Genomic DNA, 144,179 nt, shown 5'->3' on the forward strand with positions numbered 1-144,179 from the left:
AATACTTCTACTTAAAAAAAATGCTTACAATTACATCCTCGTTCAGTTTCATCAACAATTCTACTCGTATGCACCAGTATTCGTACTCGTACAATACACAGCTATTAGATGTATGTACTATTGGTATATACACTCCAATTATAAGCTCTTAGCAGCCCATGTGAGTCACCTAACACATGTGGGAACCATCATTTGGAAACTAGCATGAAATATCTCATAAAATAACAAAAATATGAGTAATCATTCATGACTTATTTACATGAAAACAAAATTACATATCCTTTATATCTAATCCATACACCAACGACCAAAAACACCTACAAACACTTTCATTCTTCAATTTTCTTCATCTAATTGATCTCTCTCAAGTTCTATCTTCAAGTTCTAAGTGTTCTTCATAAATTCCAAAAGTTCTAGTTTCATAAAATCAAGAATACTTCCAAGATTGCAAGTTTACTTTCAAGTTTTCTAAATCCATTCCAAGTAATCATCCAAGATCAAGAAACCTTTGTTAATTATAGTAGGTTATCTTTCTAATACAAGGTAATAATCATATTCAAACTTTAATTCAATTTCTATAACTATAACAATCTTATTTCGATTGGAAATCTTACTTGAAATTGTTTTCGTGTCATGATTCTGCTTCAAGAACTTTCAAGCCATCCAAGGATCCATTGAAGCTAGATCCATTTTTCTCATTTCCAGTAGGTTTATCCAAGGAACTTGAGGTAGTAATGATGTTCATAACATCATTCGATTCATACATAAAAAGCTGTCTTATTCAACGTTATAAACTTGTAATCACTAGAACATAGTTTAGTTAATTCTAAACTTGTTCGCAAATAAAGTTAATCCTTCTAACTAGACTTTTAAAATCAACTAAACACATGTTCTATATCTATATGATATTCTAACTTAATGATTTAAAACCCGGAAACACGATAAACACCATAAAACTGGATATACGCCGTCGTAGTAAAACCGGGGCTGTTTTGGTTGGGATAATTAAAAGCTAAGAAGAACTTTGATTTAAAAGCTATACTTCTGGAAAAATTATTTTTCTTATAAACATGAAACTATATCCAAAATGTAGTGACCCGAACTTTTCCATGTTTATATATATTAATTGAGATTGATATTTACATGATTAAATGTTTCCAACATGTTAAGCAATCAAACTTGTTAAGACTTGATTAATTGAAATATGTTTCATATTGACAATTGACCACCCAAGTTGACCGGTGATTCACGCACGTTAAAACTTGTAAAAACTATATGATGACATATATATGGATATATATATAGTTAATATGATACTATGATAAGTAAACATATCATTAAGTATATTAACAATGAACTACATATGTAAAAACAAGACTACTAACTTATTGATTTTTAAACGAGACATATATGTAACGATTATCGTTGTAAAGACATTTAATGTATATATATCATATTAAGAGATATTCATACATGATAATATCATGATAATATAATAATTTAAAATCTCATTTGATATTATAAACATTGGGTTAACAACATTTAACAAGATCGTTAACCTAAAGGTTTCAAAACAACACTTACATGTAACGACTAACGATGACTTAACGACTCAGTTAAAATGTATATACATGTAGTGTTTTAATATGTATTTATACACTTTTGAAAGACTTCAATACACTTATCAAAATACTTCTACTTAACAAAAATGCTTACAATTACATCCTCGTTCAGTTTCATCAACAATTCTACTCGTATGCACCCGTATTCGTACTCGTACAATACACAGCTTTTAGATGTATGTACTATTGGTATATACACTCCAATGATCAGCTCTTAGCAGCCCATGTGAGTCACCTAACACATGTGGGAACCATCATTTGGCAACTAGCATGAAATATCTCATAAAATTACAAAAATATGAGTAATCATTCATGACTTATTTACATGAAAACAAAATTACATATCCTTTATATCTAATCCATACACCAACGACCAAAAACACCTACAAACACTTTCATTCTTCAATTTTATTCATCTAATTGATCTCTCTCAAGTTCTATCTTCAAGTTCTAAGTGTTCTTCATATATTCTACAAGTTCTAGTTACATAAAATCAAGAATACTTTCAAGTTTGCTAGCTCACTTCCAATCTTGTAAGGTGATCATCCAACCTCAAGAAATCTTTGTTTCTTACAGTAGGTTATCATTCTAATACAAGGTAATAATCATATTCAAACTTTGGTTCAATTTCTATAACTATAACAATCTTATTTCAAGTGATGATCTTACTTGAACTTGTTTTCGTGTCATGATTCTGCTTCAAGAACTTCGAGCCATCCAAGGATCCGTTGAAGCTAGATCTATTTTTCACTTTTCCAGTAGGTTTATCCAAGGAACTTAAGGTAGTAATGATGTTCATAACATCATTCAATTCATACATATAAAGCTATCTTATTCGAAGATTTAAACTTGTAATCACTAGAACATAGTTTAGTTAATTCTAAACTTGTTCGCAAACAAAAGTTAATCCTTCTAACTTGACTTTTAAAATCAACTAAATACATGTTCTATATCTATATGATATGCTAACTTAATGATTTAAAACCTGGAAACACGAAAAACACCGTAAAACCGGATTTACGCCGTCGTAGTAACACCGCGGGCTGTTTTGGGTTAGTTAATTAAAAACTATGATAAACTTTGATTTAAAAGTTGTTATTCTGAGAAAATGATTTTTATTATGAATATGAAACTATATCCAAAAATTATGGTTAAACTCAAATTGAAAGTATGTTTTCTAAAATGGTCATCTAGACGTCGTTCTTTCGACTGAAATGACTACCTTTACAAAAACGACTTGTAACTTATTTTTACGACTATAAACCTATACTTTTTCTATTTAGATTCATAAAATAGAGTTCAATATGAAACCATAGCAATTTGATTCACTCAAAACGGATTTAAAATGAAGAAGTTATGGGTAAAACAAGATTGGATAATTTTTCTCATTTTAGCTACGTGAAAATTTGTAACAAATCTATTCCAACCATAACTTAATCAACTTGTATTGTATATTATATAATCTTGAGATACCATAGACACGTATACAATGTTTCGACCTATCATGTCGACACATCTATATATATTTCGGAACAACCATAGACACTCTATATGTGAATGTTGGAGTTAGCTATACAGGGTTGAGGTTGATTCCAAAATATATATAGTTTGAGTTGTGATCAATACTGAGATACGTATACACTGGGTCGTGGATTGATTCAAGATAATATTTATCGATTTATTTCTGTACATCTAACTGTGGACAACTAGTTGTAGGTTACTAACGAGGACAGCTGACTTAATAAACTTAAAACATCAAAATATATTAAAAGTGTTGTAAATATATTTTGAACATACTTTGATATATATGTATATATTGTTATAGGTTCGTGAATCAACCAGTGGCCAAGTCTTACTTCCCGACGAAGTAAAAATCTGTGAAAGTGAGTTATAGTCCCACTTTTAAAATCTAATATTTTTGGGATGAGAATACATGTAGGTTTTATAAATGATTTACAAAATAGACACAAGTACGTGAAACTACATTCTATGGTTGAATTATCGAAATCGAATATGCCCCTTTTTATTAAGTCTGGTAATCTAAGAATTAGGGAACAGACACCCTAATTGACGCGAATCCTAAAGATAGATCTATTGGGCCTAACAAACCCCATCCAAAGTACCGGATGCTTTAGTACTTCGAAATTTATATCATATCCGAAGGGTGTCCCGGAATGATGGGGATATTCTTATATATGCATCTTGTTAATGTCGGTTACCAGGTGTTCACCATATGAATGATTTTTATCTCTATGTATGGGATGTGTATTGAAATATGAAATCTTGTGGTCTATTATTATGATTTGATATATATAGGTTAAACCTATAACTCACCAACATTTTTGTTGACGTTTTAAGCATGTTTATTCTCAGGTGATTATTAAGAGCTTCCGTTGTCGCATACTTAAATAAGGACGAGATTTGGAGTCCATGTTTGTATGATATTGTGTAAAAACTGCATTCAAGAAACTTATTTTGTTGTAACATATTTGTATTGTAAACCATTATGTAATGGTCGTGTGTAAACAGGATATTTTAGATTATCATTATTTGATAATCTACGTAAAGCTTTTTAAAACCTTTATCTATGAAATAAAGGTTATGGTTTGTTTTAAAAATGAATGCAGTCTTTGAAAAACGTCTCATATAGAGGTCAAAACCTCGCAACGAAATCAATTAATATGGAACGTTTTTAATCAATAAGAACGGGACATTTCAGTTGGTATCCGAGCGTTGGTCTTAGAGAACCAGAACTTTGCATTAGTGTGTCTTATCGAGTTTGTTAGGATGCATTAGTGATTCTGGACTTCGACCTTGTTTACTTGAAAAATGATTGCTTAACAAATTTTGTTGGAAACTATATATTTTTAACATGTGAATATTATGTGATATATTAATCTCTTAACGCGTTTGATATTATGTGATAGATGTCTACCTCTAGAACAAGTCCCATTGACTCACCTAATAATAATGAAGAGTCAAATGTAAATTGGAATGATTCGTGGACTGATTCACAAGTTCCCGAAGAGGAACCGGAAGAAGAGTCGGAACCGGAAGAAGAATCGGAAACGGAAGAAGAATCGGAACCGGATGAAGAAGTAGAACCGGTGGGGGAAATAATAAAACGGTTAAGTAAAAGAAAATCCTCAACCAACTGACCAAGGTTAATTATGGTCAATGGTGTTTCCGCCAAGGAAGCAAAATATTGGGAGGATTACCAATTCTCCGATGAATCGGATTCCGACGAGAATTCCGATGATGTTATAGAAATTACCCCAACTGAATTTAAAAAGGCAAAAGAAAATAATAAGGGAAAGGGCATAAAAATAGAGAAATCTAATTCCAACCCCGATGAACTTTATATGTATCGTCAACCCCCGAAGTCCTTAAGTTGTAACAATGACCCGGGAACCTCTAAACCACCAGGTTTTTCTAAACCGTTGTGGAAAACGACAGTTAGTATTAGGGGAACATCATATATCCCTAGAAACTTGGCAAAACGAACCAAAACTGAAGAAGAAGAAACGAGCGAGTCGGAATAAGATAGTTGTATTCGTGTGGTGTAATATATGTAATATAGTGTTCTTATGCTTTATGATATATGTAAAAAATTGCTTGTATTAATAAGTATTTTTTTATGAATCTAACTCTTGTCTATTTTACAGTTTAAAAACACAAAATGGATAGACAACCCAATATTTTAAGAGACCTACCCGGAGACATGATTGATGAAATCTTGTCTAGAGTCGGCCAGAATTCCTCGGCACAACTATTTAAGGCGAGATCAGTTTGTAAGACATTCGAAGAACGTTCCAAGAATGTCTTGGTTTATAAGAGACTTTCGTTTGAAAGATGGGGGATATCACATTGGGAAACCCATAAGTTACGATGTGTTTACTTTGACGCATATATTGCGGGGAACCCAAATGCTATTTTACGCAACGGGTTAAGAAATTATTTTGACTCAATATATCCGAATATTGGACTTCGTGATTTAGAAAAAGCGGCTAACATGCAACATAAAGAAGCATGTTATGCTTACGGATTAGTAATGTTCGCTTCTCACCAAAGTGAGAACAAGAACATCGGGCTACAACTATTAAACAAAACGTTTCCACAAGTGACGGAGTCGGTAATTGGGGTAAAAAAATGAGGTTTTTAGATTATTACGGGACTGTTGGACATTACGTAACCCTCGTCCCTTTGACGACGTTACAACACGCTGTCTTATCAACGGCCATAACGGTTATGTTCCACAAGACCAAGGATGGGAAGTAGTCCTAGTAAAACCAGAATGCATGACTTGTTTCTGGACGTATGAATTACGTGTCTTTATTGCCTTTGCTGAACGACTTGTGTACTAGCTAGAATTATCTTCACAACTATCTTGTATCAAAGTTATTGTGTGCTATATTTCATGCTTTATGTAAAATAAGCGGTATTGTAAGTTTGTAAAATATTGTATAAAAGTTTGAACGCGAAATATTATTATAATCAGTTTTTCATATAGAATTGTAGTAGTTGAATTGTATATTAGCTACTAAGTATGAACTTAACGGGTAGGTACTACCCGAATTTAAACTTATAAAACGCTAATATGAAGAAAAAGCTTTTATAAATGAGTTCATATTATGCTACGAAATACTATTAACTACTCTTAATATTCTGTATGATTAACTTGTTCCATTTGACTATTTTGAAGGAAATGGCACCGACTACTCGACACACCGTGAATATGAATGAAGAGGAATTCCGTACTTTTCTAGCTTCAAACATAGCCGCAGTACAGGCTGCGCTACATACCAACAATAACCTTGGATCTAGCAGTACAGGAAATCGTGTAGGATGCACCTACAAAGAATTCACTGCCTGCAAACCTTTGGAATTTGATGGAACCGAAGGACCGATAGGATTGAAACGGTGGACCGAGAAGGTCGAATCGGTGTTTGCCATAAGTAAGTGTACTGAAGAGGACAAAGTGAAGTACGCTACGCATACCTTCACAGGTTCTGCGTTAACATGGTGGAATACCTATCTAGAGCAAGTGGGACAAGACGATGCGTACGCACTACCGTGGTCAGCATTCAAGCACTTGATGAACGAGAAGTACCGTCCCAGAACCGAGGTCAATAAGCTCAAGACAGAACTTAGAGGGTTACGAACCCAAGGATTTGATATTACCACGTACGAAAGACGATTCACAGAATTGTGCCTATTGTGTCCGGGAGCATTCGAAGATGAGGAAGAGAAGATCGACGCATTTGTGAAAGGATTACCGAAAAGAATCCAAGAAGATATAAGTTCACACGAGCCCGCCTCTATACAACAGGCATGTAGAATGGCTCACAAACTAGTGACCCAGATTGAAGAAAGAATTAAAGAACAGACTGCTGAAGAGGCCAATGTGAAGCAAGTCAAAAGAAAGTGGGAGGAAAACGGTGATAAGAATCACCAATACAACAACAACAGCAATTACAACAATAATCGCAACAATTATCCCAACAATCGCAACATCAATCGCAACTACAACAAACGGCCCAACAACAACAACAACAACAACAACAACAACAACAACAACAGCAACAGCAACTACAACAATCATCCCAACAACAATAATAACCGCAACAACAACAACAATCAGAAGCAGCTATGCCAAAGGTGTGAAAAGTATCACTCGGGGTTCTGCACCAAATTTTGCAACAAGTGTAAAAGAAATGGTCATAGCGCGGCGAAGTGTGAGGTCTACGGACCAGGGGTTAATAGAACAAAAGGAACAAATGGTGTCGGAACGAGTAATGGCGGAGCAAGTAGTGTCGGAGCAAGTTATGCCAATGTAGTTTGTTATAAATGTGGAAAACCGGGCCACATTATTAGAAATTGCCCGAACCAGGAGAACACGAATGGACAAGGCCGCGGAAGAGTTTTCAATATTAATGCGGCAGAGGCACAGGAAGACCCGGAGCTTGTTACGGGTACGTTTCTTATTGACAATAAATCTGCTTACATTTTATTTGATTCGGGTGCGGATAGAAGCTATATGAGTAGAGATTTTTGTGCTAAATTAAGTTGTCCATTGACGCCTTTGGATAGTAAATTTTTACTCGAATTAGCAAATGGTAAATTAATTTCAGCAGATAATATATGTCGGAATCGAGAAATTAAACTGGTTAGCGAAACATTTAAGATTGATTTGATACCAGTAGAGTTAGGGAGTTTTGATGTGATAATCGGTATGGACTGGTTGAAAGAAGTGAAAGCAGAGATCGTCTGTTACAAAAATGCAATTCGCATTATACGAGAAAAAGGAAAACCCTTAATGGTGTACGGAGAAAAGGGCAACACGAAGCTACATCTTATTAGTAATTTGAAGGCACAAAAACTAATAAGAAAAGGTTGCTATGCTGTTCTAGCACATGTCGAGAAAGTATAAACTGAAGAAAAGAGCATCAATGATGTTCCCATTGCAAAAGAAATTCCCGATGTATTTCTGAAAAAATTACCGGGATTACCCCCACATCGATCCGTTGAATTTCAAATAGATCTTGTACCAGGAGCTGCACCAATAGCTCGTGCTCCTTACAGACTCGCACCCAGCGAGATGAAAGAACTGCAAAGCCAATTACAAGAACTTTTAGAGCGTGGTTTCATTCGACCAAGCACATCACCGTGGGGAGCTCCTGTTTTGTTTGTCAAGAAGAAAGATGGTACATTCAGGCTGTGTATCGACTACCTAGAGTTGAACAAACTTACCATCAAGAACCGCTACCCACTACCGAGAATCGACGACTTATTTGATCAACTACAAGGCTCGTCTGTTTATTCAAAGATTGACTTACGTTCCGGGTATCATCAAATGCGGGTGAAAGAAGATGATATTCCAAAGACTGCTTTCAGAATACGTTACGGTCATTACGAGTTTATGGTCATGCCGTTTGGTTTAACTAATGCACCAGCTGTGTTCATGGACCTTATAAACCGAGTGTGTGGACCATACCTTGACAAGTTTGTCATTGTTTTCATTGATGACATACTTATTTACTCAAAGAATGACCAAGAACACGGTGAACATTTGAGAAAGGTGTTAGAAGTATTGAGGAAGGAAGAATTGTACGCTAAGTTTTCAAAGCGTGCATTTTGGTTGGAAGAAGTTCAATTCCTCGGTCACATAGTGAACAAAGAAGGTGTTAAGGTGGATCCGGCAAAGATAGAAACTGTTGAAAAGTGGGAAACCCCGAAAACTCCGAAACACATACGCCAGTTTTTAGGACTAGCTGGTTACTACAGAAGGTTCATCCAAGACTTTTCCAGAATAGCAAAACCCTTGACTGCATTAACGCATAAAGGGAAGAAATTTGAATGGAATGATGAACAAGAGAAAGCGTTTCAGTTATTGAAGAAAAAGCTAACTACGGCACCTATATTGTCATTGCCTGAAGGGAATGATGATTTTGTGATTTATTGTGACGCATCAAAGCAAGGTCTCGGTTGTGTATTAATGCAACGAATGAAGGTGATTGCTTATGCGTCTAGACAATTGAAGATTCACGAACAAAATTATACGACGCATGATTTGGAATTAGGCGCGGTTGTTTTTGCATTAAAGACTTGGAGGCACTACTTATATGGGGTCAAAAGTATTATATATACCGACCACAAAAGTCTTCAACACATATTTAATCAGAAACAACTGAATATGAGGCAGCGTAGGTGGATTGAATTGTTGAATGATTACGACTTTGAGATTCGTTACCACCCGAGGAAGGCAAATGTGGTAGCCGATGCCTTGAGCAGGAAGGACAGAGAACCCATTCGAGTAAAATCTATGAATATAATGATTCATAATAACCTTACTACTCAAATAAAGGAGGCGCAACAAGGAGTTTTAAAAGAGGGAAATTTAAAGGATGAAATACCCAAGGGATCGGAGAAGCATCTTAATATTCGGGAAGACGGAACCCGGTATAGGGCTGAAAGGATTTGGGTACCAAAATTTGGAGATATGAGAGAAATGGTACTTAGAGAAGCTCATAAAACCAGATACTCAATACATCCTGGAACGGGGAAGATGTACAAGGATCTCAAGAAACATTTTTGGTGGCCGGGTATGAAAGCCGATGTTGCTAAATACGTAGGAGAATGTTTGACGTGTTCTAAGGTCAAAGCTGAGCATCAGAAACCATCAGGTCTACTTCAACAACCCGAAATCCCAGAATGGAAATGGGAAAACATTACCATGGATTTCATCACTAAATTGCCAAGGACTGCAAGTGGTTTTGATACTATTTAGGTAATAGTTGATCGTCTCACCAAATCAGCACACTTCCTACCAATAAGAGAAGATGACAAGATGGAGAAGTTAGCACGACTGTATTTGAAGGAAGTCGTCTCCAGACATGGAATACCAATCTCTATTATCTCTGATAGGGATGGCAGATTTATTTCAATATTCTGGCAGACATTACAGCAAGCATTAGGAACTCGTCTAGACATGAGTACTGCCTATCATCCACAAACTGATGGGCACAGCGAAAGGACGATACAAATGCTTGAAGACATGCTACGAGCATGTGTTATTGATTTCGGAAATAGTTGGGATCGACATCTACCGTTAGCAGAATTTTCCTACAACAACAGCTACCATTCAAGCATTGAGATGGCGCCGTTTGAAGCACTTTATGGTAGAAAGTGCAGGTCTCCGATTTGTTGGAGTGAAGTGGGGGATAGACAGATTACGGGTCCGGAGATTATACAATAAACTACCGAGAAGATCATCCAAATTCAACAACGGTTGAAAACCGCCCAAAGTCGACAAAAGAGCTACGCTGACATTAAAAGAAAAGATATAGAATTTGAAATTGGAGAGATGGTCATGCTTAAAGTTTCACCTTGGAAAGGCGTTGTTCGATTTGGTAAATGAGGGAAATTAAATCCAAGGTATATTGGACCATTCAAGATTATTGATCGTGTCGGACCAGTAGCTTACCGACTAGAGTTACCTCAACAACTCGCGGCTGTACATAACACTTTCCACGTCTCGAATTTGAAGAAATGTTTTGCTAAAGAAGATCTCACTATTCCGTTAGATGAAATCCAAATCAACGAAAAACTTCAATTCATCGAAGAACCCGTCGAAATAATGGATCGTGAGGTTAAAAGACTTAAGCAAAACAAGATACCAATTGTTAAGGTTCGATGGAATGCTCGTAGAGGAACCGAGTTCACCTGGGAGCGTGAAGATCAGATGAAGAAGAAATACCCGCATCTATTTCTAGAAGATTCGTCAACACCTTCAACTGTTTAAAATTTCGGGACGAAATTTATTTAACGGGTAGGTACTGTAGTGACCCGAACTTTTCCATGTTTATATATATTAATTGAGATTGATATTTACATGATTAAATGTTTCCAACATGTTAAGCAATCAAACTTGTTAAGACTTGATTAATTGAAATATGTTTCATATAGACAATTGACCACCCAAGTTGACCGGTGATTCACGAACGTTAAAACTTGTAAAAACTATATGATGACATATATATGGATATATATATATAGTTAATATGATACTATGATAAGTAAACATATCATTAAGTATATTAACAATGAACTACATATGTAAAAACAAGACTACTAACTTAATGATTTTTAAACGAGACATATATGTAACGATTATCGTTGTAAAGACATTTAATGTATATATATCATATTAAGAGATATTCATACATGATAATATCATGATAATATAATAATTTAAAATCTCATTTGATATTATAAACATTGGGTTAACAACATTTAACAAGATCGTTAACCTAAAGGTTTCAAAACAACACTTACATGTAACGACTAACGATGACTTAACGACTCAGTTAAAATGTATATACATGTAGTGTTTTAATATGTATTTATACACTTTTGAAAGACTTCAATACACTTATCAAAATACTTCTACTTAACAAAAATGCTTACAATTACATCCTCGTTCAGTTTCATCAACAATTCTACTCGTATGCACCCGTATTCGTACTCGTACAATACACAGCTTTTAGATGTATGTACTATTGGTATATACACTCCAATGATCAGCTCTTAGCAGCCCATTTGAGTCACCTAACACATGTGGGAACCATCATTTGGCAACTATCATGAAATATCTCATAAAATTACAAAAATATGAGTAATCATTCATGACTTATTTACATGAAAATAAAATTACATATCCTTTATATCTAATCCATACACCAACGACCAAAAACACCTACAAACACTTTCATTATTCAATTTTCTTCATCTAATTGATCTCTCTAGTTACATAAAATCAAGAATACTTTCAAGTTTGCTAGCTCACTTCCAATCTTGTAAGGTGATCATCCAACCTCAAGAAATCTTTGTTTCTTACAGTAGGTTATCATTCTAATACAAGGTAATAATCATATTCAAACTTTGGTTCAATTTCTATAACTATAACAATCTTATTTCAAGTGATGATCTTACTTGAACTTGTTTTCGTGTCATGATTCTGCTTCAAGAACTTCGAGCCATCCAAGGATCCGTTGAAGCTAGATCTATTTTTCACTTTTCCAGTAGGTTTATCCAAGGAACTTAAGGTAGTAATGATGTTCATAACGTCATTCAATTCATACATATAAAGCTATCTTATTCGAAGATTTAAACTTGTAATCACTAGAACATAGTTTAGTTAATTCTAAACTTGTTCGCAAACAAAAGTTAATCCTTCTAACTTGACTTTTAAAATCAACTAAATACATGTTCTATATCTATATGATATGCTAACTTAATGATTTAAAACCTGGAAACACGAAAAACACCGTAAAACCGGATTTACGCCGTCGTAGTAACACCGCGGGCTGTTTTGGGTTAGTTAATTTAAAAACTATGATAAACTTTGATTTAAAAGTTGTTATTCTGAGAAAATGATTTTTATTATGAACATGAAACTATATCCAAAAATTATGGTTAAACTCAAAGTGGAAGTATGTTTTCTAAAATGGTCATCTAGACGTCGTTCTTTCGACTGAAATGACTACCTTTACAAAAATGACTTGTAACTTATTTTTCAGACTATAAACCTATAATTTTTCTATTTAGATTCATAAAATAGAGTTCAATATGAAACCATAGCAATTTGATTCACTCAAAACGGATTTAAAATGAAGAAGTTATGGGTAAAACAAGATTGGATAATTTTTCTCATTTTAGCTACGTGAAAAATTTGTAACAAATCTATTCCAACCATAACTTAATCAACTTGTATTGTATATTATGTAATCTTGAGATACCATAGACACGTATACAATGTTTTGACCTATCATGTCGACACATCTATATATATTTCGGAACAACCATAGACACTCTATATGTGAATGTTGGAGTTAGCTATACAGGGTTGAGGTTGATTCCAAAATATATATAGTTTGAGTTGTGATCAATACTGAGATACGTATACACTGGGTCGTGGATTGATTCAAGATAATATTTATCGATTTATTTCTGTACATCTAACTGTGGACAACTAGTTGTAGGTTACTAACGAGGACAGCTGACTTAATAAACTTAAAACATCAAAATATATTAAAAGTGTTGTAAATATATTTTGAACATACTTTGATATATATGTATATATTGTTATAGGTTCGTGAATCAACCAGTGGCCAAGTCTTACTTCCCGACGAAGTGAAAATCTGTGAAAGTGAGTTATAGTCCCACTTTTAAAATCTAATATTTTTGGGATGAGAATACATGCAGGTTTTATAAATGATTTACAAAATAGACACAAGTACGTGAAACTACATTCTATGGTTGAATTATCGAAATCGAATATGCCCCTTTTTATTAAGTCTGGTAATCTAAGAATTAGGGAACAGACACCCTAATTGACGCGAATCCTAAAGATAGATCTATTGGGCCTAACAAACCCCATCCAAAGTACCGGATGCTTTAGTACTTTGAAATTTATATCATATCCGAAGGGTGTCCCGGAATGATGGGGATATTCTTATATATGCATCTTGTTAATGTCGGTTACCAGGTGTTCACCATATGAATGATTTTTATCTCTATGTATGGGATGTGTATTGAAATATCAAATCTTGTGGTCTATTATTATGATTTGATATATATAGGTTAAACCTATAACTCACCAACATTTTTGTTGACGTTTTAAGCATGTTTATTCTCAGGTAATTATTAAGAGCTTCCGCTGTCGCATACTTAAATAAGGACGAGATTTGGAGTCCATGCTTGTATGATATTGTGTAAAAACTGCATTCAAGAAACTTATTTTGTTGTAACATATTTGTATTGTAAACCATTATGTAATGGTCGTGTGTAAACAGGATATTTTAGATTATCATTATTTGATAATCTACGTAAAGCTTTTTAAAACCTTTATCTATGAAATAAAGGTTATGGTTTGTTTTAAAAATGAATGCAGTCTTTGAAAAACGTCTCATATAGAGGTCAAAACCTCGCAACGAAATCAATTAATATGGAATGTTTTTAATCAATAAGAACGGGACATTTCACAAAAATCATGGTTAAACTCAAAGGGAAAGTATGTTTTTCAAAATGGTCATCAAGATGTCGTTCTTTCGACGGAAATGACTACCTCTTTCAAAAATGACTTGTAACTTGTATTTCTGACTATAAACTTATACTTTTTCTATTTAGATTCATTAAGTTAAGTTCAATAAGAAACCGTGGCCACTGGAATCACTCAAAACGGATTAGAAACGAAGAAATGGCGAGTAAAACAAGATTGATAAAAACTACTCATTTTACCTACGTGAAAGTTAGTAATAAATCTATTCCAACCATAACCTAATCAACTTATATTGTATATTATGTAATCTTGAGATACCATAGACACGTATACAATGTTTCGACCTATCATGTCGACCCATCTATATATATATTGCGGAACAACCACAGACACTCTATATGTGATTGTTGGAGTTAGCTATACAGGGTTGAGGTTGATTCCAAAATATATATATAGTTTGAGTTGTGATCAATACTGAGATACGTATACACTGGATCGTGGATTGATTCAAGATAATATTTATCGATTTATTTCTGTACATCTAACTGTGGACAACTAGTTGTAGGTTACTAACGAGGACAGCTGACTTAATAAACTTAAAACATCAAAATGTATTAAAAGTATTGTAAATATATTTTGAACATACTTTGATATATATGTATATATTGTTATAGGTTCGTGAATCAACCAGTGGCCAAGTCTTACTTCCCGACGAAGTAAAAATCTGTGAAAGTGAGTTATAGTCCCACTTTTAAAATCTAATATTTTTGGGATGAGAATACATGCAGGTTTTATAAATGATTTACAAAATAGACACAAGTACGTGAAACTACATTCTATGGTTGAATTATGGAAATCGAATATGCCCCTTTTTATTAAGTCTGGTAATCTAAGAATTAGGGAACAGACACCCTAATTGACGAGAATCCTAAAGATAGATCTATTGGGCCTAACAAACCCCATCCAAAGTACCGGATGCTTTAGTACTTCGAAATTTATATCATATCCGAAGGGTGTCCAGGAATGATGGGGATATTCTTATATATGCATCTTGTTAATGTCGGTTACCAGGTGTTCACCATATGAATGATTTTTATCTCTATGTATGGGATGTGTATTGAAATATGAAATCTTGTGGTCTATTGTTACGATTTGATATATATAGGTTAAACCTATAACTCACCAACATTTTTGTTGACGTTTAAAGCATGTTTATTTTCAGGTGAATACTAAGAGCTTCCACTGTTGCATACTAAAATAAGGACAAGATTTGGAGTCCATGTTTGTATGATATTGTGTAAAAACTGCATTCAAGAAACTGATTTCGATGTAACATATTTGTATTGTAAACCATTCTGTAATGGTCGTGTGTAAACAGGATATTTTAGATTATCATTATTTGATAATCTACGTAAAGCTTTTTAAACCTTTATTTATGAAATAAAGGTTATGGTTTGTTTTAAAATGAATGCAGTCTTTGAAAAACGTCTCATATAGAGGTCAAAACCTCGCAATGAAATCAATTAATATGGAACGTTTTTAATCAATAAGAACGGGACATTTCAGTTTAAGTGTAATACCACTTTTCGTGGTAATGGCTTTAGCTGTTTTATTCCCGGGGTTAGCATTTGTATCGCTAGGTAGACTTCCCGATTTTCTTTCACCTATCAACCTTGCTAGGTTGCTTACTTCTTGTTCTAGATTTTAGATTGAAGCTTGTTGATTTCTAAATGCTTGAGCATTTTGTTCATTAGTTTGTTTCTGAGATGTGAAAAATTGCGTTTGAGATTTAACTAGCTTCGACATCATATCTTCTAAATTTGGCTTTTTATCATCGGTTTGTGGTGGTTTATTTTGAAAAATAGGTCTTTGCTGATTGTAAGTATTGTTGGATACATGTTGATTGCTAGGACCTTGTTGGTTGTTGTATGAAACATTTCAGTTATAGTTCTGATTTTGATTGTAGATTGGTCTTGGCGGTAGATAATTATTCTGATAATTGTTTCCAGGCCTTTGGTTCATGTATGAAATATTATCTCTTTGTTCCATTGTTTATTCAATATTGAGACAATCTTTTGTCAAATGTGGTCCTCCACACTGTTCACAACTAATTCGTATAGCATGAATATCTTTAGTCATCTTTTCCATTCGTCTCTCGACATCATCTATTTTTGCGGAAATGGAATCAAAGTCGTGGCTAAAATTGGCTCTAGCCGCTTTAGATGAGCTAACGATATCTTTTTCTTGATACTACTCATGTGAGTGGGAAGCTGTGTTATCAATAATTTTGTAAGCTTCAGTTGCGGTTTTCTTCATAATGGAACCACCAGCTGCTATATCGATGTCTTTTCTTGTTGTGATGTCGCATCCTTGGTAGAATATTTGTACTATTTGATAAGTGTCTAAACCATGTTGCGAACATCCTCTTAAAAACTTTCTAAATCTTGTCCACGCCTCATATAGAGTTTCATTTGGCTTCTGCGTGAACGTAACCATTTCTCCTTGAAGTCTCACGGCTTTAGATGCCGGAAAGAATTGTTTAAGAAAATTTTCAACTAAGACATCCCATGTATCAATCGCCCCTTCAGGTAATGATTCTAACCAATCTTTGGCTTCTCCCTTTAAAGTCCAGGGAAATAACATGAGATATATCTGTTCATCCTCCACTTCTCGGATTTTGAATAAAGTACAGATCCTATTAAAGGTTCGAAGATGTTCATTTGGATCTTCCTTCGGCGCACCACTAAATTGGCATTGATTAGTTACCATGTGTAGGATTTTTCTTTTAATTTTATAATCTGGCGCATTAATGTCTGGTTAAGTAATTGCGTGACCTTGGCCAGTGCGTTTAGCTCTCTTTCAATCTTCCATACTTAGAGGTTCCAGATTTTCCATGATTGAATTTGTTGAATCTGAATCACTGGAGGATTCTGATTTAATGGTTTCTTCCTCGACAATCTCTGGATGAGTGATTTGTGGTTCAGGAGGAATGATTAGTGGTTCAGGATCTCTGAATTGTCCCTGAATATCCTCCGGATTCTCAATTGTGAGGTCGGGTTCAAAAAATGGATTATCGAAAATTTAAATTGGAGTACTTCGTCGACTAGATGACGATTCTAAAGAAAAATCAATGGCGACAATATTGGCTAGATGTCTTGATCGAGTTACAGGTGGTGAACGTATGAAAGGTGGTGAACGTTTTGCTCAGTGCATTCACTGAATATCCTATTAGGTATAAAAGATAAAAATTATATAAGTTATCAAATTAATAGACTTTTTTGATTTTGCCCACGTTTCGAATAGCCAATAGATGCAGCAGGTAGCCAGGACCCTCTAAATCGGAAGCCCACAACTCGCCACTAACAAATCCAACTATTACTACGAACCAGAAAATTTTGGATGTCTATCAATTTAACCGCTTAAAATAATTTTTTGTTTTGAAATTTTAAAGAAGAAATAGAAAATTCTATGTCCTAAAAACTAGAGCGTCGAGAAATAAGAAAGAAAAAGAGCGCGTCGACAAATGTCGAAAAATAAAAGGTCGAAAAATTAAGCGTCGAAAAATAATAAAATGCAGCGTCGAAACTTAAAAGTCTAAAAACTAAAAATTAAAACTTATGTCTAAAGGTATTAAAGCTTAAAAGGAATTCTATATCCAAAATGGCAATAACTTAAAAAGTAATAAAATCTTAAAACGGTGTCGCAAAATTCTAAAGTACCTAAATCTTAGTCTAAAGAAAAAGCACTTAAGGGATTTTATGGCAAAGCCTAAAAATCTAGAGCTACTATGGCAATATACTAAGTTTAAAACTAGTTACGAACGATAAATATATAAATTACGATTAAACGATTAAAAATATACACAATATAAAAATAGGCTTAAAGTTATAAAAATACAATTTTACAAAAATATTATTTTTATATTATTATTTTATAAAAGTATTAATTTTATATATAATAAAACTAATTGAAGCTTAAAAATACAAAATAAAATAAACTAAAACTAATTAATAAAATAATTAACCCTAATTAGGTTAATAATAATAATAATAATTAATTAAAAACCCTAATTAGCATTAATTACGTACTAGGTTTGCTGCCAGAGCAGTCTTCGCGAGTGCGGATGTCTGCTGCCCAATATCTCCGCGAGTGCGGATGATGCAGATTCAAACGAGCTGCAATCAGGTTCAACGTTTTATATATATTTTTTAATTTTCTGTTTTGTAGTAAAAAAATTAAATAAAACTTATATATTAAAAATTACTTATTAATTTTTATAATTCTAAGAAAAATGAACTTTTTAATTAAAGCATCTAAATAGATATATATATATATATATATATATATATATATATATATATATATATATATATATATATATATATATTATTTTTTTATATTTTTGTATTTTTATGTTTAAAACTTCTTATATTTTTACAAAAATAGATTGAAAACTAAATATATTTTTTTATAGCGTTTCGCTTTCGGCGTTGTTGAGTTTCCCCGGCAGCGGCGCCAAAAATACTTGATGTTAAAGCAGAGGGGTACAAAATAGTTATATTTTTACTACGAATTACTATTAAATACGATACAATTTTATACAAGTTATTTATTTAATTATAGAGTGGTTTTTAGTAAGTAGTGTAGTTTTTAGTAAGTCCAGTTCGTCCACAGGGAACTAGGCAAGTTTAACGTTATATTTTTAAAACTATATTTGTATATATATATATATATATATATATATATATATATATATATATATATATATATATATATATATATATATATAAGTAGTATTATTATTATTAAAGGGGGTTTTTACCGTTTAATGACCGGTTTGTCGATTTTATGTTTCGCAATTAAAACCTAATGTAAAATATTAAATATACAAATGACTTAATTTAAAGCGTAAGTAAATGACGATAATAAAATTGCGATAATTAAAAGTGCGATAAATAAAATGACAGCAAATAAAAGTTGCGATAATTAAAAAGTACGATAATTAAAAGTGCGATAAATAAAATGACATTAAATAAAAGTGCGATGAAATATGAAATAAAGAAATTATGCTTATTTAAACTTCCGTAATCATGATGTTTGACATGTTGATTTTAGTTTATTACCATGGGTTAATTGTCCTTTGTCCTAGATTATTCGATATGTCCATCTGGTTTTTATCCATAACAGTCCATCAGTCATAAATATAAAGTGCGAGTGTCCTCGTCAAATTATCCTTATATCTGAAGTCAAATATTCCAACTAATTGGGGACTTTAAACTGTAATAAGGTTTTAATACTTTATTATCAATTACACCAAGTGTCCTTGCATGTAATCCACTCTTGTTTTAATGAGTCCATTGACTATTAATCCATTCCCGTGTCCGGTCAAATGAACGATTATTAGTACTTATAAAAATCCCGCCCATCGTGTCCGATCGAGTGTATGTGGTTATTTATAATTACGTCCAATTGTAAATCTTTATATTAAATTAACGAACTATCATTTAGTTAAACAAATATAAAGCCTATTAATAGCCCATAGTCCAATTTCTACAAGTGTCGATCTTTTGTCCAAACCCCAATTATGGTCCAAAGCCCAATTACTCCGTCTTTAATTTTTAGCTGAACATCATGATTACTTCGATTTAAATAATCATAATAATAACTTAGCTACGAGACATTAATTTAAAAATGTTGAACATAACTTACAATGATTAATAATAGCGTAGCGTTACACGGACAGAATTTTTACTTACACACTTACAACATTCGCTAACATAACCTTATTATTATTAATCTTAAATTAAAATTAAAATATATATATATATATATATATATATATATATATATATATATATATATATATATATATATATATATATATATATATATATATATTATTTTTTTATATTTTTGTATTTTTATGTTTAAAACTTCTTATATTTTTACAAAAATAGATTAAAAACTAAATATATTTTTTTTATAGCGTTTCGCTTTCGGCGTTGTTGAGTTTCCCCGGCAGCGGCGCCAAAAATACTTGATGTTAAAGCAGAGGGGTACAAAATAGTTATATTTTTACTACGAATTACTATTAAATACGATACAATTTTATACAAGTTATTTATTTAATTATAGAGTGGTTTTTAGTAAGTAGTGTAGTTTTTAGTAAGTCCAGTTCGTCCACAGGGAACTAGGCAAGTTTAACGTTATATTTTTAAAACTATATTTGTATATATATATATATATATATATATATATATATATATATATATATATATATATATATATATATATAAGTAGTATTATTATTATTAAAGGGGGTTTTTACCGTTTAATGACCGGTTTGTCGATTTTATGTTTTAAGTCGCAATTAAAACCTAATGTAAAATATTAAATATACAAATGACTTAATTTAAAGCGTAAGTAAATGACGATAATAAAATTGCGATAATTAAAAGTGCGATAAATAAAATGACAGCAAATAAAAGTTGCGATAATTAAAAAGTACGATAATTAAAAGTGCGATAAATAAAATGACATTAAATAAAAGTGCGATGAAATATGAAATAAAGAAATTATGCTTATTTAAACTTCCGTAATCATGATGTTTGACATGTTGATTTTAGTTTATTACCATGGGTTAATTGTCCTTTGTCCTAGATTATTCGATATGTCCATCTGGTTTTTATCCATAACAGTCCATCAGTCATAAATATAAAGTGCGAGTGTCCTCGTCAAATTATCCTTATATCTGAAGTCAAATATTCCAACTAATTGGGGACTTTAAACTGTAATAATGTTTTAATACTTTATTATCAATTACACCAAGTGTCCTTGCATGTAATCCACTCTTGTTTTAATGAGTCCATTGACTATTAATCCATTCCCGTGTCCGGTCAAATGAACGATTATTAGTACTTATAAAAATCCCGCCCATCGTGTCCGATCGAGTGTATGTGGTTATTTATAATTACGTCCAATTGTAAATCTTTATATTAAATTAACGAACTATCATTCAGTTAAACAAATATAAAGCCTATTAATAGCCCATAGTCCAATTTCTACAAGTGTCGATCTTTTGTCCAAACCCCAATTATGGTCCAAAGCCCAATTACCCCGTCTTTAATTTTTAGCTGAACATCATGATTACTTCGATTTAAATAATCATAATAATAACTTAGCTACGAGACATTAATTTAAAAATGTTGAACATAACTTACAATGATTAATAATAGCGTAGCGTTACACGGACAGAATTTTTACTTACACACTTACAACATTCGCTAACATAACCTTATTATTATTAATCTTAAATTAAAATTAAAATTAAAATATATATATATATATATATATATATATATATATATATATATATATATATATATATATATATATATATATATATATATATATATATATATATATATATATATATATATATCGTGAGAGAGAGATTGAAAAAGGAGTAAGGAATCGATCAGAATGCGCGGCCTTTTATAGGCCCACGTTTCTCTGTAGAGCTCCGCGAGTGCGAAGCGTTTGTTCATCATAGCACCGCGAGTGCGGAGGTCTGGAATCCAGCTCATAGATTAAATCCAAAACGTGGGCTTCGTATAATTATAATATATAATAATATATATAATTAATTATATATTATATTATATTCTTGTGCATAGTTGATTTGCAATTTTTGGTCCGTTGCGTCGCACGCTGAAAGTTGGTTCATGTTTCTGTTCCGAATTTTCGAACGCCTTTTCGTACGATTTAATATCTTGTACTTTGTGTTGCACGGCTTGTACTCTTGTAATTTTTAGACGTTTCTCATCAATAATTTGAACCACTTGGATTGTACTTTGTACTTTTTAGCTTTTTGGTCATTTGCGTCTTCAATTCGTAGAATCTGTCTTTTGTCTTCACCTTTTATTATTTAAATAAATATCACTTGTAAATAGAACAATTGCAACTAAAAGCTTATTTTTCTTGAGGGATAATGCTATGAAATATATGTTCGTTTTTAGCATTATCATCCCTAAAGGAAAGTCTCAGCTTTTCTTAATCCTAGTTAGTCTAACTAAAGCAATATTCCACCACTTAATACTACGCTATGCCTTAACGTTAACAGATGTGCAATCTTATATATTCTAAGGTACTTCTAATTGGATTAGAAGTCTCTCCTTTGCGATCACTTACTCAACCCCGGATCATCTTACAACATCTCAAGAACGTTGCTTCTGATGCGAATTATGCTTCTGAGCAAGCTAGTGTTCACTAAACTCTATATTGCCTACTCTAATCACAACCTAAATGGGCAGCTCTTCTTTGGCTAATAAATGGTTATTCGTACGTAGGTACTATATCCATATTGGGACGTTAAGCACACATAACTACTTACCTTGTATCCTAGGGTTGATCGAGTCCTAATACTAGGCTATAGCCATGTGAATAAGCGGAAAGGGTGATCCGTAAATTAAACTTCTAAACCGTCAAGGTATCAGCATAACAGTAGGATAAGTTTTAGATAAATTATTCAACATATAATAAACATTTGTAATAGATAGATAGGCATGCAAGATGAAAGCAACTTAAGATAACAAGATAACTTCATTAAATTAAGAAAAGCGTTCACCGCTTACAGACGAGATCTGGACCATTACAAGTGCTGACATCCTCTAGACCGCTCCTATTACAATCTTTGGCGTTCGCCTCCGGGTACTTAATTTCTCTCTCGGAGGTGAGAAGGCCTTAAAAGCTCTAGTGAGAGTAAGTTTATTGTAGTAAGAGAGTGAGGAGAGGTGTATTGGAATTGGATAACAAAAAGCCTTTAAATAGACTTGAAATTTCCCTGCAAATGGCTGGCAGGCCGTTTGGCAGGTCGTTTGCAGGGGCCGTTTGCCAGGCCATCCCGTTTGCAGGGGCCGTTTAACTTGAACATGTGGCAGGGAATTTGCAAGACAAGCAAGCCGTTTGGCAGGCCGTTTGGCTTGCCTGGTCAGCTGATTTTACTGGGTCATAACTTGATTTCTTGTCTTTCACCGTTTTCGCTCTAGAATCTTCGTTTTAGCTCTGATTCTCTTGATTCTTTTTGCATCGTCTTCGTAATTACTTTATCTACAAATTTAACCAAAAAAACGATTAATTTGCTGACAAATTTTTGAACTTTATGCTTTTGGGACTCAATATCGGGGGTAAAAACGTGACTTTTTAGCCGATATCAGGGTCCTCGTCATTCAATGATGTGTATGTCATTATGTATTTAAGTGATGGTTTATAGGGTAGCCCTGACGCAAAACTCGTCTTTCTTATTTTTGTCTTCAGGTTAGCCATAACGTTGTACTCTAAGGATGTAGGTGGGACGATGTCCATTGATGTCTCCAATATGGTAGTGATATCGGCTTAAAAGTCATGTTTTCACCCCGGTATTAAGGCCCAAAAATAAGAAATATTCGAAATTTATCGGCAAAATACCCACTTCATCAGTTAGAATTGAAGAACAAGTAATTACGAAGACAATGCAAAAAGAATCAAGAGAATCGGAGCTAAAACGAAGATTCTAGAGCGAAAACGGTGAAAGATAAGAAAACAAGTTACGATCCAGGGAATCAGCAGGACAAATGGCCTGCCAATATGAAAAACGGCCTGCCAAATGGCCAGATCAAATGGCCTCAGCAAACGGGCTGCCTCAGCAAACGAGCTGGCCAAACGGCCTGCCAGCCGTTTGCAGGCAAAAATCAAGCTTATTTAAAGGGTACTTGTCATTCATTTTCAACAGACACTTCAATTCACTTCTCTCTCTCTCTTATACAATATTAGTCATACTTTCAAGGTCTTCGACTCCGTGCGGGAAACCTAGTACCCGGAGAAGAATGCCAAAGATTGTATTAAGAGCGGTCTGGAGTCTTGAAGTTGTCACTTTTGTATTCAGAACTCGTTTAATCTACTGGTAATTCTATCCCTTGTCTTTTTATAATGTCTTCCATTATTATTCTTTGCGATATTGTTGCCATGATTAGCGAGTAGTTATCTTTAGTGTATGTTATGACGTAATCAGTTATAATGCCAAAATTATATTATGGCTCTGTTATTGGGAAGTCGCGAACCCTGATTCAGAGTACACTATCTGTGTCACCCCTTGGTAAGAGAAGTCTATCGGATACAACGTGAGTTTGACTGAGGCACACCGGTTGTAATAAGTACACCTAGCCTTGGATTCCGACTGAGGACTCTTTCGTAGTGAAATATTTGACTAGACCCCTAGTACATTGTCGGTCCTAGACCATGCTAGTGTATTCACCAAGCATATAAACTTCGTACGTGCACGCTAAAGCACAACAGTTGTTGTAAGCTGTACCTCTACTAAGTAAGGCCATGGAACACAGTTAGTGTTGACTAGTACACTTCACCATAACGCGGTCTCAAGTATTGCACCCCGCTTGAGGGATTCTTAGTTATTAAGGAATTGTTTGTTCGAACACATAAAGGATTGGACCGTTAGGATAACCGAACGTTTCCTGGAAGTCAGCTTGACTTGGCCATGGTGTTCTTTATGGTTAAACTCTTTTAAGGGCCTAACTATCTTCTAAACCAACCATTAATGAACGCATTACGACCCATCACGTCTCTCGGATGTAGAAAACCATGTATTCTATTATACTTAATAAAGTTTAGACCATTTTGGAATGTTAATACATCACCCAACCGAGTCGCTCAATTGGATGAGCCGTCTGAATGTGTATGCCTGTAGTCGGACTGCACGGGCGTCGAGGGTAAGGGACGTTGCTGTCTATTCATAATCTTCAAGCCTAGCGCGCTACCCAGTGACATGTCTTATGACAGGGGCGTTTAGGACTTGTGTAGTAAATACAAGGTCACTGCCTATCCATGAGCCAGCATTCCATAATACCGGCAAAGTAACTGATGAAATCATAGCATGCAATTGTTTTAGCCTTATCTGAATTACAAATTTTATCGTATTTACTTTACTTTAATCTAGAAAACCCAAAATTAGGTAATCACCAACTACTCCTGCACTTTATAATTATCTTAAGACTTAGATATAGGTTCGATTCTACTGATATCTCAAAAATACGACTCTAGGTCATACTTCCCTTACTCATAATAAGGAGTAGTACGATTTAGTCCCCGCTAAATATAAATTTAAAACAAGTGTCCCCCCTCTTGGTAGCAACATAAACAATTACTTCGGTGCTAGAATCCTCCATCTCTTTCTTCTCATCCGGGCTTTCCATTTCAATTTCTTCATCCACCTCCTCGTCACTCTGGTCTGGAGATTCGAGAATAATTGGTTCAGAGAGTTCTTCTAGGACGAAATCTTCTCCAGTCATTAAAAGATCAAAATAAGGTGGGAGTGAAGATTGGGTTGGTGTGGAGTGGTTATTTTTCTTGTCTTCTACTTCTATCTTCTTCTCTTCATTCTCGGAATAAGAGATGACTTTTGTAGTGGAGATGGTATTTACTTCACCGTTCCCATCAGAAGGACATACAGACTCGTCGATCGTGAAAGTGACCTCTTCTCCATGGGCTCTCAAGGTGATAGTCCGTGAATAAATGTCAACGATCGCTTTGGCTGTATTCATGAAAGGCCTTCATAAGATGATAGGGGTTCTCATGTCTTCTTTATAGTCCATAACCAGAAAGTCAGCCGAAAAGAGGAATTTGTCGACCTTAACCATGACGTTCTCAGATATTCCCTTAGGATATCTAGTGGATTGGTCAACTAGATGGATGCTCATTTTGGTAGGGTTAAGGTTTCCAATTTCTAGTCTCTGGAACACTAAGTAGGGCATGAGATTGATGCTGGCACCAAGGTCAACGAGAGAATAGATAGTGCCAGATTGGTAGATAGAACAAGGAAGGGTAAATCGTCCGGTATCCCCTAGCTTTTCAGGAAGAGTATTTAAGATAATGGCTGAACAATCCGCATTCAGTGGGACATTGGGTACTTCGGGTACCTTATCCTTGGTCGATAGGTGTTTCCGAAAATTCTTCTTACTATGAGGATTTTTAGACACAGTGTCCAAAAATTTACCTTCAAGCTTGAAAGATTTCATCTTGTTATGTCTTTGCTTGAGACGGCCCTGGAATGGAATGGGTGTTTTCCCAGTAGGTTTAGGTGATGAATCAATGACTACTATCGAACGGGTATTAGTTAGTTTCTTCTCCTAAGAAGAAACTGAAGGTTGGCTATGTGCCACCTTTGAGTCATTTTTAAGACAACCTAGAGAATCGAGACGTTGATTTAGCTGGCTTATTTAATTTTCAAGACTACTCAAGTGATTAGTCATTACTAAGTCCGCTGCATCTTGTCTTGTTGTGATCATGGAGATGATTCGCAGTAGGATATCGCATGGACTTGTCTCTGGTGGGGTAGTGGGTTTGGTAGGTTGGTTGTGCGGATGAGCTAGGAACTTATCGAAGTAGATTAATAGAGTCTTCACATTCAACCTCATATACCTTGGCTGAATGTAGTTCAGTACAATTCTGGCATAATTACACTTGACACACATGTTGCGGGAGTTTCTTTAGCTCTCCAACTTTTTTGGTGAGTGTTTCTATTTGTTCTGAGAGATATTTTATGGTTTTATTTTTTATAGGATTGGAGGCGGAAAGCGGTGTTGCTGATAAAATGTGCTCTTCTTAGTTCCAATCGTGATGGTGCAAAGTCATCTCCTCGATCAATATCCTTGCCTCGTCTGCGGTGAATTTCATGAAGTAACCTTGTGAAATAGCATCAAGAGTAGACTGGTTGTTCTGGTTCAGTCCTTTGTAGAAGGTCAAAATCTGATCAGAGCTCTCAAGATGGTGGTTTGGGCATCTTCGAAGCAAATGTTTAAATCTTTCCCATGCAGTGTAGAGTGATGCATCGTATGCTTGTTGAAAGTTTAAGATATCATTCCTGAGTCTGATTTATTTTAATGGGGGAAAGTACTTGATTAAGAAAGTTGTTGCCATTTCCTCCCATGAGGTGATAGAGTTGGGTTCTAACCCCTCGAACCAGGTTTTTGCATGAAGAGTTAAGGAATAGGGGAACAAATGCAGACAAACTACATCTTGCTCAACCCCGATTTGCTTATAAGAGCTGTATAGGGAGAGGAATCTATCTAGGTGAGAATTGGGATCGTCAATTGGTAAGCCGTGGAACTCGCAATGGTTTTGAATGAGTTGTATGATACTATGCTTAAGCACAAAAGACGCTCTGTTAACCTCTGGATAGAGTATCGGTCCTCCTCGTCCTTCTAACGAGGGTTTGGTGATGTCAGCGAGAGTGATGCGTGCGGCCATCGTTGAACTATCGGCAGGTAAGTGTGGATCTCGTCGGATGGGTACGATGTATGATATCGGATAGAATAAAGGATGTGTCGGAAGAATTCTTAGCGGTCTAAGTAGGTTAAACCATCCTAAAGCTTCACTAATAAGGAAGTCCATTTTAAACTTTAATTAATCTAAATTAAGCTAATGTTATCTAACCTAATACGGTAAACTAGTTACTTCTGACAAAGCTAGCCTCAGTCAAAAGGGTCTTTTAAAAACTAACTAATCTAAACAGGCTCCAAATCATACTACCGCTTCCCGGCAGCGGCGCCAAAAATTAACTACTACCTATGATATGCCAGAATCGGACGGTTTATTTATGCGATGTTGTTAGGTAGCAAAATGTCAATTCAGGATATCAACAGAAGAAGTTGATTGTTTAATTTATATATGCTGTGCCTAAATCTATTATTTCTTTCTATGGGTTAGTAAGGGAAAATATGACCTAGGGTCATTCCTTGAGCGGTCGAATTTGAAGCGGAGCTTATTCAGATAATTTAGTAATTAAGATTGGGTTTGTACACAATTTAGTATCCAAGACTAGTGGCCAGGTACACCTTGTGTGGAGAGGCAGGATCCTTTTGGTCCCAATAAATTGGCGACTATTCGAAAAATCCAACAACCAAGTCCAACCAGTTTATTCTAGACACCACTTTATCCGAAATATCAAATTATGTAAAGGCAATAGTTGGGTCGAATAGTTTATATAATTGTAATTAAGATATTAAAGCAATATAATTAAAATAAGCTAGCTAGCATGCAACAGCTAAGGACAAAGAAGATGTGGTTCACCATGATTTAAGATAACGTAGTGTCACTAGATATACCTTGGTGAAAAAGCTAGATTCCCTACTAAATGATTTCTCGATTAGCATGTCACGAGGAATTAGGCTATCGTGTTTATGATCGGATGGACTATGCTCAACTCCCGACGCTTTATTCAGTTTAAGGATATAAGCAGCCCATCTTGGATGCAGTGCATACCTTGGGCGCACGAATAAAGTAGCATAGCCATATATATAGAATATCCGACCTTTCTTAACACCTTAATGTATTACCCAAGTGAGTGGTTATGATTGTGTTTCGAATTCCTTTCTGTCAATGGTTTGGTAAAATCTAAGGGTTTGTAGACGAATTAGAACCTCTGATGGTTCTCAGTCATCATTAAAGATTTATAAGCTTAGCTTGTATTGTAGTGCATTAAATTTCCATTTATGATTTAAACCAGCCCTTGTGATGACCCGAAAATTTCTGACCAAATTTAAACTTTATTCTTATATGATTTCGACGCGATAAGCAAAGTCCGTTATGTTGCATCTCAAAATTTTTGAACTATTTTCGTACATTCATTTGACTTTGACCATTTCCGATGATTCGCGAACAATTAATTGTAAATAAATGTGTGTGTGTGTGTATATATATATATATATATATATATATATATATATATATATAATTGAAAGTATAATTTGAAATATTATATGTTGTTGCTATTAAACTTAATTATGTAAAATAAAATAAAAATATGATATTATGATAAATATTTTTTAAAACACATCTATATAAATAAAGTATATATAATATATGTTTTGTGATTTCGAATCTATTTAGTAAATGACAGTAACACTCAATTGTCATTCGATCGATATTAAGAAAGTTTAATTCAATCACAAGAACCTCACTTTCAAGTTGTAAATATTCGATCTCTTTTGTTTTCCTTTATTTTACACATACAAATATATATCTACATATGCATATTCATATAAACTTATATCACAGGTAATATAATCTGGTAAATATCGATGTCATACTTTTCTTTATATTTTTGCCGTGATTTCATGTCGACAGACAATCAAACGAATTTGTGGTGACTTTTCTGTACATAACTTTAACATGTGATTAGTATTATTGATTCTAAATATCTTACTATCTATATTATATATATACTGTATCTTTTCAAACATGAGATTTCTATTACATAAAGCTATACAGATGTTTAACACTTTTTACTTTCAAATTACATTATTGATTGTATTATATCATTCGGTTACCTGTCTTTGTCCATATATAATATATATGAATTTAAATGCTTGCAAATTGATTGAATAAAGCCAACACATTCCATCACCAACTTTCTTGTGACTTTCTTGTGATTGTTTTTCTTTTAGTCTATCATGACATAGTACACATATGATTTAAACCATCTATCCTATATATCTATAAGAAAAATATATTATACATATATATAGGTAGCATATAGATATGAGATATAAACACACCACATGGCCTCCTTCTTCTTCTCCCTCACTTCACGACATCCTTCACCCCATCGACAACAACCCATTATCACCATCGCCCAACATCACCTCCTGCATCTTAACCTACAAACCGCCACCTTCACCACCTTGTAAACCACCACGATCACATCTCTCTCTCTAAAATTCCTTCTCGTTAACCTTGATCGATTACCTTCAACAATCAAGCTTTACCGCTGCAACTGCTACCTCTTTTCTCCCTGTACAAATCATCACAACCCATCATGATTGCTACAATTATGTAAGTTTATGTTTCTTTTGGTATTGTTCGATTACCTCAAAACCACCATTTGAAACACCCCTTATAATGTTTTCGAATCACCACCAAATCAAACAACATAACATAAACACGACCTTTCTCCTACTACTCGTCTATTACTGTTACATATGATTCAACCAAAACCCACCGCCATTTTATTTTTGATGAAACCCATTACCACTGATAGTGCTCTAAATGAACATATATTTAGTATCAATATCCTTCCAATATGTAAAGCTTTTAGTTACTATTGTTCTATTTTTATGTAATAATCGTTTAAATATATAAGTGCGAAGACAAAAGAAGAAAACGAAGATTTGAAGACGCAAACGTCCAAAAAGCTCAAATGTACAAGATACAATCCAAGTGGTTCAATTTATTGATGAGAAACATCTAAAAATTACAAGAGTACAAGTCGCGGAACGCAAAGTACAAGATATCTAAGCGTACGAAAAGGCGTTCGAAAATTCAGAACTGAGACATAAACCGAGCATCAACGTACAACTTAATGGAGCTAAAATTAAAAGTTAACTATGCACAAGAATATAATATAATATATATATAATTATATAAAATTATATATTATTATATGAAATGACCCGTCCTTATCCACCTGGATGAAGTCATCAACATTTGGTCCCATTGCGATGATCGACTCCAAGTAATGTCCTTAAAATGAGCTAATGCACAGCGGAAGACTTAATTCGTACCTGAGAATAAACATGCTTAAAAGTGTCAACCAAAAGGTTGGTGAGTTCATAGGTTTATCATAACAATCATTTCAATATTTTAATAGACCACAAGATTTCATAATCATAAACATAATACACTCGCAAGTGTATGTAAAGCATTCTAAGTGGTTGAGCACTTGGTAACCATACTTAACATTTAATCAACGTCGCATATTCCCTTTATTATGAAATCTCACTACACCGTACCAAGTGTAGTCACGAAACGAAGTACTGTGCAACCGTTGAATACTGGTCGTCCAGTCCGGTTGGGGTTGTCAGACCCGATAGATCTATCAACAGGATTCGCGTTTACAATACCACATATAAATAGTAGTTACCAAGCTACAGGGAAGTATGCCAGTGGTACAACTCAACGTAAAATATATTTTTAAGTACTTGTGTCTATTTCGTAAACATTTATAAAAGCAGCGCAGGTATTCTCAGCCCAAAAATATATATTGCAAAAGCAATTAAAAAGGGAGCAAATGAAACTCACCATACTGTATTTTGTAGTAAAAATACATATGACGACATTTAACAAGTGTAGGGTTGGCCTCGGATTCACGAACCTATATCATTTATATATATTAACACATCTAATGGTAATCAAACAAATTTATGTATGTACTTATTTAGTGATATCATTTTAGAACTCATATCTTTCATTAAAATATTAATATAGTTATATCATATGCATTAGGTTTATTTTTGTATAATCTTGTTTGTTTTTAAATAATATTTATAATAATACTAAAATATTGATAATAATAATAATAATGTTAAAAATAATAGTAAAATATTGTTAAGACTAATACTAATAATAATAATACTGATAATAATAATAGTAATTCTAAAAATGATAATTTTCATAAGAATGATAATTTTTAATAAAATACTTTTGTTAATAATAATAATTTTGAAAAAGATAATTTAATGGTAATACTTAATAATAATAGTAGTAACAATAATGATTATGATATTATTAATAATCATGGTAATTATAATACTAACACTAATATTATAATACTTATAATCAAAGCAATAATAATAATAATAGAAGTAAAAATAGCAAAGTATACCCTTTATAATCTTTGTGTAAAAAGATATGTTGCAGACGGGACTCGAACCCGCGACCTCTCATTCACCCAACAAACACTCAAACCATCCAAGCTAATCTATATTTCCTGATTATAGTCAAACTTGTATTTATTTAACCCGTTAGCAATCTGTTTCTCGTTTAGCCCATATGTGAAATTAAACTAGTCCACCAACCCATAAGATCATCGGCCCGACAAGACTGTCCAATAGATATTTCGGCCCACAGATTAAATCAGTCCAAAAACAAGCTTGACTTTCCCTGATTTAAACGTATGAAGTATATGATAGGAACCAAAAAAAAAAATCGTTATCCAAACAACTTTACAGCTCCTCTTTACAGCTATTATTTTGGTGTATTATCATCTAATCGTGATCTTCATCGGCCATAAACATTATTTATTTATTTATTTTTTTTCTTTTTTTTTTGTTTCATCACCAATAACGAATATCACAGAACAATAGGCGTACAGCAGAAGATTCGATGATGGTGGGTTTTGTTGGTGTTCGAAAGTGGTTTAATGGTGATCTTGGGATTTGTTTACGGCTGCAAATAACAGACATAAGGGTGATGGTTGTGATGAACTACGGTGGTGGTGGTTTTGGATTAGCAACCAGAACAGTAAGTTACGATAGCGAGTTTTAGTGGTATGAAATAACACCAAAAAAATAGGTTTTAATGGTGGTTGTTAGCGACGGTTCATCACCAGAACATAAACAGAAGTTGAGTAACATCTTTCATTCGAAATAAAGCAAGTGGCGGTTGTGGGTTTGTAACCGTAGCAAAGAGAAATATAACATAAGATAGCAACAAATTGTAATAGATGATGATTTATGGCGGTTTTATAATAGAAAAAGTAGAGAGGGAGAGAGAGTGAGGTGGTGAAAGGTTATGGTTTATAGTGGTTCTAGTGTGGTCATGGGTGTATCCGTGAGTGGCGGTGATGACGTTGTAGGTGTTGGAGAATGGTAGTTCACAAGGATATGGTTATGAAGGTGGTGACGCTTGTTTGTGGTGATGATGGAAACGTTTTAGGGTGGTGGTGGTTCAAGTGTGATGGGTTTTTGATAGTAGAGGTGGAGGATGGTGTTGATTGTCTGTTTGTTTCGATAATAAAAGAGAGAAAGGCAAGAATTAATGTACAAGAAGAAAAAGAGAGAAGAGATAGTCTAAGAAAATAATATGGAGCATGTTAAATAGAAAAAGGTGATTGACACCACTAGTAGTAATGTTTGTTTGTGTGTGTCTAGTTGTTAGCAAGAGGGAATATTATAGTTTACATGTATGAGTTAAAAGTTAAATTGTAAACCAATTGGGAATATATCTATCTCTAATTATGTACGTGTGATTTGGAAACAGTAGCAAAAGAAAAAAAAATAAAAACAAAGGAAAGATAAAAGGAAATATGGATGAGTGCATGAATTAATGGTGGGGTTCTTGGTTTTTGGTTGCATATTCAAAGATCTGTAAAAGTCTTAAGTAGAATTTTCTTTATTGAAAAAGATACACAAACATGGTAATATGTTAAATGGTGTGGGGTTAAACATAAAGAAAAATAATAGTTGCAAGTGGTGATGATTCTTGAAAATGGTAAAGGTAGTATAGGTTGATCAAAACAAACACATACGTACCAATTCCAAGATGCATGATTGTCATATATATATATATATATATATATATATATATATATATATATATATATATATATATATATATATATATATATATATATATATATATATTAAACTCCCATGTGCTTTAAAATGAAGCAATCATATATCAATAACAAAAACAGTAGTCTAGTAAGTTCAACAAAGTGTTTGTTTTGTGTGTGAATTGAAACGGGTGGGGCTGGTGATGAGAAGGGGACTGACCAGCTCAGTAGAAGCAATAACAAGTTGATCATTTTCTTGATTGATTAAGCATGTATGTGTCCATACAATTTAATCAAAGATATATATAATTAAAGATGAGTTGGGATGTGTACGCACTAGTGTTTGAAAAGAAAGGAATTCATATAACAAGTTGATAATATAATAATAATAATATATTGAATTATATTTCAATAATAAAATATTGAATTATATTTCAAGTTATTATATATATATATATATATATATATATATATATATATATATATATATATATATATATATATATATATATATTTAAATATATGCATATTTATTTGTAGGTATTTGTTCGTGAATCGTCGAGAACAGTCGAAAGTCAAATGAATATATTAAACACAGTTCAAAGTTTTTAAGATTTCAACATTACAGACTCTGCTTATCGTGTCGGAAACATATAAAGATTAAGTTTAAATTTGGTCGAAAATTTCCGGGTCGTCACAGTACCTACCCGTTAAAGAAATTTGGTCCCGAAATTTGAGTGAGGTGGTCATGGCCAACAATAAAAATGTTTTTCATGACAGTTATGAATTGATAAATAGAGTTTTATCATCCTTGAGTCATATGGATAAAACAATTCCATTATTCGAAGAGTACGAATGAAGCTATCATAAAAGAGTGAAATGAATAAATGCAGATTCGTCATGGTTAATTTCCGAAATTCAAGGGATTCAAAAGAAAATCTTGGAATCTATAAGATTTGATTCTTCGGTGATTAAGAAAATTAAGATCTCTATAATTAAATGCGATTATCTGTCTCGATTGCTTTGTCTGATATTTCTATTATAAATTAAACTCTTCCGTTCCATTATTCTCACCATTCCTATATTTTCTTTCTTAGTTCATACATCCAAAAGATTGTGAAAATGCTTAGTCCAGTTCTAATCCTTGTCCTTATCCTTACTATTACAACAATCATTCTCTTTTTCCTACTTCCACCAGAGAAATCTACTTTCTTTTACTTCGCCTTTAGGGTTATAGTATTTTTAATTCTCCTGTGTCTTTATGTTGCGATAAACATTGACATACATGGTTTGTAATTTATGCGTTGTTATCGGGCTTTATATTCTCCCTTATATTTCGAAGCTCTATGCTTTTGTTTTCTCTTCCCGACTTCGAGTCAAACGAATAATGGTCCAGAATTCGTAGATATAGAAATTCGAATGATTATAATGTTCTGAGCAGGAAGGAACGTGATAGCACGATGTGATTTTCAAATTTATCAAAATTACTGAAGATAGAACTATCAAGAATATATTCTTTTTGATATGTTCGGAGGTTATGTAGAATGAAAGAGTTATGTAACATGACACATGATGATGGTATAATCTACTGTGAACCATCATCACATTTCATTGGAACTCAGCATGACTTACTGTAATATAATCACATTGGCCAAGCGCATTATATTATACTAACTCATGCTTCAGTTCCCAACACTTCTCCACAATTCATTCATAATTTATACCTAGATTTTACAGAAGTTTTCAATATAATGGAATACAGAAAACACAAAGAGTTAGATAATTTCGGACAAGAATATTTATGAAAATATCCTCAGAAATATTGAAGATATTTATGATGATATTTTGGAATTTCTAAGTTCGTAGGTTGATGAAGAAAGATTTTCCGCAAGATTTTAACATGACTTCGGAGCAAGGTATTCATTGAAGGTTTCACCGGATCCGAAATTACCTGGATCCTTTGTATATATTGTATGGTCCTTGTATTTGGACTTGGTCTCCTTCAAGGTTAGCTCAATCCGTTTTTCAGTACCAAATTTTCTATCGAGCGTTCCTAACACTCCATTCTTTATCGTCAAACCCTTGGCCATTTAGACCATCTACAAATTTACTATTTTGTCTGCATTTAATGCAGCCATATCTGAATCGTTGGTTATCAATCCGAGGTGGTTTCAGGAGAATTGTGTTTTTAGATGATTAAACCCTGATGGTAATATGGTGGAATATAAAAGGTTCCCCAGTAACAATAAAGAGTATACATATATATCAAGGTTATAATAAGGTTGTTTCGGATGAAAAGTCGGAGTCGACTTGCTGGAGCTGTGACAAAATTTGCTACTTTGAAAGGGATTACCAAATTATTTTGGGTAATAATAACACTAAAGGAATTAGCACAGCTACGTGTTAAACGTTTACTCAGTTTCTGAAGGTTTTCAGGTGCATAACTATATGCATCAATCATTTCTTCCGTAGATGAGGTGCGGCTGGTTCATCCTCTCGATTGAGGTGTTTTCAAGAATCATGAAAGATTTGAACGCAGATTGTAATCGTCAAGGTACAAATGAGGTTTAAGATGAAATCAAGTGGCAAACTTGAAGAATTGTTTAGTTTCATATGTTATAATCAATATTTTAATTCATTTTAATTGTCCAATATTATTAGTTCACAGTTGATAGTTAACAGTCCAATAATTCATATATATAGCTTAATATATAATATTCAAATTAATTAATACGTGTCGTGACCCGTATACGTCTCAGACTCGATCACAACTCAAACTATATATATTATTGTAGAATCAACCTCAACCCTGTATAGCTAACTCCAACATTACTGCATATAGAGTGTCTATGGTTATTCTAAATAATATATATAGATGCGTCGATATGATATGTCAAAACCTTGTATACGTGTCCCGATATTTAAAGTGCGTAAAATAAATAACATAAATTAAATGACGATAAATAAAATTACGAGAATATAAATTACGAAAATTAAATTGCGATAAATAAAATGTAACCAGTTAGCTAGGAACAGTTAGCTATGAACAGTTAGTGTGGATTCTTAACAATATTTCAATTAGTTAATTAGTTTGTTTCTAACAAATTTTATTTTGTTTAATATTTTCTTCATTATGCCACTTGTTGAATTTTGATAAGTCAAAATCCAAATATGAAATTGTAAGAAAATGGTTGTTCTGCGGTGAACGGATACGTATATCGGTGGATGTAAGTAGGATAATGAATGACTGTTGAATCAGATTCAAAGAATGTACAGTGTAACTTATTATTGTGAAATCTAAATATTCCTCGGGTATTACCTACCCGTTAAAATATTTTCACCATTAACAGTTTGTACAAAAGAATGTTTAATTACAATCTTTATGAAAATATACTTATATATATATATTTTCTTCAGATGTAACCATGGATTTAATGAGTCAATATGATATTAACTCATTTGATTTACCGTTGGAACAAGAATATATAATCTCTAAAACATTAGAGATTACATATTCGCCATATCGAACGAAGATAACTGATGTAGAACGATACGTAGAACGATGATTATACTTGAGGTTCAGAATGAGGTGTCGAAGCTGGTGATGTGGATGTTGTTGTTGGTGGTACTAGTGTTGTTGGTGCTGAGGCTGGTGATGTTATTGGTGTTGGTGATACTGCTGGTGCTTGCAAATTGTGTACCGTGCCCTCTAAAATTAACACTCGAGCTCGGAGTTCTTTAACTTCTTCTACTAACCCTGGTTGGTTATCAGTTTAAGGTTGAGGTCGAATATCTTCTCTAGTTCCGTTAATGGTAGCCTCAAGACAAAAATTCTTGCAAAAAGGGTATAAACGGTGTTTCGAACAGGTTCGCCGGTGAGCGGGTCGAGTACTTCAAGGTTAGGTGGTAGATTCGGTTCATGATATGGAGTACCTTCTTCCCTTCTCCATAGGGTGAGTATGTCGCGAACCCACCCTCATTTTATCCAGTATTCACGGTAGTTGATTGGTTGGTGTGCTCCTGTCATGCTGTCTTCGGAGTCGGAGGAACGTGGTCGATTTGTAGAGGCCATCATACGCCATCACAGAAAAGATTTTTGATATGAAGAGTTTGTGACAGCAATTGATAGTTGGATGTATTCTCAACGCATAATATGCATAGATATATATAGTACCATGATCCCTTAAATTACGGAGAAATTTACGAGAGATATCTGGCAAGGTCTACAGTAACAGATACACTAAGATATGAATTGTCAGATACGTTAAGATATAAATTTTGTCTATACACTATTTATGCAGTCAATGCAGTAAAATGTGTCTAGACTAAGAATAATGAGCAGGTAATTTCCTAAGGATGATAAGCAGATGATTTCTGACAAAAATGATAAGCAAAACTTTTGACATGCAGACACGGTCGAAGTCCAGACTCACAAATGCATCCTAACGACTATCAGTTAGACACACTAATGCAAGACCTGGTTCGCTAAGACCACTGCTCTGATACCAACTGAAATGACCCGTCCTTATCCACCTGGATGAAGTCATCAACATTTGGTCCCATTGCGATGATCGACTCCAAGTAATGTCCTTAAAATGAGCTAATGCACAGCGGAAGACTTAATTCGTACCTGAGAATAAACATGCTTAAAAGTGTCAACCAAAAGGTTGGTGAGTTCATAGGTTTATCATAACAATCATTTCAATATTTTAATAGACCACAAGATTTCATAATCATAAACATAATACACTCGCAAGTGTATGTAAAGCATTCTAAGTGGTTGAGCACTTGGTAACCATACTTAACATTTAATCAACGTCGCATATTCCCTTTATTATGAAATCTCACTACACCGTACCAAGTGTAGTCACGAAACGAAGTACTGTGCAACCGTTGAATACTGGTCGTCCAGTCCGGTTGGGGTTGTCAGACCCGATAGATCTATCAACAGGATTCGCGTTTACAATACCACATATAAATAATAGTTACCAAGCTACAGGGAAGTATGCCAGTGGTACAACTCAACGTAAAATATATTTTTAAGTACTTGTGTCTATTTCATAAACATTTATAAAAGCAGCGCATGTATTCTCAGCCCAAAAATATATATTGCAAAAGCAATTAAAAAGGGAGCAAATGAAACTCACCATACTGTATTTTGTAGTAAAAATACATATGACGACATTTAACAAGTGTAGGGTTGGCCTCGGATTCACGAACCTATATCATTTATATATATTAACACATCTAATGGTAATCAAACAAATTTATGTATGTACTTATTTAGTGATATCATTTTAGAACTCATATGTTTCAATAAAATATTAATATAGTTATATCATATGCATTAGGTTTATTTTTGTATAATCTTGTTTGTTTTTAAATAATAGTTATAATAATACTAAAATATTGATAATAATAATAATAATGTTAAAAATAATAGTAAAATATTGTTAAGACTAATACTAATAATAATAATACTGATAATAATAATAGTAATTCTAAAAATGATAATTTTCATAAGAATGATAATTTTTAATAAAATACTTTTGTTAATAATAATAATTTTGAAAAAGATAATTTAATGGTAATACTTAATAATAATAGTAGTAACAATAATGATTATGATATTATTAATAATCATGGTAATTATAATACTAACACTAATATTATAATACTTATAATCAAAGCAATAATAATAATAATAGAAGTAAAAATAGCAAAGTATACCCTTTATAATCTTTGTGTAAAAAGATATGTTGCAGACAGGACTCGAACCCGCGACCTCTCATTCACCCAACAAACACTCAAACCATCCAAGCTAATCTATATTTCCTGATTATAGTCAAACTTGTATTTATTTAACCCGTTAGCAATCTGTTTCTCTTTTAGCCCATATGTGAAATTAAACTAGTCCACCAACCCATAAGATCATCGGCCCAACAAGACTGTCCAATAGATATTTCAGCCCACAGATTAAATCAGTCCAAAAACAAGCTTGACTTTCCCTGATTTAAACGTATGAAGTATATGATAGGAACCAAAAAAAAAAATCGTTATCCAAACAACTTTACAGCTCCTCTTTACAGCTATTATTTTGGTGTATTATCATCTAATCGTGATCTTCATCGGCCATAAACATTATTTATTTATTTATTTATTTTCTTTTTTTTTGTTTCATCACCAATAACGAATATCACAGAATAATAGGCGTACAGCAGAAGATTCGATGATGGTGGGTTTTGTTGGTGTTCGAAAGTGGTTTAATGGTGATCTTGGGATTTGTTTACGGCTGCAAATAACAGACATAAGGGTGATGGTTGTGATGAACTACGGTGGTGGTGGTTTTGGGTTAGCAACCAGAACAGTAAGTTACGATAGCGAGTTTTAGTGGTATGAAATAACACCAAAAAAATAGGTTTTAATGGTAGTTGTTAGAGACGGTTCATCACCAGAACATAAACAGAAGTTGAGTAACATCTTTCATTCGAAATAAAGCAAGTGGCGGTTGTGGGTTTGTAACCGTAGCAAAGAGAAATATAACATAAGATAGCAACAAATTGTAATAGATGATGATTTATGGCGGTTTTATAATAGAAAAAGTAGAGAGGGAGAGAGAGTGAGGTGGTGAAAGGTTATGGTTTATAGTGGTTCTAGTGTGGTCATGGGTGTATCCGTGAGTGGCGGTGATGACATTGTAGGTGTTGGAGAATGGTAGTTCACAAGGATATGGTTATGAAGGTGGTGACGCTTGTTTGTGGTGATGATGGAAACGTTTTAGGGTGGTGGTGGTTCAAGTGTGATGGGTTTTTGATAGTAGAGGTGGAGGATGGTGTTGATTGTCTGTTTGTTTCGATTATAAAAGAGAGAAAGGCAAGAATTAATGTACAAGAAGAAAAAGAGAGAAGAGATAGTCTAAGAAAATAATATGGAGCATGTTAAATAGAAAAAGGTGATTGACACCACTAGTAGTAATGTTTGTTTGTGTGTGTCTAGTTGTTAGCAAGAGGGAATATTATAGTTTACATGTATGAGTTAAAAGTTAAATTGTAAACCAATTGGGAATATATCTATCTCTAATTATGTACGTGTGATTTGGAAACAGTAGCAAAAGAAAAAAAAAATAAAAACAATGGAAAGATAAAAGGAAATATGGATGAGTGCATGAATTAATGGTGGGGTTCTTGGTTTTTGGTTGCATATTCAAAGATCTGTAAAAGTCTTAAGTAGAATTTGCTTTATTGAAAAAGATACACAAACATGGTAATATGTTAAATGGTGTGGGGTTAAACATAAAGCAAAATAATAGTTGCAAGTGGTGATGATTCTTGAAAATGGTAAAGGTAGTATAGGTTGATCAAAACAAACACATACGTACCAATTCCAAGATGCATGATTGTCATATATATATATATATATATATATATATATATATATATATATATATATATATATATATATATATATATATATATATATATATATATATATATTAAACTCCCATGTGCTTTAAAATGAAGCAATCATATATCAATAACAAAAACAGTAGTCTAGTAAGTTCAATAAAGTGTTTGTTTTGTGTGTGAATTGAAACGGGTGGGGCTGGTGATGAGAAGGGGACTGACCAGCTCAGTAGAAGCAATAACAAGTTGATCATTTTCTTGATTGATTAAGCATGTATGTGTCCAGACAATTTAATCAAAGATATATATAATTAAAGATGAGTTGGGATGTGTACGCACTAGTGTTTGAAAAGAAAGGAATTCATATAACAAGTTGATAATATAATAATAATAATATATTGAATTATATTTCAATAATAAAATATTGAATTATATTTCAAGTTATTATATATATATATATATATATATATATATATATATATATATATATATATATATATATATATATATATATATATATATATATATATATATATATATATATATATATATATATATATATATATAAATATATGCATATTTATTTGCAGGTATTTGTTCGAGAATCGTCGAGAACAGTCGAAAGTCAAATGAATATATTAAACACAGTTCAAAGTTTTTAAGATTTCAACATTACAGACTCTGCTTATCGTGTCGGAAACATATAAAGATTAAGTTTAAATTTGGTCGAAAATTTCCGGGTCGTCACATTATATTATATATTATAATATTCAGCAGTCCACGTTTAACTCAATTTGGTGAGCAGGAATCCGAAGCTCCGCACTCGCGGAGCTGTAAGGCACAAAAGTACCACACTCGCGGAGCATACAGTTATAAAATCTGCCTATAAAAGGCCACGAATTTTGCCGAGTTACAACACCATCCATCAATCTCTCTATCAATATATATATATATATATATATATATATATATATATATATATATATATATATATATATATATTATTAGTTTAGTTTTATATTAGATTAGTTTAGGTAATGTAAAGGTTAATTACAGGTTTTAAAGTCGGAGTTCTGTCCGTGTAACACTACGCAATTAATAACCACTGTAAGCTATGTTCTTCCTTTTTAAATTAATGTCTCATATTTAAGTTATTATTATGCTTATTTGAGCCGAAGTAATCGTGATGTTGGGCTAAATACTAAGACGGGGATATTGGGCTTTGTACCATAATTGGGGTTTGGACAAAAGATAGACACTTGTGGAAATTAGACTATGGGCTATTAATGGGCTTTATATTAACTAAACGATACCTCGTTAATTTAATATAAAGGTTAAAATTTGATGTATCTATATATAACCACATACGCTTAATCGGGTACGGTGGGCGGGATATTTATAAATACGAATTATTATTCATTTGACCGGACACGTGGATGAATTAATAGTCACTAGATTCATTAAAACAGGGGTGGATTACATTCAAGGGTAATTGGTGTAATTGTTAACAAAATATTAAAACCTTGGATTACACGCAGTCGATAACCTGGTGCATTCATTAAATAAAGTATTAAGACCTTGTTACAGTTCGAATCCCCAATTAGTTGGAATATTTGACTTCGGGTATAAGGATAATTTGACGAGGACACTCGCACTTTATAATTATGACTTAAGGATCGTTATGGACAAAAATTGAATGGACATATCGAATAATCCAAGACAAAGGACAATTAACCTAGATAAATAAATTAAAATCAAAACGTCAAACATCATGATTACGGAAGTTTAAATAAGCATAATACTTTTATTTCATATTTCATCGTACATTTATTTATTGTCATTTTAATTACTGCAATTTACTTTATAGCAATTTAAATTCTATCATTTATATTATCGTCATTTATCTTTACGCTTAAAATATAAAATCGACAAACCGGTCATTAAACGGTAAAAACCCCTTTAATAATAATATTACTATATATAATTATATATATTTTATATAAATATAGTTGTTAAAAATATAGCGTTAAACTCAGCTAGCTCCCTGTGGAACGAACCGGACTTACTAAAAACTACACTACTCTACGATTAGGTACACCGCCTATAAGTGTTGTAGCAAGGTTTAAGTATATCCCATCTATATAAATAAATAAAACTTGTGTAAATTATATCGTATTTCGTAATAAAAATAATAGTATTTCGTATATACCTCGCATAACATCAACCACACCATCCACCGCTGCAAACTTTCTCAGACTGCAACCTTGGACTGCATTAATTACGAATTTAGGTTTTAATTTTATAATTATTATTATTAAACCTAATTAGGATTTTTAATTAATTAATATATATTTATCTCTAGTTTTAATTTATAATTTGTAATATTAAGTTTAAATATTATTATTAAATATATAGAATAATATTTTTATAAAATAATAATATAAAAATAATATTTTTATAAAATTGTATTTTTATCAACTTAGCTTCTTTTTGTATTTTGTTTTTTTTTTAAATCGTAACTTGTATATTTATCGTTCGTAATTAGTTTTAACTTAGTTTTTGCCGTAGTTATTTCATATTTCTAGATTTTTAAGCTTTGCCGTAAAATCCCTTAAGTGCTTTTTCTTTAGATTAAGATTTAGGTGCTTTAGAATCTTGCGACGCAGTTTATAAATTTTAGTACCCTAATTAAGTTATTGCCGTTTTCCTATAGAATTCCTTTTAAACCTTAATACCTTTAGGCGCAACTTTTTAGATTTAGTTTTTAGACTTTTAAATTTCGACGTTTTTCTTTCTCATTTTTATTTCTCGACGTTTTTCGACGCTCTTTTTCTTTTTCGTTTCTACGCGCTAGTTTATAGGACATAGAATTTTTAAAATCTTTAAATTTTGACGAAAAATTATTGTAAGCGATTGAATTATATACAACCAAAATTTTCTGCTTCGTAGTAATAGTTGGATTTGTTAGTGGCTGAGTTGTGGATTTTCTGATTTAAAGGTTCCTGGCTCCGTGCTGCATCTTTTGGCTATTCGAAATGTGGGCAAAAGCAGAAAAGTCTATTAATTTGATAACTTATATAATTTTTAGTTTTATAACTAATAGAATAATTAGTAAATGCACCACATTGTAGCTAAAATTTGGTAATAAGCGCATTATGGAAAATTTCGAGAATATTTTGGAAACTCTTTCTGATTTCCAAAATCAATTAAATCAATACTCTCAAACGAGTGTTGATGAAAATTCGTTCGGTCAAACTTGGATCACAAATGATGAAACAATAACTGGTTGTGAAATCTGTGGAGATTATCACTCAACATGGGAATGTTATTATTACGTTCCTATGAAAAGTTATGCACCCATGGAACCTGAATGGAATGATTATGAGGAATACAATTCAAATTGGGATTATTTCCAAGAATATATCCAAACTCAACAACCAGAGGACAAGGAAAATTATGTGTCTGAAAATTTATTAGATTATATGAAAATCAAACTCGCAGAATTTGACGCTCAAAATGAACAAATGAGAGATTTTGCAAATTGGCAAGCTGAAACTCTATCAGACTACACACCTGTTGATCTGAGGAGTCTTGTGCAAGAAAATCTCATATCATCGAATTTTGATGAATTCGAGAGCTCCGAAATCACTAATTATCCCGATGATAATTTTTATTCAGTTTTACCAATTTCACAACATACCGACATATTAACCTCTACCGACGAAATCATCGATCCATCAATGGATGAAGAAGAAATAAGGTTGAGAAATTGGTACTCTTGGGAAAACAATAACATTGAAAATTTTACCCCCGAGACCAAAGTGGTGGGACCGATAAGAACCGTTAAAGAAGAAGAATTTGCTTCAATCCCGAAATTCAGCATTCTGCAACCTTCCTACCCAATATTCTCAATAGACGAGTCATCTACCGAAGATGAACTACGAGCTGTAATAGATAATGACACCTTGGATTTCACCCAATTGCGTAATATAGGTGAAAACATTGATCCTGAGAATGAACGGAAGGAAATGTTAGGAATTGTCCACCCTATAGAAATATGTATATCGGTGTATATCGATCCATTTGACCAAGAACCAGAAAAGAGATATATCCATTTACTAAAAGCTACACTTAAAAAAGAATTAAGTAGTGACGATCGGGTGAGTCTAAAATTTAAACCCATTGATATATTATACACCACCCGAGATGTAAATAACTGGCTCACTATTATAATTCATGGAACTTATTCTACCGGCTTCACATGTCGTCAACTAAGTGTGGGGAAGTCTAACCCCACTTAACGTTAAATTAGGGGTTCGGGTTAGTGCATAACTCATTAATAAAAATGCATGATAAGTTAGGGTAAAAGACATATTTTCAAAAATTAGCAAACAGTTCAGAAAAGCAACTATTTTTGAAGAAAAACGTGTGTGATAAAACAACAAAAGGAATGAACGATGAGGCGCGCCATCTATCATTCGACGAGCTTAGTAATTACAAACTGGGTATTTTTAATCACTTTTCTACACTAATCACCCTCATGAATTTATTATTATAGTATGATTTCATGCAAATGAGGGCATTGCATTATCTCAAGTGTGGGGAAGGATTATAAATTCTCTCAGGATTACACTTAGTTTAATTGCCAAATTTTGTAAAATTTTGAAAAATTTTCAACTAAATGAATTCAAAATCATGTTTATACATATTTATGAACGATGAAAACTAGGTGTTAATACCGAAATTATCATTACCTAGGAAAGGACATAAATTGAAAAACAACCTAATATGCTTGAATTCATTTAAAATGGAAAAGAGGAGAATAAAAAGGCAAAGAAAGAAATAAATAAAAGCCAAGTGTGGGGAGAATGTACCAAGTTATTGAAATAAAAACTATCTATCACATGTTTCTGTAAAGTTATTGCAGGTGCTTTTGTTTTGGACTAAATTAACCGTTTTACCCGATGAAAGAAAAGAAAAGATGGATCTACACGATGAATCAATTTCATCATTAAAAGGAAGTAAAGTCTTCCAAAAAAGACACGCGCTTCTTGATTTAGGTCAGGAAATTGTCGTCCAGACCAGCTATAGGTTGACGAAAAATCTAGAAAAGTCATCTCTAAAATCAGCAGGAAATCCACGGACCTCAGCATCAAACAGGGTCGCCAAGTGGTCAGACTTATCCTATCCATAAGAGGATCTGTCTTGTAAAATGGGGAGGGCGCCGTGCAAATTAGCTTGATAAGACTAATGAATCAGACCCCCAGAAAGGATAATCTCCTTAAAGATTAAAAATCAATATTTAAGACTGATATTACTCAATCCTTGAGATTGACCTTAAAGATTGAGAATTCAAACTCATAGAATTCAATGATATCTAAACTCGAGCTTGAACGAGAAAATATTTTGATCAAATTAAAACCGATTTGTTTTCTGAAAACCCAATTTTCATTGCGTTCATTACCATTGAACGTAAAATCCTAAGAATTCATCGAAATTCATTAGGTCACCTGAACCAAATCGGGTGTCAACCGTAAGAACGGTGGTTGCATAGCATGGTCGAAGACAGGACCTTGTGCCAGACCGAAAAATTATAGGGTGATCTTTGCTATTGCTCTTACAAAGGATAGTAATTGCATCCAACACGTTGTGGACCATAATCAAAAGCATGTCATTAGACATTGCCTTAACAGTTGCTTGTTCATCGCTTTCCTTTAAAATCGGACGGTAGTTTACCGAAAGGTAATATACGGAGCAAGTATACTGGACGTGTTGCTTTCCTAATACAAGGTTAGTAAGTGGGTGACACAAAACCACACGTTTTGAGCTAAAATTTTAAAAATCTGAAACCCACAAAATCCACAAAAACATTTTTGCAAACACCGGTGAAGGGTTATTCCGGAAAACTTGTCTAGGGTAAAATCTAGCTTGAATTTTTAAAAGATCAAATATTTTCATAAAGATCCAATTTCCTTAAAGGATCGAAATTTTTATAAGTCATGTAGAACTGTAAACGACATCGTTATTATCATTGTTTATACCGCCGTATTAAAATCACTGTTGTACAAAGTGTGAGAATAAAAAAAAGTGATTCGAGTGAAGTGTGATTTAATTTCAAGTTCTGTATTGCTTGAGGACGAGCAACGTTCAAGTGTGGGGATATTTGATAGTGCTCTAAATGAACATATATTTAGTATCAATATCCTTCCAATATGTAAAGCTTTTAGTTACTATTGTTCTATTTTTATGTAATAATTGTTTAAATAAATAAGTGCGAAGATAAAAGAAGAAAACAAAGTTTTGAAGACGCAAACGTCCAAAAAGCTCAAATGTAAAAGATACAATCCAAGTGGTTCAATTTATTGATGAGAAACGTCTAAAAATTACAAGAGTACAAGTCACGGAACGCAAAGTACAAGATATCTAAACGTACGAAAAGGCGTTCGAAAATTCGAAACTGAAACATAAACCGAGCATCAACGTACAACTTAACGGAGCTAAAATTACAAGTCAACTATGCACAAGAATATAATATAATATATATATATATAATTATATAAAATTATATATTATTATATTATATATTATAATATTCAGCAGCCCACGTTTAACTCAATTTGGTAAGCTGGAATCTGAAGCTCCGCACTCGCGGAGCTGTAAGGCATAAAAGTACCGCACTCGCGGAGCATACATTTTCAAAATCTGCCTATAAAAGGCCTCGAATTCTGTCGAGTTACAACACCATCCATCAATCTCTCTATCAATATATATATATATATATATATATATATATATATATATATATATATATATATATATATATTAGTTTAGTTTTATATTAGATTAGTTTAGGTAATGTAAAGGTTAATTACGGGTTTTAAATTCGGAGTTCTGTCCGTGTAACACTACGCGATTAATAACCACTGTAAGCTATGTTCTTCTTTTTTAAATTAATGTCTCATATTTAAGTTATTATTATGCTTATTTGAGCCAAAGTAATCGTGATGTTGGTCTAAATATTAAGACGGGGTTATTGGGCTTTGTACCCTAATTGGGGTTTGGTCAAAAGATCGACACTTGTGGAAATTAGACTATGGGCTATTAATGGGCTTTATATTAACTAAACGATACCTCGTTAATTTAATATAAAGGTTACAATTTCACGTATCTATATATAACCACATACGCTTAATTGGGTACGGTGGGCGGGATATTTATAAATATGAATTATTGTTCATTTGACCGGACACGGGTATGAATTAATAGTCACTGGATTCATTAAAACAGGGGTGGATTACATTCAAGGGTAATTGGTGTAATTGTTAACAAACTATTAAAACCTTGGATTACACGCAGTTGATAACCTGGTGTATTCATTAAATAAAGTATTAAGACCTTGTTACAGTTCGAATCCCCAATTAGTTGGAATATTTGACTTCGGGTATAAGGATAATTTGACGAGGACACTCGCACTTTATATTTATGACTGATGGATCGTTATGGACAAAAACCGGATGGACATATCGAATAATCCAGGACAAAGGACAATTAACCCAGATAAATAAATTAAAATCAAAACGTCAAACATCATGATTATGGAAGTTTAAATAAGCATAATACTTTTATTTCATATTTCATCGTACCTTTATTTACTATCATTTTAATTACTGCAATTATTTTATCGCAATTTAAATTCTGTCATTTATATTATCGTCATTTATCTTTACGCTTAAAATATAAAATCGACAAACCGGTCATTAATCGGTAAAAACCACCTTTTATAATAATATTACTATATATAATTATATATATTTTATATAAATATAGTTGTTAAAAATATAGCGTTCAACTCAGCTAGCTCCCTGTGGAACGAACCGGACTTACTAAAAACTACACTACTCTACGATTAGGTACACTGCCTATAAGTGTTGTAGCAAGGATTAAGTATATTCCATCTATATAAATAAATAAAACTAGTGTAAATTGTATCGTATTTCGTAATAAAATAATAGTATTTCGTATACACCTCGCATAACATCAACCACACCAACCACCGCTGCAAACTTTCTCCGGCAAACCACATCATACGCCATACATCTCTCTATATCTTTTCTCTCTCTCTTCATTATGTTCAAGGAAAACCATTGTTACCACCACCTTCTTCACTTTATTTTTCTTCTTTCTTCTTCTTTTAGATCGAGACACCACTTCCTGTAACCATCGTCACCATCATATATATAGAAGTGTTTTTTTTGTTTAATTACTCTTTGTGTTCGAACTCAAATCCAACCCCAAACTTGATCAATCCACTGCCATCTTCAACCATCGGTTATCACCACGAACCTCCTCCTTTGTGACCCGCTTGCTTGACCACCACCAAACCCACAATAACAGCCACCCCACCATCACAACCCTACTGTTTTCGCGATATTTAACAGCTATTGATCCTGTGTTTATGATACAACGAATATGATAAATCAAATGGGTGATGATGGTGATGAACATGGACGATGTTAATGATGATACTATTGTAACAAATTCATTTTTGTTACTGTGTTAACCATAACAACCACTTTAATACATGAATTCACTTACATATTGATTATGATCCGATCACCCATATATTCTTCTTCGTTATTACTGCTATATCGCTGTTACTTCTGTTCCCTTTCGAACTGATTATTACTGGTGTTCGTCCGAGGATTTTACAAAACACACACTCATGTTTGATCTAGAATCCACAAACGCAATGGTTAAGGAACATGAGTAATGGTGATTAGATGATGAAAGTAAAATGTGATGCTAGGTAATGAAATAATAAAGTATGGATACAACTTGTATTTTGTTTCTCTGATTCAAACAAGTTACGGCTAGATCATAACCTTTTTCCTTCATTGGCTGAAACCTTTAAAAAGTTATACCCCCACTTGTGATTAATATAATTCGGTGGCTATAAGTCCTATAAAACTCTTTTAAACCGTCCGTATATTTATTTGATGTTGGGCCGAAGCTTTTGTTTTCTGTTGGGCTGCGTGATTATTTGGGTTGTTAATAGACTAACCTAGTAATTTAACTAAGTGTTGGGCCGTGATCTAACTCTTGGTTCTCTAGGGGACTGCTTTGGGCCGTGATCCAGCTATTATTTACTGTTGGGTCAATTCTAAAATAATATTATTGATGATGAAGATTGACGTGACCATGTAGAGAATAAACGTGGTGAACAATTAAAAGAGATGATAATTTGATGACGATGGGTTTATGATTATGAAAAATCATGATAACGTGATGATGATAACCCTGATTAACGATAATGAAAGATGATAAATATGAGATAGATGATGTTATTGAGTGATGGGTGAGGATAATATAAGAGTGATGATGTAAATAGCGAGATGAATGATGATCACAGTTACATAAATGGTCGAGCAAGAATGATCTTTATGATGACGATTATGATGATGAGGAATGCTAGAAGTTGATGATGAGATTAGATGATTAAGATTATGATGATGATGATTAGATATTAAGGTAACGATGATGATGATGATGATGATGATGATGGGTGAAGATGGTTATGATTGTATGATGTTGATGATGATACGGTATAAGTGATGAGATAATTATATCACAAGAAATGATCGAGGATTAGAAAGCGAGTAAGATGATTAGGATAATGATATGGTGTTAATGATTAAGATAATATGATCATAATAATAATGGGATAATGATGATGATCCATGATTATTGATGTTATGCGAGGTGTATATAAAATAGCTTTATATTTTACAAGGAAATACTATTAAATACGATACAATTTTACACAAGATATTTATTTATTTATAGAATGGATATACTTAAACCTTGCTACAACACTTATAGGCAGTGTACCTAATCGTACAGTAGTGTAGTTTTTAGTAAGTCCGTTTCGTTCCACAGGGAAAATCTTTAAACAAAGCTTAACGCTATATTAGTTTACTTTTATAAAAATATAAATATATATAAGTAATATTATTATTATAAAGGGGGTTTTTACCGTTTAATGACCGGTTTGTCGATTTTAAAACTTTAGTCACAGTTAAAACAAAATATAAAATATTAAATAAATAAAAGACTTAATTTAAAGCATAAAGTAAATAACGATAATGAAATTGTGAATAATAAAAGTGCGATAAAATAAACTTGCGATAATTAAAAAGTACGATAATTAAAAGTGCAATTAAATATAATAACAATAAAATAAAATGCGATAATTAGAAGTGCAATTAAATATAAAATAAAGGAAATTAAATATGAAATAAAAGAATTATGCTTATTTAAACTTCCGTAATCATGATGTTTGACGTGTTGATTTTAGTTTTATGCCCATGGGTTAATTGTCCTTTGTCCTGGATTATTTAATATGTCCGTCTGGTTTTTGTCCATAACAGTCCATCAGTTATAAATATAAAGTGCGAGTGTCCTTGTCAAATTATTCTTATACCCGAAGTCAAATATTCCAACTGATTAGGGACTTAAACTGTAACAAGATTTTAATACTTTGTTTAATAATTACACCAGGATGTCGACTGAGTGTAACCCAAGGTTTTAATACTTTGTTAACAATTATGCCAAGTGTCCTTGTACATAATTTCACCCCTGTTTTAATAATTATAGTGACTATTAATCCATTCCCGTGTTCGGTTAAATGAACGATTATTCGTACATATAAATACCCCGCCCATCGTGTCCGATCGAGTGTATATGGTTATTTATAGGGACGTCCAATTGCAAATCTTTATATTAAAATTAACAAACTATCATTTGGTTAAACAAATATAAAGCCCATTAATAGCCCATAGTCTAATTTCCACAAGTGTCGTTCTTTTGTCCAAACTCCAATTATGGTACAAAGCCCAATTACCCAATTTTAGTAATTAGCCCAACATCATGATTACTTCGTTTTAAATAAGCATAATAATAACTTAGCTACGAGACATTAAATTAAAAAGGTTGAACATAACTTACAATGATTAAAAATAGCGTAGCGTTACACGGACATAATTTCGACTTACACCCTTACAACATTCGCTAACATACCCTTATTATTAGAATTAAAATTAAAATTAAAATATAAAATATAAATATAAATATTACGTATACATATATAGAGAGAGATTGATTTTTGATATTTTTTTACGATCAGAATACGCGAGCTTTATAGGCAGTTTCAACATTTGGGGCTCCGTGACTCGCGGCCCTTTTCTTCTTCAAACTCCGCGAGTTGCGGAGATCGTATTTCCAGCCCACACATCTTTGTCTTTTAATCTGCCGACGGAATTTAATATATAAATATAATATAAATATATAATTTATATAATTAATTATATATTATATTATATTTATATACATAATTAATTTATAACTTTCGGTCCGTTGCGTCGAGCGTTGAGAGTTGACTCTGGTCCCGGTTTTGGATTTTTGAATGTCCTTGCGTACAATTTAATATCTTGTACTTTGCATTTTGAATCTTGTACTCTTGTAATTTTGAGACGTTTCTCATCAATAATTGGAACCTCTTTGATTGTCTTTTGTACTTTTGAGCTTTTTGGTCGTTTGCGTCTTCAATTCGTCGAATCTATCTTTTGTCTTCACCTTTTATTATTTAAACGAATATCACTTGTAAATAGAACAATTGCAACTAAAAGCTTGTCTTTCTTGAGGAATAATGCTATGAAATATATGTTCGTTTTTAGCATTATCAAATATTCCCACACTTGAGCGTTGCTTGTCCTCAAGCAATATAGTCTTGAAATACTAGAATCACTTCTTTATTCTTCACACTTTGTACATTAGTGATTTCTTTACGGCGGTATAAACAATGGTAGTAACGATATGGTTTACAGTCTTACATGACTATAAAAATTTAGATCCATTTAGGAAATTGGATCTTTATGAAAACATTTGATATTTTGAAAATTTTAATCTAGCTTTTACCCTAGATAAGTTTTCTGGAATAACCCTTCACCGGTGTTTGCAAATTGTTTTTGTGGGTTTGGTGGGTTTCAGATTTGAAAATTTTAGCTCAAAACTTGTGGTTTTGTGTCACCCACTTTCTAACCTTGTATTAGGAAAGCAACACGTCCAGTATACTTGCTCCGAATATTACCTTTCGATAAACTACCGTCCGGTTGTAAAGGGAAGCGTTGAACAAGCAACTGTTAAGGCAATGTCCCCTGACATGCTTTTAATTATGGTCTATAACGTGTCGGACGCAATTACTATCCTTTGTAGGAGCAATAGTAAAGCTCACCCTTATAATTTTTTCGGTCTGGCACAAGGTCCTGTCTTTGACCATGCTATGCAACCACCGTTCTTACGGTTGACACCCGATTTGGTTCAGGTGACCTAATGAATTCCAGGTGAATTCCTAGGATTTTACGTTCAATGGTAATGAACGCATTGAAAAATGGGTTTTCAGAAAACAAATCGGTTTGTAATTTTGATCAAAATATTTTCTCGTTCAAGCTCGAGTTCAGATATCATTGAATTCCATGAGTTTGTAATTCTCAATCTTTAAGGTCAATCTCTAGGATTGAGTAATATCAGGCTTAAAAGCTGATTTTTGATCTTTTAAGGAGATTATCCTTTCTGGGGGTCTGATTCATTAGTCTTATCAAGCTAATTTGCACGGTGCCCCCCATTTTACAAGATAAATCCTTCTCATGGTTAGGATAAATCTGACCACATGGCGACCCTGTTTTATGCTGAGGTCCGAGGATTTCCTGCTGATTTTAGAGATGACTTTTCTAGATTTTTCATCAACCTACAGCTGGTCTGGACGACAACTTCATGACCTAAATCAAGAAGCGCGTTTCTTTTTCAGAAGACTTTACTTCCTTTTAATGATGGAATTGATTCATCGTGTAGATCCATCGTGTAGTCCAAAGCAAAAGTATTTTCAGTTATTTGTACAAAAATATGTGACATATGTTTTGAATAACTTGGAGAATTTTCCCACACTTGGCTTTTATTTTTCCTTTTTGTTCTTCTCTATTCCATTCTTAAATGAATTCTAACATTTTGGTTTGTTTCTCAATTTATGTCCTTTCCGAGGTAACAATAATTTCGGTGTTAACACCTAGTTTTATCGTTCATAAATATGTATAAACATGATTTTGAGTTCATTTAATTGAAAATTTTGAAAAATTTTACTAGAATTGGGTAGTCAGTAGAGCACTAGATTCTAATACAACTACTACTTTACTAGTATTTCTAATGGTAACCAAGTGTATAAAGTAAAAATTTTAAAATCCGAAAGAATTTAACCCCTTCCCACACTTAAGATCTTGCAATGCCCTCATTTGCAAGAAATCAGTAACAATTTGAATTATTGAGGGTGAATTGTGTGAAAATGATTAAATTTTACCAAAGTTTCCAAACATATTGACGTTTGTTTGCTGAATGATAAATCGTGCATATCATTTGTTCATTCCGTCTTGTTGTTATATCACATTTATTTTGCATCTTGTCGTCAAAATTAGTTGTTTTTGCTGAACTTAATGCCAGTCTTTCAAAATGCGTTGTTTTACCCTGTTGTGTACATAAGATAAACTGCAAACATATATACATATTTTTGAAGTTTGGTATATTACCCCACATTCAAACATTATTAAAATCTAAAAATAAAAATTTGTAAATTATAAACACTAATACAATTCCAACATAAGTATTAAATGTATCAACATTACAAATTATAAAATAAATAAAACTAAGTAGACTAGGGATGATACTGATACCAGTAGGGGTTCCATGCATAACCATATGTGTTATAAAATGCTTCGGCTGGGTTATACGTAGGATACGGTGGTTGGATCTCTATAGACCAGGGAGGAAATACGGGCGATGGAGTAGGAATATAGTTTCTACCTACATGTTGGCAATGAGGTATGATTTGGTTTTGATGAACTTGCCAATCTTTAAATGCTCGATGTCTAGCATTTTCATACTCTTGTGAAGCTATAAACCTTTGCATTTCTGTCATTTCATTTCCTCCTCCCACATTACCTGGCTGTTGGTTTCTCTCAACCTGTGGATGTCTACCATGGTATTGTACTGCGGCGTTATTTCGCCTCTTCAAAACCTTCGCACCATGGTATACATTTAAACCTATTGTATCGCGGGGTTCTGGTTCTTCGACTAATAATCCCCCTCGACTTATATCCACACCGAGATATTCAGCAATCAAAGTAATAAATATACCACCTCCTATTATACTGTGCAGTCTCATCCCCCTAACCATAGCTGATAAATAATAACCCACACAATAAGGTATACTTACAGTGCTTTGTGGGTCTCGAATACACATGTGGTAAAACAAATCCTGTTCATTTACCTTTTCCTTGTTCTTACCTCATTGTGTAATCGAATTGGCTAGTCATTTGACTCCATACACCATGCGTATCAAAATTTTCGTCTATCTTTCTACCATTTAGTATCAACCCTCTACAATCGGCAGATGCTAACTCCTCAGGCGTATATATACGTAAAGCCTGAGCCATGTCTAGTAAAGACATGTGGCGCATCGAACCTCCTAACAAAAATCTAATAAAAGATCGATCGGTTAAACTAGCTACCCAATCATTTAATTCTATACTACACAACAATTCTTCACACCATACTTTATATACAGGTCTACGCATGTTGAATAACCGTACCCAATCGTTAAAAGTAGAATTACCATACATCTGTGCAAGTAATTCCCTAATTGGCCTGGCCAATTCTACAGCTTCTAATGGTCCCCATTCTATGACCCTAGGTACTTCAACAGGTTTAGAATGAAGAGTATGCAAGCCCCTTTGGTATTTTGGATAATCTATCCAAAGTCTGTCAAATCTCAGGTTCGGGTGCAAATCTTCCAAGTGCATATCAGAAAATGTCATGACTGGATGAGGTATATCTTGTTTATAGTAGTTATCCACCTCCTGTTGTTCCGCATTCTCAGCAGGAGCATTGCGAGCTTGGGATGAAGATTCACCCCTTTCAGTCTGCAAAACACATCAAACACAATTTTTGTGCATCCAAATATGCATTAGTGTCAGCAAAATCATCAATCAAAATAATTACAATGACATGTTCAATTTATATCAAACATAAGCTCATTTTCATATTTTTATCAAATCTACACTTTTTCAAATAAGCATATACGAAAATGTTCACCAAGTTCATAAGCATCCAACTCAAATAACATGTCAAAATAATCATTACTAGCAATTAAACAAGTTTCAAATGGCATTATCTCTCAAAAATCAAGTTCATGAATTTTAGACTTGAAAAAGTCCACTTTAATTCTCAAAATCATGTTTAGGCTCAAAGTTTTGGATCATTTAACTACCTAAACATGTTACACTACTTAATTTAGCAACAATTCATGACAAAAATCGGCCATAACCTGTTTATATCAAAAAGCCCCAAATTGCTCAAGAACACAAACCCTAGATTACTCAAAATTTGAAGTTTAAGGCTTCTAATCATGTTAAATAGCATCAATCTAGGTTATATACAAGCATAATACATAAACAATTTAAGCATAATTACACTAAAAAGCATCAAAATCAAATTGGGTATAAAATTGCTCAAGAACACCAATTTTCGGATTAAATGGTGTTTAGGTGTAGAAATTTACCGTTTTTCTTGAGTAATTCTTTGATAGCATCCTTCTTAACATGATTTTAGTAAAATATTTGATGATTAACGGTCAAAAATTGTGAATTTGGGAGTGTTTTTTCGGGTTTTTTCGGGTTTATTTCGCAGTTTATTTTTGTGTTGTGGTGTGTGGACTGAGCTGATTACGTTTTTATTTTTTTCTGGGTTTTGGTCCCTCCGCGAGTCGCGGTGTTTGACCCTTCAAACTCCGCGAGTCGCGGAGTTTGTATATTTTTTTTTATATATATCTTATACTAATTAAAACAATTAAGTAATTAATTTTAAAATTTTGTTTCCCTTGTTATTTAGGACGAGGTCGTTTCGGATCGATGTCCTAGTCCGTCCTTCAACAAAATTTTAAAATTTGTCTTTTTGTAGCGATTGTTTTAAAAGCTAAGATTTTTGGGTTTTTTTTTTAATGTTTTTGGCATACTTTAATTCAATAAGATTAAAAATAATGATAATAAAAGTTCTCGTCCCTCCCTCGGGTAAAGCAATTTCGGTTCAACGACCTAGTCTTCAACTTACGACAAATTTTAAAAATCATATTTTTAACTTAATGAGATAAAGTAAATTTTTGTTTTTAAATTCACACCAACTTATATTAAAAATACATAAAATTCAAAATTAATATTAAAAATTCACACTAAACTTAAAATTTGAAATGCATAAAATTAAAAATTCATATTTTAAAAATTAAAAATTCACACCAAACTTAATTTATATTTTTCAAATATTTACAATTTTAAATATATTGTTTTTACAAAGTTTACAATATTAATTTAAGATTTATATATTAATTTTAAACACATGGTAAAAATAAAATTAAAAATCTCTTTGGCTTTTTATCCCACTTCAATCAATCAAATATTACCAAAAATATGCGCCCCTCTTTTCGGTAAAGTAATTTCGGTTCCATGACTTAATTTAACTCATGACGAATTTTTGAAATATTTTGGGTTGATTGATTAAAGATAATTATACCTTAAGAATAAACGTTAAATTGCGCAGTGATGTAATAAATTTTTTTAAATGATATCAATAATTTCGGTCGCCAAACCTAATTTTATTCAATACCAATTTAATACTTTATAGCGAACAAATTAGCGTTTATTATCAAAAGGTTAAAAATAAAAAATAAAAACTGTACAGACTTACCTGTGAGATAGTATTCTTAGTTATATGATCTATCCCATTCATAAGATAGTCGGTTTAATTGGTTTTCCATGGCTACATAGGCGTAACCTCGAGCATTCAGTGTTTTTTCTTCTAAACATATGAACGGTCCGTCTCTGCATAAAGTAACAAATTCGGTATTTGAATAGGTTTGATTATTTGAACATTTACCTCCATGTGACCATTTTCTGCATTTGTGACATCTTTCTAGGTGTCGTGCTCTTCTTTTCGCTGCGGATTTTGATTTTCCTTTACCAAATTGTAACTTATTATCTTCGCATCTGGATTCTTTTCTTACTCCGTCCAATCTTTCTCTGATTACTGATACTATTTCACTCGGAAGTGTGTCATTATTACGTTTAGTGATCAAAGTGTGTAGCATTAGACCATGGTGAAATGTCCCGTTCTTATTGATTAAAAACGTTCCATATTAATTGATTTCGTTGCGAGGTTTTGACCTCTATATGAGACGTTTTTCAAAGACTGCATTCATTTTTAAAACAAACCATAACCTTTATTTCATAGATAAAGGTTTTAAAAAGCTTTACGTAGATTATCAAATAATGATAATCTAAAATATCCTGTTTACACACGACCATTACATAATGGTTTACAATACAAATATGTTACAACAAAATAAGTTTCTTGAATGCAGTTTTTACACAATATCATACAAGCATGGACTCTAAATCTCGTCCTTATTTAAGTATGCGACAGCGGAAGCTCTTAATAATCACCTGAGAATAAACATGCTTAAAACGTCAACAAAAATGTTGGTGAGTTATAGGTTTAACCTATATATATCAAATCATAATAATAGACCACAAGATTTCATATTTCAATACACATCCCATACATAGAGATAAAAATCATTCATACGGTGAACACCTGGTAACCGACATTAACAAGATGCATATATAAGAATATCCCCATCATTCCGGGACACCCTTCGGATATGATATAAATTTTGAAGTACTAAAGCATCCGGTACTTTGGATGGGGTTTGTTAGGCCCAATAGATCTATCTTTAGGATTCGCGTCAATTAGGGTGTCTGTTCCCTAATTCTTAGATTACCAGACTTAATAAAAAGGGGCATATTCGATTTCGATAATTCAACCATAGAATGTAGTTTCACGTACTTGTGTCTATTTTGTAAATCATTTATAAAACCTGCATGTATTCTCATCCCAAAAATATTAGATTTTAAAAGTGGGACTATAACTCACTTTCACAGATTTTTACTTCGTCAGGAAGTAAGACTTGGCCACTGGTTGATTCACGAACCTATAACAATATATACATATATATCAAAGTATGTTCAAAATATATTTACAACACTTTTAATATATTTTGATGTTTTAAGTTTATTAAGTCAGTTGTCCTCGTTAGTAACCTACAACTAGTTGTCCACAGTTAGATGTACAGAAATAAATCGATAAATATTATCTTGAATCAATCCACGACCCAGTGTATACGTATCTCAGTATTGATCACAACTCAAACTATATATATTTTGGAATCAACCTCAACCCTATATAGCTAACTCCAACATTCACATATAGAGTGTCTATGGTTGTTCCGAAATATATATAGATGTGTCGACATGATAGGTCGAAACATTGTATACGTGTCTATGGTATCTCAAGATTACATAATATACAATACAAGTTGATTAAGTTATGGTTGGAATAGATTTGTTACCAATTTTCACGTAGCTAAAATGAGAAAAATTATCCAATCTTGTTTTACCCATAACTTCTTCATTTTAAATCCGTTTTGAGTGAATCAAATTTGCTATGGTTTCATATTGAACTCTATTTTATGAATCTAAACAGAAAAAGTATAGGTTTATAGTCGGAAAAATAAGTTACAAGTCGTTTTTGTAAAGGTAGTCATTTCAGTCGAAAGAACGACGTCTAGATGACCATTTTAGAAAACATACTTCCACTTTGAGTTTAACCATAATTTTTGGATATAGTTTCATGTTCATAATAAAAATCATTTTCTCAGAATTAAAACTTTTAAATCAAAGTTTATCATACTTTTTAATTAACTAACCCAAAACAGCCCGCGGTGTTACTACGACGGCGTAAATCCGGTTTTACGGTGTTTTTCGTGTTTCCAGGTTTTAAATCATTAAGTTAGCATATCATATAGATATAGAACATGTGTTTAGTTGATTTTAAAAGTCAAGTTAGAAGGATTAACTTTTGTTTGCGAACAAGTTTAGAATTAACTAAACTATGTTCTAGTGATTACAAGTTTAAACCTTCGAATAAGATAGCTTTATATGTATGAATCGAATGATGTTATGAACATCATTACTACCTTAAGTTCCTTGGATAAACCTACTGGAAAAGAGAAAAATGGATCTAGCTTCAATGGATCCTTGGATGGCTCGAAGTTCTTGAAGCAGAATCATGACACGAAAACAAGTTCAAGTAAGATCATCACTTGAAATAAGATTGTTATAGTTATAGAAATTGAACCAAAGTTTAAATATGATTATTACCTTGTATTAGAATGATAACCTACTGTAATAAACAAAGATTTCTTGAGGTTGGATGATCACCTTACAAGATTGGAAGTGAGCTAGCAAACTTGAAAGTATTCTTGATTTTTTGAAACTAGAACTTTTGGAATTTATGAAGAACACTTAGAACTTGAAGATAGAACTTGAGAGAGATCAATTAGATGAAGAAAATTGAAGAATGAAAGTGTTTGTAGGTGTTTTTGGTCGTTGGTGTATGGATTAGATATAAAGGATATGTAATTTTGTTTTCATGTAAATAAGTCATGAATGATTACTCATATTTTTGTAATTTTATGAGATATTTCATCCTAGTTGCCAAATGATGGTTCCCACATGTGTTAGGTGAATCACATGGGCTGCTAAGAGCTGATCATTGGAGTGTATATACCAATAGTACATACATCTAAAAGCTGTGTATTGTACGAGTACGAATACGGGTGCATACGAGTAGAATTGTTGATGAAACTGAACGAGGATGTAATTGTAAGCATTTTTGTTAAGTAGAAGTATTTTGATAAGTGTCTTGAAGTCTTTCAAAAGTGTATGAATACATATTAAAACACTACATGTATATACATTTTAACTGAGTCGTTAAGTCATCGTTAGTCGTTACATGTAAATGTTGTTTTGAAACCTTTAGGTTAACGATCTTGTTAAATGTTGTTAACCCAATGTTTATAATATCAAAAGAGATTTTAAATTATTATATTATCATAATATTATGATGTACAAATATCTCTTAATATGATATATATACATTAAATGTCGTTACAACGATAATCGTTACATATATGTCTCGTTTCAAAATCATTAAGTTAGTAGTCTTGTTTTTACATATGTAGTTCATTGTTAATATACTTAATGATATATTTACTTATCATAATATCATGTTAACTATATATATAACCATATATATGTCATCATATAGTTTTTACAAGTTTTAACGTTCGTGAATCACCGGTCAACTTGGGTAGTCAATTGTCTATATGAAACCTATTTCAATTAATCAAGTCTTAACAAGTTTGATTGCTTAACATGTTGGAAACATTTAATCATGTAAATATCAATCTTAATTAATATATATAAACATGGAAAAGTTCGGGTCACTACAGTACCTACCCGTTAAATAAATTTCGTCCCGAAATTTTAAGCTGTTGAAGGTGTTGACGAATCTTCTGGAAATAGATGCGGGTATTTCTTCTTCATCTGATCTTCACGCTCCCAGGTGAACTCGGGTCCTCTACGAGCATTCCATCAAACCTTAACAATTGGTATCTTATTTTGCTTAAGTCTTTTAACCTCACGATCCATTATTTCGACGGGTTCTTCGATGAATTGAAGTTTTTCGTTGATTTGGATTTCATCTAACGGAATAGTGAGATCTTCTTTAGAAAAACATTTCTTTAAATTCGAGACGTGGAAAGTGTTATGTACAGCCGCGAGTTGTTGAGGTAACTCAAGTCGATAAGCTACTGGTCCGACACGATCAATAATCTTGAATGGTCCAATATACCTTGGATTTAATTTCCCTCTTTTACCAAATCGAACAACGCCTTTCCAAGGTGAAACTTTAAGCATGACCATCTCTCCAATTTCAATTTCTATATCTTTTCTTTTAATGTCAGCGTAGCTCTTTTGTCGACTTTGGGCGGTTTTCAACCGTTGTTGAATTTGGATGATCTTCTCGGTAGTTTCTTGTATAATCTCCGGACCCGTAATCTGTCTATCCCCCACTTCACTCCAACAAATCGGAGACCTGCACTTTCTACCATAAAGTGCTTCAAACGGCGCCATCTCAATGCTTGAATGGTAGCTGTTGTTGTAGGAAAATTCTGCTAACGGTAGATGTCGATCCCAACTGTTTCCGAAATCAATAACACATGCTCGTAGCATGTCTTCAAGCGTTTGTATCATCCTTTCGCTCTGCCCATCAGTTTGTGGATGATAGGCAGTACTCATGTCTAGACGAGTTCCTAATGCTTGCTGTAATGTCTGCCAGAATCTTGAAATAAATCTACCATCCCTATCAGAGATAATAGAGATTGGTATTCCATGTCTGGAGACGACTTCCTTCAAATACAGTCGTGCTAACTTCTCCATCTTGTCATCTTCTCTTATTGGAAGGAAGTGTGCTGATTTGGTGAGATGATCAACTATTACCCAAATAGTATCAAAACCACTTGCAGTCCTTGGCAATTTAGTGATGAAATCCATGGTAATGTTTTCCCATTTCCATTCTGGGATTTCGGGTTGTTGAAGTAGACCTGATGGTTTCTGATGCTCAGCTTTGACCTTAGAACACGTCAAACATTCTCCTACGTATTTAGCAACATCGGCTTTCATACCCGGCCACCAAAAATGTTTCTTGAGATCCTTGTACATCTTCCCCGTTCTAGGATGTATTGAGTATCTGGTTTTATGAGCTTCTCTAAGTACCATTTCTCTCATATCTCCAAATTTTGGTACCCAAATCCTTTCAGCCCTATACCGGGTTCCGTCTTCCCGAATATTAAGATGCTTCTCCGATCCTTTGGGTATTTCATCCTTTAAATTTCTCTCTTTTAAAACTCCTTGTTGCGCCTCCTTTATTTGAGTAGTAAGGTTATTATGAATCATTATATTCATAGATTTTACTCGAATGGGTTCTCTGTCCTTCCTGCTCAAGGCATCGGCTACCACATTTGCCTTCCCCGGGTGGTAACGAATCTCAAAGTCGTAATCATTCAATAATTCAATCCACCTACGCTGCCTCATATTCAGTTGTTTCTGATTAAATATGTGTTGAAGACTTTTGTGGTCCGTATATATAATACTTTTGACCCCATATAAGTAGTGCCTCCAAGTCTTTAATGCAAAAACAACCGCGCCTAATTCCAAATCATGCGTCGTATAATTTTGTTCGTGAATCTTCAATTGTCTAGACGCATAAGCAATCACCTTCGTTCGTTGCATTAATACACAACCGAGACCTTGCTTTGATGCGTCACAATAAATCACAAAATCATCATTCCCTTCAGGCAATGACAATATAGGTGCCGTAGTTAGCTTTTTCTTCAATAACTGAAACGCTTTCTCTTGTTCATCATTCCATTCAAATTTCTTCCCTTTATGCGTTAATGCAGTCAAGGGTTTTGCTATTCTGGAAAAGTCTTGGATGAACCTTCTGTAGTAACCAGCTAGTCCTAGAAACTGGCGTATATGTTTTGGAGTTTTCGGGGTTTCCCACTTTTCAACAGTTTCTATCTTTGCTGGATCCACCTTAATACCTTCTTTGTTCACTATGTGACCGAGGAATTGAACTTCTTCCAACCAAAATGCACACTTTGAAAACTTAGCGTACAATTCTTCCTTCCTCAATACTTCTAACACCTTTCTCAAATGTTCACCGTGTTCTTGGTCATTCTTTGAGTAAATAAGTATGTCATCAATGAAAACAATGACAAACTTGTCAAGGTATGGTCCACACACTCGGTTCATAAGGTCCATGAACACAGCTGGTGCATTAGTTAAACCAAACAGCATGACCATAAACTCGTAATGACCGTAACGTGTTCTGAAAGCAGTCTTTGGAATATCATCTTCTTTCACCCGCATTTGATGATACCCGGAACGTAAGTCAATCTTTGAATAAATAGACGAGCCTTGTAGTTGATCAAATAAGTCGTCGATTCTCGGTAGTGGGTAGCGGTTCTTGATGGTAAGTTTGTTCAACTCTCGGTAGTCGATACACAACCTGAATGTACCATCTTTCTTCTTGACAAACAAAACAGGAGCTCCCCACGGTGATGTGCTTGGTCGAATGAAACCACGCTCTAAAAGTTCTTGTAATTGGCTTTGCAGTTCTTTCATCTCACTGGGTGCAAGTCTGTAAGGAGCACGAGCTATTGGTGCAGCTCCTGGTACAAGATCTATTTGAAATTCAACGGATCGATGTGGGGGTAATCCCGGTAATTCTTTCGGAAATACATCGGGAAATTCTTTTGCAATGGGAACATCATTGATGCTCTTTTCTTCAGTTTGTACTTTCTCGACGTGTGCTAGAACAGCATAGCAACCTTTTCTTATTAGTTTTTGTGCCTTCAAATTACTAATAAGATGTAGCTTCGTGTTGCCCTTTTCTCCGTACACCATTAAGGGTTTTCCTTTTTCTCGTATAATGCGAATTGCATTTTTGTAACAGACGATCTCTGCTTTCACTTCTTTCAACCAGTCCATACCGATTATCACATCAAAACTCCCTAACTCTACTGGTATCAAATCAATCTTAAATGTTTCGCTAACCAGTTTAATTTCTCGATTCCGACATATATTATCTGCTGAAATTAATTTACAATTTGCTAATTCGAGTAAAAATTTACTATCCAAAGGCGTCAATGGACAACTTAATTTAGCACAAAAATCTCTACTCATATAGCTTCTATCCGCACCCGAATCAAATAAAACGTAAGCAGAGTTATTGTCAATAAGAAACGTACCCGTAACAAGCTCCGGGTCTTCATGTGCCTCTGCCGCATTAATATTGAAAACTCTTCCGCGGCCTTGTCCATTCGTGTTCTCCTGGTTCGGGCAATTTCTAATAATGTGGCCCGGTTTTCCACATTTATAACAAACTACATTGGCATAACTTGCTCCAACACTACTTGCTCCGCCATTACTCGTTCCGACACCATTTGTTCCTTTCGTTCTATTAACCCCTGGTCCGTAAACCTCACACTTCGCCGCGCTATGACCATTTCTTTTACACTTGTTGCAAAATTTGGTGCAGAACCCCGAGTGATACTTTTCACACCTTTGGCATAGCTGCTTCTGATTGTTGTTGTTGTTGCGGTTATTATTGTTGTTGGGATGATTGTTGTAGTTGCTGTTGCTGTTGTTGTTGTTGTTGTTGTTGTTGGGCCGTTTGTTGTAGTTGCGATTGATGTTGCGATTGTTGGGATAATTGTTGCGATTATTGTTGTAATTGCTGTTGTTGTTGTATTGGTGATTCTTATCACCGTTATCCTCCCACTTTCTTTTGACTTGCTTCACATTGGCCTCTTCAGCAGTCTGTTGTTTAATTCTTTCTTCAATCTGGTTCACTAGTTTGTGAGCCATTCTACATGCCTGTTGTATAGAGGCGGGCTCGTGTGAACTTATATCTTCTTGAATTCTTTCCGGTAATCCTTTCACAAATGCGTCGATCTTCTCTTCCTCATCTTCGAATGCTCCCGGACACAATAGGCACAATTCTGTGAATCGTCTTTCGTACGTGGTAATATCAAATCCTTGGGTTTGTAACCCTCTAAGTTCTGTCTTGAGCTTATTGACCTCGGTTCTGGGACGGTACTTCTCGTTCATCAAGTGCTTGAATGCTGACCACGGTAGTGCGTACGCATCATCTTGTCCCACTTGCTCTAGATAGGTATTCCACCATGTTAACGCAGAACCTGTGAAGGTATGCGTAGCGTACTTCACTTTGTCCTCTTCAGTACACTTACTTATGGCAAACACCGATTCGACCTTCTCGGTCCACCGTTTCAATCCGATCGGTCCTTCGGTTCCATCAAATTCCAAAGGTTTGCAGGCAGTGAATTCTTTGTAGGTGCATCCTACACGATTTCCTGTACTGCTAGATCTAAGGTTATTGTTGGTATGTAGCGCAGCCTGTACTGCGGCTATGTTTGAAGCTAGAAAAGTACGGAATTCCTCTTCATTCATATTCACGGTGTGTCGAGTAGTCGGTGCCATTTCCTTCAAAATAGTTAAATGGAACAAGTTAATCATACAGAATATTAAGAGTAGTTAATAGTATTTCGTAGCATAATATGAACTCATTTATAAAAGCTTTTTCTTCATATTAGCGTTTTATAAGTTTAAATTCGGGTAGTACCTACCCGTTAAGTTCATACTTAGTAGCTAATATACAATTCAACTACTACACTTCTATATGAAAAACTGATTATAATAATATTTCGCGTTCAAACTTTTACACACTATTTTACAAACTTACAATACCGCTTATTTTACATATAGCATGAAATATAGCACACAATAAATTTGATACAAGATGGTTGTGAAGATAATTCTAGCTAGTACACAAGTCGTTCAGCAAAGGCAATAAAGACACGTAATTCATACGTCCAGAAACAAGTCATGCATTCTGGTTTTACTAGGACTACTTCCCATCCTTGGTCTTGTGGAACATAACCGTTATGGCCGTTGATAAGACAGCGTGTTGTAACGTCGTCAAAGGGACGAGGGTTACGTAATGTCCAACAATCCCGTAACAATCTAAAAACCTCATTTCTTACCCCAATTACCGACTCCGTCACTTGTGGGAACGTTTTGTTTAATAGTTGTAGCCCGATGTTCTTGTTCTCACTTTGGTGAGAAGCGAACATTACTAATCCGTAAGCATAACATGCTTCTTTATGTTGCATGTTAGCCGCTTTTTCTAAATCACGAAGTCCAATATTCGGATATATTGAGTCAAAATAATTTCTTAACCCATTGCGTAAAATAGCATTTGGGTTCCCCGCAATATATGCGTCAAATAAACACATCGTAACTTATGGATTTCCCAATGTGATATCCCCCATCTTCCGAACGAAAGCCTTTTATAAACCAAGGCATTCTTGGAACGTTCTTCGAATGTCTTACAAACTGATCTCGCCTTAAATAGTTGTGCCGAAGAATTCTGACCGACTCTAGACAAGATTTCATCAATCATGTCTCCGGGTAGGTCTCTTAAAATATTGGGTTGCCTATCCATTTTGTGTTTTTATACTGTAAAATAGACAAGAGTTAGATTCATAAAAAAAAAAAATACTTATTAATACAAGAAATTTTTACATATATCATAAAGCATAAGCACACTATATTACATATATTACACCACACGAATACAACTATCTTATTCCGACTCGCTTGTTTCTTCTTCTTCTTTGGTTTTGGTTCGTTTTGCCAAGTTTCTAGGGATATATGATGTTCCCCTAATACGAGCCGTCGTGATCCACATTGGTTTAGAAAAACCTGGTGGTTTAGAGGTTCCCGGGTCATTGTTACAACTTAAGGACTTCGGGGGTTGACGATACATATAAAGTTCATCGGGGTTGGAATTAGATTTCTCTATTTTTATGCCCTTTCCCTTATTATTTTCTTTTGCCTTTTTAAATTCAGTTGGGGTAATTTCTATAACATCATCGGAATTCTCGTCGGAATCCGATTCATCGGAGAATTGGTAATCCTCCCAATATTTTGTTTCCTTGGCGGAAACACCATTGACCATAATTAACCTTGGTCGGTTGGTTGAGGATTTTCTTTTACTTAACCGTTTTATTATTTCCCCCACCGGTTCTATTTCTTCATCCGGTTCCGATTCTTCTTCCGGTTCCGATTCTTCTTCCGGTTCCGACTCTTCTTCCGGTTCCTCTTCGGGAACTTGTGAATCAGTCCACGAATCATTCCAATTTACATTTGACTCTTCATTATTATTAGGTGAGTCAATGGGACTTGTTCTAGAGGTAGACATCTATCACATAATATCAAACGCGTTAAGAGATTAATATATCACATAATATTCACATGTTAAAAATATATAGTTTCCAACAAAATTTGTTAAGCAATCATTTTTCAAGTAAACACGGTCGAAGTCCAGACTCACTAATGCATCCTAACAAACTCGATAAGACACACTAATACAAAATTCTGGTTCTCTAAGACCAACGCTCGGATACCAACTGAAATGTCCCGTTCTTATTGATTAAAAACGTTCCATATTAATTGATTTCGTTGCGAGGTTTTGACCTCTATATGAGACGTTTTTCAAAGACTGCATTCATTTTTAAAACAAACCATAACCTTTATTTCATAGATAAAGGTTTTAAAAAGCTTTACGTAGATTATCAAATAATGATAATCTAAAATATCCTGTTTACACACGACCATTACATAATGGTTTACAATACAAATATGTTACAACAAAATAAGTTTCTTGTATGCAGTTTTTACACAATATCATACAAGCATGGACTCTAAATCTCGTCCTTATTTAAGTATGCGACAGCGGAAGCTCTTAATAATCACCTGAGAATAAACATGCTTAAAACGTCAACAAAAATGTTGGTGAGTTATAGGTTTAACCTATATATATCAAATCATAATAATAGACCACAAGATTTCATATTTCAATACACATCCCATACATAGAGATAAAAATCATTCATACGGTGAATACCTGGTAACCGACATTAACAAGATGCATATATAAGAATATCCCCATCATTCCGGGACACCCTTCGGATATGATATAAATTTCGAAGTACTAAAGCATCCGGTACTTTGGATGGGGTTTGTTAGGCCCAATAGATCTATCTTTAGGATTCGTGTCAATTAGGGTGTCTGTTCCCTAATTCTTAGATTACCAGACTTAATAAAAAGGGGCATATTCGATTTCGATAATTCAACCATAGAATGTAGTTTCACGTACTTGTGTCTATTTTGTAAATCATTTATAAAACCTGCATGTATTCTCATCCCAAAAATATTAGATTTTAAAAGTGGGACTATAACTCACTTTCACAGATTTTTACTTCGTCGGGAAGTAAGACTTGGCCACTGGTTGATTCACGAACCTATAACAATATATACATATATATCAAAGTATGTTCAAAATATATTTACAACACTTTTAATATATTTTGATGTTTTAAGTTTATTAAGTCAGCTGTCCTCGTTAGTAACCTACAACTAGTTGTCCACAGTTAGATGTACAGAAATAAATCGATAAATATTATCTTGAATCAATCCACGACCCAGTGTATACGTATCTCAGTATTGATCACAACTCAAACTATATATATTTTGGAATCAACCTCAACCCTGTATAGCTAACTCCAACATTCACATATAGAGTGTCTATGGTTGTTCCGAAATATATATAGATGTGTCGACATGATAGGTCAAAACATTGTATACGTGTCTATGGTATCTCAAGATTACATAATATACAATACAAGTTGATTAAGTTATGGTTGGAATAGATTTGTTACCAATTTTCACGTAGCTAAAATGAGAAAAATTATCCAATCTTGTTTTACCCATAACTTCTTCATTTTAAATCCGTTTTGAGTGAATAAAATTTGCTATGGTTTCATATTGAACTCTATTTTATGAATCTAAACAGAAAAAGTATAGGTTTATAGTCGGAAAAATAAGTTACAAGTCGTTTTTGTAAAGGTAGTCATTTCAGTCGAAAGAACGACGTCTAGATGACCATTTTAGAAAACATACTTCCACTTTGAGTTTAACCATAATTTTTGGATATAGTTTCATGTTCATAATAAAAATCATTTTCTCAGAATAACAACTTTTAAATCAAAGTTTATCATAGTTTTTAATTAACTAACCCAAAACAGCCCGCGGTGTTACTACGACGGCGTAAATCCGGTTTTACGGTGTTTTTCGTGTTTCCAGGTTTTAAATCATTAACTTAGCATATCATATAGATATAGAACATGTGTTTAGTTGATTTTAAAAGTCAAGTTAGAAGGATTAACTTTTGTTTGCGAACAAGTTTAGAATTAACTAAACTATGTTCTAGTGATTACAAGTTTAAACCTTCGAATAAGATAGCTTTATATGTATGAATCGAATGATGTTATGAACATCATTACTACCTTAAGTTCCTTGGATAAACCTACTGGAAAAGAGAAAAATGGATCTAGCTTCAATGGATCCTTGGATGGCTCGAAGTTCTTGAAGCAGAATCATGACACGAAAACAAGTTCAAGTAAGATCATCACTTGAAATAAGATTGTTATAGTTATAGAAATTGAACCAAAGTTTGAATATGATTATTACCTTGTATTAGAATGATAACCTACTGTAAGAAACAAAGATTTCTTGAGGTTGGATGATCACCTTACAAGATTGGAAGTGAGCTAGCAAACTTGAAAGTATTCTTGATTTTTTGAAACTAGAACTTTTGGAATTTATGAAGAACACTTAGAACTTGAAGATAGAACTTGAGAGAGATCAATTAGATGAAGAAAATTGAAGAATGAAAGTGATTGTAGGTGTTTTTGGTCGTTGGTGTATGGATTAGATATAAAGGATATGTAATTTTGTTTTCATGTAAATAAGTCATGAATGATTACTCATATTTTTGTAATTTTATGAGATATTTCATGCTAGTTGCCAAATGATGGTTCCCACATGTGTTAGGTGACTCACATGGGCTGCTAAGAGCTGATCATTGGAGTGTATATACCAATAGTACATACATCTAAAAGCTGTGTATTGTACGAGTACGAATACGGGTGCATACGAGTAGAATTGTTGATGAAACTGAACGAGGATGTAATTGTAAGCATTTTTGTTAAGTAGAAGTATTTTGATAAGTGTCTTGAAGTCTTTCAAAAGTGTATGAATACATATTAAAACACTACATGTATATACATTTTAACTGAGTCGTTAAGTCATCGTTAGTCGTTACATGTAAATGTTGTTTTGAAACCTTTAGGTTAACGATCTTGTTAAATGTTGTTAACCCAATGTTTATAATATCAAAAGAGATTTTAAATTATTATATTATCATAATATTATGATGTACAAATATCTCTTAATATGATATATATACATTAAATGTCGTTACAACGATAATCGTTACATATATGTCTCGTTTCAAAATCATTAAGTTAGTAGTCTTGTTTTTACATATGTAGTTCATTGTTAATATACTTAATGATATATTTACTTATCATAATATCATGTTAACTATATATATAACCATATATATGTCATCATATAGTTTTTACAAGTTTTAACGTTCGTGAATCACCGGTCAACTTGGGTAGTCAATTGTCTATATGAAACCTATTTTAATTAATCAAGTCTTAACAAGTTTGATTGCTTAACATGTTGGAAACATTTAATCATGTAAATATCAATCTTAATTAATATATATAAACATGGAAAAGTTCGGGTCACTACACATGGTTTAGTTCACAGGCAGTCTTCATTTCGTAAAAACTTAAAAAAAAATAAAAATTTAGAATGGGGGGAGAAGACTAGTTCTTTAGGGTCTGCTAGGGAAAGACCATTCGGGTTCCATTTTCGAGAACTACTCGAAAACAGAAAACCTAACTCTAACAGAAATACATATTATCCTTTAAAGACTTGATTCTCCCCACACTTAGTTAGCTGTGGTATCGAAATTGTGATTAACTTCGTTGTCGACTTCCATCGGACTATCTATGTAATGTTTAACTCTGTGACCATTAACTTTAAATTCAATTCCATTTGAATTTATTAATTCTACTATTACGTATGGGAAAACTCTTTTGACTATGAATGGTCCAGACCATCTTGATTTCAATTTTCCAGGAAATAGTTTGAATCGTGAATTGAAAAGAAGAACTCTGTCTCCTTTTTTAAATTCTTTTAAACTTCTGATTCTTTTATCATGCCATTTCTTCGTTCTTTCTTTATAGATTAACGAATTTTCGTATGCTTCATGTCTTAATTCTTCTAATTCATTTAGTTGAATTAATCGTAGACGTCCAGCTTCATGTATATCAAGATTACATGTCTTCAAAGCCCAAAATGCTTTGTGTTCAATTTCTACTAGAAGATGACATGCTTTTCCATAAACAAGTCTAAAAGGTGTGGTTCCAATTGGAGTTTTGTAGGCTGTTCTAAAAGCCCAGAGTGCATCCTCCAATTTAATGGACCATAACTTCGGATTTGATCCTACGGTTTTCTCTAGAATATGTTTTAAAGCTCGGTTGGTATTTTCAACTTGTCCACTTGTTTGTGGATGATATGCAGTGGAGATTTTATGAGTTACTCCATATCTTTTAAGAACTTTTTCAAGTTGATTATTACAGAAATGAGTTCCCCGATCACTTATTAAAGCTTTCGATGTTCCAAACCTTGCAAAAAGGCATTTTAAAAAGTTGACTACAACTCGTGCATCGTTAGTTGGGAGAGCTTGTGCTTCCGCCCATTTAGATACATAATCAATGGCAACGAGAATGTAGAGATTATTATGAGATTTTGGAAATGGACCCATAAAGTCAATACCCGAAATGTCAAATACTTCACATACTTGGATGACATTTTGTGGCATTTCATCACGTTGACTTATTTTTCCGGCTCTTTGACAAGCATCACAGGATTTGCAAAGAAGGTGTGCGTCTTTGTAAATTGTAGGCCAATAGAATCCAGCTTCATAAACTTTTCTTGCTGTTAGTTGAGGCCCATAATGCCCTCCTATTGGTCCTGTGTGACAATGGTTTAAAATTTTACTAGCTTCATCTCCGAATACACATCGGCGTATTATTCCATCTGGACAACTTTTAAACAAATGTGGATCTTTCCAGAAATAGTGTTTTATATTACTGAAGAATTTCTTTCGTTTTTGGTACGATAATCCTTTTTCAAGGAATCCACATACTAAATGGTTTGCATAGTCTGCAAACCATAGAATTTCATTATAATCTATCTTCAATAGATATTCATCAGGAAAGTTGTCTTGTATGGCCGATTCATTTAGAACTTCTAATTCGGGATTTTCAAGACGAGAAAGATGATCAGCGGCGAGATTTTCTGCTCCTTTTTTATCTCGGATTTCAATATCGAACTCTTGTAAGAGTAAGATCCAACGGATTAATCTTGGTTTAGCATCTTGTTTCGAAAATAGGTATCTAAGAGCAGAATGGTCGGTATAGACCACCGTTTTTGCTAGAACGAGATATGATCAAAATTTGTCAAAAGCAAAGACAATAGCAAGGAGTTCTTTTTTAGTAGTTGTGTAATTTGTTTGTGCTCCTTGCAACGTCTTACTAGCATAATATATAGGTTGAAATCGTTTTTCAATCCTTTGTCCTAAAACGGCTCCCATTGCAAAATCACTTGCATCGCACATTAGTTCAAATGGTAGATTCCAATTTGGTGTTATCATGATCGGCGCATTAGTGAGTTTCTCTTTAAGAATATTAAAAGATTTGATACATTCATCTGAAAAGATGAATGGAGCGTCCTTTTCTAGGAGTTTATTCATAGGAGTGGCAATTTTAGAAAAATCTTTTATGAAACGTCGGTAAAAATCGGCATGCCCTAGAAAACTCCTAACTCCTCTAACATTGGTGGGATGTGGAAGTTTAGCAATTACATCTACTTTAGCTATATCCACTTCAATTCCTTCCTTTGAAATTTTATGACCAAGAACATTACCTTCTTTAACCATGAAATGGCATTTCTCCCAATTAAGTACTAGATTTGATTGTTCGCATCTAATCAGCATTCGTTCAAGATTAGCTAGACATGATTCAAATGTATCACCGAAGACTGAAAAGTCATCCATGAAAACTTCCATGCATTCTTCTATCATGTCATGAAAAATCGCCATCATACACCTTTGAAAGGTTGCAGGGGCGTTGCAAAGTCCAAATGGCATGTGTTTGTAAGCAAAAGTACCATAAGGGCACGTGAATGTGGTTTTCTCTTGATCTTCGGGTGCTATTGGAATTTGAAAATATCCGGAAAATCCATCTAGAAAACAATAGTAACTATTTCCAGCTAATCTTTCCAACATTTGATCAATGAAAGGTAAGGGAAAGTGATCTTTTCTGGTGGCGTCATTTAATTTTCTATAATCAATACATACACGCCATCCTGTTATAGTCCTTGTAGGAATAAGCTCATTTTTTTCATTTGTAATGACAGTCATGCCACCCTTCTTAGGCACGCATTGAACTGGGCTTACCCATGGACTATCAGAGATTGGATCAATTAGACCTGCGTCTAGCAGTTTAATAATCTCTTTCTTAACTACATCTTGCATATTAGGATTTAGTCTTCGTTGGCGTTGCACATACGTTTTATGACCTTCTTCCATAAGGATTTTATGTGTGCAATACGAAGGACTTATTCCTTTAATATCATGAATTTTCTATGCAATAGCTGGTTTATGAGCTTTCAACACAGAAATGAGTTGAGATTTTTCATTTTTAGTAAGAGAAGACGATATTATTACAGGTAATTCAGATTCACCATGTAAATAAGCGTATTCCAAATGGTTTGGAAGTGGATTTAACTCTAATTTCGGTGGTTCTTCTATCGATGATTTATATCGATATCTGTCTTCTTCTTTTAGCATTTGAATTTCTTCTGTTGTTGGTTCATATCCATTAGCTATAAGTGTAGCTAACATTTCAGCTTCATCAATTTGTTCAGTTCCTTCTCCTAAAGAATATTCTCCTGTTCTTTGTAATTCTGGAAATTCTTCTAATAATTCTGCATGTGCATCTATACTTTGAATATAATAACATGTATCATCTGCAGATTGTGGTTGTTGCATTGCTCTATCAAATGAAAAGGTAACACTCTCGTCCTCTATACTTAGGGTCAGTTTCTTACCAAACACGTCTATCATTGCTTTAGCCGTGTTTAAGAATAGTCTTCCTAATATGAGAGGAACTTGAGAATCTTCTTCCATGTCCAGAACAACAAAATCTACTGGAAATACTAAAGTACCAACTTTAACTAGCATGTTCTCCATTATCCCTCTAGGATATTTTATTGATCTATCGGCTAGTTGTATGCTTATTCTTGTTGGTTTCAATTCTCCAAGGTCTAGTTTAGCGTATAGTGAATACGGCATTAGATTTATACTAGCACCTAAGTCTGCCAATGCTTCTATTGAACTAAGACTACCCAGAAAACATGGAATTGTGAAACTTCCTGGATCAGATAGTTTTTCTGGTATCTTATTCAACAGCACTGCTGAACAATTAGCATTCATAGTAACAGCCGAGAGTTCTTCCATTTTCTTTCTATTCGTGATCAGATCTTTCAAGAATTTAGCATATCTAGGCATTCCTGAAATTACATCAATGAAAGGAAGATTTACATTTATCTGTTTAAACATATCCAAGAATTTGGATTGCTCGGCTTCAAGTTTCTCTTTCTTCATTTTACTCGGGTAAGGAAGTGGTGGTTGGTATGGTTTAACATAAGGTTTAGTCTTAACTGTGTTATCTTCATTAACCTTTTCAACTACCGGTTCTTTCTTCTTATCTTGTTCAGGTTGTGGTTCTTGTGGAGTAGGAATAGCTTCATCAGAAGTTACAGGTATTTCAGGTGGTTTAAGTGTTGTACCACTTCTTGTGGTAATGGCTTTAGCTGTTTCATTTCGGGGGTTAGCATTTGTATCACTAGGTAAACTTCCCGGTTTTCTTTCACCTATTAACCTTGCTAGGTTACTTACTTCTTGTTCCAAGTTTTGAATAGAAGCTTGTTGATTTCTAAATTCTTGAGCATTTTGTTCATTAGTTTGTTTTTGAGATGTGAAAAACTGCGTTTGAGTTTCAACTAGCTTTGTCATCATATCTTCTAAATTCGGATTTTTATCATCGGGTTGTGGTGGTTTGTTTTGAAAATTAGGTCTTTGCTGGTTGTAAGTATTATTGGATACTTGTTGATTGCTAGGACCTTGTTGGTTGTTGTATGAAATATTTCAGTTATAGTTCTGGTTTTGATTGTAAATCGGTCTTGGCGGTTGATAATTATTCTGATAATTATTTCCAGGCCTTTGGTTTATGTATGAAATATTCTCTCTTTGTTCCATTGTTAGTTCAATACTGAGACAATCTTTTGTCAAATGTGTTCCTCCACACTGCTCACAACTAATTCGTATTGAGTGAATATCCTTAGTCATCTTTTCCATTCGTCTCTCGACAGCATCTATCTTTGCGGAAATGGAATCTAAGTCATGGCTAGAATCGGCTCTAGCTGCTTTAGATGATCTAACGATATCTTTTTCTTGGTGCCACTCATGTGAGTGGGAAGCAGTGTTATCAATAATTTTATAAGCATCAGTTTCGGTTTTCTTCATAATAGAACCACCAGCTACTATATCGATGTCTTTCCTTGTAGTGATGTCGCATCCTTGGTAGAATATTTGTACTATTTGACAGGTATCTAAACCATGTTGCGGACATCCTCTTAATAACTTTCCAAATCTTGTCCACGCCTCATATAGAGTTTCATTTGGCTTCTGTGTGAACGTAACAATTTCTCCTTGAAGTCTTACGGCTTTAGATCCCGGAAAGAATTGTTTAAGAAATTTTTCAACTAAAACATCCCATGTATCAATCGCCCCTTCAGGTAACGATTCCAACCAATCTTTGGCTTCTCCCTTTAAAGTTCAGGGAAATAACATGAGATATATCTGTTCATCCTCAACTTCTCTTATTTAAATAGAGTGCAGATCCTATTAAAGGTACGAAGATGTTCATTTGTGTGACAACCCAGAAATTTCCAACCAAATTTAAACTTTAATCTTTATATGTTTCCGACACGATAAGCAATATTTGTTAAGTTAAATTTCAAGAATTTTAAATTATGTTCATACATTCATTCAACCTCGACCAAGTTCCAACGATTCACGAACCATTAAACGAATATGATTATATATGTATATGTGTGTATATATATATTATAACTTGAAACGTAAACAAAATATTAGATTAAATACTTTATATGATTGTATCTGTTTCAAAATGTTTATCAATGGAATTAGAAGATAAAATCAAATGATTGAATTATCAGATATATTGAGTTATGATTACAAGTCTCTGTTGAAAGGCCCACGTTGATTTGAGAAATCTTTCCATTTTAACAATATTCGGAAAATGGTAAAGTGATTTATAAATAAGAACAAATTGTCAATCATTGAGAACTAGACAAAGGATAGTGGAAGATTGAATCTCATAAAGACTCGATTGATCTATTTAGTTTCAAACGTACAAAAACGTTTTTCAGTTTAAAAAGAACTTTATTATTAAAACGTATATAACTTTTATAAATATCTAGAACCACTTTTGACAACTCATTACTTAACTAGTATGATAAAGATAACGATATTTATATTTATTTTATTAAATAAATATAACGATTTAAATTAATATTATATATATTTATACGCGTATTATACGTACATAGTTTTATACCTTTAATATACTTAAACTTTACCTTTACTTTATTTTTACTTTACTTTAACTTTAATAATTCATACTTTAATAATTCACTTTAATAATTCATACTTTAATAATTCATACTTTAATAGTTCACTTTAATAATTCATACTTTAATAATTCACTTTAATAATTCACTTTAATAATTCAAAAATCTATTATAAATAGAATTCAATAGGTTTCATTATTTCATAGAAACTTGAAAATATTTTTCTCTAAACTCTCTCAATCGATTTACATATATATATTTACTCCGTATTATTTCAAGATATTATTAGTATACATAAAATATTACGACGGAGTGCTGTCCGAGTGATTTCAAAATTGTTTTTCGAGTAGGATAGGATTAAGGAAATTATGGGTTATAGCTATGGAGGTGATTGAGTATGGTTCATGGGTATGCTCGTGAGGTCAATATAGTGTTTATCATTTCCGTTGCGTCTACGTACCTTTCCTGCAATATTGAATCTCAATATTGATACGTGAGTACTCATAATTTAACTTTTACATACTAATAGTGTATCCCTGACTAGTGCTCGAGTATTTAGGATTATGTATGCTTGTACTTTTGATATTGCCCTTAGACAGGTTAGGTTGAATCTTGAATTAGTTACACTTACGGTTGAGATAAGGTATAAGATATGCATGTCCTTGGAAAGCTAGCGAAAAATTAAGAACTTTTCCTTTAGATATCGAATGGTTTCGATGAACGGATTAGAAGTTATAATCAATTGAATTTTCGATATTTTTATTAAAAATGATTATTATTATTATCGTTGTTTTTATCGTCGTTCTAGTTTTATCTTATTATTATCTTTATCAATAAAAGGGATTTATCATTAAAAATTGTTATTTTTTTTTTATTATTACTATCATTATTATCGTTAAAGTTATAATTAGTATTATTATTATTATCCAATTATTATTATTATTATTATTATTATCAGTATTATTATTATTATTATTATTATTATCATTATTAATATATATATCATTATTTAAAAATGGTTGTTGTTATTGTTATTATTATTATTACTATATTATCATTAAGATAATTATTAGTATTATCGTTAATAATGTTATAGTAACTATCATTATTAATATTAGTGTAATTAAAACAAATATTTGTAACACCTAATTATTTTGATTACTATTATTATCATTATTATAAACACAATATAAAAGATGATTAAAAGCTATTAAACAAAATGATTAGGAAATAATGAGTAAGAGTATCATGATGAAATTAAAATATTATAAGATATTGATTTATATAAAATTATCGTTCTTATTATTTTTATCATTACTATTATTATTAAAAGTATCGTTAGTATTAAAACTATCATTTTAACAAAAATTATTATTTTAATAGAAATGCCATTGTTACTATAAAATATCATTATTATTATTATTATTTTAAATAGAATTATTATTTTAAAGATAATATTAAAAATTATCGTAAATATTAAAGTTATCATAATTAGAATTATCGTTTTATCATAATGTCATCTTAGTAATTATAAATATTGATATTTTTATAATAATAATTATTATTACAAAATAATATAACTTTTACTTACTATCACTATAGATATTATTTTATCAAATAAATATGTGATACAAACATATTTTACTACGTGTAATAACTTACTTTAATAATACCTATCATATTATCTTTATGATATTAAATGAACCCTATAAATTTTATTACTTAATATATATAAAAGTATATTTTATTATATAAATTTAATATAAAATTTTATTTATTAATAAATAAATTATATTATTTACTATAATAAATCTTTTAAAAATATTTAAAAATATAAAATGACGATATTTAAACTATATATTAATCATGTATAGATTTTTGGAAATTATTTTGAGTCAAATTTACTTTTGTTGACTTTTGCATATTAGTCTCGAGCATTAGGATTGTGGTACACTATGACTTGACCTAATTTGTTAGACAAATATTGACCAACACATAAATATATATAATTAATTTAGGTTCGTGAATCCGAGGCCAACCTTGCACTTGTTCAATGACGTTATATGTATTTTTACTACGAAATACAGTATGGTGAGTTTCATTTTCCTTTTTACCCTTTATATTTTTGGGACGTATATTTATGAGAACTGGAAATGAAATTCTTGTGGTCTATTAAAATGATGGAAATAAATGATTATGATAAACTAATGAACTCACCAACCTTTTGGTTGACACTTTAAAGCATGTTTATTCTCAGGTGTTAAAGAAATCTTCCGCTGTGCATTTGCTCATTTTAAAGATATTACTTGGAGTCTTTCATAGCATATTTCGAAGAACGTTGCATTCGAGTCATTGAGTTCATCAAAGATTATTATTAAATCAATTTATAGTTGGATAGTGGATATTATGAAATGGTATGCATGCCTGTCAATTTTCGATGTAAAGAAAGTTTGTCTTTTAAAAACGAATGCAATGTTTGTAAAATGTATCATATAGAGGTCAAATACCTCGCAATGTAATCAACTATTGTGAATCGTTTATAATGTATATGAACGGGTCCTTTCAATTTGGATCTTCCTTCGGTGCACCACTAAATTGGCATTGATTAGTCACCATATGTAGAGTTTGTCCTTTGATTTCATAATCTGGCGCATTAATGTCTGGATGAGTAATTGCGTGACCTTGGCCAGTGTGTTTAGCTCCCATTCGGTCTTCCATACTTAAAGGTTCCAGATTCTCCATAATTGAATTTGTTGAATCGAAATCACTAGAGGATTCTGATTTAATGGTTCATTCCTCAACAATCTCTGTTTGAATGATTGGTGGTTCTGGAGGAAAATTTAATGGTTCAGGATCTATGAATCGTCCCTGAATATTCTTCGGATTCTCAATTGTGAGGTCGGGTTCAAAAAATGGATTATCGGAAATTTGAACTGGAGTACTTGGTCGACTGGATGACGATTCTAAAGAAAAATCAACGGCGGTAATATTAGCTAGATGTCTTGATCTAGTTACAGGTGGTGAACGTACAAAAGGTGGTGAACGTCTTGCTCGGTGCATTCACTGAATATCCTATTAGTTTTTTTAAAAAGAAAGAAAAATTATATAAGTTATCCAATTAATAGACTTTTTTGATTTTGCCCACATTTCAAATAGCCAAAAGATGCAGCAGAGGGGCAGGATTCGTTTGGTCTCAATATAATTGAGGACTATTTGGCTCCAATAACCCGGTTCACGTACAAATCCAACTATTACTACGAACCAGAAAATTTTGATGTCTATCAATTTAACCACTTAAAATAAATTTTCGTAATTTTAAGAAATTTAGATAAGAAGTAGAATAAAAATCTATGTCCTAAAACTAGAATGACGAGAAATAAGAAAGAAAAAGAGTGTGTCGGAAAAGGTCGAAAAATAAAAATAAGAAAGAAAAAGAGTAACTTATAGAACTTAAAAACACTCGACTAACCCAACTTTATTACTATCACTAACTTAAAATTATAATCGCAAATTGAGATTACTAATTGGAATGATAATTGATACATAGGTAAAAGGCGTCTAAAAATATTAAAGCTTACAAGTAAAACTATTTCCCAAATGGAAATAACTTAAAAAGGTACTAAAACTTAAAAAGGCGTCGCAAAATTCTAAAGCACCTAAATCTTAGTCTAAAGAAAAAGCACTTAAGGGATTTTACAGCAAAGCCTAAAAATCTAGAAGTAAAAAAAATAACTATGGCAAAAACTAAGTTTAAAACTAAATACGAGCGAAAAATACAAATATTACGCTAAAATAATTAAAAAGGGACAAAATATAAAAATATACAAAAAGTTGTAAAAAGTACAATTTTTATAAAAATATTATTTTTATATTATTTATTTTATTAAACTATTAATTTTATATTTTAATTAAACTAATTTAACTAAAATACAATTTAATTTAAAAACTTAAAACTAATTATAATAATAAATAAGTAATTAGGGTTAATAATAATAAATAAATAATAATTACCCCGTATTTAATGCTGATTAGGGTTTCTGTCACATGTGTCAGGGAGGCTCCGCGAGTTGTGGTATTCGAAGCTCCAAACTCCGCGAGTCGCGGTGTTCCAAAATTCAACTCAGGTACAGGATTTAATTCGACGTTTTTTTTTAAAAATGTTTTAATAAAAACAAAATATTTAAATAAAACTTATATTTTTATAAAATAAAAATAAAGAAACTTTACAAAACTTAAATATTTAACAAATTCTTAAAAATATTTATATTTTTGTTTTCTTTTTATGTTTTCTAATAATTAAAAACGTATTATTACAAAAGTGAATTTTAATAAAAGTAAACTAAAAATAAAAATCTTTTTTATTTATTTATTTAGCGTTGTGCTTCCGGCTTTTAAGTTTGATTGTCCCCGGCAGCTGCGCCAAAAATACTTGATGTTATGCGAGGTGTATATAAAATAGCTTTATATTTTACAAGGAAATACTATTAAATACGATACAATTTTACACAAGATATTTATTTATTTATAGAATGGATATACTTAAACCTTGCTACAACACTTATAGGCAGTGTACCTAATCGTACAGTAGTGTAGTTTTTAGTAATTCCGTTTCGTTCCATAGGGAAAATCTTTAAACAAAGCTTAACGCTATATTAGTTTACTTTTATAAAAATACAAATATATATATAAGTAATATTATTATTATAAAGGGGGTTTTTACCGTTTAATGACCGGTTTGTCGATTTTAAAACTTTAGTCGCAGTTAAAACAAAATGTAAAATATTAAATAAATAAAAGACTTAATTTAAAGCATAAAGTAAATAACGATAATGAAATTGCGAATAATAAAAGTGCGATAAAATAAACTTGCGATAATTAAAAAGTACGATAATTAAAAGTGCAATTAAATATAATAACAATAAAATAAAATGCGATAATTAGAAGTGCAATTAAATATAAAATAAAGGAAATTAAATATGAAATAAAAGAATTATGCTTATTTAAACTTCAGTAATCATGATGTTTGACGTGTTGATTTTAGTTTTATGCCCATGGGTTAATTGTCCTTTGTCCTGGATTATTTAATATGTCCGTCTGGTTTTTGTCCATAACAGTCCATCAGTCATAAATATAAAGTGCGAGTGTCCTCGTCAAATTATTCTTATACCCGAAGTCAAATATTCCAACTAATTGGGGACTTAAACTGTAACAAGATTTTAATACTTTGTTTAATAATTACACCAGGATGTCGACTGAGTGTAACCCAAGGTTTTAATACTTTGTTAACAATTATGCCAAGTGTCCTTGTACATAATTTCACCCATGTTTTAATAATTCTAGTGACTATTAATCCATTCCCGTGTCCCGTTAAATGAATGATTATTCGTACATATAAATACCCCGCCCATCGTGTCCGATTGAGTGTATATGGTTATTTATAGGGACGTCCAATTGTAAATCTTTATATTAAAATTAACAAACTATCATTTGGTTAAACAAATATAAAGCCCATTAATAGCCCATAGTCTAATTTCCACAAGTGTCGTTCTTTTGTCCAAACCCCAATTATGGTACAAAGCCCAATTACCCAATTTTAGTAATTAGCCCAACATCATGATTACTTCGTTTTAAATAAGCATAATAATAACTTAGCTACGAGACATTAAATTAAAAAGGTTGAACATAACTTACAATGATTAAGAATAGCGTAGCGTTACACGGACAGAATTTCGACTTACACCCTTACAACATTCGCTAACATACCCTTATTATTAGAATTAAAATTAAAATTAAAATATAAAATATAAAATATAAATATAAATATTACGTATACATATATAGAGAGAGATTGATTTTTGATATTTTTTACGATCAGAATGCGCGAGCTTTATAGGCAGTTTCAACATTTGGGGCTCCGCGACTCGCGGCCCTTTTCTTCTTCGAACTCCGCGAGTCGCGGAGATCGTATTTCCAGCCCACACATCTTTGTCTTTTAATCTGCCGACGGAATTTATTATATAAATATAATATAAATATATAATTTATATAATTAATTAATTATATATTATATTATATTTATATACATAATTAATTTATAACTTTCGGTCCGTTGCGTCGAGCGTTGAGAGTTGACTCTGGTCCCGGTTTCGGATTTTCGAACGTCCTTGCGTACAATTTAATATCTTGTACTTTGCGTTTTAAATCTTGTACTCTTGTAATTTTGAGACGTTTCTCATCAATAATTGGAACCTCTTTGATTGTCTTTTGTACTTTTGAGCTTTTTGGTCGTTTGCGTCTTCAATTCGTCGAATCTATCTTTTGTCTTCACCTTTTATTATTTAAACGAATATCACTTGTAAATAGAACAATTGCAACTAAAAGCTTGTCTTTCTTGAGGAATAATGCTATGAAATATATGTTCGTTTTTAGCATTATCAATTATGATAATCGTAATGAGTCACAATGATGATGACGATCGGTTAAGATATTGATGATCATTAATAATGACCGTGGGGTGATGATTTATGTTGATGAACCGAAGACGTTTAGGTTGTTATCGGGTTAGCGGGACGTCGCTGGTTCAAACCCGGACTTGGGCATTTTTTTTAGGACTACATCTTTGAGGTAGTTATTTAATTTATTTACTTATCATTATTATTATTCTTATCATTATTATCATTATAGTTATTAAAATAAATGTTAGTATTATTAGTAAAATCATTATTTTTATAATTTATATTATTAGTAGTATTATTATCATTATCATTATCATCATTATTATTATTATTATTATTATTATTATTATTATTATTATTATTATTATTATTATTATTATTATTATTATTATTATTATTATTGTTATTATTATTGTTATTATTATTATTATTATTATTATTATTATTATTATTATTATTATTATTATTATTATTATTATTATTATTATTATTATTATTATTATTATTATTATTATTATTATTATTATTATGATTACTACTTTTATATTAACAATATTATTATAACAAATAAATATTTTCTATATAAGAGTATATATATTACAACTACCATAATATTACATAAAATTATATACATTAAGATTATTTATATAAATATTTACATATAACAAATTATTGATTAAACTATATAAATATTAACTATTTTAAATATATACAAATTAAATATATAAGATATATAATTTAAGATATAATATATGTATTTATTTGATTACAATTATATGTGTTAATAAAGATGTAAATGATATAGGTTCGTGAATCCAAGGCCAACCTTGCATTGTTCAGTTCCGTCGTATGCATATTTTTACTACAAAATATCGTATTGTGAGTTTCATTTGCTCCCTTTTTAAATGCTTTTGCAATATATATTTTTGAGACTGAGAATACATGCGCTGCTTTTATAAATGTTTTACGAAATAGACACAAGTAATCAAAACTACATTCTATGGTTGGATTATCGAATCGAATATCACCCTTTTTAGTCTGGTAATCTAAGAATTAGGGAACAGAAACCATAATTGACGTGAATCCTAAAGATAGATCTATTGGGCCTAACAAACCTCATCCGGGTTACGGATGCTTTAGTACTTCGATTTTATCATGTCCGATCAGAGTCCCTGATTATTGGGGATATTCTAGATGCATTTTGTTAATGTCGATTACCAGGTGTTCACCATATGAATGATTTTTATCTCTATGAAGTTTGTGCGAAATGCCTGATATGAGATGATGTTTATGAAAAATGAAAATAGAAATCTTGTGGTCTATTAAAATTATGGAAATGATTGATTACGATAAACTAATGAACTCACCAACCTTTTGGTTGACACTTTAAAGCATGTTTATTCTCAGGTTTGAAAGAAATCTTCCGCTGTACATTTGCTCATTTTAAAGATATTACATGGAGACATTCGTGACATATTTCAAAATACGTTGCATTCGAGTCGTTGAGTTCATCAAGATTATTATTAAGTCAATTATAGTTGGATATATTATGATATGGTATGCATGCCGTCAACTTTCAATGAAATGAAAGTTTCTCTTTTAAAAACGAATGCAATGTTTGTAAAATGTATCATATAGAGGTCAAATACCTCGCGATGTAACCAAATGTAATGTATTCTTCTAGATGGATTAGGACGGGTCGTTATAGGTGTTATCAGACCGGTGGTCTTAGCGAACCAGGTCTTGCATTAGTGTCTCTAACTGATAGTTGTTAGGATGTATTAGTGAGTCTGGACTTCGACCGTGTCTGCATGTCAAAAGTTTTGCTTATCATTTTCTGTCGAAAATTACCTGTTTATCATTCTTAGTCTAGACACACCTTACTGCATTGACTGCATGAATAGTGTATAGACAAAATTCTTGTCTTAGCGTATCTGATAATTCATATCTTAGCGTATCTGTTACGGTAGACTTTGCCTGACATATTCCGTAAATCCCTCCGTAATCTACGAAATCTTTTACTATATATATATATATATATATATATATATATATATATATATATATATATATATATATATATATATATATATATAGATAGATATTCTATGTAATTAGAATACCATCCAATAGCCGGAAAAATCATTTCATATTGAAAAATCCACTATTCAATCGTACGAAATGGAACTCGCCACCAGTTCAAGTCCCTTGGTTTTCGATATGGAGTTTCACTCAAGCTCCGAAAGCAGTGTGACCAGAATGGATCAACCAATTAGCCATCATCTATTCTGGATGAATTGTGGATGAGTTCGTAGTCGACTTAATCAATGGAGACGCAAAGAAGGCGATCCCTTCCACCAACCAAATTCACCTCTTGGCGAAGAACTTGAAGCACTTACCGGCGAACCTATCCGAAACACCATTTTTATCCTCATTTCTAGGGTAGTTCGTCACAATTATATTCTATCCACAATTCTAAATCTTATTCACCCGCTCGTTCGAACAGACAATCATCTCGGGGTAGTAGAAGAAGTCAATGAGCTTCGCGCTCGAGTAATCAATTTGGAAAACGTGGTGCAAAACCTACCAGCTATGAAATGTCCCGTTCTTATTGATTAAAAACGTTCCATATTAATTGATTTCGTTGCGAGGTTTTGACCTCTATATGAGACGTTTTTCAAAGACTGCATTCATTTTTAAAACAAACCATAACCTTTATTTCATAAATAAAGGTATAAAAAGCTTTACGTAGATTATCAAATAATGATAATCTAAAATATCCTGTTTACACACGACCATTACATAATGGTTTACAATACAAATATGTTACATCGAAATCAGTTTCTTGAATGCAGTTTTTACACAATATCATACAAACATGGACTCCAAATCTTGTCCTTATTTTAGTATGCAACAGCGGAAGCTCTTAGTATTCACCTGAGAATAAACATGCTTTAAACGTCAACAAAAATGTTGGTGAGTTATAGGTTTAACCTATATATATCAAATCGTAACAATAGACCACAAGATTTCATATTTCAATACACATCCCATACATAGATATAAAAATCATTCATATGGTGAACACCTGGTAACCGACATTAACAATATGCATATATAAGAATATCCCCATCATTCCGGGACACCCTTCGGATATGATATAAATTTCGAAGTACTAAAGCATCCGGTACTTTGGATGGGGTTTGTTAGGCCCAATAGATCTATCTTTAGGATTCGCATCAATTAGGGTGTCTGTTCCCTAATTCTTAGATTACCAGACTTAATAAAAAGGGGCATATTCGATTTCGATAATTCAACCACAGAATGTAGTTTCACGTACTTGTGTCTATTTTGTAAATCATTTATAAAACCTGCATGTATTCTCATCCCAAAAATATTAGATTTTAAAAGTGGGACTATAACTCACTTTCACAGATTTTTACTTCGTCGGGAAGTAAGACTTAGCCACTGATTGATTCACGAACCTATACCAATATATACATATATATCAAAGTATGTTCATAATATATTTACAACACTTTTAATATATTTTGATGTTTTAAGTTTATTAAGTCAGCTGTCCTCGTTAGTAACCTACAACTAGTTGTCCACAGTTAGATGTACAGAAATAAATCGATAAATATTATCTTGAATCAGTCCACGACCCAGTGTATACGTATCTCAGTATTGATCACAACTCAAACTATATGTATTTTGGAATCAACCTCAACCCTGTATAGCTAACTCCAACATTCACATATAGAGTGTCTATGGTTGTTCCGAAATATATATAGATGTGTCGACATGATAGGTCGAAACATTGTATATGTGTCTATGGTATCTCAAGATTACATAATATACAATACAAGTTGATTAAGTTATGGTTGGAATAGATTTGTTACCAATTTTCACGTAGCTAAAATGAGAAAAATTATCCAATCTTGTTTTACCCATAACTTCTTCATTTTAAATCCGTTTTGAGTGAATCAAATTGTTATGGTTTCATATTGAACTCTATTTTATGAATCTAAACAGAAAAAGTATAGGTTTATAGTCGGAAAAATAAGTTACAAGTCATTTTTGTAAAGGTAGTCATTTCAGTCGAAAGAACGACGTCTAGATGACCATTTTAGAAAACATACTTACACTTTGAGTTTAACCATAGTTTTTGGATATAGTTTCATGTTCATAATAAAAATCATTTTCCCAGAATAACAACTTTTAAATCAAAGTTTATCATAGTTTTTAATTAACTAACCCAAAACAGCCCGCGGTGTTACTACGACGGCGTAAATCCGGTTTTACGGTGTTTTTCGTGTTTCCAGGTTTTAAATCATTAAGTTAGCATATCATATAGATATAGAACATGTGTTTAGTTAATTTTAAAAGTCAAGTTAGAAGGATTAACTTTTATTTGCGAACAAGTTTAGAATTAACTAAACTATGTTCTAGTGATTACAAGTTTAAACCTTCGAATAAGATAGCTTTATATGTATGAATCGAATGATGTTATGAACATCATTACTACCTCAAGTTCCTTGGATAAACCTACTGGAAATGAGAAAAATAGATCTAGCTTCAAAGGATCCTTGGATGGCTTGAAAGTTCTTGAAGCAGAATCATGACACGAAAACAATTTCAAGTAAGATTTCCACTCGAAATAAGATTGTTATATTTATAGAAATTGAATTAAAGTTTGAATATGATTATTACCTTGTATTAGAAATATAACCTACTGTAAGTAACAAAGGTTTCTTGATCTTGGATGATTACTTGGAATGGATTTAGAAAACTTGGAAGTAAACTTGCAATCTTGGAAGTATTCTTGATTTTATGAAACTAGAACTTTTGGAATTTATGAAGAACACTTAGAACTTGAAGATAGAACTTGAGAGAGATCAATTAGATGAAGAAAATTGAAGAATGAAAGTGTTTGTAGGTGTTTTTGGTCATTGGTGTATGGATTAGATATAAAGGATATGTAATTTTGTTTTCATGTAAATAAGTCATGAATGATTACTCATATTTTTGTAATTTTATGAGATATTTCATGCTAGTTACCAAATGATGGTTCCCACATGTGTTAGGTGACTCACATGGGCTGCTAAGAGCTGATCATTGGAGTGTATATACCAATAGTACATACATCTAAAAACTGTGTATTGTACGAGTACGAATACGGGTGCATACGAGTAGAATTGTTGATGAAACTGAACGAGGATGTAATTGTAAGCATTTTTGTTAAGTAGAAGTATTTTGATAAGTGTATTGAAGTCTTTCAAAAGTGTATGAATACATATTAAAACACTACATGTATATACATTTTAACTGAGTCGTTAAGTCATTGTTAGTCGTTACATGTAAATGTTGTTTTGAAACCTTTAGGTTAACGATCTTGTTGAATGTTGTTAACCTATTGTTTATTATAACAAATTAGATGTTAAATTGTTATATTATCATGATATTATGATATATAATATATCTTAGTATGATATATATACAGTTAAATGTCGTTACAACGATAATCGTTACATATATGTCTCGTTTCGAAATCATTAAGTTAGTAGTCTTATTTTTACATATGTATTTCATTGTTAATACACTTAATAATATATTTACTTATCATTTAACATAATTAACCAAGTGGATCAATATCTTAATATGATTCATATGTACCTAGTAAGACGTTGTTATAACGATAATCGTTATATATATCGTTTTCGAGTTTCTTAAATTAATAGTCTCATTTTTATGTATATAACTCATTGTTAAAATACCTAATGAGATACATAATTATAATAAAATCATGTTAACTATATATATAACCATATATATGTCATCGTATAGTTTTTATAAGTTTTAACGTTCGTGAATCACCGGTCAACTTGGGTGGTCAATTGTCTATATGAAACCTATTTCAATTAATCAAGTCTTAACAAGTTTGATTGCTTAACATGTTGGAAACACTTAATAATGTAAATAACAATTTCATTTAATATATATATATAAACATGGAAAAGTTCAGGTCACTACAGTACCTACCTATTAAATAAATTTCGTCCCGAAATTTTAAGCAGTTGGAGGTGTTGATGTATCTTCTGGAAATAAATGCGGGTATTTATTCTTCATCTGATCTTCACGCTCCCAGGTGAACTCGGGTCCTCTACGAGCATTCCATCGAACCTTAACAATCGGTATCTTGTTTTGTTTAAGTTTCTTAACCTCACGATCCATTATTTCGACGGGTTCTTCAATGAATTGAAGTTTTTCATTGATTTGGATTTCGTCCAACGGAATAGTGAGATATTCTTTAGCAAAACATTTCTTCAAATTTGAGACGTGGAAAGTGTTATGTACAGCTGCGAGTTGTTGAGGTAGCTCCAGTTGGTAAGCTACTGGTCCGACACGATCTATAATCTTGAATGGTCCAATGTACCTTGGATTTAGTTTCCCCCGTTTACCAAATCGAACAATGCCTTTCCAAGGTGAAACCTTAAGCATGACCATTTCTCCAATTTCAAACTCTATATCTTTTCTTTTACTGTCCGCGTAGCTCTTTTGTCGACTCTGGGCGGTTTTCAATCTTTGTTGAATTTGGATGATTTTCTTGGTAGTTTCTTGTATTATCTACGGACCCGTAATCTGTCTATTCCCCACTTCATTCCAACAAATCGGAGACCTGCACTTTCTACCATAAAGTGCCTCAAACGGTGCCATCTCAATACTAGAATGATAACTGTTGTTGTAGGAAAATTCTGCTAACGGTAGGTGTCGATCCCAACTGTTTTCGAAATCAATAACACATGCTCGTAGCATGTCTTCAAGCACTTGTATCGTCCTTTCACTCCGCCCATCAGTTTGTAGATGATAGGCAGTACTCATGTCTAGACGAGTTCCTAATGTTTGCTGTAATGTCTGCCAGAATCTTGAAATAAATCTGCCATCCCTATCAGAGATAATAGAGATTGGTATTCCATGTCTGGAGATGACTTCCTTCAAATACAGCCGTGCTAACTTATCCATCTTGTCATCTTCTCTTATTGACAGGAAGTGTGCTGATTTGGTGAGATGATCAACTATTACCCAAATAGTATCAAAACCACTTGCAGTCCTTGGCAATTTAGTGATGAAATCCATGGTAATGTTTTCCCATTTCCATTCCGGGATTTCGGGTTGTTGAAGTAGACCTGATGGTTTCTGATGCTCAGCTTTGACCTTAGAACACGTCAAACATTCTCCTACGTATTTAGCAACATCGACTTTCATACCCGGCCACCAAAAATGTTTCTTGAGATCCTTGTACATCTTCCCCGTTCCAGGATGTATTGAGTATCTGGTTTTATGAGCTTCTCTAAGTACCATTTCTCTCATATCTCCAAATTTTGATACCCAAATCCTTTCAGCCCTATACCGGGTTCCGTCTTCCCGAATATTAAGATGCTTCTCCGATCCTTTGGGTATTTCATCCTTTAAATTTCCCTCTTTTAAAACTCCTTGTTGCGCCTCCTTTATTTGAGTAGTAAGGTTAGTGTGAATCATTATATTCATAGATTTTACTCGAATGGGTTCTCTGTCCTTCCTGCTCAAGGCGTTGGCTACCACATTTGCCTTCCCCGAGTGGTAACGAATCTCAAAGTCGTAATCATTCAATAATTCAATCCACCTACGCTGCCTCATATTCAGTTGTTTCTGATTAAATATGTGTTGAAGACTTTTGTGGTCGGTATATATAATACTTTTGACCCCATATAAGTAGTGCCTCCAAGTCTTTAATGCAAAAACAACCGCGCCTAATTCCAAATCATGCGTCGTATAATTTTGTTCGTGAATCTTCAATTGTCTAGACGCATAAGTAATCACCTTCGTTCGTTGCATTAATACACAACCGAGACCTTGCTTTGATGCGTCACAATAAATCACAAAATCATCATTCCCTTCAGGTAATGACAATATAGGTGCCGTAGTTAGTTTTTTCTTAAATAATTGAAACGCCTTCTCTTGTTCATCCTTCCATTCAAATTTCTTCCCTTTATGCGTTAATGCAGTCAAGGGTTTTGCTATTTTGGAGAAATCTTGGATGAATCTTCTGTATTAACCAGCCAATCCTAAAAATTGACGTATATGCTTCGGAGTTTTTGGGGTTTCCCACTTTTCAACGGTTTCGATCTTTGCCGGGTCCACCTGGATACCTTCTTTGTTCACTATGTGACTGAGGAATTGAACTTCTTCCAACCAAAATGCACACTTTGAAAACTTAGCGTACAGTTTTTCTTTCCTCAATACTTCTAGCACTTTTCTCAAATGTTCTTCGTGCTCTTGATCATTCTTTGAGTAAATAAGTATATCATCGATGAAAACAATGACAAACTTGTCAAGATATGGCCCACACACTCGGTTCATAAGGTCCATGAACACAGCTGATACGTTAGTCAATCTAAACGGCATAACCATAAACTCGTAATGACCATAACGCGTCCTAAAAGTAGTTGTTGGAATATCATCCTCCTTTACTCGCATTTGATGATATCCAGAACGTAAATCGATCTTTGAATAAACCGAAGAGCCTTGTAGTTGATCAAATAAGTCATCAATTCTCGGCAGTGGATAACGGTTTTTGAAGGTAAGTTTGTTCAACTCTCTGTAGTCAATACACAACCTAAATGTACCATCCTTCTTCTTGACAAACAAAACAGGAGCTCCCCATGGTGATGTGCTTGGTCGAATGAAACCACGTTCTAATAGTTCTTGCAGTTGGCTTTGCAGTTCTTTCATCTCGCTGGGTGCGAGTCTATAAGGAGCACGAGCTATTGGTGCAGCTCCTGGTACAAGATCTATTTGAAATTCAACAGATCGATGTGGAGGTAGTCCCGATAATTCTTTCGGAAATACATCAGGAAATTCTTTTGCGACGGGAACATCATTGATGCTCTTTTCTTCAGTTTGTACTTTATCGACGTGTGCTAGAATAGCATAGCAACCTTTTCTTATTAGTTTTTGTGCCTTCAAATTACTAATAAGATGTAGCTTCATGTTGCCCTTTTCTTCGTACACCATTAAGGGTTCTCCTTCTTCTCGTACAATGCGAATTGCATTTTTATAACATACGATCTCTGCTTTCACCTTCTTCAGCCAGTCCATGCCAACTATTACATCAAAAATCCCTAACTCTACTGTTATCAAATCAATCTTAAATATTTTGCTACCCAGTTTAATTTCTCAATTCCGGCATATATTATCTGCTGAAATTAATTTACCGTTTGCTAATTCGAGTAAAAATTTACTATCCAACGGCGTCAATGGACAACTTAATTTAGCACAAAAATCTCTACTCATATCGCTTCTATCCGCACCCGAATCAAATAAAACGTAAGCAGATTTATTGTCAATAAGAAAGGTACCCGTAACAAGCTCCGGGTCTTCCTGTGCCTCTGCCGCATTAATATTGAAAACTCTTCCGCGGCCTTGTCCATTCGTGTTCTCCTGGTTCGGGAAATTTCTAATAATGTGGCCCGGTTTTCCACATTTATAATAAACTACATTGGCATAACTTGCTCCGACACTACTTGCTCTGCCATTACTCGTTCCGACACCATTTGTTCCTTTCGTTCTGTTAACCCCTGGTCCGTAGACCTCACACTTCGCCGTGCTATGACCATTTCTTTTACACTTGTTGCAAAATTTGGTGCAGAACCCCGAGTGATACTTTTCACACCTTTGGCATAGCTGCTTCTGATTGTTGTTTTTGTTGTTGTGGTTGTTATTGTTGTTGGGATGATTGTTGTAGTTGCTGTTGTTGTTGTTGTTGTTGTTGGGCCATTTGTTGTAGTTGCGATTGATGTTGCGATTGTTGGGATAATTGTTGCGATTATTGTTGTAATTGCTGTTGTTGTTGTATTGGTGATTCTTATCACCGTTTTCCTCCCACTTTCTTTTGACTTGCTTCACATTGGTCTCTTCAGCAGTCTGTTCTTTAATTCTTTCTTCAATCTGGTTCACTAGTTTGTGAGCCATTCTACATGCCTGTTGTATGGAGGCGGGCTCATGTGAACTTATTTCTTCTTGGATTCTTTCCGGTAATCCTTTCACAAACGCGTCGATCTTCTCTTCCTCATCTTCGAACGCTCCCGGACACAATAGGCACAATTCTGTGAATCGTCTTTCATACGTGGTAATATCAAATCCTTGGGTTCGTAACCCTCTAAGTTCTGTCTTGAGCTTATTGACCCCGGTTCTGGGACGGTACTTCTCGTTCATCAAGTGCTTGAATGCTGACCACGGTAGTGCGTAAGCATCATCTTGTCCCACTTGCTCTAGATAGGTATTTCACCATGTTAACGCAGAACATGTGAAGGTATGCGTAGCGTACTTCACTTTGTCCTCTTCATTACACTTACTTATGGAAAACACCGATTCGACCTTCTCGGTCCACCGTTTCAATCCGATCGGTCCTTCGGTTCCATCAAATTCCAAAGGTTTGTAGGCAGTGAATTCTTTGTAGGTGCATCCTACACGATTTCCTGTACTGCTAGATCCAAGGTTATTGTTGGTATGTAGTGCAGCCTGTACTGCGGCTATGTTTGAAGCTAGAAAAGTACGAAATTTCTCTTCATTCATATTCACAGTGTGTCGAGTAGTCGGTGCCATTTCCTTCAAAATAGTCAAATGGAACAAGTTAATCATACAGAATATTAAGAGTAGTTAATAGTATTTCGTAGCATAATATGAACTCATTTATAAAAGCTTTTTCTTCATATTAGCATTTTATAAGTTTAAATTCGGGTAGTACCTACCCGTTAAGTTCATACTTAGTAGCTAATATACAATTCAACTACTACAATTCTATATGAAAAACTGATTATAATAATATTTCGCGTTCAAACTTTTATACAATATTTTACAAACTTACAATACCGCTTATTTTACATAAAGCATGAAATATAGCACACAATAACTTTGATACAAGATAGTTGTGAAGATAATTCTAGCTAGTACACAAGTCGTTCAGCAAAGGCAATAAAGACACGTAATTAATACGTCCAGAAACAATTCATGCATTCTGGTTTTACTAGGACTACTTCCCATCCTTGGTCTTATGGAACATAACCATTATGGCCATTGATAAGACAGCGTGTTGTAACATCATCAAAGGGACGAGGGTTACGTAATGACTAACAGTCTCGTAATAACCTAAAAACCTCATTTCTTACCCCAATTACTGACTCCGTCACTTGTGGGAACGTATTTGTTTAATAGCTGTAGCCCGATGTTCTTTTTCTCACTTTGGTGAGAAGCGAACATTATTAACCCGTAAGCATAGCATGCTTCTTTATGTTGCATGTTAGCTGCTTTTTCTAAATCATGGAGTCCTATATTCGGATACATTGAGTCAAAATAATTTCTTAACCCGTTGCGTAAAATAGCATTTGGGTTCCCCGTAATATATGCGTCAAAGTAAACACATCGTAACTTATGGGTTTCCCAATGTGATATCCCCCATCTTTCAAATGAAAGTCTCTTATAAACCAAGACATTCTTGGAACGTTCTTCGAATATCTTACAAACTAATTTCGTCGTAAATAGTTGTGCCGAAGAATTCTGACCGACTCTAGACAAGATTTCATCAATCATGTCTCTGGGTAGGTCTCTTAAAATATTGGATTGTCTATCCATTTTGTGTTTTTATACTGTAAAATAGACAAGAGTTAGATTCATAAAAAAAAATACTTATTAATACAAGCAATTTTTACATATATCATAAAGTATAAGCACACTATATTACATATATTACACCACACGAATACAACTATCTTATTCCGACTCGCTCGTTTCTTCTTCTTCGGTTTTGGTTCGTTTTGCCAAGTTTCTAGGGATATATGATGTTCCCCTAATACGAGCTGTCGTTTTCCACAGCGGTTTAGAAAAACCTGGTGGTTTAGAGGTTCCCGGGTCATTGTTACAACTTAAGGACTTCGGGGGTTGACGATACATATAAAGTTCATCGGGGTTGGAATTAGATTTCTCTATTTTTATGCCCTTTCCCTTATTATTTTTTTTTGCTTTTTTAAATTCAGTTGGGGTAATTTCTATAACATCATCGGAATTCTCGTCGGAATCCGATTCATCGGAGAATTGGTAATCCTCCCAATATATTGCTTCCTTGGCGGAAACACCATTGACCATAATTAACCTTGGTCGGTTGGTTGAGGATTTTCTTTTACTTAACCGTTTTATTATTTCCCCCACCGGTTCTATTTCCTCCTCCGGTTCCTCCTCTTCCGGTTCTGATTCTTCTTCCGGTTCTGATTCTTCTTCTGGTTATTCTTCGGGAACTTGTGAATCAGTCCAATATATATTCGACTCTTCGTTATTATTAGGTGAGTCAATGGGATTTGTGCTAGAGGTAGACATCTATCACACAATATCAAACATCTTAAGAGATTAATATATCACATAATATATACATGTTAATAATATATAGTTTCCAACAAAAATGTTAAGCAATCATTTTTAAAGAAAATACGGTCGAAGTCCAGACTCACTAATGCATCCTAACAAACTCGATAAGACACACTAATGCAAATTTTCTGATTCTCTAAGACCAACGCTCTAATACCAACTGAAATGTCCCGTTCTTATTGATTAAAAACGTTCCATATTAATTGATTTCGTTGCGAGGTTTTGACTTCTATATGAGACATTTTTCAAAGACTGCATTCATTTTTAAAACAAACCATAACCTTTATTTCATAAATAAAGGTTTAAAAAGCTTTACGTAGATTATCAAATAATGATAATCTAAAATATCCTGTTTACACACGACCATTACATAATGGTTTACAATACAAAAATGTTACATCGAAATCAGTTTCTTGAATGCAGTTTTTACACAATATCATACAAACGTGGACTCCAAATCTTGTCCTTATTTTAGTATGCAACAGCGGAAGCTCTTAGTATTCACCTGAGAATAACATGCTTTAAACGTCAACAAAAATGTTGGTGAGTTATAGGTTTAACCTATATATATCAAATCGTAACAAAAGACCACAAGATTTCATATTTCAATACACATCCCATACATAGAGATAAAAATCATTCATATGGTGAACACCTGGTAACCGACATTAACAATATGCATATATAAGAATATCTCCATCATTCCGGGACACCCTTCGGATATGATATAAATTTCGAAGTACTAAAGCATCCGGTACTTTGGATGGGGTTTGTTAGGCCCAATAGATCTATCTTTAGGATTCGCGTCAATTAGGGTGTCTGTTCCCTAATTCTTAGATTACCAGACTTAATAAAAAGGGGCATATTCGATTTCGATAATTTAACCATAGAATGTAGTTTCACGTACTTGTGTCTATTTTGTAAATCATTTATAAAACCTGCATGTATTCTCATCCCAAAAATATTAGATTTTAAAAGTGGGACTATAACTCACTTTCACAGATTTTTACTTCGTCGGGAAGAAAGACTTGGCCACTGGTTGATTCACGAACCTATAACAATATATACATATATATCAAAGTATGTTAAAAATATATTTACAACACTTTTAATATATTTTGATGTTTTAAGTTTATTAAGTCAGTTTTCCTCGTTAGTAACCTACAACTAGTTGTCCACAGTTAGATGTACAGAAATAAATAGATAAATATTATCTTGAATCAATCCACGACCCAGTGTATACGTATCTCAGTATTGATCACAACTCAAACTATATATATTTTGGAATCAACCTCAACCCTGTATAGCTAACTCCAACATTCACATATAGAGTGTCTATGGTTGTTCCGAAATATATATAGATGTGTCGACATGATAGGTCAAAACATTGTATACGTGTCTATGGTATCTCAAGATTACATAATATACAATACAAGTTGATTAAGTTATGGTTGGAATAGATTTGTTACCAATTTTCACGTAGCTAAAATGAGAAAAATTATCCAATCTTGTTTTACCCATAACTTCTTCATTTTAAATCCGTTTTGAGTGAATCAAATTGTTATGGTTTTATATTGAACTCTATTTTATGAATCTAAACAGAAAAAGTATAGGTTTATAGTCGGAAAAATAAGTTACAAGTCGTTTTTGTAAAGGTAGTCATTTCAGTCGAAAGAACGACGTCTAGATGACCATTTTAGAAAACATACTTCCACTTTGAGTTTAACCATAATTTTTGGATATAGTTTCATGTTCATAATAAAAATCATTTTCCCAGAATAACAACTTTTAAATCAAAGTTTATCATAGTTTTTAATTAACTAACCCAAAACAGCCCGCGGTGTTACTACGACGGCGTAAATCCGGTTTTACTGTATTTTTCGTGTTTCCAGGTTTTAAATCATTAAGTTAGCATATCATATAGATATAGAACATGTGTTTAGTTGATTTTAAAAGTCAAGTTAGAAGGATTAACTTTTATTTGCGAACAAGTTTAGAATTAACTAAACTATGTTCTAGTGATTACAAGTTTAAACATTCGAATAAGATAGCTTTATATGTATGAATCGAATGATGTTATGAACATCATTACTACCTCAAGTTCCTTGGATAAACCTACTGGAAATGAGAAAAATGGATCTAACTTCAAAGGATCGTTGGATGGCTTGAAAGTTCTTGAAGCAGAATCATGACACGAAAACAATTTCAAGTAAGATTTCCACTCGAAATAAGATTGTTATAGTTATAGAAATTGAATTAAAGTTTGAATATGATTATTACCTTGTATTAGAAATATAACCTACTGTAAGTAACAAAGGTTTCTTGATCTTGGATGATTATTTGGAATGGATTTAGAAAACTTGGAAGTAAACTTGCAATCTTGGAAGTATTCTTGATTTTATGAAACTAGAACTTTTGGAATTTATGAAGAACACTTAGAACTTGAAGATAGAACTTGAGAGAGATCAATTAGATGAATAAAATTGAAGAATGAAAGTGTTTTTAGGTGTTTTTGGTCGTTGGTGTATGGATTAGATATAAAGGATATGTAATTTTGTTTTCATGTAAATAAGTCATGAATGATTACTCATATTTTTGTAATTTTATGAGATATTTCATGCTAGTTGCCAAATGATGGTTCACACATGTGTTAGGTGACTCACATGGGCTGCTAAGAGCTGATCATTGGAGTGTATATACCAATAGTACATATATCTAAAAACTGTGTATTGTACGAGTACGAATACGGGTGCATACGAGTAGAATTGTTGATGAAACTGAACGAGGATGTAATTGTAAGCATTTTTGTTAAGTAGAAGTATTTTGATAAGTGTCTTGATGTCTTTCAAAAGTGTATGAATACATATTAAAATACTACATGTATATACATTTTAACTGAGTCGTTAAGTCATTGTTAGTCGTTACATGTAAATGTTGTTTTGAAACCTTTAGGTTAACGATCTTGTTGAATGTTGTTAACCTATTGTTTATTATAACAAATGAGATTGGTAAATTGTTATATTATCATGATATTATGATATATAATATATCTTAGTATGATATATATACAGTTAAATGTCGTTACAACGATAATCGTTACGTATATGTCTCGTTTCGAAATCATTAAGTTAGTAGTCTTATTTTTACATATGTATTTCATTGTTAATACACTTAATAATATATTTACTTATCATTTAACATAATTAACCAAGTGTATCAATATCTTAATATGATTCATATGTACCTAGTAAGACGTTGTTATAACGATAATCGTTATATATATCGTTTTCAAGTTTCTTAAATTAATAGTCTCATTTTTATGTATATAACTCATTGTTAAAATACTTAATGAGATACATACTTATAATAAAATCATGTTAACTATATATATAACCATATATATGTCATCGTATAGTTTTTACAAGTTTTAACGTTCGTGAATCACCGGTCAACTTGAGTGGTCAATTGTCTATATGAAACCTATTTCAATTAATCAAGTCTTAACAAGTTTGATTGCTTAACATGTTGGAAACACTTAATCATGTAAATAACAATTTCATTTAATATATATATATATAAACATGGAAAAGTTCGGGTCACTACAAGCTTCAGCAATATCACCAGTACCAACAGTACCATCAACATCAACACCAGTACCACCAACAACCCTAGTCTCAACATCACATGCCTCAACATCTCATTCTGTACCTCGAGTATAATCAGCGTTCTACATGACATTATACATCATTTATCTTCGTTCGACATGATGATTATACAATCTCTAATGTTTAGAGATTATGTACTCTAGTTCTAACCAAAAAGCAAATGAGATTAATATCATGTTAACTCATTAAATCCATGATTACATCTGAAGAAAGTATATATGTATATATGTTTTCATAAAGATTGTAATTAAAAATTCTTTGTACAAACTGTTAATGGTGAAAATATTTTAACGGGTAGGTAATACCTGAGAAATATTTAGATTTCACAGTAATAAGTTACATTGTACACTCCTCAGTTTTGATTCAGCAGTCATTATCAATACTGCTCAAATCCGCCTATATATGTATCCATTCACCAAAGAACAACTATTTTCATACAAATTCAATTTCATATCCGGATTATGATCAATTAAAAATCCAAGTCAAGATGTGACAAGTGGCATAATGGAGAAAGTAATGAATAAAATAAAATTGATTAGTAATCAATTAATTAATTACGTAAAATTTCTTCATCATCTTCTAATCTTACATATTTATATTTTGAGATTATATATTGGACTATTGGACTATCGGACTACTAACATTGGACTGCTAACCTTGAAAAATTAAAAAGTATTAAAAGTGTAGGAAATATTAATTACAACACAATTGACTTAAAATATCGTTAATAAGTTACATCTACTACCATTAAATATTTCCTCAAGTTGCCACTTGATTTCATCTTAAACATCCTTTGTATCTTGATGATTACAATCAGCGTTTAATCATCTAAAAACACAATTCTCTTGAAACCACCTCGGTTTGATAACCGATGATTCGGATATGGAAGCATTAAATGCAGAGGAAACAACAAAATTATAGATGGTCTAAACGGCCAAAAGTTTGATGATAAAGAAGGGAGTGTTGGGAACGCTCGATAGAAAATTTGGTACTGAAAAACGGATTGATCAAACCATGAAAGAGATCAAGGACAAATACAAGGACCAAACCCTATATTAAAAAAAAACCCAGATAAATCTGGATCCGATGAAATTTTTAGAGAATATCTCGCTTCGTACCCACATTAAAATCTTGCGGAAAATTTTCTCCATCAAATCTTCGAACTTAGAAAATTCCAAAATATCATCATAAATATCTTCGATATTTCTGAGGATATTTTCATAACTCTTCTTGTCCGAAATTAGTTATCTCCTCGTGCTATCTATGTTACATCATAAAAGAAAATATTTTAGTTTCTATCCTTCTATAAAAGTTGAGTTTAAATTATGAATGATTTTTGGAGAAGTGTTGGGAATTGAAGCATGAGTTAGTATAATATAATGACACTTGGCCAACGTGATTATATTACAGTAAATCATGCTGAAGTTCTAATGGAACATGATGATTCACAGATCATACCATCATCATGTGCCATGTTACATAACTCTATCATTCTAATTAACCTCTGAACATATCAAGAAAATATATTCTTGATAGTTCTATTCTCAGTGATTCTGATAATTTAACAAATCAAATCATGCTAATACCTTTCCTTTCTGCATAGTATATTATGATCAATCGAAACTTCATACCTACGAATCCGAGATGTCTTAATCGCTTTACTTAAGGTCGGGAAGATAAAACAGAAACATGGAGCTTCGAAACATAAAAAGGAGTATAAATCGCAGCAAATAGGGAAAATTTCAAACCGTGTATATCAATGCGGATAGCAACATAAATACACGGAAGAATGAAAAACATTATAACCCCAAGGTAATAGTAGAAGTTAACAGATTTCTCCGGTGGTAGATGAAAAAAGAGGAAGACAGAAGCGATTGTCAGAAGAAAGACAAGGATCAGAACTAGATTAAGCATTTTTATAATCTTTAGAAGTATGGATTAAGGAAGAAAGTATAGAAGTGGTGAAAATAATGGAACGAAAGAGGTTAATTTAAAGCGAAATATCAAACAGAACAATCAAGGCAGATTACCGTATTTAATTAAAGAGAATCCTAATTTCCTTATTTACCAAAGAAACAAATCTTATATAGATTACGAAGATATTCTCTAATTTCCTTAAATTCCGGAAATCAACAGTGACTACCTCAAAATTAAGACGAATCTTTATCCTCCACATCTAACTCTTTTGTGATAGCTTCACTCGTACGCTTCGTATAATCGAATCGTTTTATCTATATTAATCAATAATGATAAAACTCTATTTAACAACTTATATTCGTCATGAAAATATTTATTTTTTTGCTAGCCATGACAACCTCACTCAAATTTTGGTACGAAATTTCTTTAACGGGTACGTACTGTGACGACCGGGAAATTTCCGACCAAATTTAAACTTTATTCTTATATGATTTCGACGCGATAAGCAAAGTCCGTTATGTTGCGTCTCAAAATTTTTGAACTATTTTCGTACATTCATTTAACCTTGACCATTTCTGATGATTCACGAACAATTAATTGTAAATAAATATGTGTGTGTGTGTGTGTGTGTGTATATAATTGAAAGTATAATTTGAAATATTATATGTTGTTGCTATTAAACTTAATTATGTAAAATAAAATAAAAATATGATAGTATGATAAATATTATTTAAAACACATCTATATAAATAAAGTATATATAATATATGTTTTGTGATTTCGAATCTATTTAGTAAATAACAGTAACACTCAATTGTCATTCGATCGATATTAAGAAAGTTTAATTCAATCACAAGAACCTCACTTGCAAGTTGTAAATATTCGATCTCTTTTGTTTTCCTTTCTTTTACACATACAAATATATATCTACATATACATATTCATATAAACTTATATCACAGGTAATATAATCTGGTAAATATCGATGTAATACTTTTCTTTATATTTTTCCCGTGATTTCATGTCGACAGACAATCAAACGAATTTGTGGTGACTTTTCTGTACATAACTTTAACATGTGATTAGTATTATTGATTCTAAATATCTTACTATCTATATTATATATATACTATATCTTTTCAAACATCAGATTTCTATTACATAAAGCTATACAGATGTTTAACACTTTTTACTTTCAAATTACATTATTGATTGTATTATATCATTCCGTTACCTGTCTTTGTCCATATATAATATATATGAATTTAAATGCTTACAAATTGATTGAATAAAGCCAACACATTCCATCACCAACTTTCTTGTAACTTTCTTGTGATTGTTTTTCTTTTAGTCTATCATGACATAGTACACATCTGATTTAAACCATCTATCCTATATATCTATAATAAAAATATAATATACATATATATAGGTAGCATATAGATATGAGATATAAACACACCACCTGGCATCCTTCTTCTTATCCCTCACTTCACGACATCCTTCACCCCATCCACAACAACCCATTACCACCATCGCCCAACATCACCTCCTGCATGTTAACCTACAAACCGCTACCTTCACCACCTTGTAAACCACCACGATCACATCTCTCTCTCTACAATTCCTTCTCGTTAACCTTGATCGATTACCTTCAACAATCAAGCTTTACCGCTGCGACTGCTACCTCTTTTCTCCCTGTACAAATCATCACAACCCATCATGATTGCTACAATTATGTAAGTTTCTGTTTCTTTTGGTATTGTTCGATCACCTCAAAACCACCATTTGAAATACCCCTTATAATGTTTTTGAATCACCACCAAATCAAACAACATAACATAAACACTACCTTTCTCCTACTACTCGTCTATTACTGTTACATATGATTCAACCAAAACCCACCGCCATTTTATTATTGATGAAACCCATTACCACACCAACCACCGCTGCAAACTTTCTCCGGAAAACCACATCATACGAAATACATCTCTCTCTATATCTTTTCTCTCTCTCTTTATTATGTTCAAGGAAAACCATTGTTACCACCACCTTCTTCACTTTATTTTTCTTCTTTCTTCTTCTTTTAGATCGTGACACCACTTCCTGTAACCATCGTCAGCATCATATATACAAGTGTTTTTTTGTTTAATTACTCTTTGTGTTCGAACTCAAATCCAACCCCAACCTTGATTAATCCACTGCCATCTTCAACCATCGATTATCACCACGAACCTCCTCCTTTGTGACCCGCTTGCTTGACCACCACCAAACCCACAATAACAGCCACCCCACCATCACAACCCTACTATTTTCGCGATATTTAACAGCTATTGATCATGTGTTTATGATACAACAAATATGATAAATCAAATGGGTGATGATGGTGATGAACATGGACGATGTTAATGATGATACTATTGTAACAAATTCATTTCTGTTACTGTGTTAACCATAACAACCACTTTAATACATGAATTCACTTACATATTGATTATGATTCGATCACCCATATATTCTTCTTTGTTATCACTGCTATATCGCTGTTACTTCTGTTCCCTTTCGAACTGATTATTACTGGTGTTCGTCCGAGGATTTTACAAAACACACACTCATGTTTGATCTTGAATCCACAAACGCAATGGTTAAGGAACATGAGTAATGGTGATTAGATGATGAAAGTAAAACGTGATGCTAGGTAATGAAACAATAAAGTATGGATACAACTTGTATTTTGTTTCTCTGATTTAACAAGTTACGGCTAGATCATAACCTTTTTCCTTCATTGGCTGAAACCTTTAAAAAGTTATACCCCCACTTGTGATTAATATAATTCGGTGGCTATAAGTCCTATACAACCCTTTTAAACCGTCCGTATATTTATTTTATGTTGGGCCGAAGCTTTTGTTTTCTGTTGGGCTGCGTGATTATTTGGGTTGTTAATAGACTAACCTAGTAATTTAACTAAGTGTTGGTCCGTGATCTAACTCTTGGTTCTCTAGGGGACTGCTTTGGGCTGTGATCCAGCTATTATTTACTGTTGGGTCAATTCTAAAATAATATTATTGATGATGAAGATTGACGTGACCATGTAGAGAATCAACGTGGTGAACAATTAAAAGAGATGATAATTTGATGACGATGGGTTTATGATTATGAAAAATCATGATAACGTGATGATGATAACCCTGATTAACGATAATGAAAGATGATAAATATGAGATAGATGATGTTATTGAGTGATGGGTGAGGATAATATAAGAGTGATGATGTAAATAGCGAGATGAATGATGATCACAGTTACATAAATGGTCGAGCAAAAATGATCTTTATGATGACGATTATGATGATGAGGAATGCTAGAAGTTGATGATGAGATTAGATTATTAAGATTATGATGATGATGATTAGATATTAAGGTAACGATGATGATGATGATGATGGGTGAAGATGGTTATGATTGTATGATGTTGATGATGATACGGTATAAGTGATGAGATAATTATATCACAAGAAAAGATCGATGATTAGGAAGCGAGTAAGATGATTAGGATAATGATATGGTGTTAATGATTAAGATAATATGATCATAATAATAATGGGATAATGATGATGATCCATGATTATGATAATCGTAATGAGTCACATTGATGATGGCGATCGGTTAAGATATTGATGATCATTAATAATGACTGTCGGGTGATGATTTATGTTGATGAACCGAAGACGTTTAGGTTGTTATCGGGTTAGCGGGACGTCGCGGGTTCAAACCCGAACTTGGGCATTTTTTTTAGGACTACATCTTTGAGGTAGTTATTTAATTTATTTACTTATCATTATTATTATTCTTATCTTTATTATCATTATAGTTATTAAAATAAATGTTAGTATTATTAGTAAAATCATTATTTTTATAATTAGTATTATTAGTAGTATTATTATCATTAATATTATTATTATTATTATTAATATTATTAATATGATTACTACTTTTATATTAACAATATTATTATAACAAAGAAATATTTTCTATATAAGAGTATATATATTACAACTACCATAATATTACATATAATTATATATATTAAGATTATTTATATGAATATTTACATATAACAAATTATTGATTAAACTATATAAATATTAACTATTTTAAATATATACAAATTAAATATATAAGATATATAATTTAAGATATAATATATGTATTTATTTGATTACAATTATATGTGTTAATAAATATGTAAATGATATAGGTTCGTGAATCCGAGGTCAACCTTGCATTGTTCAGTTCCGTCGTATGCATATTTTTACTACAAAATATCGTATTGTGAATTTCATTTGCTCCCTTTTTAAGTGCTTTTGCAATATATATTTTTGGGACTGAGAATACATGCGCTGCTTTTATAAATGTTTTACGAAATAGGCACAAGTAATCGAAACTACATTCTATGGTTGGATTATCGAATCAAATATCACCCTTTTTAGTCTGGTAATCTAAGAATTAGGGAACAAAAACCCTAATTGACGTGAATCCTAAAGACAGATCTATTGGGCCTAACAAACCCCATTCGGGTTACGGATGCTTTAGTACTTTGATTTTATCATGTCCGATGAGAGTCCCGGAATGATAGGGATATTCTAGACGCGTTTTGTTAATGTCGATTACCAGGTGTTCACCATATGAATTATTTTTATCTCTATGCAGTTTGTGCGAAATGCCTGATATGAGATGATGTTTATGAAAAATGAAAATAGAAATCTTGTGGTCTATTAAAATTATGGAAATGATTGATTACGATAAACTAATGAACTCACCAACCTTTTAGTTGACATTTTAAAGCATGTTTATTCTCAGGTTTGAAAGAAATCTTCAGCTGTGCATTTGCTCATTTTAAAGATATTACTTGGAGACATTCATGACATATTTCAAAAGACGTTGCATTCGAGTCGTTGAGTTCATCAAGATTATTATTAAGTCGATTATAGTTGGATATATTATGAAATGGTATGCATGCCGTCAACTTTCGATGAAATGAAAGTTTATCTTTTAAAAACGAATGCAATGTTTGTAAAATGTATCATATAGAGGTCAAATACCTCACGATGTAACCAAATGTAATGTATTCGTCCAGATGGATTAGGACGGGTCGTTATAGCCCTTACTTAAATCCACCCAATAAATCCCTTAGTTATCCACCATGTACTAGACTTGTAGTGGTTCCATAGCTTCTAACCTTGACCATGCACAAGTGGTCCTATAGTACATCAACATTGTACTCTATTGTAGCAACATTATTTCCTCTAGTCTTATCCTCTTGACCAATGTTGTAACGACCCTGGATTTTCCAACGTTTTATTATTAATAATTTATTATTAATGCTTGCGTTTTAATAAATGTGTTCTTATACGTGTCACTTGTTACCGTATTTAACTTTTCATGGCCCGACTCGTCTTTGTGACACACATACTTTTCACGAATAATATTTTGAATATTATTTACATTCATGATTAATTAATATTAATCATTTTTAATTAACTAGTGTTAGTAGTTAATTACTTGGGCTTATTTAATTTGTTACATACTTGTCTTTTATTAATGGACTCATGATTAATGGAATTAGAAGCCCACCCTACTTCCTTAATGGACTAATTAGCCCATATTATTATGCAAGTATTACATTTAGATGAAACTAAATTGATTAGTAAAGGAAAGGCTAGTTACATGCTCATTTACATATCTTTCCCATGCAAACTTGCTTTATTACCATTTTGAGCTAAATACATGCAAGTAACTAGTGGACTCTTCCCTCTTTTGGCTCACTTAGAGACCGTCGGCTATGGGAGGGTATAGGAGAGTTCAAAACTTTTTTTTGTATTACATATTCACTTGTATCTTCATTTCACACACACACACACTTACTTGCATCTCATTTTCTCTCATTTTCTCTCTACTTTGTAAGTAACAAAGCTTGGTTTTTCTTTCTTTTTCTTGTGAAAACCGAAACCATAAACCTTCATCATCATCATTCTTACTTATTTAAGTTACTTGTTCTTTGTTGTAGTTTACTTACTTGTTGTTTGTAGTTGTTTACTTAATAGTTGTAAGAATCAAACTTCCTAGTTTATTCTTCATATTATCTTGTATTACAAGAAAAAACAAGAACCTAAACTTTCTAGTTTATGGTTCTGCATTTAATGTTTTAAAAGAATTAAAGTTCATGAGTTCTAAAATCATACTTGTATTCATGTTTGTAAACTTAAGGTTTACTTTCTTAAAGATCAAAGCCTTGGCTTGAATCTTTAAAGTATGAACAACCATGAACTTGTCACTTGTAAATTTAACTTAATTCTTACTTTGTACATGCTTTAAATTCGTGAATCTTGTTGTTATTGGTCAAGTATTACTAGTTAATCTTGATCTCATTTATCTTGAACTAAAAGTTAACTTTATAAGTTCAAGAACATGGAGGTTTAACTTTCTAGTTACAACTTCATATACTTATGTTGGATCTAAGTTCATATAACTTATGGTCTTCTAATTTTGTTGTAAAAAAGAGCTTACAAACTTACATACATTTTTCAAGATGAAAATCTAAGTTTCATAACTTATGGTTTCATTAAAGTAAAGATTCAAGTGTTATAACTTAGGATCTAACTTAAGAACTTTAGATCTAGACTTTTGGGTTTAGGATCTTCGAGATCTAACTAATAACTATGTTCTACACCTTAAGATCTTGATTATTTAGTTTACTTTCAAGTTTGTAGCTTATTATTACTTTTGTAACTCATGTATGTGTCGGATCTAAGATCTTGATGTAACTTTGGTTCATCAAACTACATACAAATCTTAAGTGAGTTGTGCAACATATCTTAGACTTACACTAGTGTTATGATGGTCAAATCTTGGTTAAGATGATGCAAACCTATCAACGAGTTGTACACTTGAAGCTATACACATCAAGGATGAGAACCGTGATGAGCATCAAGCACCAAGAACCCACCAGAACAACTTTCTTACTATTTTTTGGAACTGATCATACTACCTGGGTTACTTTAAAGTTTATTTTCAGTTAGTTCGGTTTGAGTAGATGATTTTCTGTTTAGACCTTATCTTAATCCGAGTTACGGTTTAGGATCTATGGCCTCCCGAAAGTCACTACACCCTATTAATGTTGTGCTATAATTTCTGACCTACTCGCACTTAAATTTTCACCATGGTCAAAAGAAGACGAGTTTGGTTCTGGAAATTGTTCAGTACCTAGGGGACTCATATACGGAGCCATGGACACTAGTCTTACCTCATTTCAGTTTGTATAGAGGTCGTAGTGACTGAACGAAGTCAGCCCTTATTTCAAACCCTAGTCTTGACTTAAAACTTACTTTACACTTTTTGTTTAATGATGAATGATGATGGTACTTAAGAACTAATTTACATACTTTTAAACCTTTGGGAATGATTTACTGACTTAGTAATTTTTGAAACGCTGTTGAAGTACTGAAATCTCGTGGCCCACGGTTATACATATACTTTTCACACTATTTTGAAACGCTGTTGAAGTACTGAAATCTCGTGGCCTACCTTACATTACTGTTATACTTAAACTATAGCTCACCAACCTTTGTGTTGACGTTTTTAAGCATGTTTTTCTCAGGTGCTTAAGGTTTGCTTGCTTCCGTTGTACTATTCATGCCTTGTAGACTCCCACTGCGCTTATTAGAGATGTCATCGCATGAAACATTTTATCTTGCATTCAGACTTTATTACTTTTGAACAATGTATTTGTAACGACCTATGGGACACGTACTATTATTTTGCTTGCTATTCATAGAAGCATACTTTTAGTTGTTAAACATTTGACGTTGGTTAAAATGTCACCTTTATTCATGAATGCAACTTATTTTGAAACAGCATATAGTTTTTGACCTTGTAATGATCCTGTTGTTGATGATTCATACACGATGGTTTTGTACGGGGCATCACATTTGGTATCAGAGCATTGGTTGTAGGGAATTAGGTTGCATTAGTGAGTCAACACTCGACTGAGTAGGATTCACTAATAGGACTAATCTACAACTTGCTAGTTTACTTGTTTCTGCAGAACTTACTGCATGCTGCTGCTTACTTTTGCTACTATATGATGTATACTGCCACATGTTTACTCTACTGCATGTTACTATATGCTTCGATTGCATGATACTTCTGTACGATTTGTTATTATTTTCATGCTACTTACTGTTATAGATTATCTAGACTGTCGTAGTTACTTTGCCTAATACGTGCTTGCTTTATGACTTACTGACATAGAAAAAGTTATTTTTCCTTGTTCAAATGTCGGATGTCCCGCCCACTATCATTCACTTCGAGAGCGACTCGGACTCATCGGCCACCTCACCTACCGTTGTTGCTGACTCAATCCCGTTATCTACACCTTCCAGCGACACCGGCGCTTCATCCTATGGAGCCAGTAGCCATGCACCCGGCCCAGTGATTGTAGTGACCCGAACTTTTCCATGTTTATATATATATATATTAAACGAAATTGTTATTTCCATGATTAAGTGTTTCCAACATATTAAGCAATCAAACTTGTTAAGACTTGATTAATTGAAATAGGTTTCATATAGACAATTGACCACCCAAGTTGACCGGTGATTCACGAACGTTAAAACTTGTAAAAACTATATGATGACATATATATGGTTATATATATAGTTAACATGATATTATGATAAGTAAACATATCATTAAGTATATTAATAATGAACTACATATGTAAAAACAAGACTACTAACTTAATGATTTTGAAACGAGACATATATGTAACGATTATCGTTGTAACGACATTTAATGTATATATATCATATTAAGAGATATTCGTACATCATAATATCATGATAATATAATAATTTAAAATCTCATTTGATATTATAAACATTGGGTTAACAACATTTAACAAGATCGTTAACCTAAAGGTTTCAAAACAACACTTACATGTAACGACTAACGATGACTTAACGACTCAGTTAAAATGTATATACATGTGGTGTTTTAATATGTATTCATACACTTTTTAAAGACTTCAAGACACTTATCAAAATACTTCTAATTAACAAAAATGCTTACAATTACATCCTCGTTCAGTTTCATCAACAATTCTACTCGTATGCACCCGTATTCGTACTCGTACAATACACAGCTTTTAGATGTATGTAGTATTAGTATATACACTCCAATGATCAGCTCTTAGCAGCCCATGTGAGTCACCTAACACATGTGGGAACCATCATTTGGCAACTAGCATGAAATATCTCATAAAATTACAAAAATATGAGTAATCATTCATGACTTATTTACATGAAAACAAAATTACATATCCTTTATATCTAATCCATACACCAATGACCAAAAACACCTACAAACACTTTCATTCTACAATTTTATTCATCTAATTGATCTCTCTCAAGTTCTATCTTCAAGTTCTAAGTGTTCTTCATAAATTCTACAAGTTCTAGTTTCATAAAATCAAGAATACTTCCAAGTTTGCTAGCTTACTTCCAATCTGGTAGAGTGATCATCCAACCTCAAGAAATCTTTCTTATTTACAGTAAGATATCTTTCTAATACAAGGTAATACTCATATTCAAACTTTGATTCAATTTCTATAACTATAACAATCGTATTTCGAGTGAAAATCTTACTTGAACTGTTTTCGTGTCATGATTCTGCTTCAAGAACTTTCAAGCCATCCAAGGATCCTTTGAAGCTAGATCCATTTTTCTCATTTCCAGTAGCTTTATCCAGAAAAATTGAGGTAGTAATGATGTTCATAACATCATTCGATTCATACATATAAAGCTATCTTATTCGAAGGTTTAAACTTGTAATCACTAGAACATAGTTTAGTTAATTCTAAACTTGTTCGCAAACAAAAGTTAATCCTTCTAACTTGACTTTTAAAATCAACTAAACACATGTTCTATATCTATATGATATGCTAACTTAATGATTTAAAACCTGGAAACACGAAAAACACCGTAAAACCGGATTTACGCCGTCGTAGTAACACCGCGGGCTGTTTTGGGTTAGTTAATTAAAAACTATGATAAACTTTGATTTAAAAGTTGTTCTTCTGGGAAAATTATTTTTCTTATGAACATGAAACTATATCCAAAAATCATGGTTAAACTCAAAGTGGAAGTATGTTTTCTAAAATGGTCATCTAGAGGTCGTTCTTTCGACGGAAATGACTACCTTTACAAAAATGACTTGTAACTTATATTTTCGACTATAAACCTATACTTTTTCTGTTTAGATTCATAAAATAGAGTTCAATATGAAACCATAGAAATTTGATTCACTCAAAACGGATTTAAAATGAAGAAGTTATGGGTAAAACAAGATTGGATAATTTTTCTTGTTGTAGCAACGTGAAAATTGTTAAGAAATCTATATTAATCATATCCTAGCTAACTTATATTGTATTATACATGTATTCTAATATATTATGTAATCTTGGGATACCATAGACACGTATGCAAATGTTTTGACATATCATATCGACCCATGTGTATATATTATTTGGAACAACCATAGACACTCTATATGCAGTAATGTGGGAGTTAGCTATACAGGGTTGAGGTTGATTCCAAAAATATATATACTTTGAGTTGTGATCTAGCCTGAGACGTATATACACTGGGTCGTGGATTGATTCAAGATAATATATATCAATTTTTTTCTGTACATCTAACGTTGGACAACTAGTTGTAGGTTACTAACGAGGACAGCTGACTTAATAAACTTAAAACATCAAAATGTATTAAAAGTGTTGTAAATATATTTTGAATATACTTTGATATATATATGTACATATTTGTTATAGGTTCGTGAATCGACCAGTGGCCAAGTCTTACTTCCCGACGAAGTAAAAATCTGTGAAAGTGAGTTATAGTCCCACTTTTAAAATCTAATATTTTTGGGATGAGAATACATGCAGGTTTTATAAATGATTAACAAAATAGACACAAGTACGTGAAACTACATTCTATGGTTGAATTATCGAAATCGAATATGCCCCTTTTTATTAAGTCTGGTAATCTAAGAATTAGGGAACAGACACCCTAATTGACGCGAATCCTAAAGATAGATCTATTGGGCCTAACAAACCCCATCCAAAGTACCGGATGCTTTAGTACTTCAAAATTTATATCATATCCGAAGGGTGTCCCGGAATAATGGAGATATTCTTATATATGCATCTTGTTAATGTCGGTTACCAGGTGTTCACCATATGAATGATTTTTATCTCTATGTATGGGATGTATATTGAAATATGAAATCTTGTGGTCTATTGTTACGATTTGATATATATAGGTTAAACCTATAACTCACCAACATTTTTGTTGACGTTTAAAGCATGTTTATTCTTAGGTGAATATTAAGAGCTTCCGCTGTTGCATACTAAATTAAGGACAAGATTTGGAGTCCATGTTTGTATGATATTATGTAAAAACTGCATTCAAGAAACATATGTCGATGTAATATATTTCTATTGTAAACCATTATGTAATGGTCGTGTGTAAACTGTATATTTTAGATTATCATTATTTGATAATCTACGTAATGCTTTTGAAACCTTTATTGATAAAATAAAGGTTATGGTTGTTTTAAAAATGAATGCAGTCTTTGAAAAACGTCTCATATAGAGGTCAAAACCCCCAACGAAATCAATTAATATGGAACGTTTATAATCAATATGAACGGGACATTTCAGTGATTACTTCAGACGGAGCCGAGGACCTACAGGAGATTCCAGCTCCACTTGCCCCAGGACCCTCGGAGCCACCGCACCATTCCGGTGGTGCTCTGATTCCCGCGAAACTTGGGGAAGGTCCGGTCTGTAATGAGCATAACCATTGGTGTAGACGCCTTTCTGATGGACGTTTAGTGCCGATCCCGCCTTTCAGATACCGAATGATGATGGCCGCCCGAGGAGAACCACCCGTGGAGCCACCCCCAGATGATTCCGATGAATCATCATCCGACGACTCATCCTCTGATAACTCCAGTGACGAGGATTCTAACGAGGATCCCGAGGAAGCACCCGTGCAGCCACCCTCTACTCCGCCGAAGAAGCGGTATCGTTTCGATGGTACTGTGATTCCTGGGGTTAACGGAGGAAGATCGTCTATTAACGCACATGGACTGAGGACTAGAGTTACCGCCCGTAAGTAGCTTGTGCCGTATCCTGCTGATCCCTTCATCTGTAAGCCTTACTGCTACGCAGCATCTACTTCTGGTGCCGGACCGTCTGCACCACCCGCACTACCTGCACCATCAGCACCGCCTGCTCCACCAGCCTCTCCCTCTGTCGAGGAATTGACGAGGGAGGTGGATATCCTCCATGATCGGGTAACTGAGCTCGAGGTCCAGGTGTCCCACATGATGGACATCCTTCACCCACCATCACCATAGGACATTTGTAGCAGATTTCATTATGTAATCTCATTTGTAGTTTCATGTATTACTTATGTACTGTACGAACATATGCGGATGTATGCAACTTATTATTAATGAATGGAACTTTGTGTTGTTTAATTCTTGCATAGTGTTCTATTTACATTACTGTGTGATGACTTTATGGTATCTGAATCCAATTGCGTTACTTAATTAGCATGTGTTGTGTTGATTCCATGCTGGTTACCATATACTGTATTATTACTATTTGAATGCTGGATTTTGACTTGAGTCAAAATTTTTGTTTAGAACATCAATGGCCAACGGAAGATCAACACCCACCGCAGCCCAAATCGAGGAAACGATCAATGAGCGAGTCGCTGCAGCTTTAGCGGAATTGAACCCCCAAGCTCCACTGCCACCGGTTATCCAGCCCATTCGTAATGGGTGTACATACAAAGAGTTTCAAAGTTGCAAGCCCCACAACTTTAGTGGAACTGAGGGGCCAGTTAGTCTCACTAGGTGGTTTGAGAAATTAGAATCTGTGTTTCGAGTTAGTAACTGCTCAGAGGCGAACAAAACCAAGTATGCTTCATGTACGCTGTCAGATGGTGCACTGACTTGGTGGAACACTCTGGCTCAAGCAAAGGGGATTGATGAGGCGTATGCCACTCCATGGGAAGAGTTTAAGGGGGCCATGATTGAGGAGTATTGCTCTAGGACAGAGATCCATAAAATCGAGATTGAGTTTATGCAGTTGAAGGTTGTGGGAAACGATCTCGATGGTTACAACCGTAGGTATCTAGAATTAGCCCTGATGTGTCCTACCATGGTTAACCCGGAGTTTAAGCATATGGAAATGTACTTGTGGGGACTTCCTAAGTCCATTAAGGGAAATGTCACCTCGTCTAAGCCACCCAATGTCCCGGAAGCAATGCGCATGGCGCATACATTAATGAACCAAATTATCAGCGATGAACCGGAGAAGGCAAAATCCAAAGCGGGTAGTAGTGATAAGCGTAAGTGGGACAACAACAAGGGGAGAGCCTATGATCAAACCCCCGCTAAGAGGTACAACAATGGTGGGAATTCCAATCCGAACACTAACTCGAACCCTAACTACAAGGGCAGTCTGCCACAGTGCAAGAGGTGCTACAAGCACCATACCGGGTACTGTAACGTTGTTTGTGAAAAGTGCAAAAGGACCGGGCATATTGGCAATGACTGCAAGATCACCACCATGACTGGGAAGCCGAACCCTACTGGACCGAGAAAGTGTTATGAATACGGACAGACGGGCCACTTCAGAAATGAGTGTCCAAATAAGCGAAAGGACGGCGGACTACCGCGTGAAAGAGCATTCAATGTAAACGCAAGGGATGCCCGTGAGAACCCCGACTTGGTCACAGATATATTCACTATCAACAATCTATTAGCTTCTGTCCTATTTGATACTGGTGCCGATAGAAGTTACGTATGTAGAAATTTTTGCTCTAAGATAAATTGATTGTTAGTTCCTTTAAAGGAGAGTATGCTTGTAGAGGTAGCCAATGGAAAACTTGAGAAAGTTGACCAAATTAGCCGAGGAGCTATTATCAACATAGCTGGTGTGGATTTCTAGATTGACTTGATACTTATTAAGTTGGGAAGCTTTGATGTTATTGTCGGTATGGACTGGTTGACCAAGATAAGGGCTGACATTATCTGCGGAGATAAAGCTCTTCGTATACCACATGGAGACGGTGAGCCACTGATTATTTATGGAGAGAGATATAGCTCGAAACTGAATCTCATTAGTTGCATGAAAGCGCAAAAGATCATGAAGAAAGGACGTCTTGCTGTTCTAGCACATGTGAAAACGTTAGAAACTGAGGTGAAGAGCGTGGATGATGTACGAATTGTGAATGAATTTTCCGATGTATTTCTGGAAGAATTGCCTGGATTACCACCACCGAGAGCAGTATAGTTTCAGATCGATTTAGTGCCAGGGGCTGCACCTGTAGCTCGCGCACCTTATCGACTCGCACCTTCCGAAATGCAAGAGTTGTAGAGCCAACTACAAGAACTGCTAGACCGTGGATTTATTCAACCAAGTTTCTCGCCTTGGGGCGCACCTGTTCTATTTCTGAAGAAGAAGGACGGATCCTTCCACATGTGTATCGACTACCGTGAACTCAATAAATTGACGATCAAGAATCGGTATCCTCTTCCCAGAATTGACGATCTTTTTGATCAACTACAAGGATCGAGCGTTTACTCTAAGTTCAATTTGCGATCTGGTTATCAACAGTTGAGGGTGAAAGAGAGCGATGTGATGAAGACTGCATTCAGAACTCGTTATGGTCATTATGAGTTTCTCGTGATGCCATTCGGTTTAACCAACGCACCTGCCGTATTCATGGACCTCATGAATCATGTCTGCAAGCCATACTTAGATAAGTTCGTTATCATCTTCATAGATGATATCCTCATCTACTCCAAAAGCGAAGAAGAACATGAGCAACATCTACGATTAGTGTTGGAACTCTTGAGACAAGAGAAACTTTACGCCAAATTCTCCAAGTGTGAATTTTGGTTGAAGGAAGTCCAATTTCTGGGTCATGTTGTGAGCGACCAGGGTATCAAAGTTGATCCCGCAAAGATCGAAGCTATCAGCAAGTGGGAAATCCCCACTACTCCGACTCATATCCGCCAATTTTTAGGTCTCGCCGGTTACTACCGAAGATTTATTGAAGGATTCTCTCTGATTGCGCGTCCTTTGACAGCGCTGACTCACAAAGGGAAGAAGTTCATTTGGGAACCCGAACAGGAGTCTGCATTTCAAACCTTGAAAAAGAAGTTAACCACCGCCCCTATCTTATCACTTCCTGAAGGCAGTGACGATTTTGTCGTTTATTGTGATGCTTCAAAAAGTGGTTTTGGTTATGTACTGATGCAACGCACAAAGGTTATCGCTTATGCCTCTCGAAAACTGAAGACTCACGAGCGAAACTACACAACGCACGATCTCGAGCTTGGAGCCATTGTCTTTGCATTAAAGCTGTGGAGACACTATCTTTATAGAACTAAGAGCACTATCTTCACCGATCATAAAAGCCTCCAACACATCTTCGATCAGAAGCAACTGAATATGAGACAGCGTCGATGGATCGAGATGCTGAACAACTATGATTGTGAACTTCGTTATCACCCTAGCAAGGCCAATGTTGTAGCTGACAATTTGAGCCGCAAGGAGAGGATGACACCTCTTCGTGTTCGGGCACTGAACATCACCATTCATTCGAACCTCAATAGCCAGATCCGAGCAGCCCAAGATGAGGCTCTCAAGGAGGATAATTTATCTCATGAATACTTGAACATTCTCGTCTCTCGATTCGATGTTAAGGATACTGGACTCCGATGCTATGCCGGAAGAATTTGGGTACCTCGTTATGGAGATCTACGGAGCCTTATACTAATTGAAGCCCACAAGTCGAGATATTCGATTCACCCAGGAGCCGATAAAATGTACCACGATCTCAAGGAACACAATAGGTGGCTGAATCTTAAGAAGGACGTTGCAACTTATGTTGGTAAGTGTTTGACTTGCTCGAAAGTTAATACCGAACATCAGAAGCCTTCTGGGTTTCTTCAACAACCGGAAATCCCGCAATGGAAGTGGGAAAGGATAACAATGGATTTTATTACGAAGTTACCAAAGATAGTGGGCGGATACGATACCATCTGGGTTACCGTTGACCGTCTTACCAAATCTGCACACTTCTTAGCCATGAAGGAAGTGGATACGATGGAAAGACTCGCTCAACTATACATAAAAGAGGTTGTATCTCATCATGGTGTGCCCTTATCGATCATCTCAGATTGTGATCCCCGTTTTGCTTCCAGATTTTGGCGTTCTTTACAAGAAGCCTTAGGAACTCGTCTTGACATGAGCACTGCGTATCACCCACAGACTGACGGTCAGAGCGAACGCATGATTCAAACTTTGGAGGACATGTTGCGTGCATGTGTCATTGATTTTGGAAAGGCCTGGGAAAGGCATTTGCCGCTAGCCGAATTCTCTTACAACAACAGTTATCATTCGAGTATTAATGCCGCACCGTTTGAAGCGTTGTATGGCCGCAAGTGCCGATATCCTATTTGTTGGGCCGAAGTAGGCGAAACGCAAATCACCGGACCTGAGATAGTACATGAAACAACTGAGAAGATTGCCAAATTCAAGCGAGACTTAAGACGGCCCGTGACCGCCAAAAGAGTTATGCCAACCTTAAACGTAAAGACTTTGAATTCAACGTGGGTGACCGTGTAATGTTGAAGGTCGCGCCTTGGAAAGGTGTGATCCGTTTTGGAAAACGCGCACGACCCAGAAAATTCCGACTAATTTTAAACGAAACTCTCGATACAATTAAATATTATTGACACGATGAGAGAAATTTGTTAAGTTGAGTCACAAAAATTTTGAAATGTTTTATATATTCATTTGACTTTCGACCATTCCCGATGATTCACGAACAATTACTTGTAAATAAATATGTATATATATATGTGTGTGTGTGTGTGTGTGTGTGTGTATGATAATTTGAAATAAAATACGATTTAATTATTAGAATTAAAGATGTAAAATATTATATGAAATAATAAAATTATTAATAAAATGGGTATATATATATAATGTATATTAAATGAAATTATTAAATAATTGTTACCCTCGTTCATCATTCGATTATTATTTAGATAAACTTAATTCCAATTTATGTGATTTAAAAAAAAAAGATAAACAATGATCCATAATTAAGATATATAAAATTTGGGATCATTAAAAATATTTTTACTTTGAAGAGTTGAGTTTTAGTACTCCGTATAAAATAATTAGAACAGAAAATAAATAATTATAGAACATTTTTGATCAGGTTTCAACCAGTTAATGAGCAAAATAATTAAATATATTTAATCTAAAAATTTGGGATTTTTTAGGACCACTTTCATACGTCAACTGTTTAGCAATGGACACGATATAGCACTCCGTGAATTAAAAATATCTAAACTGTCGGTAGGATACTATTATATCTCACTGTAGCACACTATTCGACTCTGAATCATTGATTGTATTATTATTATTATTCTTATAATATTTTATCTTATATATCTATATCTAATATCTCTCCATATATAAGAATGATAGATGCATATAACAATCTATCACCTTTCATCCATGTCTTCTCTGTTACTAGGATCAACAACCACCTTTTACCTCCATCCGTCACCCACCATCATGATCATTATTCGATCACCTTGCTGCTGCCGTTTAGACACCAAAACAACCTCCACCACCACGAGCCACCTTGTGTTTGTTTATACTTTTTCAATCGCCACCCTACTCCATCAGTCACCATCTACGGTAACCATCACCTTCCATCACCAACCTCGTTAATCCACTATCCTATTTATCTTTCTGTTTCTCCTCTTTGATCAAACAACCGCCACCAAGCTACGTTTCTTTATTGTATCAATTGAAACCATCAACTTCCACCATCATTAAAGGAAACCCACCAGCTATGATTCAACAGCCACACCACGATCACCTTAAAACCACCACAACTATTCACCGTATAAATGCTTCATTACAGCTTCTGCTATTTTGTTTATTTGAAATCGTTCGATTAAACCCAAACAAACACTGGACCACTAGTGCTGAAAACGAACCACCACCACTTCACCTTCACCACTTTCTCACTCTCTCTCATCTCTCTCTTAAATTAAAACCAAAACAACCACCTTGTTAATTCATTCTGAACTCCTGTTGCTTCATTTCTTCTGCATCTGCTTGCTTTCCTGTCCGAGTAATCCAACTGCAACCATCACTTATCACCAACCTCTTCATCCATAACAAACACCACCTTCATCACCATCATCGTGATTACTGGAGACTGCAAACGTTTCTTTTTATTGCAGCTATAAAACCTAATTAAGATGCAAACCCTGTTACACCTTTCTTTTCTACTGCAACTTTAATAATTCTTCCAGCTAGCTATCAAAACTACCGATACAAAATTTCCTTATTCCTTGCTGTGATTGTCAGTTGTTAAAAAGAAAAGAAAAGATACAAAATATCGCAGCCCTAGGATCCTTTTTAGTTATATTCTGTATTTATTTATAAGGTTATTATTATATTATACGGAGTAAACCTGGCAACACTTAACATTTTGCTTTGGGCCATCGTGTAATTGATCCAAAATGGGCCGTGACATGCCATAAAAGATTGGGCTATTAAATTGTCTAATAGGTTTGGGTCATTAGTTGCTAATTGGGTTGTAGAAGATGAAGAAGAACATGTTAAATATATAGGTTATACCATTTAATACGGGTATTAAAACAGAAAACAAAGCAGCAGAGCAATGGTTTGTTAGAGTGTTTAAGGATTAGCGAGAGGTTTTGGGTTTGAGCCCGGGCAACAGCATTTCCTTTTGGAAATTGGTTACTTTAAGGTAGTATTTCATTTTATTATTATTATTATTATTAAACTTATCATTTTTATTATAGATATTATTATTATTAAAAGTATCATTAGTATTATTATTAGTATTAACATTAATTTAATTAGTATTTTTAACATTTTTATTATTATTATTATCATTAATATTATTATTATTATTACTAATATCATTATTATTATTACTATTAAAATATATAGTGTTATTATGATGAATATGACAATTAAAATTTCTATTAAAATCATTAGTATTATTAGAAGTACTTTTATAATTTAAAATATTATTTATATGAAAACTAATATTTTTATCTTATCATTATTATCTTTTCTATTAAAATATTTATTATTACTAACCTACTTTTATTATTGGTATTATTATCAAAAGTAATAATAGCAGTATCATTACTAAATTTAATTACTTTTAGTATTATTATTATTATTATAAAAAGATACAAATTTTTAATTATTATTGATATTATTTTAACAAATAAATAGCTATATAAGAATATATTTAAAACATATCGCACAACATTAATATTTTCATAATAATATTAATTATTTATCTAAAGTACATAAAATAAATATAGTTAAAATAATTACCAATGAAACATGCAAATTACAAAAATAACAATTAACAATAAAATCTAAACTTATTCGATTACAAGTATATGTTTTAATAAATATATGAATAATATAGGTTCGTGAATTCGAGACCAACCCTACACTTGTTCAATGAAGTCATATGTATTTTTACTACAAAAATACAGTATGGTGAGTTTCATTTGCTCCCTTTTTAATTGCTTTTGCAATATATATTTTTGGGCTGAGAATACATGCATGTTTTATAAATGTTTTAAGAAATAGGCACAAGTACTAAAACTAATTCTATGTGGGTTTAAACCAGAAATATACCCTTAGCTTGGTAACATTAAACTACTTGTCTATGTACGGTAGGCGCGAATCCTAAAGATAGATCTATTGGGCCTGACAAACCCCATCCTGACTATGGGATGCTTTAGTACTTCGAGGTTATTTTAAACACACCTGATCTGGTGTACTTCAGAGGGTAAAACATGAATGTTAAGGCTTGTTACCAGGTGCCTACAACTTAGAATGCTTTACATACACTTGCGAGTGTATTATGTTTATGATTATGAAATCTTGTGGTCTATTGAAACTATTGATAACTGTTGTTACGATAAACCTATGAACTCACCAACCTTTTAGTTGATACTTTTAAGCATGTTTATTCTCAGGTATGAATTAAGTCTTCCGCTGTGCATTTGCTCATTTTAAGGACATTACATGGAGTCGATCATCGCAATGGGACCAAATGTTGATGACTTCGTCCAGGTGGATAAGGACGGGTCCTCACACCGCGATACATTGGTCCTTTTGAAATCTTGGAGCATGTTGGACCCGTTGCTTACCGTTTGGATCTTCCAACTCAATTGAGCTCAGTTCATCCTACCTTTCATGTATCGAATTTGAAGAAGTGTCTTGCTGAACCGGAACATGTCATACCATTGGAGGAACTTACGATTAATGACAAACTCCACTTCGTGGAAGAGCCTGTCAAAATTATGGACCGTGAGGTCAAAACTTTGAAACGCAACAAGATTCTGATCGTCCGAGTATGATGGAATGCCAAACGAGGACCTGAGTTTACCTGGGAATGAGAGGATCAAATGATGCAAAAGTATCCTCACCTTTTCCCGACTCCTCCATCTACCTCACCTTAAAATTTCGGGACGAAATTTTCTTTAACAGGTGGGTAATGTAACGACCCTGGATTTTCCAACGTTTTATTATTAATAATTTATTATTAATGCTTGCGTTTTAATAAACGTGTTCTTATACGTGTTACTTGTTGCCGTATTTAACTTTTCATGGCCCGACTCGTCTTTGTGACACACATACTTTTCACGAATAATATTTCGGATATTATTTACATTCATGATTAAATAATATTAATCATTTTTAATTAACTAGTGTTAGTAGTTAATTACTTGGGCTTATTTAATTTGTTACATACTTGGTCTTTTATTAATGGACTCATGATTAATGGACTTAGAAGCCCACCCTACTTCCTTAATGGACTAATTAGCCCATCTTATTATGCAAGTATTACATTTAGATGAAACTAGATTGATTAGTAAAGGAAAGGCTAGTTACATGCTCATTTACACATCTTTCCCATGCAAACTTACTTTATTACCATTTTGAGCTAAATACATGCAAGTAACTAGTGAACTCTTCCCTCTTTTGGCTCCCTTGGAAACCGTCGACTATGGGAGGGTATAGGAGAGTTCAAAACTTTTTTTTGTGTATTACATATTCACTTGTATCTTCATTTCACACACACACTTACTTGCATCTCATTTTCTCTCATTTGCTCTCTACTTTGTAAGTAACAAAGCTTGGTTTTTCTTTCTTTTTCTTGTGAAACCCGAAACCATAAACCTTCATCATCATCATTCTTACTTGTTTAAGTTACTTGTTCTTTGTTGTAGTTTACTTACTTGTTGTTTGTAGTTGTTTACTTAATAGTTGTAAGAATCAAACTTCCTAGTTTATTCTTCATATTATCTTGTATTACAAGAACAAACAAGAACCTAAACTTTCTAGTTTATGGTTCTACATTTAATGTTTTAAAAGAATTAAAGTTCATGAGTTCTAAAATCATACTTGTGTTCATGTTTGTAAACTTAAGGTTTACTTTCTTAAAGATCAAAGCCTTGGCTTGAATCTTTAAAGTATGAACAACCATGAACTTGTCACTTGTAAATTTAACTTAATTCTTACTTTGTACATGCTTTAAATTCATGAATCTTGTTGTTATTGGTCAAGTATTACTAGTTAATCTTGATCTCATTTATCTTGAACTAAAAGTTAACTTTATAAGTTCAAGAACATGGAGGTTTAACTTTCTAGTTACAACTTCATATACTTATGTTGGATCTAAGTTTATATAACTTATGGTCTTCTAATTTTGTTGTAAATAAGAGCTTACAAGCTTACATACATTTTTCAAGATGAAAATATAAGTTTCATAACTTATGGTTTCATTAAAGTAAAGATTCAAGTGTTATAACTTAGGATCTAACTTAAGAACTTTGGATCTAGACTTTTGGGTCTAGGATCTTCGAGATCTAACTAAGAACTATGTTCTACAACTTAAGATCTTGATTATTTAGTTTACTTTCAAGTTTGTAGCTTAATATTACTTTTGTAACTCATGTATGTGTCGGATCTAAGATCTTGATGTAACTTTGGTTCATCAAACTACATACAACTCTTAAGTGAGTTGTGCAACTTATCTTAGATGTACACTAGTTTTATTATGGTCAAATCTTGGTTAAGATGATGCAAACCCATTAACAAGTTGTACACTTGAAGCTATACGCATCAAGGATGAGAACCGTGATGAGCATCAAGCACCAAGAATCCACCGGAACACCTTTCTTACTGATTTCTGGAACTGATCAGACTACCTGGGATACTGTAAAGTTTATTTTCAATTAGTTCGGTTTGAATATATGATTTTCTATTTAGACCTTGTCTTAATCCGAGTTACGGTTTAGGATCTATGGCCTCCCGAAAGTCACTACACCCTATTAACGTTGTGCTGAAATTTCTGACCTACTCGCACTGAAACCATCACCACGGTAAAATGAAGATGAGTTTGGTTCTGAAAATTGGTCAGTACCTAGGGGACTCATATACGGAGCCATGGTCACTGGTCTTACCTCATTTCAGTTTATGTAGAGGTCGTAGTGACTGAACGATGTCAGCCTTTGTTTCAAACTCTAGTCTTGACTTAAAACTTACTTTACACTTTTTGTTTAATGATGAATGATGATGGTAATTAAGACCTAATTTACATACTTTTAAACCTTTGGGAACGATTTACTAACTTAGTAACTTTTGACTTAGGTTGAGGACTTTTCGGACCAACCACTTTGCTTACCTTTCCGCGTATCGACTTTTACTACTTTCTACTGTGAGTTATAGCATCCCTTTTTTACTTTAACTATTTTGGGAACTGAGAATACATGCGCATTTTATGTTTTACATACTAGGCATGAGTACTTAAACTTTATATATGTGTGGGTTATACAACGGCATAAACTTTCCCCTTAGCTCGGTAATGTTTAGTCATTGGTCTTTGAACCGGTGAACGCGAATCTTAGATATAGATCCATAGGGTTTGACTTCCCCACTCGGGCAAGTAGCGCTAGCATTTAATGGGTGTTTAATACTTCGTAAACATACGCACTCGCCAAGTGTACTTTTAGGGGGTGATAAACGTTAAGTTAGTTACCAAGTGCCTACGGTTATACATATACTTTTCACACTGTTTTGAAACGCTGTTGAAGCACTGAAATCTCGTGGCCTACCTTACATTAATGTTATACTTAAACTATAGCTCACCAACCTTTGGGTTGACATTTTTAAGCATGTTTTTCTCAGGTGCTTAAGGTTTGCTTGCTTCCGCTGTACTAGTCATGCCTTGTAGACTCCCGCTATGCTTATTAGAGATGTCATCGCATGAAACATTTTATCTTGCATTCAGACTTTATTACTTTTTGATGTGCGTAGAGGTGTATACGAAATAGTTATATATTTACTACGAAATACGATACAATTTTATGCAAGTTATTTATTTTTTTATAGAGTGGATATACCTAAACCTTGCTACAACACTTATAGGTAGTGTACATAATCGTAGAGTAGTGTAGTTTTTAGTAAGTCCGGTTCATTCCACGGGGAGCTAGCCAAGTTTAACGCTATATTTTTTTACAACAATATTTGTATAAAATATATATAATTATATATAGCAATATTATTATAAAAGAGGGTTTTTTTACCGTTTAATGACCGGTTTGTCGATTTTAAATAAAGCGTAAAGATAAATGACGATAATATAAATGACAGAATTTAAATTGCGATAAAGTAAATTGCAGTAATTAAATTGACAGTAAATAAAGGTACGATGAAATATGAAATAAAAGTATTACGCTTATTTAAACTTCCGTATTCATGATGTTTGACATTTTGATTAATTGTTACCCGGGTTAATTGTCCTTTGTCCTGGATTATTTGATACCTATTTGGTTTTTGTCCATAATAGTCCATCGGTCATAATTATAAAATGCTCGTCGAATTAACCTTATTCCCGAAGTCAAATATTCCAACTAATTAGGGATTCGAACTGTAACAAGGTTTTAATACTTTGTTTAATGATTACACTAGGTTATTGACTGCGCGTAATCCAAGGTTTTATTACTTTGTTAACAATTACACCAATTATCCTTGTATGTAATCCACCCCTGTTTTAATGAGATATGAATATGAATATTAATTTACCCACTTGATCAGAATGAATAATCAATTACCCAACCCGAATAATTAAATAAATGATCGTAAAAGATGTCGTATAAACGTCACTAAATAGAACATACATAATCATTTTAATAATTATTAGATTAACTAATTTGAAGATAGGTTCGACAGATTCTAATGAGTTGTCATTCGATTAGACAATACCCCCTATCTATTAATAGTCAATAGTCCAATGTCCACAAGTGTCGGTCTTTTGTCCAAACCTTAATTATGGTACAAAATTTAATAACCCAATCTTAATTTTTAGTCCAACATCACGATTACTTTGGCTTAAATAAGCATAATAATAACTTAGTTACGAGACATTAATTTAAAAATGAGAACATAACTTACATTGATTATTTATCGCGTAGTGTTACACGGACAGAACTTCGACTTACAAACTTACAACATTCGCTAACATAACCTTATTATTATTAAACTTTAATATTAAAATTATAATATAAATATAAATATATATTTTGAGAGTAAGAGATAGAAAAAATATATGTGTTAAATTCGTCCGAAAAATGCTGAATTTATAGAATGTGGCCTGCTACAGTAACTCATGCGGTCGCATGAGATTTTAGTGCAAATCTCATGCACTCGCATGAGTTTTATGCATATTTCCCATGCGATCGCATGGCCGTCAGATCCAGCTCACATATTTTTTGTTTGCTAGTTTGTCGACGTTATTTAATATAATATATAATATATAAATAATTTATATAATTATTTAAATATTATATTATATTCTTGTGCATAATTGACTTGTAATTTTAGCTCCGTTGCATCACGCGTTGATAGTTGGCTCAGGTCCCGGTTCCGATTTTTTGAACGTCCTTTCGTATAATTTAATATCTTGTACTTTGCGTTTTGCGACTCGTACTCTTGTAATTTTGAGACGTTTCTCATCAATAAATTGAACCACTTGAATTATATCTGGTACATTTGAGCTTTCGTCATTTGCTTCTTCAAATCGTCGTTTTCTTCTTTTGTCTTCGCACTTATTTATTTAAACGAATATTACATAAAAATAGAACAATTGCAACTAAAAGCTTTACATATTGGAAGGATATTGATACTAATAATATGTTCCTTTTTAGCATTATCAAATATCCCCACACTTGAACGTTGCTTGTCCTCAAGCAATACAGAATTTGAAATTAAATCACACTTCACTCGAATCACTTTTTTATTTTCACACTTTATACATCAGTGATTTTGATACGGCGGTATAAACAATGATAGTAACGATGTGGTTTACAGTCCCACATGACTATTAAAAATTTAAATCCTTTATGGAAATTAGATCTTTATGAAAACATTTGATCTTTTGAAAATTTATTCTAGCTTTTACCCTAGATAAGTTTTCCGGAATAACCCTTCACCGGTGTTTGCAAAATGTTTTTGTGGGTTTTGTGGTTTTCAGATTTTAAAATTTTAGCTCAAAACTTGCGGTTTTGTGTCACCCACTTGCTAACCTTGTATTAGGAAAGCAACACGTCCAGTATACTTGTTCCGTATATTACCTTTCGGTAAACTACCGTCCGGTTATAAAGGAAAGCGTTGAACAAGCAACTGTTAAGGCAATGTCTAATGACATGCAGATGTTCATGGTCTAAAACGTGTCGGATGCAATTACTAACCTTTGTAGGAGCAATAGTAAAGATCACCCTATAATTTTTTGGTCTGGCACAAGGTCCTGTCTTCGACCATGCTATGCAACCAACGTTATTACGGTTGACACCCGATTTGGTTCAGGTGACCTAATGAATTTCAGGTGAATTCCTAGGATTTTACGTTCAATGGTAATAAACGCATTGAAAATAGGTTTTCAGAAAACAAATCGGTTTTAATTTTGATCAAAATATTTTCTCGTTCAAGCTCGAGTTTAGATATCATTGAATTCCATGAGTTTGTAATTCTCAATCTTTAATGTCAATCTCATGGATTGAGTAATATCAGGCTTAGAAGCTGATTTTTAATCTTTAAGGAGATTATCCTTTCTGGAGGTCTGATTCATTAGTCTTATCAAGCTAATTTGCACGGTGCCCTCCCCATTTTACGAGACAGATCCTCTCATGGTTAGGATATGTCTGACCACTTGGTGACCCTGTTTGATGCTAAGGTCCGTGGATTTCTAGCAGATTTTTGAGAAAACTTTTCAAGGTTTTTCGTAGACTCTACAACTGGTCCAGACGATAACTTACTGACCTAAATCAAGAAGCGCGTGTCTTTTTCGGAAGACTTTACTTCCTTTTAATGATGGAATTGATTCATCGTGTAGATCCATCTATTCTTTCAAATATAATATAGTAAATCGGGTAAAACTGTTTAAAATCGTCCAAAACAAAAGTACCTGTAATAATCTTGTACAAACATATGTGATATGTGTTTTATATAACTTGGTAAATTCTTCCCAAACTTAGCTTTTATTTATTTATTTTCTTTGCCTTTTTATTCTCCTCTATTCTATTTTAAATGAATTCTAACGTTTTGGGTTGTTTCTCCATTTATGTTCTCTCCGAGGTAACAATAATTTCGGTAATAAAACCTAGTTTTATCGTTCATAAATATGTATAAACATGATTTTGAATTCATTTTATTGAAAAATTTTCAAATTTTCACAAAATTTGGCAATTAAACTAAGTGTAAACCTGAGAGAATTTATAACCCTTCCCCACACTTGAGATCATGCAATACCCTCATTTGCAAGAAATCAGTAAAAATTTAAATTCATGAGGGTGATTAGTGTAGAAAAATGATTAAAAATACCGAGTTTGTAAACATATTGTTTTATATCACATTTGATATTTTACGTCTTGTCGTTAAAATTAGTAGCTTTTGCTGAACTTTAATGTCAGTCTTTGAAAATGCGTTGTTTTACCCAGTTTTGTACATAAGATAAACTACAAACATATATATATAAAACCTTTATTTATTAAAACAATTTAAATGAATAATTTTTTAAAATTTTGTTTCCTTTTACTTTAGGTAGTTTCGGTATGTTTACCTAGTCCGTCCCTCGACAAAATTTAAAATTTGTCGTTTTTAAAGCGATTGTTTTAAAAGCAAAGATTTTTGGGTTTTCTTAATTTTTTTGGTATACTTTAGATCAATAAAATTAAAAATAATGATAACAAAATTTTTCGCCCCGCCCTCGGGTAAAGCAATTTCGGTTCCATGACCTAGTCTTCAACTTACGATGAATTTTAGAAATCATTTTTTAAACTTAATGAAATAAAGTAATTTTTGTTTTTAAATTCACACAAAACTTAAATTTAAAAATTCATATAAATTTCATATAAAACCTATAAAACACAAAATTTAGAATTGGGGGAGAAAACTAGTTCTTTAGTGTCTGCTAGTGGAAAAGACCAATCGGATTCCATTCTCGGAACTACACGAGAACAGAACAACTAACTCTAAACAACATTTTCTTTTTAGAACATCTGAATCTCCCCACACTTAGGTAGCTGTGGTGTCGAAATTGTGATTAACTTCATTATCAATTTCTCTTGGACCATAATCAACTTGCATATCTGTGACTTTTGCTTTAAGCCATTGGTCGGATTCCTGTGTAATATCCACAAATTCAACTAGTTTCGCCTTTTCTTTAGGCGAAAGATTGGATACTAACCGGTTACATAACTTAAAGTTCCCCTTGGTTCTTGCATCGCGAATCCGTTTAATAAGTTTCTTCATTGAACTATTAATAACGGGGTCATTTAATTTCGTATCAACAACGGGGTTCTTTGTTATCAAGTCATTATTAGGTTTTACTTCATCTTCCCCACACTTAGGCGTTTTATTATTGCTAAGCATTACCGTTGGAGTTGGTAAAACAAAATGGTTCTTACCAATCGTTTTTGTTGGTTCAAAGGTTTTGGTTGGTGGAGATTTAGACTTTCGACTCACAAAGGTGATTGATTTTTCATCATTACTAAGTGTCATTCTACCTTATCTTACATCAAATAACGCCCTGGTGGACGCTAAGAATGGTCGACCTAAAATTAGAGGAATGTTTGAGTCCTCTTCTATGTCAATGACAATGAATTCGACTAGAAAGGTTAAATTACCCACTTGAACGGGTAGATTGTCAGCAATTCCAACTGGGTGCCTAATGGTTTGATCAAAGAGTCGAACACTCATTTCTGTTGGACTTAACTCACCTACTCCTAATCTCTTATATAATGAAAGAGGCATAACACTCACACTCGCACCTAAATCTGCTAGTGCATCATACATGACACAATCACTAAGTAGACAAGGAACAATAAATTCACCCGGATCACCCATCCTGGGTGGAGGTTTTGGTGGAACTGTCTTCACTGGGTTTATTTTTACGATTTTTGTTTCTTTTACTTTTTTATTCTTCTTCTTCTTTCCAGAGGTATCACAAACTTTATTACCTATTACTTGCTCATACTCAACTCCTTTTCTTGGAAACGGAATGGGTGGTCTGTATGGTGCCACCACTGGCTTTACATACTCGGGTGGTAGTGGTGGTGGTGTAAGTTCTTCATTGTTACTCACATCTAAAACCTTCCCATCTTCTGGAGCTGGTTTTTCAGCATTTGTTGATACCATATTAACATTCTCATTCCGAAGATTTACTTTAGTATCACTCGGTAGCTTTCCTTCTTCCCTCTCACTCATCATGCTAGCAAGAGTACCTATATATTTTTCTAAATTCAAAATGGAAGCTTGTTGAGTTCTTAATGACTGATCAAACCTCTCATTTGTTTGGGTTTGAGATGTAATAAATTGTGTTTGAGATTCCATTAGCTTTGCCATCATTTCTTACAGATTTGACTTTTTCTCTTCGGTTTGTTGTGGTGGTTTATACAAGCTAGGTTTTTGTTGATTGAAAGTGTTGTTTTGAGTTGGTTGGTTATTCAGACCTTGTTGGTTGTACGAGTTGTTGTTGGGTCCATTTGGATTGTAAAGAATGTTTTAATTTCGATTAAAATTTGGCCTTCACCGTTGATAATTATTTTGATAATTATTTCCCGGCCTTTGGTTCATGTAGGAAACATTCTCTCGTTGTTCCATGGTTTGCTCAATGTGATAATCTTTCATTAAGTGTGGTCCACCGCATTGCTCACAACTGATTCGTATTGCGTGAATATCTTTATTCATCTTTTCCATTCGTCTCTCGAAAGCATCTATTTTTGCGAAAACGGAATCAAAGTCATGGATAGAATTGGCTCTATCCGCTTTAGATGAACAAAAGATATCTTTTTCCTGGTGCCACTCATGCGAATGGGAGGCTGTGTTATCAATAATTTTGTGAGCTTCGGTTGCGGTTTTCTTCATAATGGAACCACCAGCTGTTATGTCGATGTCTTTTCGTGTAGCAACGTTGACACCTTGGTAGAATATTTGTACTATTTGATAAGTGTCTAAACCATGTTGCGGATATCCTCTCAACAACTTTCAAAATCTTGTCCACGCCTCATATAGAGTTTCATTTAGCTTTTGCGTGAATGTAACAATTTCTCCTTGAAGTCTCACGGCTTTAGATGCTGGAAAGAATTGTTTAAGAAATTTCTCAACTAAAACATCCCATGTGTCAATCGCCCCTTCAGGTAACGATTCTAACCAATCTTTGGCTTCTCCCTTTAAAGTCCAGGGAAATAACATGAGATAGATCTGTTTATCCTCAACTTCTCTGATTTTGAATAGAGTACAAATCCTATTAAAGGTTCGAAGATGTTCATTTGGATCTTCTTTTGACGTACCACTATATTGGCAATGATTAGTTACCATGTGTTGGATTTGTCCTTTGATTTCATAATATGTCGCATTAATGTCTTGTTTAATAATGGCGTGACCTTGGCCCTTGCGTGTGGCTCTCATTCGGTCTTCCACACTTAGAGGTTTCGTTACTTCCATAATTGAATTTGTTGAATCTGAATCACTAGAGGATTCTGATTTAATGGTTTCTTCCTCGACAATTTCTGGATGAGTGATTTGTGGTTCAGGAGGAATGATTAGTGGTTCAGGATCTCTGAATTGTCCTTGAATATCCTCCGGATTCTCAATTGTGGGGTCTGGTTCAAAAAATGGATTATCGAAAATTTGAATTGGAGTACTTAGTCGACTGGATGACGATTCTAAAGAAAAATCAACGGCGACAATATTGGTTAGATGTCTTGATCGAGTTACAGGTGGTGAACGTTTTGCTCGGTGCATTCACTGAATATCCTATTAGTTATAAAAATAAATAAAAAATTATATAAGTTATCAAATTAATAGACTTTTCTGATTTTGCCCACGTTTCGAATAGCCAATAGATGCAGCAGGTAGCCAGGACCCTTTAAATCGGAAGCCCACAACTCGCCACTAACAAATCCAACTATTACTACGAACCAAAAAATTTGGATGTCTATCAATTTAACCGCTAAAAATAATTTTTCGTCAAAGTTTTGAAATAAAAATCTATGTCCTAATAACTAGAGCGTCGAGAAATAAGAAAGAAAAAGAGTGCGTCGAAAAAGGTCAAAAAATAAAAGGTCGAAAAATAATAAAAAGAAAGTAAAGCGTCGAAACTTAAAAGTCTAAAAACTAAATATTAAAAGTTGCGTCTAAAGGTATTAAAGCTTAAAGGAATTCTATATCCAAAACGGTAATAACTTAAAAAGGCACTAAAATCTTAAAACGGCGTCGCAAAATTCTAAAGCACCTAAATCTTAGTCTAAAGAAAAAGCACTTAAGGCATTTTACGGCAAAGCCCAAAAATCTAGAAATATAAAATACTACGGCAAAAACTAATCTTAAAACTAATTACGAACGATAAAAATATACAAATTATGAATTAAACTAATAAAAATAAAAATAAACAAAAAATGATAAAATTACTTATTTTTATATTATTATTTTATAAAAGTTAAGTTTATATATTTAATAAAACTAATTATAACTTAAAAATACAAATTAAATAAAACTAAAACTAATTAATATAATAATTAACCCTAATCCGTACCAGCAGAGGGATCAGACCTGTCAGACAGGCTCATGCGATCGCATGAGTTCTACGTTTATGGGCCATGCGATCGCATTGATTCAGATACCAGGCCAAATTTGGGCTGCTACAGTACGGCCCGAATTCTATTATATATTTATTTTTATTTTTTTTGTTTTTAATTTATTTATATAAAATAAATAAAAACTTAATTTTTAAAAAACTCTAATAGAAATAGAAAAACTTTTTAAACAAACTATTAAAAGTATATATATTTCATTTTTCTTTTTATATTTTTTTATTTTTAATATTTAAAAATGTATTTTTATAAAAAGAAATTAAAACTTAATAAAAATATTTTTTTTATTTATAGCGTTTCGCTTCGTCGAGTCCCCGGCAGCGGCGCCAAAAATACTTGATGTGCGTAGAGGTGTATACGAAATAGTTATATATTTACTACGAAATACGATACAATTTTACACAAGTTATTTATTTTTTTATAGAGTGGATATACCTAAACCTTGCTACAACACTTATAGGCAGTGTACCTAATCGTAGAGTAGTGTAGTTTTTAGTAAGTCCGGTTCGTTCCACAGGGAGCTAGCCAAGTTTAACGCTATATTTCTTTACAACAATATTTGTATAAAATATATATAATTATATATAGTAATATTATTATAAAAGGGGGTTTTTTACCGTTTAATGACCGGTTTGTCGATTTTAAATAAAGCGTAAAGATAAATGACGATAATATAAATGACAGAATTTAAATTGCGATAAAGTAAATTGCAGTAATTAAAATAACAGTAAATAAAGGTACGATGAAATATGAAATAAAAGTATTATGCTTATTTAAACTTCCGTAATCATGATGTTTGACGTTTTGATTAATTGTTACCCGAGTTAATTGTCCTTTGTCCTGTATTATTTGATACCTATTTGGTTTTTGTCCATAATAGTCCATCGGTCATAATTATAAAATGCTCGTCAAATTAACCTTATTCCCGAAGTCAAATATTCCAACTAATTAGGGATTCGAACAGTAACAAGGTTTTAATACTTTGTTTAATGATTACACCAGGTTATCAACTGCGTGTAATCCAAGGTTTTATTACTTTGTTAACAATTACACCAATTATCCTTGTATGTAATCCACCCCTGTTTTAATGAGATATGAATATGAATATTAATTTACCCACTTGATCAGAATGAATAATCAATTACCCAACCCGAATAATTAAATAAATGATCGTAAAAGATGTATAAACGTCACTAAATAGAACATACGTAATCATTTTAATAATTTTTAGATTAACTAATTTGAAGATAGGTTCGACAGATTCTAATGAGTTGTCATTCGATTAGACAATACCCCCTATCTATTAATAGTCAATAGTCCAATGTCCACAAGTGTCGGTCTTTTGTCCAAACCTTAATTATGGTTCAAAATTTAATAACCCAATCTTAATTTTTAGTCCAACATCACGATTACTTTGTCTTAAATAAGCATAATAATAACTTAGTTACGAGACATTAATTTAAAAAGGTGAACATAACTTACATTGATTATTTATCGCGTAGTGTTACACGGAAAGAACTTCGACTTACAAACTTACAACATTCGCTAACATAACCTTATTATTATTAAACTTTAATATTAAAATAATAATATAAATATAAATATATATTTTGAGAGTAAGAGATAGAAAAAATATGTGTTAAATTCGTCCGAAAAATGCTGAATTTATAGAATGTGGCCTGCTACAGTAACTCATGCGGTCGCATGAGATTTTAGTGCAAATCTCATGCACTCACATGGGCTCATGCACTCGCATGAGTTTTATGCCTATTTCCCATGCGATCGCATGGCCGTCAGATCCAGCTCACATATTTTTTTTTTGCTAGTTTGTCGACGTTATTTAATATAATATATAATATATAAATAATTTATATAATTATTTAAATATTATATTATATTCTTTTGCATAGTTGACTTGTAATTTTAGCTCCATTGTGTCGCGCGTTGATAGTTGGCTCAGGTCCCGGTTCCGATTTTTCGAACGTCCTTTCGTATAATTTAATATCTTGTACTTTGCGTTTTGCGACTCGTACTCTTGTAATTTTGAGACGTTTCTCATCAATAAATTGAACCACTTAAATTATATCTTGTACATTTGATCTTTGGTCATTTGCTTCTTAAAATCGTCGTTTTCTTCTTTTGTCTTCGCACTTATTTATTTAAACGAATATTACATAAAAATAGAACAATTGCAACTAAAAGCTTTACATATTGGAAGGATATTGATACTAATAATATGTTCCTTTTTAGCATTATCACTTTTGAACAATGTATTTGTAACGATCTATGGGTCACGTACTATTATTTTGCTTGCTATTCGTAGAAGCATACTTTTGGTTGTTAAACATTTGACGTTGGTTAAAACGTCACCTTTATTCATGAATGCAAGTTATTTTTAAACAGCATATAGTTTTTGACCTTGTAATGATCCTGTTGTTGATGATTCGTACAAGATGGTTTTGTACGGGGCATCACAAATGTCTTGATCTGGTCCTACGGTAGTTCCCCATGTACTTTATGGTATTTCCGATGGGTTCAAACCTTGACCAATGTATAAACACAGATAATTAATTACCTTATAATTGTCGACTTTATAAAAGGTTTTAATTACGTTTATTGGTGGAAGGACGATAATAATGAGGTTTAATATTATAGACAGAAAGTAAGTACGAAACGATAATCTTCCATAACTAGCATTATTAAATCATGGCAAACAATCAAGCAATTACTCACAAATCATGGCAACAAGCATTTCTAATATTAATAAATCACAAACATCGAACAAGAATATTATAATAAATTAATAAAATAAAGGATAGATGTTACCGAATAATGTCGGCAGAATAACGCTTATATTTCTTCATAATATCCATAGCGTTACAATGCTTTATAGCTTCTACTACTAACTACATACTAATCTCCTATTGATTTCTAGAGAGCGAAAAATAGAGAGATAATTATTTTCCTAATCTTTATACTTGTCTCTCTCTAGAATCTTGATGTTATGCGAGGTGTATATGAAATAGCTTATATTTTACTATGAAAAACTATTAAATACGATACAATTTTACACAAGATATTTATTTATTTAGAGAATGGATATACTTAAACCTTGCTACAACACTTATAGGCAGTGTACCTAATCGTACAGTAGTGTAGTTTTTAGTAAGTCCGGTTCGTTCCACAGGGAAAAATCTTTAAACAAAGCTTAACGCTATATTAGTTTTATTTTATAAAAATACAAATATATATATAAGTAATATTATTATTATAAAGGGGGGGTTTTTACCGTTTAATGACCGGTTTGTCAATTTTAAAAACTTAAGTCGCAGTTAAAACCAAATGTAAAATATTAAAAATAAATACAAGACTTAATTTAAAGCATAAAATAAATAACGATAATGAAATTACAATAAATAAAAGTGCGATAAAATAAAATTGCGATAATTAAAAAGTACGATAATTAAAAGTGCAATTAAATACAATAATAATAAATAAAAGTACGATAATTAGAAGTGCAATTAAATATAAAATAAAGGAAATTAAATATGAAATAAAAGAATTATGCTTATTTAAACTTTCGTAATCATGATGTTTGACGTGTTGATTTTAGTTTTATGCCCATGGGTTAATTGTCCTTTGTCCTGGATTATTTAATATGTCCGTCTTGTTTTTGTCCATAACAGTCCATCAGTCATAAATATAAAGTGCGAGTGTCCTCGTCAAATTATCCTTATACCCGAAGTTAAATATTCCAACTAATTGGAGACTTAAACTGTAACAAGGTTTTATTACTTTGTTTAATAATTACACCAGGATATCGACTGCGTGTAACCCAAGGTTTTAATACTTTGTTATCAATTATGCCAAGTGTCCTTGTACATAATTTCACCCTTGTTTTAATAATTCTAGTGACTATTAATCCATTCTCGTGTCCGGTTAAATGACCGATTATTAGTACATATAAATATCTCGCCCATCGTGTCCGATCGAGTGTATATGGTTATTTATAGGGACGTCCAATTGTAAATCTTTATATTAAAATTAACAAATTATCATTTAGTTAAACAAATATAAAGCCCATTAATAGCCCATAGTCTAATTTCCATAAGTGTCATTCTTTTGTCCAAACCCCAATTATGGTACAAAGCCCAATTACCCAATTTTAATATTTTTAGCCCAACATCATGATTACTTCTGATTAAATAAGCATAATAATAACTTAGCTACGAGACATTAAATTAAAAAGTTTGAACATAACTTACAATGATTAAAAATAGCGTAGCGTTACACGGACAGAATTTCGACTTACACCCTTACAACATTCGTTAACATACCCTTATTATTAGAATTAAAATTAAAATTAAAATTAAAATTATAATATATATATATATATATATATATATATATATATATATATATATATGTTTACGAGATAGAGAGAAAGATATCGATATATGGTACACCAGAGCTCGTGTTTTATAGGCCTTGTGAACTGAAAAAGTTGGCCATGCGATCGCATGGCTTTTGTGCCTCCAGGCCATGCGATCGCATGGTGGTAGGTGACGGCTCAAAATTCTTGTTTTCTTGTTTGTCGACGTTTTAATTAAATAAATATAATATATAAATAATTATAAGAATTATTTAAATATTATATTATATTTATGTGCATAGTTGACTTGTAATTTTTAGTCCGTTGCGTCGAGCGTTGAGAGTTGACTCTGGTCCCGGTTCCGGATTTTCGAACGTCCTTGCGTACAATTTAATATCTTGTACTTTGCATTTTGAATCTTGTACTCTTGTAATTTCGAGACGTTTCTTATCAATAATTGGAACCTCTTTGATTGTATTTTGTACTTTTGAGCTTTTTGGTCATTTGCGTCTTTAATTTTTCGAATCTGTCTTTTGTCTTCACCTTTTATTATTTAAACGAATATCACTTGTAAATAGAACAGTTGCAACTAAAAGCTTGTCTTTCTTGAGGGATAATGCTATGAAATATATGTTCGTTTTTAGCATTATCAAATATTCCCACACTTGAGCGTTGCTTGTCCTCAAGCAATATCGTCTTGAAATACTAGAATCACTTCTTTATTCTTCACACTTTGTACATCAGTGATTTCTTTACGGTGGTATAAACAATGGTAGTAACGATGTGGTTACAGTCCCACATGACTATAAAATTTAGATCCATTAAGGAAATTGGATCTTTATGAAAACATTTGATCTTTTTGAAAATTAAATCTAGCTTTTACCCTAGATAAGTTTTCCGAAATAACCCTTCACCGGTGTTTGCAAAATATTTTTGTGGGTTTGGTGGGTTTCAGATTTGAAAATTTTAGCTCAAAACTTGCGGTTTTGTGTCACCCACTTGCTAACCTTGTATTGGGAAAGTAACACGTCCAGTTTACTTGTTTCGAATATTACCTTTCGGTAAACTACCGTCCGGTTGTAAAGGAAAGCGTTGAACAAGCAACTGTTAAGGCAATGTCCCCTGACATGCTTTTAATTATGGTCTATAACGTGTCGGACGCAATTACTATCCTTTGTAGGAGCAATAGTAAAGCTCACCCTTATAATTTTCCGGTCTGGCACAAGGTCCTGTCTTTGACCATGCTATGCAACCACCGTTCTTACGGTTGACATCTGATTTGGTTCAGGTGACCTAATAAATTCCAGGTGAATTCCTAGGATTTTACGTTCAATGGTAATGAACGCATTGAAAAATGGGTTTTCAGAAAACAAATCGGTTTTAATTTTGATCAAAATATTTTCTCGTTCAAGCTCTAGTTTAGATATCATTGAATTCCATGAGTTTGTAATTCTCAATCTTTAAGGTCAATCTCAAGGATTGAGTAATATCAGGCTTAAAAGCTGATTTTTAATCTTTAAGGAGATTATCCTTTCTGGGGATCTGATTCATTAGTCTTATCCAGCTAATTTGCACGGCGTCCTCCCCATTTTACAAGACAGATCCTCTCATGGTTAGGATAAGTCTGACCACTTGGCGACCTTATTTTATGCTGAGGTCCGTGGATTTCCTGCTGATTTTAGAGATGACTTTTCTAGATTTTTCGTCAACCTACAGCTGGTCTGGACGACAACTTCATGACCTAAATCAAGAAGCGCGTTTCTTTTTCGGAAGACTTTACTTCCTTTTAATGATGGAATTGATTCATCGTGTAGATCCATCTTTCTTACAGTAAATCGGGTAAAACTGTTTAGTTTAGTCCAAAGCAAAAGTATCTTTAATTATTTGTTACAGAAATATGTGACATATGTTTAAAATAACTTGGTAAATTTTCCCACACTTGCCTTTTATTTTCCTTTTTATGGTCCTCTATTCCATTTTATTTAACATTTTGGTTTGTTTCTCAATTTATGTCCTTTCCGAGGTAACAATAATTTCGGTGTTAATACCTAATTTTATCGTTCATAAATATGTATAAACATGATTTTGAATTCATTTAATTGAAAATTTTGAAAAATTTTACTAGAATTGGGTAGTCAGTATATAAGACTAGGGCTTTTCTTTATTATCAGAGAGCACTAGATTCTAATACAACTACTGCTTTACTAGTATTTCTAATGGTAACCAAGTGTATAAAGTAAAAATTTTAAAATCTGAAAGAATTTAACCCCTTCCCACACTTAAGATCTTGCAATGCCCTCATTTGCAAAAATCATTAACAATTTAAATTATTGAGGGTGATTAGCGTAGAAATGATTAAATTTTACCAAAGTTTCCAAACATATTGGCGTTTGTTTGCTGAATGATAAATGGTGCATATCATTTGTTCATTCCGTCTGTTGTGACATCATATTTGTTTGTCATCTTGTCGTCAAAATTAGTAGCTTTTGCTGAACTTAATGCCAGTCTTTGAAAATGCGATGTTTTACCCTGTTTTGTACAATCGACAATATACATACATACAAATATAAACATGCATGGCAATTTGAAATGGGACTTAATATCCCACTTTCAAATCCTAAATGTAAAATATTAGTACACAATAATAATAAAAATGATAAAAATTACACAAATATATCCAATAACATAAGTTTAAACATGAAAAAGTCAAAAGATAAAAACATAACAATCATAAAAATAACCAAATGGAACCAAATCAGTCTGGATAGGGGTTCCGGTTCATCTCATCAGGTGGGTTCCATTGTTGGTTATAGGTGTTCTGATAGGCTTGGTTATAGTCATATCTGTTAAAGGGTGATCGGATATCGGGGCTGTGTGGCAGAAAATAAGCAGGTCGAGTAGGTACATAGTTATTTGGTACCTGATATGATAGCTGGCTCATGAGGATGAGGTCCCTCATAGGGTACTGCCTGGTTACGTCTACTTTTCAATACCTTAGCACCCACATAAACTTTCAATCCTAAGGGCTCAACATGTTCTCTACAAAGCTGTAATGGACCCCCTTGGTTCCTATTAACACCTAAATACTCTCCAATGAGAGTAACAAAAATACCTCCTCCTATTATACTCCCGTCCTGCATTCCCTCTACCATTTTAGATAAATAAAAAGCAACACAGTAAGGGATATTGACAAAGCTTCTAGGATCCCGAATACACTTTAGGTAGAATAAATCATGTAAGGTAATTTTTTCTTTATTATGACCTCTCTGTGTAATCGAGTTAGCCAAAAATCTATGAATAATATGAAGCTCGGCTCTGTCAATATGTGTATAGGAGTGTCCTCCTGCTCGTGTAAAAATATCAAAATGTGACATACGCCTCCAAATGGCGTCAGCGTCAAAGTTGCTATCTACCCTTTCACCATAATGAATCAAGTTTGTACAATCGGGTAGTAGCAACTCACCGGGAGTATATATCTGTAAAGCCCTGGCCATGTCCAGCATGGACATTCTGTACATCCTACCTCTAAGGATAAACCTAAGAAATCTTCTATCATCTATTCTAACTATATTTGTATCAAATGATACAGTACTCATCAACTCAACACACCATTCCTTATATACAGGTCTACGAATGGTGAAAAGACGTTCCCAATCTGTAAAAGAAGAACTGCCATACCTTTGAACTAAAAGCTGTCTAACACGGTCAGCTAGTTGGACTGTTTCCAAAGGAACCCAATCGATTACCCTTGGCACCTCAACATTTTTTGTTACCAATTTGAATTTGTTCCTTTGATATGTCTCGTAATCTCTCCATCTCCTATCAAATCTCAGATTAGGATGCAGAGTGTGCTCAGGAATCGTTGGGAATTCTACTGGCAGCCTCATTGGGAATACTATGAATTCATCAACAAACTGTACCAGATCATAATAAGGTATGTGCTGATCAGGCTGTTGTTGTGGTTCTTGTTCGTGTTGCATTTCTGGTTCTGGTTCTGGTGCTGGTGCTGGTGCTGGTCGTCTAGATGATGATGCTCCTGAACCTCCCGTATCGGCTTTCTGCAAAACACATTAAACACAAAATTTGTGCATCCAAATATGCATTAGTGTTAGCAAAATAACGACTTAAAACAATCACTATAACATGTTAAATTAAAATTAAACTTATACACATTTTCACAATTTTTCACAATTCTACACTTTTTCAAATGAGCACATATGAAAATGTATACAAAGTTCATAAGCATTTAACTCAAATAACATGTCAAAATAGTCATTACTAATAATTAAACAAGTCTCAAATGGAAATTACATCAAATTAATCAAGTTCATGAATTTTGGATTTAAAAAGTCCACTTTAATCTCTAAAAATCATATTTAGGATCAATGTTTGGATCATTTAACTACCTAAACATGTTACACTACTCAATTTAGCAATAATTCATGACAAAAATAGGCCATAACCTGTTTATATCAAAAAGCCCCAAATTGCTCAAGAACACAAACCCTAGATTTCTAAAAATTTTGAAGTTTTTGGCTTCAAATCATGTTAAATAGCATCAATCTAGGTTATACATGCATAAAATACTAACAATTTAACACTAATTACACTAGAAATTAACAAAATTGCATTAGGTAAAAAATTGGTAATTATCACAAAAAATAGGAATTTATAGAGTTTAGGGGTGTAATTTTTACCATTTTGCTGAAGAATGAGAATCTAGGCATGATTAGAGCAAGAAAAATGACGAATTACGGTGAAAAATTGCGAATTTTAGAGGTTATTTGGGAGTATTTTCGTATGTTTGTGTGTTGTGGTGTGAAGAACTCAGCTCTCTGAGCTATTTGTTTCTGGCCCGAAATTTGCCTCCATGCGATCGCATGGAGGTGTAGGGAGAATCCCATGCGATCGCATGGGTGCCCGGCTATAGTGTTTTGGCTTTTTTTTATATATGTAAAACCTTATACTTTATAAAACATATAATTAATAAAATTCTAAAAATATTGTTTTCCTTTAGGAGCGAGGGCGTTTCGGATCGTTGTCCTAATCTGTCTCTCGACAAAATTTTAAAATTTGTCAAATCAAAGCGCGGTTTTAAAAGTAAAGATTTTTGGGTTTTTTTAATATTTTTGGCATACTTTAGTTCAATAAGATTAAAAATAATGATAATAAAAGTTCTCATCCCTCCCTCGGGTAAAGCAATTTCGGTTCAACGACCTAGTCTTCAACTCACGACGAATTTTAAAAATCATATTTTTAACTTAGCAAAATAAAGTAAATTTTTGTTTTTAAATTCACACCAAACTTAAATTATATTTTTGTTTTTATACATACAAACTTATATTAAAAATATTAATTTTTCAAATATTTACAATTTTAAATAAGTTTACAATATTAAATTAATAATTATATATTAATTGTAAAAACATGGTAAAAATAAAATTAAAAATCTTTTTGGCTTTTATCACACTTTAATCAATCAAATATTATCAAAAATATACGCCCCTCTTTTCGGTAAAGTAATTTCGGTTCCATGACCTAATTTAACTCATGACGAATTTTTGAAATATTTTTGGTTGCTTGATTAAAGATATTTATACCTTAAGAATAAACGTTAAATTTCGCAGTGATGTAATAAATTTTTGAATGATATCAATAATTTCGGTCGCAAGACCTAATTTCATCGAATACCAATTTAATACTTTATAGCGAACAAATTAGCATTTATTATCAAAAGGTTAAAAATAAAAATAAAAAAATAAAAACTGTACAGACTTACCTGTGAGATAGTATTCTTAGTGATACGATCTATCCCACTCATAAGATAGTCGGACTAATTGATTTTCCATGGCTACATAGGCGTAACCTCGAGCATTTAATGTTTTTTCTTCTAAACATATGAACGGTCCGTCTCTACATAAAGTAACAAATTCGGTATTTGAATAGGTTTGATTATTTGAACATTTACCTTCGTGTGACCATTTTCCGCATTTGTGACATTTTTCTAGGTGTCGTGCTCTACTTTTCGCTGTGAATTTTGATTTTCCTTTACCAAATTGTAACTTATTATCTTCGCATCTGGATTCTTTTCTTAATCCGTCCAATCTTTCTCTGATTAATGATACTAGTTCACTTGAAAGTGTATCATTATTACGTTTAGTGATCAAAGCGTGTAGCATTAGACCATGGTTTAGTTCACAGGAAGTCTTCATTTCGTAAAAACCTAAAAAAATAAAAATTCAGAATGGGTTGAGAAGACTAGTTCTTTAGGGTCTGCTAGGGAAAGACCATTCGGGTTCCATTTTCGAGAACTACACGAAAACAGAAAATCTAACTCTAACAGAAATACATATTATCCTTTAAAGACTTGATTCTCCCCACACTTAGTTAGCTGTGGTATCGAATTTGTGATTAACTTCGTTGTCAACTTCCATTGGACTATCTATGTAATGTTTAACTCTGTGACCATTAACTTTAAATTCAATCCCATTTGAATTTATTAATTCTACTGTTCCGTAAGGGAAAAATCTTTTGACTATGAATGGTCCAGACCATCTTGATTTC

Source organism: Rutidosis leptorrhynchoides, chromosome 5 (assembly GCF_046630445.1).
Source record: "Rutidosis leptorrhynchoides isolate AG116_Rl617_1_P2 chromosome 5, CSIRO_AGI_Rlap_v1, whole genome shotgun sequence".
Lineage (NCBI taxonomy): Eukaryota > Viridiplantae > Streptophyta > Magnoliopsida > Asterales > Asteraceae > Rutidosis > Rutidosis leptorrhynchoides.